This window comes from Vulpes lagopus, chromosome 1 (genome assembly GCF_018345385.1).
Source record: "Vulpes lagopus strain Blue_001 chromosome 1, ASM1834538v1, whole genome shotgun sequence".
Lineage (NCBI taxonomy): Eukaryota > Metazoa > Chordata > Mammalia > Carnivora > Canidae > Vulpes > Vulpes lagopus.
Genome location: NC_054824.1, coordinates 26392097 through 26536275, shown reverse-complemented (window position 1 = coordinate 26536275; position 144179 = coordinate 26392097). Strand labels below are relative to the sequence as shown.

The 144179-nt window shown below is 37.4% G+C and overlaps 2 protein-coding genes across 3 annotated transcripts; both read left to right on the top strand.

Annotated features, from left to right (window-relative positions):
* The first annotated feature begins 43864 nt into the window (after positions 1-43864).
* Positions 43865-131290, top strand: HTR1E (5-hydroxytryptamine receptor 1E). 2 transcript variants are annotated; one of them, XM_041765087.1, is made up of 3 exons: positions 43865-44223; positions 93733-93866; positions 129612-131290. In XM_041765087.1, exon 3 carries the CDS (start codon positions 129792-129794, stop codon positions 130887-130889), a length of 1098 nt encoding a protein of 365 aa, XP_041621021.1. In that variant the 5' UTR covers positions 43865-44223; positions 93733-93866; positions 129612-129791; the 3' UTR covers positions 130890-131290. The 2 variants fall into 2 exon arrangements, with proteins under 2 accessions (XP_041621021.1, XP_041621016.1); XM_041765082.1 differs by lacking the exon at positions 93733-93866.
* Positions 74434-75219, top strand: LOC121486442 (ATP synthase subunit d, mitochondrial-like). The gene has a single exon (XM_041747321.1). The coding sequence runs from the start codon at positions 74686-74688 to the stop codon at positions 75217-75219; it is 534 nt and encodes a 177-aa protein (XP_041603255.1). The 5' UTR covers positions 74434-74685.
* Positions 131291-144179: the final 12889 nt, after the last annotated feature.

The following is a 144179-nucleotide window of genomic DNA, read 5'->3' as shown; positions in this document are numbered from 1 at the left end:
TAATAGATATTCTAAACCAGTCGTAGCACCTTTTCCTACAAATTTCAGGAGTAGACTTAGAATCATTCTTTATGCAAAAATCCAATAAATTGTCATCTATTAGAGTAAGTCTTCAGGGTAAAATCTATTCAATCATTCTCTGACAAATACATACACACATTAAGATCTAAAGCCATGCAACAAATTAGTGATAGATCTAGGACTAAGATCTGGGACTCCTATTTCCTGAGACTAGTGTCTTTTCTTCTACAAGGTATTATAGCTAATTAGTAAATTATAGTTCTAACAGCTTGAAATGCCTTTATTTGCCAAGAAAAAATTAATGAAAGAAAATGAAAAATTGATACACAGCTCCCTGGATGGCATTTAAAAAAAATTGTGCTATAAAAATAATTTCTAAAACCCCTTATAAATTTTAAGGTGAGAAAAATTGCTGTTAATTAAATGTTCAATTAATGCTTAGTATACATGTTGTGTCATTTTTAGGCTACATTTATAACACAGTAGAGCTATATGCATGACGTTTCTTATATTTTATAGTATATCTGTGCTTTCTTGTATAATCAAAGTATATAGAATGTCAATGCCAATTTTATAGGCCTTCTATAAGGAATACAATGAACAAATAGAAGAAAAATAAAATTAGAAGAAATAGATAGGATCTGTCCTGATCTTAGAGTATGGGTATGGGTTAGTCACTGATTTTTCTGCATCCTAGTTTCTCATCAATAAGTTGAGAGGGTCTTTATGGTCTCTGAAAGTGCTCAAGCCCTATCGTTCGAAGTATAATTTTGTTGTTTTCAAATTATTATCTTTAGGATTTAGGATATTTAATTTAGGAGTTATGAAAATTGAAGTTTTGCTTTACAATGTACCTAAGATGTGGAAATTTGGCATCAATTTTGAAAAATTATATACCTCCTCATATATTTTTAAGCTGAATCTAAATTTTATCTCAATTGTAATAGTTACAAAGATGCAATTTCTAATATAATAATATTATTTATGATACTTAAATATATATTAAGATAGAGTAATAGAGATCTACATCTTAAAGTGTACTTGGAGTTGCAGGTTTAGCCTATTCAGTTAATGAAACATAACAGCTATAAGAAGTCTCACTTTCAAGGTCAATCCTCATGGTCAAACCAATTAGTCAAATCATACTTTTTTTTGCAATTAAAAGTCCAACTTCATTTTTCAACTTAAGTACAAATGTCAATATGTGTTCCATAGCAACACTTTTGTTTCTGAATCCCAAAACCAATACACTTAGAGACAAGGTGGGCACACAGCCAAGTTTGTGGCCTGAATGAAATCAGGCATTGTTCCCTTCCATTATTTTTGTTTGTTCGTTTTACCAAATCTAGGGTCTCTCATTCAAGAGCTCTACATCTTCATACAAACCCTCTGTTTTAATGCCTCTAAGTTTTTTATACCCTGGGAAATGCCTCATAATAAGATTCAGACGGGCAAGAGGTGCACATTTCTTTTGTAAAGTAGGAGACAGTCAACTGTGGAAAAGGAAGCAGGAAAAGAGAAATACTGACTATAGGAGTGGTTCTGAGACAGATCAGCTTTAGGAAGGGACACAATAGAAGTTGAGCACCTACAAAATGATTTCCTTAATGCTGCCTAAGCTGTGTATACCCCTGGGAGACTTATTTAAATGCTTTATTTAAAGATATCTGGACTAGGATTCCTCTAAGAATATAAATATATTAATATTTAATAATACAAATATAAATATATTATATATTACATATTAATATATATAATATTTTTTCCTCTAAGAATGCAGCAAGTTATAAGATCCTCATTGAAAGAAGTGAGACAGAAATCAAATTCAAGTAAGAATTCACTTCCCAGGGCTCATTTATCCTCAAGTCCTCAATGCAAAACTGCTTGCCATGCCTACACATACATAATGGAAAAGAGGTTTCATCTTAGGAGCCCCTCCTACTAGCTGTGACTTGCTGGAGTTATGATGAGGTTTGTGAAGTTGAGTCTGAATTCTTCAAAAGAGTACGACAGCCGATGAGCAATATTTGGCAGGATGGGGAAGTGACAGCATGAATTATGTACTGGTCCTCCCCTCTTACAGTCAGAATGACTCAACCAAACTATTTTAATGTCATTAGGTCATCTCAACTTTGGTTCTAGAATTCTGAAGGTACATTCCACAGAATATTCATTTTTAAAGGATATATGCACAAGATTTTTACTTTGTCATATATATAATATCATGTGTAAATGTAAATAGATTTTCCCCATGTAAGAAGAAAATGTAGTGCATTTATCAATCGAGAAAAATGGGATTTATTCACACATTTATTACTAGACAGACTTAGAAGAGAGTACACATGTTTCATTTAAGATAATTAATATTAGTATGGTTGGAAAATAAAGGATTAAGCAGTAAAGACCTCCTGGCAGAGACTGGGTCATGAAGGACCTGTAACCCACAGGGTTGATTCCTAAGACAATGGAAGCCATCGGCATTTTAATCTTATCTGTAGAAAGCTCCCCTGGTGGCGGTGCAGGGAATATACAGACTAAAGGGCAGTAAGAGAGGAAAAGCACTTGAGAGACATGAGGTATTCTAACTGAATGATAACGTTGAGGGGAAATAATAGTACTTAGAGTGGGAATAAAGACAAATGGACTGATCCAAGATTGTAACAGTTGGCATCTCCCAGACGAGAATTTTTGGATGTAGGAATGGAAGACAGTGTTACTAAACCAGGGAATAGAAGAAAGGAGGACAGGCCTGGAGTGAAAAACAGACTCCAGATTTGGATATACAGAGATTAAGCAAGTTAGACATGTGGGTCTACAGCTCAGAAGAGAGGTCCACGCCAGAGACAGAAGTGGGGACTCTGAGCACAGAGATACCAGCTGAAGCTAGGGCAGTATGTGTAGTAGAAGTGAGGAGACTATGTGGTTGGGGGGGGGCGGTTCGCAGGGCTAAAACAGGAACGCCAACATTCAAGGCTGGTATAGAAAGAAGAGCTTGCAAAGGGGACTGAGAGAGATGAGAACAATTAAAGAACTGGAGTAGGTGGAGTCATGGAAAGCAAGGGAAACATGTCCCTCAGAAAGAGAGCATCACAAGTGTAAAATGCTGCCAAGCTGAAAGTCAAAAAGGACTAAGGTATGTGGACTGAATGTGTGTCAGAATATTAATGGGTGAGAGGTTTTTTTCCCTGCCTCAGTCCTGTAAGAGAGAATGCAGTGGATTGAGAAGCAGAGAGGTAGTGAAGAAGGTAGCTGCGCTAGCTGTAGAGGGGCATATGGGCTCCAGAAGAGTTTGTTACCAACACAGGGAAGATGTGGGCAGTTTTAAAATGATAGGAAAAGCATGTACACAGAAATGCATTTAAGGACTGAGGAGACAGAAAGTATCCTGGATTTGAAGTGGAAGTAAGAAGAGGAGGCTTTGCTGAGGAGAGTTTAGGGGGAAAGCCTCAGACACAAGGAGGGATATCACAGGAGGAAAAAGAGGGGAGAGGTTTGCTGATGGAGCATTAAGTTTGTAGACTCACTTCAACTCTCCTCTGAACAAAGCTGGAGGGAAGGTCAACGCCAATAGAACTAGGAAGAGCAAAGGATGGGGATGTAGGGAGATCCACGAAGAGCAGAGAATGTGTGAAGCAGCCATGGAAGAAGAGAGAGAGCAGACTGTGGAAACAGAGTGGAGTTGTTCTGCAGCTTGGACATCCTTATTGAGGCTGTTAGAATGAATTTATGGCAGCATCAGTCTAGGCGTACAATCTTTATCGGAAGCCAAATGCAGGCATCAGAGGGCAAGCAGTTGTACTCATCCAGGTTAGAGTTTTGTGGATGTGACAGAAATTAGAATTGGAGAGTCTAGCAAAAGTGTAGCTCAAGCAATAGTCCTGGGACTTTAACCAGATGAGGAGGAGGACTAAAAGTAATGAGAAAATAGTTTTTATAGCTGTGTTTATAATGCCTCAAGAATGAGGATACAATGGAGATGGACAAATTTAAAATACAGTAGAGGTAATTGATGGAATCAAGATCCCCAAGAAGATAAGAAAGAATGAAATTAATGTGTAAGTAACTGGATCTACTCTTAGGAGGAGAGGCACATGTTCCTCTGAGACAGTGAGAGACACATAAGGATTGATATAGGTGTAGAGTCATAGCTAAGCAGCATTCAAGATTGATCTGTTGAAATCCTATTATTTTTGGTAAAATAAATGTTTACAAAAAATAAATAACTATTTGCCTAGTTTTAAAAGAATCTACACAGTAACTTAAACTGGTTAATTAGAGACAGATTGAGATATCTTGGTAGTTTCATAGTAGTTAAAGCCAACACACTATGGAAAATGTAGTTTAGAAATTTTTGTGAGCAAGAAAATTTTCTACAACAAGTATTTTAACAAATGTAGGTCACTCTAACAAGCATTTTTAATCTCAATGTTCTAAGTCAACATTCACAAAACAAGATTCTCAGCAAGCTGCTAGTTATTGTTTATAGTTTCAAACTCCTATTATGTTTTCTAACCAAGTTTGAATTAAAGAAAATGGAGCTTAGCTCTAAAAGGAACCAGAGGTCCTCGGAGAAATGGCTAATTTCAGGACTGATGCAGAGAAAGTACAAAAAGAACCTGAACATGTTAGACCAGGTAGGGCACTGCTGAAAACCTGATGGACTCAGACATGAAAAACAAATCAGAGTTAGACCAAAGAAACTTACATAGGCTGAGTCTGGGATAATTTGAGCATTAAAATTAAGAATGACAGAAATGACTATAACCCCCCAAAACAGGAGTCCATACTAATAATTTTTTTAAAAAAGAGAAAGGGAGTGTATTATGGGTTGAATTTTGTTTCCTCGCAGCCAAAAATAAATTTCATATATCCTAACCCTCAGTATCTGAAAGCATGATCTAATTTGGACAGAGGGTCTTTATAGAGGTAGTCAAGTTAAAGTGAAGTCAGAGTGAGCCCTCATCCAATATGACTGGTGTCCTTATAAAAGGGGATATTTGAAGGAAAGTATGTTCTGCATCACTATTCATCAAGGAACTGCAAATCAAAATTGCAGTAAGATATCACTTCACACCTGTTAAAATGGCTAGAATCCAAAAGACAAGAGATAACGGGTGTTGGTGAGGATGTGCGCTATTGAATATAAATTGGTGCAGCCAATTGTGAAAAAGTATAGCTGTTCCTCAAAAAATTAAAAATAGAAATATCATGTGATATCCAGTAATTCCACTACTGGATATTTACCTAAAGAAAATGAAAACACTAATTTGGAAACATATATGCACCCATATGTTTACTGTAGCATTCTTTACAATAGTCAAGATATAGCAGCAATCAAGTGTCCATCCCTTGACGCGATGGATAAAGAAGTGGTGTGTGTGTGTGTGTGTGTGTGTGTGTGTGTGTGTGTGTTATGGAATATTATTCAGCTGTAATGAAGAATGAGATCTTGCTATTGTGACAACATGAATGGAGTAGAGGGCACTATGTTAAGATGAAATATGTCAGTCAGAGAAAGACAAATACCATATGATTTCTTTTATGTGGAGTCTAAAAAACAAAATAAATGAACAAAAAACCAGAAACAGACCTGTAAATACAGAGAACAAACTGATGATCCCAGAGAGGAGGGGGTCAAGGCATAGGCAAGATCGGTAAAGGGGAGTGGGAGATGCAGGCTTCCAGATGTGGAATGAATAAGTCACTGGGATCAAAGGTACAACATAGGGAATATAGTCAGTGGAATCGTAATAGCATTGGGAGGTGACAGATGGTAGCTACACTTGTAGTGAGCATAGCATAATCACTATGTTGTACACCTGAACCTCATGTAACATTGTGTGTCAACTCTGCTTCAATAAAAAAAAAGGGTGGGGATATTTGAACACAGGGACATACATGGAGGGAAGACAATGAGAAAAGACATAGATAGAAGATAATCATCTATAAACCAAAGAGAGAGGCCTAGAACAGATCCCTCCTTCACAGCCCCGGAAGGAGCCAACCAGGCCAACACCCTGATCTCAGACTTTTAGCCCCAGAACTGTGGGACTAAAAATAAATAAATTACTGCTGTTTAAGCCACTCAGTTTATGGTATTTTGTCATAGCATCCTTAGCAAACTAACATAGGAGGAAAAGCCCTTTCTTGTAGTAAATATGAAAAAAACAATAGAATTAGAACATCGCCATAACAGTAACAGTTCATTCTGGCAAGAACTATCAGTAGATGCCAAAATGCATTGGGTGCAAGTTTGATTAGGACAAAATATTTGCACAGTTTCAAGGGAATCTCCCTAGAGATTACTTAATAATTGCAGAAATGATAACTTCAAAAGAAGACTGGAAGACAGAGCCTCAACTAAACCATAGAGATAATATTACCAGTAAATGGGAAAAATTGACATTGTGTGAAAGATAACTCTTGAACATGTAAGCTGAATCTAATCATGAATTAGATACCCAAACTGACATTTTATAAAACAACTGACCTGCACTCTTCAAAAGCATCAGTGTCATGAAAGACCAAAAAGTCTGTTCCAAATTAAGTGAGATAAAGGAGAAAACTAAATATCACACAACACATGATACTAGATTTAATCTTAGATCAGAAAAATAAACTGATGCTCAAATGCTTTGGCAAAAAAAAATAAATAAGAATAGTGATATGTATGTGTGTGTGTGAAATGTAAGGAGTCTATTCTACTATTCCTGCAACTCTTCTGTAAGTTCGAATATTTTTCAAAATAAAATGTTAAAAAAGGAATTAAAAACAGAATCTATTCAAAATACAGTTTAAAATCATACCAAAAATTAAATTTATAGAAAATTATGTTTATACATAGTTAATCCTTTTCTTTTTTTCAAAGAACAATATTTACATTTCTCAAAGAACAATATTTACATTTCAAACAAAATTTTATAATCAGTTGAGTATCTTGTTTACTTGACATTTGCTTTCTCCAGTACCCAGAACAATATTTGTACTTATTGTATTTGAACTATATTTGTACAAAATTATAGCCCTCACAGAACTGTAAGATGGTAAAGATCACTTCTACTATAAAAGGAGACTTAAAGGGAAAAGAGGAAAAAAAAGAATTTATAAAACCTTTAGCTTTCCAGAAAATCTGTATAGCGTAATTTATTTGTTTAAAGATTTTATTTATTTATTCATGAGAGACACACAGAGAGAGAGAGGCAGAGACACAGACAGAGGGAAAGGGAGAAACAGGCTCCATGCAGGGAGCCTGACGGGACTCGATCCTGGGTCTCCAGGATCACGCCCTGGGCTGAAGGCGGCGCTAAACTGCTGAGCCACCGGGGCTGCCCTATAGCATAATTTATATAGCATAATTTGTTGATTCCTAAATCACTTCTAAAGTATTAGTTCTTAATATTTATAATTTATATGACCATTATGCAAGCACACATATGAGGAATAAGTGTTCCAATTAAATTCAAACTTCCAAATTCAATCCATCTTGTTGTGCTCAGAAATACCATTCAGACTCAAACAAAAGAAGAAAATTACATAATCCTATGCAAAGAAAGGTCTGTCTGGATCAAAACATGATGCTTGAGATCACTCAGTCCAGTAACACTTGCTAGGACCCAGAGTAATACTTTTTTTAATAACCATTTATTTTACATATATATGGACTTCCATATTTTCCCTTGTAGACAATTATGATCAACAATTGGTTAAACAAATTGAGATTGTCATCAACTGTGAAATAGGATAACCCACAACTCTTTTCCCAACACTCTACAGTTAGCCTAATGTGTGTCTAATTCAATATTTCCTTGTAGTATTTCCTTGTATGTTCTTTCTGACATACAGTTATCAGAGTTCAGCTCTTATTGTGACAGCATCTAAGTCATTGTTAGTCTCTCATTTGGGGCTCATGCTTTGACCAGTGGGAATCTCATGATCCAATAGTGTTTCATAGACTACTGGCCTATAAAATTATGAAAAAGTAACACAGTAATATTTCTCTGATTCAGTCCCCTTCCATAAAATGAATTCAGGTAATAGACCCATGTAAGACCCATCTAAGACCATCCCACTTTTTAAGTCCTTTCTCCCAACTCAAAGCAAGAAAAATGCCTGGGAAGTCATGCACTAATGTCTTGCTCCTTATTTCCTTGTTTCTCCTGACTTCTCTGTATGCAATGTTTGCCAATATATCTAAGGCACAGGATGTTTCCGATGCCCAATAAAATCCCAGCTCACTGAGGATGCCAACTTGGTGTCAACACCACTGCTCAGGACTCCTTTAACATGTGCCTTTCTTGTCCATAGTAGATCTCAAAGCGGTATTGTATGTGTCTTCTTAGTTTGTCATTTTTAAGTTTTATTTACTTAAGTAATTTCTACATCTGACATGTGACTCACACTCATGACCCCAAGATCAGGAGTCACATGCTCCTCTGACTGAGCCAGTCGGGTGTCCCTCTTAGTTTTAAATAAAAGCTCTTATGACACACACTTTAAATTTCTCTCTCTCTCTCTCTCTCTCTCTCTCTCTCTCTCTATCTATCTATCTCTTTCATACAATTCCCTCTTGATATCTGTTGAAAGATATCTGGGTCAGAAGCTTAAAGATTATCACATCTTGGTGCAAATATGTGCACCCTACCCCATTCCCACTTAGGCTAGAATTTGTGGAATATAATGCCACAAAGGAAGGAGCTGTACAAAGAGAGAGAACTACAGAGATTCACAAGAAGGGTCCACTCAAACCTCTAACTGAATTTTTTTCATTAAAGTACAGTTGACACACAATGTTACATTAGTTTCCAGTGTAAAATACAACAACTCTGTACATCATGCTGTGTTCTCCACAAGTGTAGCTACCATCTGACCATCACATAATGCTGTTACAGGACCACTGACTATATTCCTATACTATATCCCTTTTATCCCTGTGACTTATTCATTCCATAACTAAAAGCCTGTATGTCTCACTATCTTTCACTAATTTTGCCCATCCCCCTATCCTCCTCTCCTTTGGTAGCCACCATTTGTTCTCAATATTTATGAATCTGTTTCTGCTTTTTGTCTGTTTGTTCATTTGTTTTTTTAGATTCCACATGTAAGTACAATCATGTGGTCTTTCTCTGTCTGACTTATTTCACTTAGCATAATACCCTCTCGATCCATCCATGTTGTCACAAATGGCAAGATCTCATCCTTTTTATGACTAACATTCCACATATAGAATAGATATATCTGTCCATATATATATATATATATATATATATATATATATATATCACATTCCTTATCCATTTATCTATCAATGGACACTTAGGCTGCTTCCATATCTTAGCTATTAAAATTATGCTGCAATTAACACAAGGGTGCATATGTCTTTTCAAATTAGTGCTTTTGTTTTCTTTGAGTAAATATCCTGTAGTGGAATTACCGGACCATATCATATTTCTATTTTTGTTGCTTCGTTTCCATTTTCAGCTTTTTAAGGAAACTCCATACTGTTTTTCATGGTGGCAGCACCAATTGATATTCCCACCAATAGTGCACAAGCTTCCTTTTTATCCACATTCTCACCAACACTTGTTATTTCTTGTCTTTTTTATTCTAGCCATCTGACAGGTGAAAAGTGATATCACACTGTGGTTTTGATTAGCATCTATCTGATGATGAGTGATGTCAAGCATCTTTTCATGTGTCTGTTTGCCATCTGTACGTCTTTGAAAATAGAAGAATCTTCTATTCAGGTTCTCTGCTCATTTTTAAGTTGGATATTTGGGGGTTTTGGTGTTGGGTTGTATTAAGTTCTTTACATATTTTAGATATTAACCCCTTATAAGATATGTCATTTATAAATATCTTCTCCCAATCAGTAGGTTGCCTTTTTGTTTTGCTGATGGTTTCCTTTGTTGTGCAAAAGCTTTTTATTTTACTGTAGCCACAATAGTTTATTTTTGCTTTTGCTTCCCTTGCCCAAGAAGATATATCTAGAAAAATGTGGCTAAAGTCAATGTCAGAAAAATTATTGCCTATGTTTTCTTCTAGGATTTTTATGGTTTTAAGTCTCACATTTAGTCTTTAATCCATTTGGAGTTTATTTTTGTGGATGATGATAAAAATGGTTCAGTTTCATTATTTTTCAAGTAGCTGTCCAGTTTTCCCAGCACATTTATTGAAGAAACTGCCTTTTCCTTTTTGTATATTCCTGCTTCCTTTGTAATAGATTAGTTGACCATATAAGCATAGGTTTGTGTTTGGGATCTCTGTTCTGTTCCACTGATCTATGTGTCCATTTTGTACCAGTACCATACTGTTTTGATTACTATTCTTTGTAGTATAACTTGAGATCTGGGATGTGATATCTCTAGCTTTGTTGTTCTTTCTCAAGATTACTTTGGCTATTTGAGGTCTCTTGTGGTTCCACACAAATTATTATTTGTTGCAGTTCTATGAAAAACTCTGTTGGTATTTTGATTGAAATTGCATTGAAACTTTAGACTGCTTTGTGTGGTATGAACATTTTAACAATATTAATTCTCCCAATCCATGAATAAGGATGGATTTGTTTGTATCATCTACTTTGAATTCTTTTTTAAAAATATTTTATTTGTTTATTTGAGAGAGAGAGAGAGGCAGAGATAGCGACAGAGATAGTGACAGAGATAGTGAAAAAGAGTACAAGCAAGGAGGAGAGAGAGAAGCAGATTCCTCCCCGAGTAGGGAGCCTGATGCAGGGCTGAGCCACTCAAGAACCCCTATTGAATTCTTATCTACCCATAAGTGTAATGGAAACTCTATGAGGCTGATAAGAAAACTCCAGAAAACAAAGACTGAACTATTCCCAGTTCTCACACAAGGCTGAGAATGGTTCACATTACCACCTGCCAAGGTACAGAGACTTTGTAATACATGGACTATTGGGTGGAGTCCTCAGAAGGATATCACCTTAGCAAATAAGCCCATAAAGACTATTCTGGACCTGACCTAACAAATTTTAAAATCAACCTTTAGGAGAATCAGACTAATACCAAGTAACTAAACTGTGCCAGAACGAAGCACTTGAATCAATACTCCTTAAAGGAATAAAATACAGGGGCATCTGGGTAGTGCAATTAAGCAACCAACTCTTGGTTTTGGCTCATGTCATGAGATCAAGGCCCACGTCAGGCTCTATACTCAGCACAGAGTATGCTTAAGATTCTCTTTTCCTCTCTTCTACCCATTTCCCCCCACCAAATAAATAAATAAATCTTAAGAAAAAAAAGAATACAAGTCAACATCTAACAAAATCATAATGTGTAGCATCCAATCAAAAATTGCTAAGCATTCAAAGAGATAGGTACCTATAACCCATAACAAAAAAAATCAATCAATATATATAATTTAAAAAAAGAAATTAACAAATGAAAAATCAATCAATAGATATAATTTTAAAAAACAAAATTAAAAGATGATGAAATTAACAAATGAGGATGTTAAAATAATTATTATATGATCTGACATACATCTAATTGTAATCCCAGGATGAGTAAATAATTTTTAAGAAATAAGGATTGGACATTTTTCAAATTTGATGAAAGCATAAATCTACAGGTCCAAGAATAAGGATCAATGAAATTCAAGAGTTAACATAAGTAAAACCATAGCAGGACACATCATAATCCAATTACTAAAACCCAATAATGAAAAGAAACTCTTAAAAGCAGTCAGAGAAAAATAGAATGATATAGAAAGGAAAAAAAAATAGGAATGGCAACAGAATTCTCATCTGCAGTTATGCAAGCCAAAAGACAATAAGACAACATCTTTAAAGTGCTGAAAAACTTCAATAAACAGTTTAAATAAAATACTGGATACAAATGATGAGAAAACAAGTTAACTGGAAAACAGAGCTAAGAAACTCTCCCAGAATGTCGTACAATGATTCATTCACTCAATGATTATTTGAATGCTAATATGCACCAGGCACTGTCCTTGGCATTGGCGATATCTCACAGAGCTAAATAGAAAAGTTCTTTTTCTGACCTTGTAGAGTTTATAACCTAGAGGAGAAAAAGTAATAATCAAATAAAACAAAAATAAATATATAATGTTGTGTCAAGTAATAGGTTTGAAGAACAATAAAAATAAAATTGAGCTAGAGACTGAAAATAGATGCAATTTTAGATAAGCTTCAGAGAAATAATTTCTGAGAAGATGACTTTTGAGCAAATACCTAAAGGAAGTGATGATTTATGAAAATATCTGAAAGAACATGATTGACCTGCCAAAAAGTGGCAACGAGATGGCTCAGAGAAAGTGATGAAAACTATGAAATAGAGGTTAAGAGACACGGAAGATAGATAGGAGATCTTAAAGAACATAGTGTAAGGATAGGGGAAAGTTACCATTCAAAGAAACCATGACTGATAATGTGCCAAAAATCATGAAACATGTGAATCATGAGATTGAAGAAACATTCTGAATCCCAAGTAAGAGAAAAACATCCACACCCAGGCAAGTTATAATGAAACCTTGGAATACCAAAAACAAACAAATAAAAATCTTGAAAACAACTCTTCATGGTAAACTGTTTTGTTCTCACTCCTCATGTTTCCTGGATTTTCTCCCCCAATTTATGCCTCATCCTAAAACAAAGAGAAGTGACAAATGCAACTGAAGAGAAAGCAGACATGCTTGGCTCTTTATGAGTATTTTCCTATATGCTGAAGAAAGTGTGTATTTTGCCTTGTGTGAAAGGAACCTGCATCTACAGAGAAGGTGTGAGGTGATCCACTGTGTCAAGGATTATGTGATTTACAATTGTAGTTTATTCAAAAGAACATCCAGCTCTGACTGCAGCAATCAAAAGAATAAGCTTTTAATTTTCTACCCTTTAATACTTATAATAAAGTAGTGAAATTTCTATAAAGTCCTAAAGAAAACTATCTTCATTTATTAGTCAAAAGCTGACCAATATAATCTTAAGATGTAAAAAATAACAATGGTTGAATTACTAAAATAGCATAGAAAATTTGAAATATCACTTAGATTTCTTCTCAAAGTATGCTTTTTGTGTCCTTTATGTTTCCACTAGCATTTCCGAATTGTTTAGGAAATGCCATTTTTCCCCCCGTGAGGTGAAATTTATATAAAATTAACCATTTTATTTTTTAAGAGTCTTATTTATTTGAGAGAGAGAGAGAAGAGAGAGTGAGCATAAATTGAGGGTCAAAGGGAGAGAAAAAAGCAGATTCTCCTGCTGAGCAGGGAGCCCAATAGGGGACCAGATCCGATCCCAGGATCATAATCTGAGCCAAAGGCAGACACCTAACTGATTGAGCCACCCAGGTGCTTCAAAATTAACAATTTTAAAGTGAACAATTCAGTGGCATAAATGCCACTAAAGTGCATTCACAATGTTGTGCAACTACCACATCTATCTAGTTCCAAAGCATTTTCATTATCCCAAAGGAAAACTCAAGTTCTCCAACAGTTACTTCTCTTTCCACTCCCACCCCACTTCCTAGGCCCTGGTAACCACCAATCTGCATTCTGTCTCTAAAGATTTATCTATTTTGGACACTTCATATAAATGGAATCACAGAAAATGTATGATTTGACTTTTGCACTCTTTTACTTACTCTAATGTTTTCAAGATTCATTCACATTTTGAAATGTATCAGTACTTCTTTCCTTTTCAAAACTGAACAATCCATTGTATGTATATACGATAATTTGTTTATCCAGTCACCCGTTCATGGACATTCAGGCTATCTCCACCTTATTCTGTTAGGAGTGTTGCTGCTATGAGTATGCATGTACATCTATTTAAGTACTTGTTCTCAGTTCTTTGGTATATGACTAGAGCTTTAATTCAATGTTTAATTTTTTAAGGAAGGCACTTTTTTTAAACTTGAAAATGCTACATTAAAAAAATGCTACATTATATTCTGTCATAATTCTAACTAAGATATTCAGTTATCCTATTCAATTTTTGTCCTAAAATAATATTTTTCTCACTGTTTTCAAACACGTCATTTATTTTGCACGGGTTATTACATATAAGTATAAATGACTAGAGAATTGCTACACACTTAAACACTTAAACACTCTTCAGCAAGTGACATCTATATTTTCAAATTTCAAAGATATTCTGAGATGCTACTTTATTGGAAAATAACATTTTTTAACAGCTATGTGCTATTTGATATATTAAAAACTTCTCCCAAGAACATGATTTAGTTCAAATTCTGAAATGAGTATTTGTTAAATTTAGATTTATAAGCCTGTAAAACAATCTAGTGATAATTCTGGTGGTTCTTTTTCATTGGCTGGCATTCAAAATCTATTATTTTATTTCTATCCAACTTAATTGAGTGCTATTTGATCAAACTACCTGGACCTATAGTAAGTTAAATATATTCCTAGCAAATTTAATCTCTTATCACTTATATTAGATGAAATCCATATTATAATTGTAATTCCAAAGGTAAAAAAGTACATTTTATAACATTTCTTAATGGTCAATTTTCTTTACTATCCACATACGTTATTTCCAGCATTAAGGTATACTTTGAAATCATCCTAATTTTACAAACATTATATGGTTTCATTCATTCGGGAAATATAAAAAAAATAGTGAAAGGGATTAAAAGGAAAAAGAGAGAAAATGAGTGGGAAATATCAGTAAGGGTGACAGGATATGAGAGACTCCTAACTCTGGGAAATGAACAAGTGGTAGTGGAAGGGAAGGTGGGCAGGGGGACGGGGTGACTGGGTGACAGGCACTGAGGGGGCACTTGATGGGATTAGCACTGGGTGTTATACTATATGTTGGCAAACCAACTCCAATAAAAAAAATATACAAGAAAAAAAGTTTGGTTATATGCAGAGCAAAAAAAAAAAATAAAGAAAAAGAAATTATCCTAATTTTAGTCTTTGATCATCAGTTCTCTCATAAAGTAAAAAATACAACTACATTCTTGAATCATCATGATAGTTTTGTCGTCAGAGCACTTGTCACCAAATAACTGCCTTTAGCTGAAATAATTCCTCATTTATGAACCATATCATGATTTTCATTTACCTAATCTGGCTATATGGACATATAAATACATATATCCACCATCTAATAGATAAAATTTTAAGAAAAGAACACCAAAAAAGCTCTGATTATCTGGTATTTCATTTTTTCTAGCCACCACTTAGAGTCATTATACCATGAGGAAAGCAGTATTGTATACTGGGTAAAACACAGATCTAAACAAGCAATCACAGTGTATATCATGATTGCCACAACAGATATGTGACAGGTATAGAGCTTTACAAAGGAGGAGAAAAACTGCTGAGCCTGGGTGTCCCGTGCTTTCCCAGAGAAGTAACCCTGACAGGAGTTTTACACAATATACAGGGAATTACCAAACACATAAGGAGGGATCATGATCAAATGCAAGGCTCAGAGGCCAGAAGCACCATTGTGGCTTCAGGAATCACAAGTCTGCTGCTTCAGAAAGTGTTAAGGATGTTAACCAGAAGAGGTAAACAGGGGCTAGCCCACATGCAGCTTCACAGGCCATGCTAAGGAGATTTAACTGAATTCTGTAGGTAATAGGAGCTACTAAAAGGTCTTAAAGGAGAAAGGTCGGGAGCTCTTTGCTTTGTCCAGTTAAGACATGACAGAGTTAGAGTGAATGGCATTTAGCAGTGACAAAGGAAAAGATGGAGTTTGTACCTATATGTAGGGTACCAGGGTGCCTACTTGGCTCACTGGTAAGCGTCTGCCTTTAGCTCAGGTCATGATCCCAGGATCCTGGGATTGAGCCCCACATTGGGCTCCCTGCTCAGCAAGAGGTCTGCTTCTCCTTTTCCCTCTGCCCCTCTCCCCTGCTTGTGCACTCTATCTCTCTCTCTCTCTGTCAAATAAATAAAGAAAATGTTGAAAAAAAGAAACAAACAAACAAACATCTAGGTAGGGTATAAGATGATCAGATCTCAGTGTCTGATTAGCTCAAGCTGAGGTGTGGCAGGGGTAAGGGAGAGAAAAGTAGAGTATGATTCCTAGGTGGAACTTGTCTTGGGTTGAGCACAGTTCAATCTTTGCCATGAATTTGTGACCTTGGTATACACTCCTCACAAGGAGGAGTGAGGTGAGGAATGGCTCCTTCCAGTACAAATATGCTCTAATCTGACTATGAACCTAGTCTTTTTGGGGACACAGAGGGACAACTCCAGTGTGAGCAGGAGGCTGGAGGAACAAAGATCGCCATAAAACCCAGGCTTGCTTGTTATGAAAGACATTTAATATTAATAGCCACAACTTCTCAAACATCTTTAGATACAGACTTGACAAGTTTGAAGCCCTAGCATTCACTTATGTTGTGTATAAAAGGAAACAATAATGTTAGTTTTTTTAAAAAACATGAATTTTGAGGGTACCTAGGTGCTTCAGTTAGTTAAGTATCTGACTCTTGATCTGAACCCAGGTCATTTTTTTTTAAAGATTTTATTTATTTATTTAAGAGAGCACAAGCAGGGTTCAGGAGAAGCAGAGGGAAAAGCAGGCTCCCAGCTGAGCAGAGAATCTGACATAGGGCTCAATCCCAGGACCCCAGGATCCCAGGATCATGACCTGAGCCAAAAGTCATGACCTGACTTAACCTACTTAGCCACCCAGGAGCCCCTCAGCTCAGGCCTTGATCTCAGGATCATGAGTTCAAGTCCTGTATTGGGCTCCATGCCAGGCATGGAGCTTACTTAAAAAAAAAATTTTTTTTTAAATATACATTTCTATAAAACTCAGTATCTACTATATTGTACTTACTTTACTCTTAATAAAAATCAAATTCAATTGCTTGATTATGGTATTCTGAGCATTGGAAACGAATTTCACTTATACCAACATCTGAAGGAACATGTAGTAATCAATAGAATATACAAAGTGCTTGCCACAAAAGGTGAACCTTAGTTTTCTCTTCCTCTATAAAAGACAAACAAGCAAACAACAAATCCCCAAGGAGCTTATAAATGTTACAGGAAGTTTATGGGTTAAGCCAGACTTTTGTAAAGCTAATGATTTTTCAAAGTTCTTACAAAATTAATTTACTTGATCAAAATAGCAACATTCCCTTCCTTTATACAGTTTTCTTCCTACAAAATCAGTTTAAATATATGATCCCTAATACTATCAACCAATAACCCTCATTCTTCCTGTGTCCAAACTATTTCAAAATTTTGAGTTATATGTCCTTTTATATCATCAGGGTCTCAAAACCTATGACCTAAGCCAAAGGCAGATGCTTAACCATCTGAGCCATCCATGAACCCCTCAGAATCTATGGTTTTTTAATACGAGTGCCCATGGTAAACAAATAAATGTTAATGCTTCTACTAACGGTGATTAACATATAAACTATAAACAGGAAGCATTGTATAATCATAATAAAATCAGAAATTTCATCAAACGCCAATAACAGTCAACTTAGACTTCTTTTTAACACAGGAAATATTATTACAAGTTTTTAGTCTGTGGACTATAGTGCTTCTAAAACAAACAAAAAAACTCAAAAGCCATTACCAAATGGTTTTCAAAGTTTTCTGCCTCAACCACATTCACATGTGCAGCCAATTTCCCCGATAATATGTATTCTTTCAAAAAATACACTGAATTCCTTTTATGTGCAAAGCACATGCATGTTTACTTAACTATACAGAAATAAATACCACTGACAAGGCCCCTATCCTCACAGAGATTAAAACCTCCTGGTGGAGATAAATAGTAAATTAGCAATATAAATGTAAATAGGACTAATGGGTAAAAGAAAAGATGTAAAATGCCATCTGCCATCTTGTTCTTTCCACTACTGACCCCCAGCCCCAGTCCCAACTTTTTCCACATGCTAAGATAAAGATGCCCAAGTAGCCCTGGTAGCTATTTAACTATTTGTTATGCCAATGGAAGTAGCAGGCAAGATAGTAGAAACAAAGAAAAAATAGAAAATCCAAAGACGTTAATGATAGAGTGGAAATAATAGAGCCGCTTCTAGAAGGAAAAGAAGCACTATTATAAAAAGAGAAACAGCTTTAGTTGACTGCATTTTGATCACCTTTGCTGGCCATGATGGAGTTACAGGGACTGGATTTATCCCCACCTCCCACTCCCCAGCTGAAATAAGTAGAAAAATGGACAAAATATATGAAACAATGGCTTTGTGTTTTCTCAAGAAGAGGCAGTAAAATCTGTCATTGTTTTTTACAGAATGCCAGATCGTGTTATAATTGGGCAGTATCTTTAGAGATTTGGGGCCTAAGGTACAGCACTCATCTGGCCTCAGGCAAAACACTTCAGATTTATGCAAGGAGAGCACTTTTATTCTGACAGAAGAAATACTGCAATTACGCAGCCCAGAAGTACAAAGTGACCGTTTTTAGATATTAACATGGAGCCAGAGGGAAATGGACATTACCCTAGGAATGCTTAATGGATTTACCAAGCTGAGTAAGCTGAAGAAACTGGTAATCTATTAATAACCCATCTTTCAAAGACATCATATTTCTTAAGAAATTAGGGTCCCTGGATGGAGAAGGAACTCAATGACAGACAGACAGAGTGCCTCAAGGTCTTTGCCATGTTGCAAACACTAAGATCAGATCCTCTGGAGATTCAGCTGTCACTATGGGACAACTGGCTAAACACGCTTCAGATGAGAATGTTACTTGAAATTTGAGAAAGGAAGCCAAGCATCCTGTAGGCACTGGGACTGAGAAGAAAGAAGCAGAGTCATCTTTGGAGAAATGCTGCTAAAAAGGATGGAAGCAACAGAGAGAAATCCTACTCTCTAAGCATGATCCCGGTGGGCCTCTAGGTGTGATACGTGTAGTCCAAATGCCCAGGACCTCCATAGCTGCTCCAGATACCTTCAGAATCCTATAAAGGGTGAACCATGGAATGGAGAAGACCCGGATTTCACAACTTGAATTCATATACCTGAGCCAAAGTGCCCAAGTCAGAGGTCACAAGCTGGTCACATTTGACCATTAAAATATTTTATTTGGTCTACATGGTGCTTTAGAAATCAGAAAATTTTTCACAAAAATTTAGATCTCTGGCTTCTCTGAAAAGGTTAGAAAATCAGCAAACACTGAATAAAGGCAGTCTCTTTTATTTACTGGAGTATGTACCCTCCAGTCACTTCTCTCCCCACCTTTCTCTATGATCTTACATACAATGTGGTAGCATCCTTCCCTATTTCTTCCTTTCAAATAAACCAGTTGTTTTTTTTCTTTTTTTTTTTTGAGGCAGTGATGAAACCCAGCCCCCAGCAGAGTACTCTCACTTTTGAAAACATTCTTTTGCAGCTAAGGGTGACCAGGTGACAATGTTCTAGCCAGTGGAACATAAGGGGAAGACTTCTGCAGATTATAAGAAGCTTTTCCTCATAAAAAAAAGAGGTACACCCCATGCCTCCTTCTTCTGAACTTGATCCAGAATGTGATGAAAGCTTTTGAAACAACCATCTTGTCAAGTGAATAAACCCAACTAGCGGAACTTAGTCCTCAGGCGCTGGACTGGACTTGGAGAGGTCCAAGTGAAGAGATTATATACCAGCTGTCTGAATTCAGGCCCTTAACAAGCAAGAACCCAGGGGAGGAGAAACAGAATGGGCCTGGAGGTTGAATTGGGGAATGTAATTTTGCTAAATAGAGTGCAGTAGATTCACTCAGCACTTTCACTGTGACCACCCAGACATCATTCCTTTGACATTCCAGAGATCCTGTCTTCTTTCTTAGGTAGGATAATTTGTCCCTGGAAGGAAAGAGGATAAATTCCTCACCGTCACATTTTCTCCTTGGAAAGTTCCAAACTCTGTTTCATCTGGCATCAAGTATTCAGATTTTTATTCAGAATCAATTTTTTATTGTCTTAATGTATCCATGGTTCTCTTTATCCTGTAATGGCACAACTTTTATAAATGTCATGGTCAGTCTATCAGTGGAAATTGGGTTAGCATATAAGTTTATAGAGATGAAAAATAATTGTATATAGCAAAATTTATTTCCATCTTACATGAAAGTGTGAAGTTAGGAGTGCAGGACAGACATGAGGTTGTTTCCCAAATCCTCAGAGATCTAGTCTCTTTTCAGCTCACCACTCTGCCATTCTAAGACGAAGTCATACTCTGTGAGGTTCAAAATGGCAGCCATGGTATCCATGATTCAGTCAGCAGGATGGAGGTAGGGATGAAGAAGTGTGGATTAAAGGTATGTAATAGTTGCCTTTTAAAGAAGATTCCCAAAAGCTACCACAAGATACATATGTTTACATCTCATTGGCCAGAACTTGGTCACTTGGTGCAAAGAAAGCTGGTAGAGTCATTATTTTTATTGTCATAGTGGCTAACAAATAAATTCGTAATAATGGAAGAACTGAAAAAGGTTGAGAGAGATCTATCAATGTCTGCTACAGAAAGTTATAGAAACTTCCCATTAAAATTCTTTCCTATCTACAAATATGAATTAGTCTTTTCCTTATTTAAATCACTGGGTAACTCAAAACAAGACACTATTTTTTTAATTTTTTTTTAATTTTTTTTATTTATTTATGATAGTCACATATCGAGAGAGAGAGAGAGAGGCAGAGACACAGGCAGAGGGAGAAGCAGGCTCCATGCACCAGGAGCCTGACCTGGGATTCGATCCGAGGTCTCCAAGATCATGCCCTGGGCCAAAGGCAGGCGCCAAACCGCTGCGCCACCCAAGGATCCCCAAGACACTATTTTTTAATATACAATTGTCATTAATATCTTTTACTGAATATACACTTGGACTTTGTAATATATCATGTCAAAAAATTATCCACTAAAAATTTAAGTGAAAAAATAGCAGTATATTGTTCTACTGAGAACAGTTATTTATCAACCTTTCTGATCTGTGTCAAACTTAGAGGAGGAATATATTTCAGTGTAGCTTTAATTTTATTTGTATTTTAAAATAAGTCCACTAAATAACACTTACAATTTATATATATGTATTTTTTTTAACAACTTATATTAATCCATTTAGAGCTTTCCTTCTAAGATCTTAAAAGATAAGACACAGCCATAAAAGGTGCCTGGCTGGCTCAGTTGGTGGAACATGCAACTCTTGATCTCGGGGCTATAAGTTCAAGCCTCATGTTGGGTGTAAGGTTATTTAAAAATGAAAACCTTAAAAAAGTAAAATTAGATAAGACACAGCCACAGACTTGAATTTAACTTGCACAGGAGTTCACTTATCTGCTTAGGTACCTCATAAATTTACTGTCTATTATCCCTGTTTCCAAATATATTGAATCTGATGTTTGTTTGTATTTCCTGAAAAGATGTTTCTTTATTTGGCATGACTAGAATTTTAAGAAAACAGTAATATCTAGCTTTGACAGATTTCTCTATATACCCTTTAGCATATAAAACCAATAAAAGTGAAATTATTTGTAATGAGCATATGTATTCACTCATTCATTCTTGTTAGTTACATAATAGTACATATAGACATACTGTTCTAATCTAATGTAGAAGAGCATATGTACATGTAATATAAAAAGTATGGTATGGAAATATATCTAAGTATATTAGAATGATTATGTAAGTATGCCAAAAATCTCACTAAATCAGAATTGGGTTAGTCTGATTTATCATAAATTTCAATAATATATTTTAAAGAAATTTCAAATTAATTAATTAGAACCACTTGAGATAATGACAAAGACAATATTGTAAATTCTTTAATAAAAGGTTAAACCTAATTTCATAAGCATATTGTTGACACAACTAATAACATAAATTTATAAGTATTTAAAACTGCTGTATATACTGCCTTAAATAAACGGTGCATAAAATTTGGTACTTAGGGACACCTGGGTGGCTCAGCAGTTGAGCATCTGCCTTTGGTTTGAGGTGTGGTCCCAGGGTTCCGGGATCAAGTCCTGCATCCAAGTCCCCCCAGGAAGCCTTTTTTCTCCCTCTGCCTATGTCTCTGCCTCACTCTCTGTGTCTCTCATGAATAAATAAGTAAAATCTTTAAAAAAGTTGGTACTTAGGTTTATCAGTTATGATATAGGAAAATTGCTTGTTAAAAAGTACTTCAAAAAAATAGAAGTTGATTTCTATCTTCCACAGTAGTGCCACAAGTCATTCAGATTCCCTCTGTCTTGTTGCTCCGTCATTCCATAGTGTATTCCTCTTGGTAGCGTGATAAAAACTGGCCCATCAGCGTCGTGTCTACATTCTAACTTCAAGGGAGGAGGGGATGGAAAGCAAGCAATTTCTTTCTTAAAGGACATGACCCAGAATCTGCACACATCACTGCTGCTCTCCTCCTGTGGTGTAGGATTTAGTTGCCTCCCCACATCTGCAAGAGTGTCTGTGAAGTATAGTCACTAGTTTGGTGGCCATGTGCCCAGCTAAACTACAGGGGATCTTAGCAGTCTCTGCCTTACCTAATCAATACATTAGACAGATGTTAACTGAACAAGGTAATTAACAACTGTTGTAGAAAATCAGATTATAAGCATATATGACCTCTCATATCAATTAATAAAATGATTAACAGAGTATTAAAAGAGTTTTTGTCTTTGATCTATTATTTCAAGAAAGTTGGAGATGGAGTCTTATAAAACTATTTATCAACACGTAGGAAATACCCAAATTTGGTTGCTAAGTTACCATTTTATTTGATATGAGTTAAAAATCTAACTGAATTAAGTAATGTTTAATAATAGGCAAGAAACTTCTTATGTAAACTTAAACTAACCTAAATTAATTCCAAATAATGATTGTAAGTGGTTCTAAACAAACCAGTCAAATAAGAGGGCAGTGCTTAAAAAAATAAAAGTTATTGAAAGAATAAATATAAATTATCATGTTTACTTGAATTATTTTCCAATTTCTGATTCTCACAGACTTGGTAATCTTTTCCGACAAGTCTTACAAGAAGACATATATATGAGACGTATGGATTCATTGGCATTCTCAATTCAAATTACAATTAAGAAAGATGTGCTTCACGATAAATTCAACAGAGCAGACTGGGATTTACTGCCTCCTCTTTCCTTCACTTGTGTTAATAGGGAGAAAACAAAACCATTCTAGATGTGTACATCACTGAAGTCATCTTTTGAAAGAAAAAAAGGAATGGAGGGAGGGAGAGGTAGAGGGAGGAAGTAAGGAGAGAGCTCTCTATCTATCTCTCTAGATAATCCCAAGCAGGCTCCATGCTCAACACAGAGCTCTATGTGGGACTCAGTCTCACAACCCTGAGATCACGACCTGAGCCAAAATCAAGAGTCAGATGCTCAACCAACTGAGCCACCCAGGCACCCCTTCTTTTGTGGCCTTTAAAGAGTGCTTTAGATATTTACTTGAAACTACAGATTTTTAATTCAGATGTTTAAATAATAATAATAAACCTGTCATTTTTCAATATCTTTTATACAAGTTATTTGTATTATAATTTTATTTAACTTCATTCCTATTTAATTCTTATTGTCAAAAACCTTGAAGAATCCGTCTAAGGAAACTAACAAGACAAGCTGTCTTCTAATCAAGAGGGTACCTTTGGCTGTCTGACATGAAACTAATTGCACAAAACATGTCATTCATTATCGATTGTATAAAAAATATTTTTTAAAGAACACCGCATTTCTCTATGGCAACAGAAGACTAAAACCTTACTTTCAATGGTACGGGTTTTTAAATTGTGTTAGAAGTAGAGATGAACATCTCTTCTGAGCTCCATATACACAAGTAAGCTGAGGCTGTCCTCCCATGTTCATTCTGGAATGGTGGCTCACCACTTTCCTTTAAAATAAAACAACTGACTACTGCAAGAGAGAACAACCTCCTCTTGGGAGGGGAGCCTCCACTCTAACTTCAAGGTTCCTCTTTGAGCATTCCTACTACCACCTTCCTGGCTTCACGCACTGACCTCCATTAATAACCAGATCACTGGGGCACCTGGGTGGCTCAGTAGTTGAACCTCTGCCTTTGGCTCATGTCCTGATCCTGGGATCCTGGGATCGAGTCCCATATCAGGCTCCTCACAGGAAGCCTGCTTCTCCCTCTGTCTCTGTCTCTGTCTCTCTGTGTCTCTCATGAATGAATAATAAAATATTTAAAAAGAAATAACCAGATCACTGAAGGAAAACAAAACCCTGAAAATTCACTAAGGCTTTATTAAAGACTACAATAAGAAGGAAGTAAATACGGAGTAACATATAGGGTGCCTGGGTGACTCAGTTGGTTGACCATCTGACTCTCGGTTTCAGCTCAGATCATGATCTCATGGGTTGTGAAATCAAGCCCCAAATTGGGCTCTGCACTCAGTGCGGAGTCTGATGACTCTCTCCCTCTGCTCCCCCCCCACCAACTTGCTCTCTCTCCCCCCCCCTCCCTCTCCAATAAAAAAATAAATCTTACAAAAAAAAAAAAAGCAAGGAGTATAACATGAAACTAACTAAATAACAGCTCACAGGATACTGTGGCAATGGTGCCATCCTCATGTACTTTTAGAAAGAAGATGGAACTATGATTCCCACATTATTTGCTTCAGCTCTCTCCCACACCTGTTTTTCTTCCTCCAAACTTCTTTTTTTTTTAAGATTTTATTTATTTATTCACGAGAAACACAGAGATGTGTGAGAGAGAGGCAGAGACACAGGCAGAGGGAGAGGCAGGCTCCATGCAGGGAGCCCGATGTGGGACTTGATCCCGGGACTCCAGGATCACGCCCTGGGCCGAAGGCAGGGGCTAAACCGCTGAGTCACCCAGGGATTCCCTCCTCCAAACTTCTGAGATGCAATCATCCCACCATGAGAGAATTTCCTGACTTTTGTGTCAAAGATGGATACACATAATTGATTTTTTAAATTAAAATACAATTTGAAGAGTCATTGTAATATGCTATATGACAATATTTGCTAGTATTGCTATAAAGAGATCATGGAAATGGCATTTTTGTAAGGATTTTATTTATTTATTCATCACAGACACAGAGACAGAAGCAGAGGAAGAAGCAGGCTCCCTACGGGGAGCCCGATGTGGGACTCAATTCCAGGATCCCAGGATCACACCCTGAGCCAAAGGTAGATGCTCAACCACTGAGCCACCCACACATCCCAGAAAAGGCATCATTAAGCCAGCTCAAAAAGTAAGTTGTAATCTCAGGAACAAAATAATAATTAGGTGTTCAGTGTCTGTCAAGGAATTAGCATTAAATCAATCACATACATGATCAACTGGATATAATTAAGGGGTGATGCTGGTGTGAAGTGTTGCCTGCCCCATTTTCTTTCTTTCTTCTTTTTTTTTTTTTTAAGATTTATTTATTTATGATAGACAGAGAGAGAGAGAGGAGGGAGAAGCAGGCTCCACGCCGGGAGCCCTATGCGGGACTCGATCCCGAGACTCCAGGATCGCGCCCTGGGCCAAAGGCAGGCGCTAAACCACTGAGCCACCCAGGGATCCCCCTCATTTTCTTTTTGTATTGCCTGACTGAGCCTCTCAGGCCAGGTTTTCCTCCCTTAATGTTTTACTAATGGAATTCCAGCACTTTGCCTTGAAACTGCAGGCCAATTTAAATTCGCAGTAAGAAAATTTTTCAAATGATAATAAGAAAATATTATTCTCTCTTCCTCTACAGTTGCAGAAATGGAGATTTAGCTTTGTGACACAAAACTGAACTTACAAATGTAATTTCTAACAAATAAATCTCCTAAAATATCTGGCCTTCAAAGAAAATTGCTATGCCCTATAAAAGTAAACTCTAACTTCTATAAAAGCTATAACTTAAATGATGTCTAGGAATTGTTTTCCAAGTATTAATATTTAAGCAAACAAAAAATTCCTTATTGCCCAGGAATTTCCTCCGTTTTAGCATAGGAAGTCCCATATCCCAGGAAAACTCTGTCCTAGGTAAACCCACGGTTGGCCAATGTAATCGACACCTTCATCTAGAAGGTATAAATGCAAGCTAATGTTCTTTCTAAAGTCAGAAAAGGATTATTGACATTTAGTTCTTCTTCCTCAAGCAGGAAAATTTTAAAACCTATGATTGCAGTATTTCTTGTTAAATGAAGAGGTTAAGAATTTGTGCTTCATTTAATAATGCAAGCAACTGTAATCTATAATAAGCTAATATGCTCCAACTCCCCAAATGGGCATATATTTTTATGCTCAAATATTCATAACAAAAGGAAACATGTTAAATAAGTCTATCACGTTATAAAGCAGATTTATGATTAAGTTTAAGCTGCTAATTAGTAATAATTATGGTGTTCACTTAGAATTTAGTGGGACTTTGAGTAGAATGGATTAATGGACTCAATACATTTCAAAAATTTCAATTTTTTTTAAATAGGGGTGCCTGAGTGGCTCTGTTGGGTAAGCATTCAATTCTTGATTTTGGCTCAGGTCATGATCTCAGGATCTTAAGATAGAGCCCCAAATACAGCTCCACACTCAGCAGGGAGTCTGCTAGAGACTCTCTCTTCCTCTCCCTCTGCCCTTCCCCCCACTCATGTTTTATCTCTCCCTCCCTCTCAAATAAATAAATCTTTAAAAAATAAAATTTTAAATTTGCCTCACCTTCACTGAACCCTGTAGTGCTAGATTAGAATCAGAGACATCAGTATGAACTCATGTTTAACTTTATATAAATACAGATACAAAAACAAGTATAGACATGTGTATACATAGGTTAGTGCACTACATATATTACCTAGCTCTCTCTGCAGAGAGGACCTAGAAACAATGAGAACGCAATAGCAGTAAGCACATCCAGTTCCTGGTCTTGGATCTGCAAGCAAACTTAAGAGCTTTCAGTAACCAGAGCTGGAACAATTTGAGCAACAAAATAAATAACATAGTATGGGATCATAACATAGAATATGATATAATATGAGATTACACTAAATTTTTAGCAAAGGAATTAAAGAAATGGCTGAAATAAAGAGTGTATATAAGCAACAAATATTTCCCAAAAAATCATAGAAAAAGGAAGGCAGTTGGAAGTTCCTAGCAATTAATTAATGTAGATGGAAACAAATACAGACCACATCACTCATAGAAGGAATCAAAAGAAGAATGACAATTTCCCACATCAAATCCTGAGGATGTTCAATCCCTGAAGATGTCAGATCCAGATTTGGGGTACAATTGAAACGGCCGAACAAGGACTTTAGTTAAAAGTTTATATGTAAAATACTTATTTCCATTGCCTTCCACTGCTCTAGATGTAAAATCTTGGGAAGATGCCCATTCCCCAGAGGGTCTGTTCTCTAGGAAAACTGAGAGGTCCCAGAGAAGAAATGATCTCTGAGATCATAGATAATATCCTCAGCAATAGCTGAAAGACTTGGCATCTATAAAACAAGAATTAGATACTGGTTCTCCCAGTTTCAGAGGTGAAGAAGAAAAATTGAAAGATGCAAATTATCAGAGAAATAATACTAAAGAAATTCCCAGAAATTGAAACACAAGTTTTTATATTGACCATTCCTGCCGAGTGTCCAACATACTGAAAGAAAAACAACAAAACAAAACAAAATGTAGGGAACATTATTAGAAACTCTGTTACACCAAATCTGAATAACACAAATGAGAAAATATAGGTTATTTGCCAAGAATAAGAATAGCATGTAGTTTCTCCTCGGTAATCCTGTATGTATAATACAGTAGACCAAACCTTCAAAAATATGAGTGAATATGATTATCAGCAATTAATTCTCCACTCTGCAAAATTATCAGTCAAATGTGAGGTAGAATAAAGATATTTTTGTAAATACATGAATTCAAATAAATTCTCTACAGGCCCATCTTTTCTAAGGATTCTACTTGACAGTATGCTCCACAAAAATAATAAGCTAACCATGAAGAAGAAAGTTAAGGAAACCTGATATGGTAGATTTAACCTAAAAAAAAAAAAAGTGGAGAGTCTCCAAATGGTAGCTAAATAACATGTCCAGGGAACAGTCAGGCCAACCATAAAGAGCAAAGGAAGACAGGTCCTCAAGTCGACTTCAACGACTTAAAGGAATAAAGGGAAGGAAGACAACTAGAATACAAAACATCATAGACCACTTAGAAAAATTAAAGGTATGTGGATGGAATTTGGCCAAAAGAAAAAAAAGAATACCAGAGTACCTAGAAAAAATTTAACCTATACAATGATGAAAATATTCATATAAGTACTGGTTTCTGATTGCTTAAAATAGCAATATATGTATATTGGAAAGAATGGAGGAGAGGAGTGAGTGTCCCAAAATTGATAAGTCCTCACCAATCAAAACAGGAAGTCAATAAGGAATTTCTCACCTTGATTACTAAGACTATAATCGTATAAACATATCATGGTAAGTAAGGATATAACCACTGAAAATAGAGCAAACAAAAGCATTAAAAATGATCGCTTCTTAAAAGCAAGAGGGGTGCCTGGGTAGTGGATCAGATGAGCAGCTAACTCTGTTTTTGGCTGAGGTAGTGATCTCAGGGTTGTGAATCAAGCCCCTAGTCAAGCTCCAGACCCAACAAGGAATCTGCTTAAGATTATCTCTCCCTCTCCCTCTGCCTCTCCTCCTGCTCTCTCTCTCTCTCTCTCTCCCAAACAAGTAAATAAATCTTTTGAAAAAAATATGGGGGGGGGGGGCACTGGGTGGCTCAGTCAGTTAAGTGTCAGACTCTTGATTTCCGTTCAGATCATGATCTCAATTTCTTGAGATCAAGCCCCACATTGGGCTCCCCATTTAGTGGGAAGTCTGCTTGAGGATTCTCTCTCCTCTCCCCTCACTCACTCTCTCTCTCTTTCTCTCTATCAAATAAATAAATGAATCTTTTTAAAAAAGTTCTCATCACAAGACAAAAATTATGTAAGGTGATGGATAACTACAATTACTGAGGTATTAATTTCACAATATACACATATATGAAATCATTGTGTTGTATTGTCTAAAATTAATACAATGTTATAGTTAATTATATCTCAATTTTTTTAAAAAATGACTTTCTCAGTGGGGGTGGTAATGGGCAGTGGGATGTGAGTTTTTATTAAAAGCATTCTATGACTAATTTTTTAAATTTTGTACGTGTTTCATGTTAAATTTTTGTATTTGAAAAACTAGAATATTGGAAACTTCACATATTAGAAATCAGAGAAATAATACTAGAGAATTTCCCAGAGATGAGCAGTAGACACGTCCCTATTTACAATGCCCTCATATGTCCAGCACCTGTTAACATGACATGTGCCAGGTTATATCATTGTAAAATTTTGGATCTTTTTTTCTTTCTTTTTCAACAGATATTTTTCAATATTTTTTCTGAGCATCTAGCAGGTGTTAGGCATCATTCTAGGTCTGGAGCTATAGTAATAATCAAAACCAAATTCTTACTCAATGGAATTCATTCAGGGGTTGGGAGGAGCAGGCAATATAACAACTGAATACAGAAAGTGTCAGAGATGGTAATTGCTTAGAATGAAAAAAGCTGAAAGTTAAACATAATAATTTCGTAGTAAATTTTTGCTACGAAATGAATTAAACTATTAACCTGATAATATTTCCCCAACCCGAGATTCCAGCTATTCTTAAAGCTACTTAAAAGTTGAAAGAATAAACCAATAAATTATTGGTTTATACAATCATATAAATATTTTATATATTCAAAAATAAGCAAAAAAAGGATTAAATAAGAAGCAAACACTAAAACTTAGTACAAATATGAACAATCCACATTGTGTATAAAGTTGGTGTAACTACACAGAAAAAGGAATGAATTAAAGTAACTTTGAACACAATACTTTGATCATATACACTTAGAAGAATATATTTCAAGGACAAAAACAAATAAATTCTCCTAAATTCATCAATTCTTAACAAAATTCTTCTTTTACATGATTGTATAAAATATCCCAAAAGTCAACACTCTTTAAAGGTATATTCAGAGAAGTCTAGTTCCCACCCTACACCTTCCTCAATTCTCACCCACCTGCTTATGTAATCACTTTACTTTTGAGTTTATCATTCCTATGCTTCTTTTTTGAAAAACTAAACAATGTGTATGTGTGCTTTTATTTATTTATTCTTTATTACACAAAAGTTCACTGCATACCCTGTTGGCACCTTGCTTAATTTTTTTTAATGACATATTCTGGAAATCATTCCATATAGTTACATAAAGATCTGCTCTGTCACTTCTATAATGGCAAATTAAACCATTTTGTGGTTGTTAAATTAATCTAAGAGTGGGGTATTTAGATTGTTTCTGGTATTTTACTAATACAAGTCATTTTGCCATGATTAGTTTGGGGCATTTTTGTTTTGTGTTTGTCAGGTGTATCTTTAAGGGGCTTACTTTTTAGTGTTTGGCATAATGACTGGTTAAATGCTAGAGAAATAGTATGATAGCTATCTATACAATATTCAATTTCTCCTACCCACTAATAGAATCCTGGTTTAATTATAAGCCTCAGTATGCCAACTGAAAGACTATATTCCTTACTATTAAGGACACAAACTCAACAAGGAGAGGGTTTTGTTGTCCTACTGTCCTCTGCGTTATTTCTGCCTAAAACTTAAACAAAATGTCTGGAACCCCATTTGCTACTTTGCACCATAAGACAACCTATAAAGTTGGAAATCTAAATACAAAGGATGGGATAGAAGAGAAATGATACACTGGGTTCTGGTCCTAAAATGCCTGCCTCCAGACTCCTTTAATATGAAAGAGAAATAAATTTTTATATTGCTTGAACTATTTGCTTGAATTTTTCTTATAAATAGCCAAATAAAATCTTAGTGACATGGAAACTAGTACTTAAAAATGGAATGCTACTAAGTACTTAAGCCAAAGAATGTCAACAGTTAGTGAAGGAACAGCAGCTAGGAAGCTGGTGATCCTTATAATGAGGTAGCAAAATACTCAGTCAAATGCTTGCTTCTGAACTTTGGAAGAAGGTCCATGTTCACTGAAGAGACTTCAGTGTTAAGGGAAATAGTTGGAATATTCATAAAGATCCATGTGCTGGCTCATATTTGTCATTTTTAGTAAAGTCTACAAGGGAGAGACAAACTCAGATCAGAACTACCACATCTATAAAGTGAGATGAAAGGAAACACTGCCTTAGTGAGGAAGGTGTTCTCTGCCCGAGGTCTGCAATCTAAGTTGAATGAAAGACCCACAGTTTGAAACTTCCAAGCTACGAAAGCAACCACTGCTTCCACACTTTCAACCAGAGCAGTAATGAGAGGTGTCTATAAAACTGCAGTCTTAACAGAACTTAAGATGGAAGGTGCATCTGTTGGCAATGACAAGATTGAAAGTGCAGCTTCCTAATAGAGACATTATTTCAAATCAGCCTTCAAGTTGAGAATGTTGGCCAAAAGTACAAGTTGAAAGTCCTCACGCTTTAGAATTATCTGTCTATGGGATAGCTAGGGTAGTATCATACTTTTTAGAATAGATATAAGGCCACCACAGCAGTCCCAGACTATAACCATGAAAACTGTCCCTGCTTCCTTGACTTCTACCTTCCAGAGTAAAACCAGCTGCTACTAATGCTCAAGTGTTTACCTTAAAGCAGTTATAGCAGAAATGCTGCCCTGGGGCGGAAATCTGTTATTGTCAGGAAGTCAAGCTGCTAATGGCTGCACTAACAGCAAGTTTACTAAATCAGAACACTCTTCCAGCTGGGTCTTGCTGACCAATACAATGTTATCTCATAATCCCTGATTCCTCTTAAATCAAAAAACTTGAATGCTGGTCTTTGACTCTTCTCAAGGGAAGGAAAAAGCATCTGCTTTTTTCCTTCTCTTGATTAAAATCTGCTTTGCCTTTTTTCAAATAAATCCCCTGGGTGAAATCATCACAAGGCTAAATTGAAGGGATATCTCTTACAGCCTTTATGAAGGAGGTGTAACTTGAAAAATGGATGGAACTTAAATTACTCATTACTCATTTCAAGCATAATAAACAGCATGCACAAAGGAATGGTGGAAAGAAGGCTCAAACCTGTCTGAACAACAATGAACAGGTTTGGCTGAGGCTTTAGGCACAGGAGAAGAGATATATTTGGGGAGGGCCTTGAAACCAATGCTAAGACATTTGGACTTTGTCCTGTAGGTGACAAGAATTCATAGAAAACAGTGGATGCTGATTGCAAACACTGTTTTCGTACAATTTATAGAGCAATGCCTAAAACTAAATCATGGAGTCAGCTAAGGACCTGTACAATACTGCACAAGTTCAACCGAGGACAGTTAATAAGCAAAATGGAGTAAATTAGTGGTTAAACTAGCAAGCCTCTTTCATGCTCACTAGCACAGGCAGCAATGGCAGGGTGAAAATGAGGCCAACTCTTCTTGTTAGGAAAAACTCTTCTGTTTGAATCTCTACAGAATCAGACAAACCAATGAAGAGACTTATGTAGCATATCATGTATTATCCCAGGCACCTGGCTCAGTGGTTGAGCGTCTGCCTTTGGCTCAGGTCATGATCCCAGGATCCTGGGATAGAGTCCCACATCAGGCTCCCTGCAAGGAGCCTGCTTCTCCCTCTGCCTAGGTCTCTGCCTCTCTCTGTGTGTCTCTCATGAATAAATGAATAAAATGTTTTTTTTAAAAATGATATACTATCCTTGCCAATTGAGAAGTTCTTAAATGTTGCCTTTTTTCTCTCCATCATTACCTGATAATGGGTCAGCATTGGAATGCAGCTAGGAGCACCAAAAGTCAGATTTGTGACTCATCCACCATCCGCATTAAAATCTCTTCAAATACATGGCTAAGTGACTATTTACGAATGCACTGGCAATGCCTAGCCAAATACAAAGACGGAAACCCTCCTAAGCTTGCTAAGCAATTTTGAATTTTTTGCATCGATTTGTATAGTTCTTTCTATAAGCCTTAATCAAAATAAGATACAAAATATTTATGTCCAGTAGACTGTGTCACATCACCCTGAGAGTGCACTATAATTTTTCTGAACTTTTGACAATGTGATCCTGAAACATGGTGTAATCTTGGAGAATTTAGTGAACAGCCATTATACCCACATCTGTGCAGTCATCTTGGCTGCAAGATGACAGTTTAGAATTTTATCTCTAAACTGTCAGCTCCAGATTGCAAATTTGATCTGCCAGTTCATGAAGCTGGTCTCAGAGAGAGACCATTAGTCCTGGCTTTAAAAAGGTTTTGGAAAGCAAAAATGGATTCAAAGGTAAAATGAGTATTGAAAAACAATGAAACAAAAGAAATATACTCTCAATGTCTCTCTAAGCAACAAAATAAATTATCCTAACATGAATGCAAGAGGAATATTACTATTTGTTAGAGCTTATCTTCCTCCCGCCTTCTCTCCTTCTCTCTTTTTACCACTCTCCTATTTGGTTCAGTACATTTTTTAAATTATGTCTTGCCCAGGGCAAAGATAGTTTCTGTTGGTGCTTCCCTCTGGAGGAAAAGCAGGGGTGAGTGTCATTTGAAGGTAGACAGCATTTTATTTGTTCTGTTGAAATCCTGGCACACTGCAGAGACTTGATAAAAGCTTAAAAAAAATAAGGAAGAAATCTCCTATCAGTGGTACCATCAAGATCAATGTCCATGGTTATACTGAGAAAAAAAATTTTTAACTCCACAAACTTCAGAGTTTGTGTTCCCGTGGATACATGAAAATCCTTCTGAATTCAGGCATTTCAGAGTTCCGATTATCATTTTTTTCCTCCATAAAATAATACTTTCTGCTCCTAAAAAGAATGCAAAGCTCTCAAACAAATTAACTAGACATTTTCTTTTTGACTTAAAGATTTGTTTAAATTAATAATGTTCTCTAAATTATAGAACAATCTCCTCAGTGAGATAGCATACTGTATTAATGTAGAGACAAAGGTGATTGTCTGGTACAGAAATCCAGGAGCTCTTACTGGGCTACCAGATATTGTGAGTTGAATCATGTCCCTAGAAAGATATGTTAAAGTCTTAATTCCTTGTACCCGGTATATATGACCTCATTCAGAAATAGGATCTTTGCAGATGTAATTCAGTCAAGATGAGGTCACTAGAATGGGCCCTAATCCAATATGACGGGTCTCCTTATAGGAAAAGAAAAATGCCATGTGAGGACAGAGACACAGCAAGAACACTGTGTGACAAAGGAGGCAGAGATCATGCTGATACAGCTGGAAGTCAAGAATGTCAAGGATTGCTGGCCGCCACCAGAAGCTGGAAGAGGCAAGAAAGGACTCTACCAGAGTCTCAGATGGAGCATCATCCTGCCCAAATCTGGATTTTGAACTTCCATCATCAAAACCTGTGAGAGAATAAATTTCTGTTCTTTTATTTATTAATTTTTTAAATTTATGTTCTTTTAAGCCATTTAGTTTCTGATACTTTGTTACAATATTCCAGGAAATATAATAATACTGTATTCGAACAATGGCAGGAAATAGGAAGTCAAGCTGGATTGGGAAAAAACACAAATTTCTCTCAGACAACTTGGATTTGAATCTTGGTTCTGCCACAATCCTGCTACATGTATATAATGGTTATCATTATATGCTAATAAACTGTTTTAAACAAATTGTCAAAGTCTATAATCCTGTGCAAGTGGTCCGAGAATCAAGAGTTGGACTAACCCAACTATTCTAGACTGCTAGGGTTACTCTGATATGTCCTACCAAACAACCAGATATATCACTTTGATGCTTTAAAAAGAATTTTGTTTCTTGATATCACAGATTTTTTAAAGTTTCCACTTGGCAGATTTTAAAACAGTGGTGAGAAAGTAGGTAAAGTGTTAATAACTGTAATGAAGACAAGTTAGAATGACACTCTGTGTATGTATGTGTTATTGTTGATAGTCTCACTTGAGATAGTGAGATTGGCTTTGTAGACCACTGCAATGGATTGAACTGTGTCCCTCTAAAATTCATTCATTGAAACTTTAACCCCTCATGTGACTGTATTAGAGACAGAGCTTTTAAGGAGGTAATTAAGGCTCAATGAAACCATAAGGGTGGAGCCTTGATCCAGTAGGACTAGTGTCATTATAAAATGAAAGAAACACCACATTTATCTCCCTCTGTCTCTCTTCCTCTCTCCCTTCCTCCCTGCAACCATCTCGTCTGTCTCTGTCTTTCTCTTTCTCCATTATGTGAGGACAGAAAAACACAATCATCTACAACCAGAAAGAAAGTCTTACCAGAAACCGAACCAGGCTAGAACATCCTTGATCTTGGACTTTACAGTCTCCAGAACCATGAGAAAATACATTTCTTTTTTTTTTTTTTACATTTTTTTATTTAAATTCAATTTGCCAACATATAGTATAACACCCAGTGCTCATCCCATCAAGTGCCCTCCTCAGTACCCACTACCCAGTTACCCCATCCCCCCATCCACCTCCACCTCCCCTTCCGCAACCCTTTGTTTGTTTCCTGGAGTTAGGAGTCTTTCATGGTTTGTCTCCCTCTCTAGTTTTTCCCACTCAGTTTCTCTCCTTTCCCCTATAATACCTTTCAGTGTTTCTTATATTCCAAGTATGAGTGAAACCATATGATGATTGTCCTTCTCCGACTGACTTATTTCACTCAGCATAATACCCTTCAGTTCCATCCATGTCAAAGCAAATGGTGGGTATTCATCCTTTCTGATGGCTGGCTAATATTCCATTGTATCTATATACCACGTCTTCTTTATCCATTCATCTGTTGAAGGCCATTGTGGTTCCTTCCACAGTTTAGCTATTGTGGACATTGCTGCTATGAACATTGGGGTGCAGGTGTCCCAGGCTTTCATTACATCAGTATCTTTGGGGCAAATCCCCAGCAGTGCAATTGCTGGGTCATAGGGTAGCTCTATTTTTAACTTCTTGAAGAACCTCCACACAGTTTTCCAGAGTGGCTGCACCAGTTCACATTCCCACCAACAGTGAAGAGGGTCCCCTTTCTCCACATCCTCTCCAACATTTGTTGTTTCCTGTCTTGTTAATTTTTGCCATTCCCACTGGTGTGAGGTGGTATCTCATATTTGATTTGTATTTCCTGATGCCAAGTGATATGGAGCATTTTTTTATGTGCTTTTTGGTCATGTGTATGTCTTCTTTGGAGAAATTTCTGTTCATGTTTTCTGGCCATTTCATAATTGGATTGTTTCTTTCTTGGGTGCTGAGTTTGATAAGTTCTTTATAGATCCCTTATCTGATATGTTATTCGCAAATATCTTCTCCCACTCTGTATGTTGTCTTTTAGTTTTGTTGACCGTTTCTTTTGCTGTGCAGAAGCTTTTTTTTTAAGCTACCCAGTCTGTGTTATTTTGTTATGGCAGCCTGAGCAGTCAAAGACAACTATTAAACATCTGGCAAGGTAAAAAAAAAAAAGGGCTGCATAATATGAACAGTTAGAGAAAACCTATTCTAAGACAAAACTACTATTTTGAAAATACGTTGTATCTGAGTCTTCAGAAACATTTTGGTTCTCTTTTTAACACATTAAGGAATCATTTGGGGAAGTCTTTGGAAAACACAGACTCCTAGGCTACTGGGGGCCATAGCCTCAGAGATTATGATTCAGTAGATCTAGGGCAGGTTCTGGGTTTTGTTGCTTTTGTGTTTACATTCCCCAGATGATTCTGATGCATCACCAGGTTTAGAAACTGCTGTGCCAGGGAAACATATCAGAAAGAATAGAGTTAATAAGTGAAATCCCCTTCTCTCATATTTTCTTCTCTTCCCCTCAAACCGACCTATCCCTCACCTACCTTTTTCTTACCAGTAAAATGATTTTAAGTTCATCAGAGTGTTGGATTGAAATCAGCATACAGAAATTTTCTGATAAAGAACAAGAAACCTGCCACTCTCTGGTCCAACAATTAGACGGTATACACAAAAGCAGAACACAGACCTGGGGAGGCCACAGAATTAGTTGTCTGCTCGAGAGGTCTGCCACAGACCTCCTGATACTTGTCTTCAAAATGGCCTTCTAGGTTCTTCTATTTACTTTCTTTTTACCTTTGCATTTTTTTTGTCTCCCAGCCTAGAAACAGGTGAAATGTCAAAATTCCTTTTCCCTCCTGACCCTCTTCTCAAGTTGGTCATCAAATCCTATTGATCATGCCTTTTTAAGTCTGTCTCAAATACTTCCCTATTTCTATATTATCCATAACCTCTTATTTCTGATTCATATAACTTAACACATATTTATTAAAATAGCTCTGATTTTCCTTGCTTGCAGTCTTGACCTGCTGTGATCCAATCCAGACTAAGATCCTTCATACATTTTATAGTGCCCGGCAGGGTTGCTCTTCCTTTCAAGGTAAATTTCAATAGTCTTACCTCAGCCCTGACTCCTAAACACACACCCCAGGGGCAGTCACACTGAAATATTTTATTTGCTGAGCACTTTATCTTATTATTCAAACTAATTTCACAAATTAGCCATCATAAATTGCCTCTCTGCTCAGACTAGGACTTCCTCAAAATTTGTCCATACTCATCATTCCTTCCAGGCCATCCTAAATACTGCCTCCTTCCTGAAATGCTATAGATCTTCACCTATAGGGTTAATAGGAAAAAATCATTTCTGTGAATAACTCAAATCTCTGCATAGGCCTGTTTTGGGTAAGAAAAGAATATGGAGAGGTAAAAATCAAGCCTTGCATTGTGCCTCTAGAGCCTGGGATATGAAGTAGAGTCTGATGAAGCTATGATAAAGACAAAATCCAGTGCTTGGAGGTAGTCAGCTCTGCATCCCTTATCTCCCCAATGACTCCCCATCAGTGCTGCGGGAGGCACAGTCTTTCCTTCACCATTCAGCACAGCCATGGAGAACAAAATGACCATGAAGGGAAGGCTCGAACCATCTTCCAAATAAGGAGCCATTGAAGCTGTAACATCAGGGACCCTTATAATGTAAAGATAAGGGAAAGAGTTGAAAATCCACTGAGAGAAAGGTAAAATAGCAGAATATTCCACAATTGGTGCTGCCATTATGATGTTTGAAGTTCCTAGGCCTGAAATTTCAAGACAAGCTCTTGTGGAGAAACTCTATCTATTTTCCTTCCAAGGACTCACTTTGGGAAGTACTTGGTGATAATTTCCAAAGCCTGATGTAATTAACTTTAAAAACCTTTTTAACCTGCCCCCCGATGTTTATAGCAGCAATGTCCACAATAGCCAAACTGTGGAAGGAGCCTCGGTATCCATTGAAAGATGAATGGATAAAGAAGATGTGGTATATGTATACAATGGAATATTACTCAGCCATTAGAAAAGACCAATACCCACTATTTGCTTCGATGTGGAAGGACCTGGAGGGTATTGTGCTGAGTGAAATAAGTCAATAGGAAAAGGACAAACATTATATAGTCTCATTCATTTGGGAATATGAAAATTAGTGAAAGGGAATAAAGGGAAAGGAGAGAAAATGAGTGAAAATATCAGTGACAAAACATGAGACACCTAACTCTGGGTAACGAACAAGGGGTAGTGGAAGGGGAAGTGGGCAGGGGGTTGGGGTGACTGGGTGATGGGCAATGAGGGGGGCACTTGGCGGGATGAGCACTGGGTGTTATGCTATATGTTGGCAAATTGAACTCCAATTAAAAAATAAAAACCTTTTTAAATACCAACTCTTTCTGAAAGGATTGTGGCCAATTATCTCTGTATAGACACATGGCACACATGGAATTCCCATGCTGACCCAGTCACCTGTGAATTCAAGAATTTGCTGGAACTAAAGTAGATTTGGGACCCTCAGACATGCATTCTTTGCAACTCAGACTCAAAGAAAAACAATTATGTCTCCATGGTGCTTTTACTTCCAGTTTCAGTATACTCCTTAATACAAGTTCACTGTTTTTCTGTTTCCTATCACATCGGGCTTTGTGTCAATCTTTAAGGAGGATGCTAATGATAAAAGTACCAACTCTGGAGTCAGGAGATCTGGGATCTAACACAGACCCTGCCTCTGGCCAGATGTGTGGCTTTGGAAATAGCCATACACAACTTTCTTTTTTTGTACTCAGACAGAAAAATCAGCCATACATAGGGCGAGCCTACACATCTTTCCAATTCGGCTTAGCCCCAATTCCTTCACAGAGGCTTCTCTGTTCCTTTAGCTCTTTCATGTAGTAATCTATTTAAGTGCTTTCTCTTACCTTGACTTTGGAGTTCCTTGAGGGAGGGACAAGACATACGTCTTTCAAACTCCCAAGCTGGAGGTGTTTAAGAAATATTTCTTGGAAATGTGTTAACTATTTCTATCTACTCTTTACTGAGTGAACTGCTTCTCATGATTATTTTCAGTGAAGAAGCACGTTGATCACTAGCCACTGCCATTACCTGAGGTTTGGTTCCATGATAGGGTTCTCCTAATCCACCTAGTCTGCCTTACACATTTCTTTATGGAAATAGAGCATGGAGAAATAGCCAGTGTTTGCCCAGAGAATAGAGCTTTTTCTTAGTGCAAGGCCAACTGTACCTATGAAGTTGGACCTTGATGACATATTCTCATCAATTAAGCTAAGCAACCTAGATTCATTATTTTGTTCCTTATATCCTGAGGTTGATGAATACCATTAGCCAATAGAGTGAATGAATTTCTTTTCCTTTTCAAATTTTTATTTAAATTCTAGTGAGTTAACATACAGTGCAGTATTGGCTTCGGGAGCAGATTTCAGTGATTCTTCACTTACATACAGCATCCAGTGTTCATCACAACAAGTGCCCTCCCTATACCCATCACCCATCTAGCCCATCCCCACCCATCTCCCTCCATCAACCCTCAGTTTGTTCCCTGTCCTCAAGGGTCTCTTACGGTTTGTTTCCTTCTCTCTTTTTTCTTTTTCCCCCCTTCCCATATGTTCATCTGTTTTTTTTTTTTCTTGAATTCCACAAAGGAGTGATATCATATGTATTTGTCTTTGACTGACTTACTTCACTTAGCATAATACTCTCTACCTCCATCCCACATCATTGCAAATCACAAGATTTCACTTCTTTTGATGATTAATATTTCATTATGTATATATATATATATATATACACACACATCACATCATATCACATCTTTATTCATTCATCAGTCAATGGACATTTGGACTCTTTCCATAGTTTGACTATTGTTGATAATGACAAGTAAATATTTTAAAGAGAAAATGCCTTCATTCAAAAGCATCGATGGAGAATGTCATCAATTGATAATTTTTTCATAATATTTTGTCACTACCAGGCACATCTCTATAGAGCCCTTACTGGAATCCCTCCTTGGAGGAAGTACATTCAGCCATATGACTTACTTTAGCAAAGGGAATATGAATAAGAGTGATTTATCCTATAATGAAGTAAAAGCTTTAAGAGCCATAGTGATATTCTATCATTACTCTTCCCTCTAAGGATTGGTCTGACCCCATCAGCCTAGCCTAGGTCCCCTAATGAACATGGGAGTGGACCTGCAGCCAATCACAGCTAATGTTTACTGAGGGCAAGATAAACACCTTTGCTGTATGTCTTTGGGGTTATGCTTTGATCCCATAGTATAACTTACTAACAGCTGATTAGTGTAGAAAGTTACCCATAGACACTTCATCCTCTCTCTCTGGCCTTCATCACACCAAGAACATGGAATGCAATTTGAAGTTCAGTCTTTAAAAGCAACAGTAGGGCAGCCCCGGTGGCCCAGCGGTTTAGCGCCGCCTTCAGCCCAGGGTATGATCCTGGAGACCCAGGATTGAGTCCCACGTCAGGCTCCCTGTGTGAGGCCTGCTTCTCCCTCTGCCTGTGTCTCTACCTCTGTGTGTGTGTGTGTGTGTGTGTGTGTGTGTGTGTGTGTGTGTGTTTCTCATGAATAAATAAATAAAATCTTAAAAAAAAAAAAAAGCAAGAGTAAAGAGGCACCTGGGTGGCTCAATCAGTTAGGCACCTGACTCTTGATTATAGCAGGTCATGATATCAGGGTTGTGAGATGGAGCCCACATCTGCTTAAGATTCTCTTTCCTTCTCTCTGTCCTCCCTCTGCCCCCCTCCCCATCCAAGTGCTCTCTCTCTAAAAGCAAAACAAAACAAAACAAAAACAGCAACAGTAAAAGAAATAAGAAGTATGTCATAGGGTTGTTGGGATTGTTTGGTAGGATACCAGACACAGAGAACCTAGGATTGTGTAAGCTCAGTAAGCATGAGCTCCTCCCCCACCACATTTCCTTCCTTTCCCATTTTATTTCTACTTCCACAGTGGAGGTAGGAAACTACAGGCAAATGTCTACTAGAATCTTGACTTTTCTCCATACTGGTGACATGAAAAAGATCATATATAGTCCTAACCATAAGAATCTTCTAGTCTGACTAGTATGAGGAAAATGCAACATATGTATGCTTGCTTTTTCATATAAAGTAAATTTCCAACATCCAAGCAGAAAGCTAACAAATGGGATTAGGATGTGTTTTGGGGTTGGATACAAGCTATTGTTCATCATTTTTCCTACTACCCACCACTACCAACCACCCCTTCCTATACACACATAACCATCACCCATACCTCCAGCTGGTATTCCCTGATCTCAAGGCTGGATTAGACTGCCCTCCTTTGTGTTTCCACAAAACAGTGTCCTTCCCTCTTCTCCCAACTATTATTTAAGATTGGGTTTGTTACTTTGTGAATCAGTTTTCCCATTAGATTCTATGGTGCATCAAAGAAGAAACTGTGTTTTCTTTATTGTATTCCTAGATGCTGGCTCATGCCTGGTAAAGGGTAGGTGTTTATCAACATTTTGAATGAATGAGTGAGTTTTATCAATTAATTCCTTCATATGACTTCTGAATTCTCACCACAAATTGATAAATTTGTTACACTATGTGCCCAAGTCTTCAGTCAATATCTTTATAGATAGTTTTTTAACTGACAAGGAATTCGCCATTATGAAATCAGCATGTAATTTACATATACCTACAATCTTAAAGTACTCCTAGAATCCCATGGAAAATCAAATGGGCAATCTACAAATTGAATTATCAGCTCCTAGTTAAGCAGATGTTGACTTTTATTAAAACTGGTAAAGTATATTCTAGAAATTAATTAATAGTTTGAGAATAACCATGAACCTCATCCTAAGGTATGAAGTATGCTAAGTTATGTTCAGGATACCTTATATAAGATATGTTTCCAAATATGTAGGATATGTTTCCATAGTTGCTAACACTGTAATAATCAAAGAACAATTAAGCTAATTTCCTTTTAAAAAGACAAAAATGAAGTCAAATTTTATTCATCTTTTGAAAAGACTCTGGAGTTGCCAGAATAGGACCATATCCTCATTTGCCCCTGGGCTATCTAAAAAAAACCTTGATCCTATGAGGTTCTTTTTTAAAATCGGGAAATATTCTTGTTCTATTTGTTTTTACATAAGAGCTCTATCATCAAACATATTTCAAACTGATGTCTTGGAAGTCCTATCTTTCTTTGGTAGGAAAATACCCTTCCATCCCATCCTCCTGTTTGGCTTTAGTCCACGGAAGCCTTTTCTCTCGGTGTAATAGGATTAACAGAAGCAAATCACAATTCGAGACTAGAGTTTACCAACCTTCCTTTCTCTTGTTCAGTGAAATTCCCCTTCACACCACCACCCAGCCCTTGCTGATACTGAGAGGCACTTCAGAAGGCAGGAAGAAGGGCATGCATGCTCACTTTCTGAATTGAAGAAGACGGATTTCATTTGTTTTCGAACAGCCAAGCTACCAAAAAATTAAATCAAATCAAATAAAGCCTTTTCAATTCAGCAGTAAAATCACACGCTAGAAAGGCAAGTGTGAGACAGGTATTTTGGGGAACTATGTAGGTTGTCTAGAGGTTCCAAAGTCCTTTCAACTTGTATCAGGCTATTTACAGATCATGTAGTCTGCATAGGATTTGCTATTCTATTTTTGTAAGTCCCCACCTCTCCCATCTGCCAGGGTGGTAGTTCAAACAATCTGATTGCGTTTCTCCCAAAATATCAGGGAATCAATCTACATAAAGCTTCAAGGTTTCAGAGCTACCCAAGTTCCCCTCCGGACAGTAACCTACTAGCCCCCAGGAAGCTTCCTTCCGCAGTGCCGGGATCCTATAAAGTCCCTCCCAAGTCAACTCTTCTGGCCTTGCAGCAGGTGGATACTCTGAACACTGCGAAGGGCCCAGAGACTTGTCAACCTGAAATATCACCTCCAACACTTCCCCTTTTCTCCTCTGCTTTCTCCACCTCTCTGCCCCCTTCCACTTTACCCTACCCCAATGTTCCTCTACTTCTTCCTCACCCTCTTCTTCCCATCCCTCTCCCTAAAGCACCGTGTGGATGTTGACTGTAATTTTCCCAAGGCAAGATGAATAATTCACTTCTGTAGGGTTTGCCTGGAGGAGCCACAGAGACGCCAAGTCCAAATCTGCCAACTACCGTATTCCCTCTCTGCTGGGGGAGCCAAGCCTGGCCACAGAAGAGCGGCATGGGACCTGCCTCTCCTTGCAGTATCTGGACCCTTCTCCTCCTGGGCCACCCCCGTCAAGGGGCTCTGGAAGTGGGGGGCCCTGGTCCACGCCACCAAACCCGTAGGCCAGGCTTATAGCATGGACAGCGCCGCCCTCTAGTGTTTGCAACCGGGAGCCCTGAGGGCGCCGCGAGCTCCAGAATTTTTCTTTTACAGCCTAAGCAAGACCTGAAGCACCTCGGAGCTCCGACCCCCAAGTTCTCCTCCACAGCCACGGCCTGCGTTGCACCCCGGCTCACCTTTTCGTCCCACCCACCACCACCCCCCCTCGCCGTTCAGTGCTGTCCTGGGCGCTTGCAACCTGCCGGGTGATTTAGCAGACTGCCCCCTGCTCCTGCTCTGGTTCCTGCTCCTGCTCCTGCTCCTGCTCCTGCTCCTGCTCCTCCTCCTCCTCCTCCTCCTCCCAGCTCTCGCTCTCGCCTCCTCCTCCAGTCGGGGCGCCCAGACTTCGCGGAGCGCAGCGCCCGCCGCCCGCAGCGCGCAGGGCCGCCCAGGCCGCCGCGCTCCAGGCTCCTCTGGCCGCAGCCCGCGGGCACCGGCGCGGGCAAAGGACGCTCGGGGGCCAGAGCCAGACGCTGCGAGAAGCCGGGCTGTGATAAGGCTCGGGACAGAAGCGAGCGCGTTCCGAGTGAGACTTCGGGAGCCAGCGGGGCGCCCCGGGTCACCCAGTGCGCCCGCTGCACGCACCGTCCACAAGGTGAGGGGCGCACGCTTCCGGGGACCACCGCGGCTTCCCTGCGCACCCCCTCCCCGGGCCGGGGGCTCAAGCGCCGGCTTGGGGAGGTTCGCGCGCTGCGGGGCGCGCGGGCGGCGGGGTGGGGCGTGGGGAAGGAGAGCGCGGGGGTCGCGTGGGCGCTGTGCCTCCCCTTGGACCTCTTGGGAGGGGACGCGGTTCTCGGTCAGGCAACCTTCACACGTGCGAAGCCGAGTGTCGACACTGCGTTTAAGAATTCTATCCTGCCTCCTTGCCAAAGGATTTGAGGCGGCTGGAAGATGAAATGAAGGTGGGAGGGGTGCTGGGGGGGGGGCTCGGGTGGCGGTCACGCGCAGATGGGCGCGCGGCGAGGTCCGCTGCAGGACCAGGTGATTGCGAAGCCAACGCCGGTTGAGAGACCTTTGATTAGAAGGGACTGTGCGGTTGCTCCAGCCCTCGGAAAGTAACCAGGTGCTTAGTCCCGATAAAGAAAATACCCAGATGGGTAGGTGATGGGGTTGACTCGTTTTTCTTAAAATACAAAATAAACCTGGAAAGTGAGAGTTGAAATGGGAAGTTTAGTCGTTAGCTGTCGCCACCCGACACGGCAAGGTGAGAGACTGGCCCCCTGGTAATGGAGACGAAAGGGCATCCAGGCCAGATGGAAGGGGTTTCTGCTCCCTATCACAGGATGATGAGGCGCGGTCTTGCATAGTTAAAATATGCAGACTTTTGCATTTTTATTTTGGGGGGCTGGGTCCAGTTTTGGATAGAACCTTATATGCAACTGAACCCTGCTTGTCCTTGAATTAGAAAGATGAGGCACAGGGTGTCGGCATCCCAGGATGCTTCTTCCTAACCTTCCTCACTGTCCTTCCCTGCCTCCTGCACCAAATCTCTCAGGAGTCCAGGAGGGAATGATAGATGGTCAAAGAAGTCGGGGGTGGGGTGTTTTTCCCAAATACCTCAGGGTTCTCCTATCATTCCTCTTTTACCCCCAAGCTCCAATAGTTTATGCTCCTGTTCTGAACTTGACGTTACGCTGCCATACGTTTTTCTGTGGTTCACATTCAGACATAATGTGAGTGACCTTAAACGCCCACAATGGACCTATGAACCTGAGGCTTCCCTGACTTTATCGTTTACCGGGCAGGAAGCAGGGACCTGAGTCTGGTTCCCTGCGCAGCCTCTTCCATAGGGAGCATATTTGAAATACCTTTGAAATACATGTTTGAAATTCAGAGAGGAAATTATTAGCCAGCCTTTCTGCACTTGCTGGTGCACTTGTAGTCCTGCTGAATTAAATGAGATGACCCTGTCTTCAACAAATAAATGAGCAGAGGCTTTAGAGGCCCACTAAACATTAGTTAGGCAAGTGCAGAAAATCTGCCTGCCTGCCTGCCTGCCTTTCTCCTCCCTTCAGAACTTTAGCCCCTAGACTGCAGAACTGTGAAAATGAAGCAAGCCTCCCGAGTGGGACTCAGTTCAATTTCTGTACCATGTTTAAAGCAAAGTGTGTTGCTTATTTCTGAAATTGCATCGCACCTCCACAATGAACCATTTTGCTGCCTCGAGGTGGGAGAAGTACTTCTGCCCAGATATTTCATCACTAGAGAGCTATACAGAGAAACTCATTCAAATCCTGACTCATCATTGTTGATAGAATTTAACTGTTATGTCATCATCACCTGATATGGGCTTTTGAAGCCCAGGGATTGCTACAGATCTGTGTATAAATTGAGACTTGTCATTAAAGAGCTGGAAAGGAGCTCAAAAAATATTGTAGCCAAAACTATGGTTCTCAGAGCATTGGTGAATGCATGCCTAAATATTCCTTTAGGTGGTAATTGTTCCTTCCATAAAGATTTCCAGGGATGAAAACTTCACAGGTTATTTTTATATTAAAAAGTATTCAAATTGGCCACTTATATCTACTAAACTGGCAAATTTAAAATTCCACAGGACAACATAGCAAACAGTAAACTCAAGTTTCCATATTCTCTTCTGCCTGTGGTGACCTTCCTTGGGGCATATTCCTAGCCAGGTGTTCCTCAGTATCCTCCCAGACAGACCATTTCCTTGGGCACATGTTGACACATATACCACAACCTCCCTTGATACTCACCCTGATGTCACCTTGTTAGCAGTTTTGGTACCTATCAAAATATTTGCTCCCCATCTCTTCTTACTGATGCCTGGTCAGCGTCAATTATGTAAATAAATATCTTTTCTTTTGAGGTAAGTAACCAATCGGGATTTCTGAGAGATAAGTATTTAGGAAGAAACAAAATCTAGGACACACTGCTAGCTCAGGTGACACCGCAATATGTTCCCATTCCCTGCATTTGATGACATTATTATTGGAGAACGCAGTGAGATTACCACCAGCAGCACCTCATTCCCAACTGGCTGAAGGTCCTCTCTATCAACATATTACACCACCACCACCACCACCACCAAGATTCCAAGATTTCAGATTGAAAGCAGATCCCTTTACAGAAAACCTTAGGCCCTGACCTGATGAATTATCTTCTCATTACTCAAACATCTGATTCCTTAGTCCTCACCTTTTTTTTTTAAGTGTTAATTTTTATTTATTTATTTATGATAGTCACACAGAGAGAGAGAGAGAGAGAGAGAGAGAGGCAGAGACACAGGCAGAGGGAGAAGCAGGCTCCATGCACCGGGAGCCCGATGTGGGATTCGATCCTGGGTCTCCAGGATCGTGCCCTGGGCCAAAGACAGGCGCTAAACCGCTGTGCCACCCAGGGATCCCAGTCCTCACCTTTATACACACATCATTTTTTCATGTGTCTTTGGTCCTTCTTGGAACCTTTTCTATGCCACCTTTAAAAGTAAAAGATCTAAAGCCAATATTTTAATATTAGCTTTATATTTCCTCCATTTCTGATTATTTACATGAGAAAATAAGCTTGAGGCTGTTCAAGAGGTGAATTTCAACCAAATGCGGATTTATTGTTCATACCATATGCTATCAAGGCCATCTTGGGGCATCTCAGGCTGTGCACTCCTTTTTTTCCACCTCCCACATTTTTGTACATATGAAATTACATGAACATTAACTTCAGGAAAACACTGAAGATAAGTATGCTCTATGAGCAAGGAGGGAGCAGATGGATGAACAGGGAAGAGAAAGGGGGAGATGGAGCAGCAGCTCTTTAGAGTGGCTAATGACTCCCTTATTTCCTCTTTCCTGAATCATTGTGTGGCCCCAGGTGAGTGAATTTACCAAACTCCATCTTCCTGGAAATGAAAAGATGTTCATCAATATTCCATCTACTTTTCATAATTTAGTATCTCTTTCCACATTTTGTGGATTAAGAAACTGAAAATCAGAATTTATAAAGATCATTTAGTCAATTTGGTATACTCCTAGATCACAACAAATTGGTAGCCTTGAGAATTCTATTTCTAATACAATTTGATTCTAATCTTGTTTTTCATTTTTAGTGCTCTCTCTCTCTCTCTCTCTCTCTTTCTTTTTTGTCTTGCCCACTATGGATTACCTGATTCATTATGGTCCTTATTCTAATAGATTTAATTGCTTTTATTTCATGGTTTTATTCTCCTAAAATATGCCAAATGAAAAATAACACAGCCAGAGGAAAACTTGTAACAGGTTCATTGTTAGAGCACTCTCCTGTTGGTCAGTTCTCAATACATACAGTTGTAGGATTTGAAAGACAAAATCCTTTTAAAAAGCTGTAAAACCTAATTCTTCTACATCTGGATCATTTTAAACTACAAGTTGTAAGAGGAATGAGCATCTCAAGATTCTAGTTATTGGTACAGACCAGATGGAAGGTCTTTATGAAATCTGGTATGAGAAGGAAAGCATTTTTATAGCAAGAAGATAATATTTTGAAAAAAAAAAAAAGCAATAGAAGCTTGCAGTTCTAAAACTCTCAGATCCTTCTAATGACCCCATCTACCTACAGTGCCCAAATAAAGTAAAGCCAGACCCTATGAAATGTCTTTCCATAGCTGCAGCTGTTCTCTATCCCTTTATCAGATAATGGGCATGTGGTGATATTTCCAAGGGATTTGGGAACGATCTAACTTAAAACATTAAAATATGAGTTTTGTTGGGACAGCTTGTCAAAGAAAGTCACATTTGTATCAATATTTGTATTACTGGGATTGAAGACAAGCCAGGGTGTCTTTGGGGAGCAAACTCCACCAAATGGATAATGAGATTTACGGACAATACCTCTCAAAAAGTTCAGGTGTACTACCCAAATAAGATCCAGGGTTATCATAGGTCCATTAATCTGCACTAGTGGGAGGGGAAAAGGGGGGAAAACTAACATATGATGAGTGTCTGCTATGCTTCAGGAACTGTGCCAAGAACAGCACAGACGTTTTTATGTATCCCTTTCGGAGAGTGGCAAAAAATCCAGATTAAGTGAAGTGAACAGACACAAAGAAAATACCTAGAGAGAAGGTTTTAGAAGTGTGCTGGTCATTGAGTGAATCCTATGAATTTGAACTTCACCTTATAGGCCCAAGGGAATTATCATAGGATTTTTAAATATATGTATTAAGAATAATGTTCATACAGGAAAGTATACAAATCATAATTGTTAAACTCGGCAACTTTTATCAAAGTGAACATCCCCATATCACTAACTACCACCACAAGATAAGAAATGGAACATTGCCACTACACAGGTTCCTTTCCTGTGCCCATATATCATGACTTCACTCTTCCTAAATGTAACTATCTGCATTCCAATATCACAGACTGTTTTGAGCTTTATACCTGTATGAATTATACAGAATTATATCTTTTATGATCTCTTTCAGTGTTATATTCATGAGATTCATTCATATGAGTGGTTATGCTAGTAATTTGTTCACTCATTGCTGTTGTTATACAGCATTGGGTTGTATGAATGCACCACAAGTTAATGATCCATTCTACTATGGATGTGCATTTGGGTTGTTTCCAGTTGTTTGTTTTGTTGGGTTTTTTTTGCCATGATAATGCTTTATTATGGTATTTCAAACTGTTGGCCAAAATAATTAGTTTTACTTCACTCCCACTGCACTATGGAGTGGAAAGGAATAAGCCTGGAGGAGGCAGTTATTGTGCGAGTTTAAGCCAAGGTGGTAGCAATAGACATGGAGAGAGCGAAACAAGAACGTGATAAGTTAAGGCTACAGTGGAAGAAGGAAATGATAATTGCAGATATTATTAGAAAAAAATCTGTGTTTCTGCTACAAAGCACTTTGTTTCTCCCCTGGATCCTCCCACCATGCCCCTTCCTCCTGTAAAAGCACCCCTTATGTGCCAAATTGTAACTGTTAGTCGCCTAAAAAGAAACATGAGCTACTTCATGTTTCCTGAACTGTTGACCTATGAATCATTTGCTTTTCCCTTCAATTTTGTCTCACAATTACCAAAAAAAGGAGGAGATGATAATGAATCAGCTAAAACTTTGTCTTACCTTTTAGACTACAAGACAGAATTTAAGATAAGAGAATGGAAATAAATGAAATAGAATGTAGATGGGCTTAGTCTTGTTCTGGTTGGTTCAAGAGGACAGATCTAGTTTTAAAAAATGTGCAGAGAAGCTGATTCCAGCACTTCATGGAAGAACTGTCTAATGCTATGTGAAACAGAATGTCTGTGAGGTATGCACTCTGCAGCTCTGGGAAGTACTGTATGTTTTGGGACATGTCGCAGGTTGGGTTCTCTATGCTGTAAGAAAAACATAGTCTTAAGATGAGGTTTATTGTGCATGATGTTGATTAGGGAATGCCCTTGGGAACCACACTGAAGGAAGAGAAGGAAACAGGATTGGACTGACAGAGAAACTGAGCTGCAGCATAGACCCAACAACAGCCTCAGCCAACTCCATGGGAAGTCTGAGCTAAAATGATCCATCAGAGTTGTCCCAAGCTAGGCCAACCCCTTCCTCCACCAGGCACTGAGTGTGAGCTGCCCCAGGAAGAGTGCTGTCTTGGGAGAGACAACTCTCTAGAAGCCAAGGACATCCAAAAGGGGATGAAAGCTATCCTGACCCAATCTCAGCAGCTGGTTACAAGCTTTTTTCTTGAAAGAGGGATCTGGGCAGTATGTCTCTGTGTCCATCTTAGGACATCTTTTTATTTGGACTTCAACTACAGGGGATTAAACTGGACAACCTTTCAAATGCCTTCCAACTCTGAGATCTGCATTTACTTATTTCATTAGACTTTCCAGCCTCCTTTGAGGTTTTCATTTACTTATTTCATACATCCAGGTTTCTAAGCCACTGAAGAGTTTACAAACTGTTGTAGATAATTTGCCATTTCACCTTTAATCTCTCTCATCCCTCCCATTTTAGCAAGTAAACATATCACTTGAACCACTGAAAGAGGATGGAAGGCAAGAATTCCTATGAACATATGTGATCCCTTGATGCAGAACTTCTCACAAGAAGGGAGAAAGGGCATATATACCAGGAAGGAGCTTTTTTAATAATCATAAAAGTGTGTGTGTGTGTGTGTGTGTGTGTGTAATGCTTGAAACAGACTTTGCCTTTGCCATAACTGCTCCTTTTATGATTGGACCTGCACGACAGCTGAAATAGAAGAACTCTCATCAAAAACCTCTCCTTAACGAACTAGGGGTGGTGGAAGGGGAGGAGGGCGGGTGTTGGAGGGGAATGGGTGACGGGCACTGAGGTGGACACTTGACGGGATGAGCACTGGGTGTTTTTCTGTATGTTGGTAAATTAAACACCAATAAAAAAAAAAAAGGAAATGCATCTTGATGGATTTGGAAAGAAATGAGAGACATTATCATCAATGGTCCTATTATGATGTGAAGGATTCTTCCCTGAGATTCTTCCCCTGTTTCAACTGACACTGAAGTACTGTGATTTCTTTGGAAGAAAAATGTCAAGGAAATAAATGTTAGGCCTTGCTAATTTCCAATGCACTTGCAATATGGTGTCCATTATAATAGAAGTATTTTTATCTGATCTTTGCTATTTATTATCCTTTCCTGATTTTCAGGTTGAGGAGATATTACACGTGCTCATAAGTGTTTTTCTATCCTTCAGATATAAAACTCTTTCTTTATTCCCATCGAAGGAACTCTTTAAGAATAAGGCAAAAGTTAATTAAACTATACTTAAAATGTCAAAAAAAAAAAAACCTCTCCTTAATATCTCTGCGTATTCAATTAAGTAACATGGTACCCTACAAAGGGATTTTATGCTGTACACCTTTGATGAGAGGCTGGCTGAAACTTGGCAGCTTGAAGAACCTCTCAGAAGAGATTCTACTGGGGAAACCCCTGCTCTCACATCAGACACAGCAATTTCTGAGCTGGAGATGCTGCCCCTGACCTAATAATTCATTGCATCTTTACCTTCAATCCTGGGGCTGCTGCTCCCAGCTTTACCACTGTATTTAGTAAACTGCTACCAAGAGCCACTCCACAAAATTTCTATGGCCCAGAAAGGACAAAATTACACTGTTTTCTGCATCCATCCCAGCTCCACTCCTGAGTACTATTTTGTTTTTTCTCTCACAGTTTAGTCACCTTTCAGAAATAGTTTTTGTATCTGCAAAAGCATCATTATGAAAGAAACAAAATCTTTTAAGAAAATATCACTAGTTTTTTGGCCTTTGTTTTATCGATATTGTGTAGAGTTCTTATTCTAATTCTGCAGTTTGCTTCTGTTGATTGTAATCTGATGTTCTCCCCTCACTGCCCTTATCACCTAAAGTAACTTCTTTGATTGCTCTGTATTTCAGTTGTGCCATGTCTAAAATGTGAATGACAATTCCTGCCTTATAGACCTATTGTGAAGAGTAAAGAAAAGGTAGTACAACATAAGCAGTGAAGAATGATAGGCGGTATTACAATCATCATTATTATTCTTGTGTGGGGTGTTGTGCAAATAATCCTGACCTAAACTGAGGTGAAGAATGTGGTCCTGGCCTTGGAGAAAATAAAGAGAGATGGGTCCAGGCCATGTTCCACTGCCCTGAACCCTTTTGGCAAGATTGTTTTCCCTTTAAATTACTAAACATTGCTTCAAATCAGATATAAGCCCCAGACAATGCTATGCCTGCTATTTTCTCCAACCACTGAATCTCCACTCACAAATACCTTCTTTATACATGCAGGACAAGATACTGAACCCAGTATGTGACTTTGGTGTTCCATTTGCAATTGGTCTGCACCTGGAAAGTTATGATTTCTGCACACTCTATCATGGTGCCTCTCAAATCACCTGGAAATCAGGTTAAACCTTATGTTCGTGGTCCCACCTCAAAGTTATTAATCATCATGGTGGGATGAGGCCAAGAATTTAAACTTCTCACAAAAATCCGACGTGATAGTGATGCTGCTCATAAGCAAACAACACTTTGTATAGTGGGAGATCTATGGGAGTGAGCAAGACCACAAAACTAAATGTTTTTGTTACAGCTAAAGTAACATAAAAATATGTGAAGGAACTTACTCTCAAAGAACTACAGACCTGATGAGAAACATGTAATCTTTAAACAAGAAAACATGTTGCTGTCATGTTGCAGATATTTTTTTTCTTTTTTTATTGAAGTTCAATTTGCCAACATATAGATGTTGCAAGTATTTTATTACTACAGTCCTCTTTATGGGAGAGGCAAACTGCCTTTATAAAAATGAGCAAGAATATCACATCAACGAGACAATGGCCATCTCAAAGGATACCAAAAATTTACAAAATTCAATACAGAGTCATAATTTTTTAAAAACTGATAAACCAGTAAACTAAAAATAGAGATAAATTTTTAAGTTAACAAGAAATAGAAAGGAACTGTTTTTCATACTAAGAACATCTTTCTCAAACAATAGCCAACATCATGCTTATTGGTAAAACACTATACAGATAAGACAAGGATGCCTGCTAATAGCACCACTATTTAACACTCCTCTGAATGTTCCAATCAATACACTAGAAAGAAGGAAAAGAAAAGAATTGATGTAAATTTATAATACTAGTCATGCAGTAGCTATATTATTACTTAGAGATGATATTATTATCAACTAAGAAAACACAAGTGAATAAATAAATGCCATTTAAAAGTGTGTGGAAATTCAATAAGGTGTCTAGCTATAAAATATACAAAAGCCAATAGGTTGCCTTATTAGCAACAATATAATTGTAGGAATTTGTACTAAGCTTGCAAATCACTGAGGAGAAAACAGGCTTGAGAAATGTAAAAAGATTCGGTCAGAGTCCAAGAAGCATAAGAATTGAAAGCCCACCTCATCTGAAGAAGATGGAGGAAGAGGACCCTGCGGGAAAGGACTCCACATTCCAAAACTCATCCCTATGAATTCTATAATATTTATCCCTCCACAATCTCTGACAACACAATGTGATGTTGTAATTAACTCTCTCCTGTATTACTGTAAATGAACAAGAATAGTTTACTTACTTAACTAGCTGACATCTTAAAACTTCATTACATAGTACAAATTTTAAGGTTGAACTCTCATACTCAAGGAAATCTTTGTTACCTGCATGAGAATTTGGCATTTAGTAATCCATAAATCTCTCCTGCTCTATTGTCCAGTGCAATTTAAGTAAACATTCAGGGAAAGAAGAATGATTTCCTTTTTTATTATGTTTTCATTTGATCATTCTGTCCCTCTGAACCTAATTCAGTTCCTTACACAGATGCTTTTAAAACAATCAAGTATTAAATATATTCAATTAGTAATTAGCAATTTTGCAAATAAATTTACAAGATACACTCATTGGCTAGCATATTTTTAGCATGCTTTATTTTAAAGATTCTAAATGTAAAGGAATGTAATCTCCTGCTCCTTCTGTGACATGATAAAGCCTGTTTCTAAGGCCATCTGAGACCTTAATTTATGCCCAAGGCATTGGAAGACCAAAATATACTCACCCTAGGGTTTGGTCACTTACGTATAAATGGGGCACCTTAAAAGAAGGGATGAAAAATGACTTTAAAGGAAACAAAAGTATCAAACCTCACAAGTCTTGATTAGTTTTTCAGCTTGGAAGCAGAAGCAATGTTCCCATGATACAGATGGAGCAATTTTCTCCAGCATATCCATGGCAATTTATGCCTTCATACCAAGAGATGGCCAACCAGGTCCTACTGACTTTTGGATAATCTCTCACATTGCCTCAAGTGTACTAAATGCCTCTTTCACAGGCATATATAACATTGGTATGCATTTAATTAATAATTAAATGATTGTAAAATTGTTATTATGATAGCTACACTTTACTATTATAATATTAAAATATGTAGCATTTGCAGCATATGGTTTGTTTAATAAAAAATGAGTATGAGTCTAAGAATGAGAAGGACGGAGCAGACACTTAGAGTCAGAAGACCTGGGTGAGTGTCCCAGCCTCCTGGGACACCATTTGTCATCAGTGCAATAGGACAATACTTGCCCTGCCTCCCTAGCCTCCTTTTAGGTAAGTTTCTCAAATCAAGTGTGCTGTTGGAATTCATCCTTTATATCATTACTGTGTTAAGTCAAACTGCATCTTGTCTTATTCCTAGGGAGCAAGTTCTAGTGTCCAATGAGCCAGGAGATCTGCCACTTAGCAACCACTCACTTTTGGAAAAATTTCTTCACCTCTCTAAACCTTCATTTCCTCATTTGTTAGACATGGCTGGCATAAGAATACTATCTCATACGGCTACTGTGAGAATTTAAAATATGTATTAGTCATCTATTACTGCATAACAAATTTCCCCAAAACCTAATGGATTAATACAACAGACTTTTTCTCTCACAGTTTATGTGGGTTGGGAATAAACTGGCTGGATCCACTGGCTCAGGTTTCTCACAAAGCTGCAATCAAGGTGTCAAATAGGACTGCAAACATCACAAGACTCAACTAGGGGAAGATATGCCTTCAAACTCACTCATGTAGCTATTGACAAGCCTCAGATCCTAGCTGGCTGTTACCTGGAGACTTCAGTTCATTGCCACATGCACCTCTCTAAAAGGCTATTATCAATAGGGCTTGCTTCTATCAGATGTTGCAGCTTGCTTTCTCCAGAGCCAGGGCTGAAAGCATGAGATTCCAAAATGGAAGGCACAGCCTTTTTGTAACAATTTCAGACGTGTCATCCCATCACTTCTGCTATATTTCATTCTCTAGACACCAGTCACTAGTGCCAACCCATACTCAAGGAGAAGGAGTTACATAAGGGCAGGAAATACCAGGAGGAACAGATCATTAAAGCTGCTTACCACAATATGATAATACAGTAAAAGCTGTTTGATAAGGGCTCAATTCAGTATCAGCTGCTATTACTACCTCAGTACTCCTCTTAGACTGAAATTAAACTATGTAAAAGAAATTTGTAAAATATAAAGATCAACGCAAAATCAAGATTTTGTTAGGTTTTTCTAATTTTTGTTTGGTTAGTTAATATACAATGTAATATTAATTTCAGTACACAATACAGTGATTCAATACTTCCTTACAACATCAGTGCTCAGATTGTTTCTTCGTCTCTCTCTCTCTCTCTCTCTCTCTCTCTCTTTCCCCTTTGCTCATTTGTTTTGTTTCTTAAATTCTACATATGAGTAAAATCATATGGTATTTGTCTGCCTCTGACTGACTTATTTCATTTAGCATAATACTCTCTAGCTCTATCCATGTCTTTGCAATAGCAAGATTTATTTCTTTTTTTATAACAAAGTAATCTCTCTCTCTCTCTCTATATATATATATATATACACACACACACATATACATATATACAAATATATATATATATATATATTTGAAGTAGCCTTTTGAAGTAGGCAAATATATATACATATTTGTTTCACATTTTTGGTTAGGTTTATTCCTTGGTGTCTTATTGTTTTGGATGCAATTGTAAATGGGATTGATTCCTTATTTTCTCTTTCAGCTGCATCTAAATAAAAAGCAAAGGAGACAATCAAATGTATAGACATTTATAGAAATAATCGTTCAAGCTACAGCTTGAATTTTCTGATATTATATCAAAACTAAATAATCTAGTGAAAGACCTGTACTTTTAAAACTATAAAACAGTGATGAAAGAAATTAAAGATGACACAAAGAAATGGAAAAACATTCCATGCTTATGGATTGGAAGAAAAAAATATTAAAATGTCTATACTTAAAAAAAAAAAATGTCTATACTACCCAAAGCAATCTACACATTTAATGCAATCTCTGTCAAAATACAAATAGTGTTTTTCACAGAGCTAGAACAAATAATCCTAAAATTTGTGTGGAACCACAAAAGACCCTAAATAACCAAAACAACCTTTAAAAAGAAAAGCAGGGATCCCTGGGTGGCGCAGCGGTTTAGCGCCTGCCTTTGGCCCAGGGCGCGATCCTGGAGACCCGGGATCAAATCCCACATCGGGCTATCGGTGCACAGAGCCTGCTTCTCCCTCTGCCTATGTCTCTGCCTATGTCTCTGCCTCTCTCTCTCTCTCTCTCTTTCTCTCTCTCTCTGTGACTATCATAAATAAATAAAAATTAAAAAAAAAAAGAAAAGAAAAGCTGGAGACATCACAATTTCATACCCCAAACTGCATTACAAAGCTGTAATCATCAAGACAGTATAGTGCTGGCACAAGAAATAGACGCATATGTTATTGGAACAGAATAGAAAAACCAAGAAAAGAACCCACAACTATATGGTCAATTAATCTTCAACAAAAAAGGCAAGAATATCCAATGGAAAAAAGACAGTATCTTTGATAAATGGTGTTAGAAAAACTGGATAGCTACATGTAAAAGAATGAAACTAAAAAAAAAAAAAAAAAAGAATGAAACTCGACCACTTTCTTATACCATATTCAAAAACAAATTCAAAATGGGATCAAAAAGACCTAAATGTGAGACCTAAAACCATAAAAATCCTAGAAGAGAACACAGGCAGTAACTTTTTTGACATCGGCCATAGCAACTTCTTTCTAAATATGTCTCTTGATTAAAGATAGACCTGCCCTACGACCCAGCAATTGCACTGTTGGGGATTTTCCCCAAAGATTCAGATGCAATGAAACGCCGGGATACCTGCACCCCATGTTTATAGCAGCAATGTCCACAATAGCCAAACTGTGGAAGGAGCCTCGGTGCCATCGAAAGATGAATGGATAAAGAAGATGTGGTCTATGTATACAATGGAATATTCCTCAGCCATTAGAAACGACAAATACCCACCATATGCTTCAACGTGGATGGAACTGGAGGGTATTATGCTGAGTGAAGTAAGTCAGTCGGAGAAGGACAAACATTATATGTTCTCATTCATTTGGGGAATATAAATAATAGTGAAAGGGAATATAAGGGAAGGGAGAAGAAATGTGTGGGAAATATCAGAAAGGGAGACAGAACATGGAGACTCCTAACTCTGGAAAACAAACTAGGGGTGGTGGAAGGGGAGGAGGGCGGGGGGTGGGGGTGAATGGGTGACAGGGCACTGAGGGGGGCACTTGAGGGGATGAGCACTGGGTGTTATTCTATATGTTGGCAAATTGAACACCAATAAAAAATAAATTTATTATAAAAAAATAAAAAATAAAAAAATAACGTGAAATTAAAACCAAAAGAAATAAAAAATAAAAAATAAATAAATATGTCTCTTGAGGTAAGGGGGTAACAAAGGCAAAAATAAACTATTAGGATTTTATTAGTTTTATTAAAAGTAAGAACCTAGCTTCACATTGCAGGTGGTGATATAGAACAGCAAACCAAGCATTAAGATATCTGAATTCTACACCTTACTCTGTGAATGACCTTGACAAAACTATTTGTTTTATACCTTAGTTCTAAGACCAATGATAATAACAGCTTTACCAGGACAAAATGAGATAATCCATATGAAATTATGCTGAAAAGTAAAGAAATACGGTTATGATGGTGATTGTGATGGTAGTGATGATGATGATGATGATCACAATAATAAACATGCTTACATATTTCAGCAACTGCTTCTTGGTCCTCTATTGACAACTAAACTAAGAAGATGTGATTTCTATCAGTTTTGTTTTAAATGTATGTATCAAATCCAGTTTCTTACTTGTTAGTAAGGGTTCAGCCAACTCAATTTAAGGGGTTATTTTTCCCTTTGCTTAAAAATGTATTACATATTCATTGTAGAAAATATGGAGATACAGAAAAGTATACAGAAGAGAATTTAAGGTACTTCTAGTCCAACTAGCAAGAGATTTTCACTGTTGATTTCTGCCTCTACTGCTTTTCCTCTATATGGATAGAAATTTTTTTTAATTAATTTTTATTGGTGTTCAATTTACCAACATACAGAAAAACACCCAGTGCTCATCCCGTCAAGTGTCCACCTCAATGCCCGTCACCCATTCCCCTCCAACACCCGCCCTCCTCCCCTTCCACCACCCCCAGTTCGCTTCCCAGAGTTAGGAGTCTTGATGTTCTGTCTCCCTTCCTGGATAGAAATTTTTTAAATAAAATTAGAAACATACTATGTTTATATCTACATTTTTCCAATTAACATTATATCTTTGATGCCTTCGCATGTAATTAAATATTCATTTAAAACATCACTTCTAGTAAGTATGTAACATTCTACCGTATTGATATACCATAAGATTTTACCAGTCATTGCTACTGGACTTCCGGGTTGTCACCAGTTTGTTTGTTTTTTAACATTTTATGTCAGAGTATAAAAAAATTTTTACATAGACTTTGTTCTATATGATTCTGGTTATTTAATAAAAGTTCTACAGCAAAAGATTCCTTAAAGTCATTAGGAGGAAATAAGGTTTGATAATTTAAGTGTGGATAGGATTTATATAAACCCCATGGTCTTCTCTTACCCCTCCCTGCCCATTCCTCTTTGGTAGAAATTTGTAGGCTATATTGCTGGAGAATGCCAAAGGAACAGTCTAATTGTGGTAGCGATCTGTCATATTTTTGCCCACCCAGCATCCATCCCCCTCCTCTGGGAATAGTGGCCTGATTTCCCTTGAGGAACCACATCTCCTCATTCCCAATTCATATGGATTAGGTCAAATTGAATGTGCCCTTTGCTCCAACCAAAAATTACAGGTGACCTAGACCAATCACAATATCTTGTTCTCCGGGCCACTGTGATTAGTTCATGATGATTAGTTCACTGTGATATGGCCCATGATTCAGAACCAGCAAATCAGAGTCAGTGAAACTCAGTACGGAGGTTTACAGGTGCCATCAGGCATTCTGTTTGTACTGGCTTTGGAAATTTGAGGATCTATGCCTGGAACTACTGGAACCCAATTTAATGAGAGAACCCCCTAAAGATAAAATCTTACATGGAAGAAAGAAGAAATGGAATGAGATTTTTGATTTCTACTGTGTCTGCATCCACCTGTGCCTGAGCTATGGACACTGAGGTTTCATGAGCAAATACATTCCCGTTTTTACATAAATCAATTTAAGAGGATTTCTGTTTTATGTCTTTGAAAGGATCTTCACTAATCCAGAGGTCTCACACCCTCAATTGATGAAGATGAGTTTTGGTTAAGATAGTCTAAGTATATACTTTATAACTTTATGAGTTGTGGTTAAGGCAGATTCCGGAGCTGAAGCCTAGTGCTCTCCACTGCTCACTATGTAACTGAGGAAAAGTTACATGACCTTTCCCCCACCTCAGGTTCCCTACCTCATTCTCCAATGAAGAGAATCCTATTGCTTACCTTGGAGGATTTTCTAAGAGTTCAGTAAGCTGGTGTGTAAAAAGTGCTTAGAATAAAGCCTGGTACCTCCTAAGTGCTGTGTAAGTGTATGCCTGCTGCTGCTGTTGTTTCTTGGAAGCAGAAAGTGAAACACAGGGGAATAAATTTCACTCATGCAGAGATTTATCTGCCAAGCTAAAATACAAACTTAGGTCTTCTTTCTTCTCTGCTTGGTGTGCCTTCTCAAAAGTTAACCACATCATCATCTTTATTACAGAGATTTAAGCTTTAAGCTTTGACAGGGTTTCTGTCCACATATTGAGTATTTCTGTAAAAAGCATTTGAGGGAGTTCTGAAGGCCACAGTAGCATAGCTGTATACTACAGCAGTGACCAGACCCTAGTGTTAGGACTATTGGTTATTATAACTTGTAAATGAATAGCTTTTATTATAATAAATCCTATTACATTTACTGTTAAGTCCATTGATTTAATTTTAAAGTTAAAATACAATCTTTTGTAATTTCTACCTAACAAGTGACTGAATAAGAAATATTTGGTAACTTTGCAGGTTTTTTTTTTAATTTTTTTAAATAAAGTATACCTTCCCACCAACCAGTTGGTCTTGTGGAATGCTTAAATCATTTGGCTCTCAGTCAGTAGGTTCCCATTACCTTTTGAGTGCTGGGTAAACGTGTCTCCTGGGGGAGACAGCTGGTCTCTCCTAAATGTAAATCAGATTTCACCATCTCTGGCTTGGAGAGAACATGGCATATGGCAAATGAATACACAGCTATCTGGTGAATATTTCCACCAAGAATTGGTGGAAAATACTTAAGTGCAGAGTCAATAACACATTTTCTAAATAAGAATATTATGTTCAGGGGTGCCTAGGTGGCTCAGTTGGTTAAGCATCTGACTCTTGGTTTGGGCTCAAGTCATGATCTCAGAGTCATGAGATAGAGCCCCAAATCAGGCTCCACACTGAGTGTGGAATCTGCTTGAGATTCCCTCCCCCTCCCCCTCTGCTCCTCCTACACTTGAGTAGGTGTGTTGGGTTCCCTATTTAGTTGTCTACACTGATCAAGCTAACCAGAAAATCTGTTTCTCAGTCCTTAGCTTTGTACTTCACCAACAGAGCTTTTGAAGTATTTGTGTTTTTCTTTCATAAAGAGCACTTAAAGTTTTTTTCTTAGACTCCAAAGTAAGTAATTAATTTAAATAGCATTACTTTCAAACTAGGCTTCTGAAAGCCATCATACATCATAATTAAATCTAAATTGGTAATTTTTTTCCTTAAAAGATGCAACTTTTAAAACCAGTGCCATTTCCTATGTGAATCTAACTATATTGATATATGAACTCCAGGAAAAATTACCACTACAGAAAAAGACTAGAGGAATATTGGTTGTTAAGCAGATAAAACATTTTTTTAATTTTTTGTTTTACTTTTTTTACTTTTTTAATTTAAATTCAATTTGCCAACATATAGTATAACACCCAGTGCTCATCCCATCAAGTGCTCTGCTCAGTGCCCATCACCCAGTTACCCCATCCCCCCATCCACCTACCCTTCCACAACCTTTTGTTTGTTTTCCAGAGTTGGGAGTCTCTCATGGCTTGTCTCCCTCTCTAGTTTTTCCCACTCGGTTCCTCTCCTTTCCCTTATGATCCCTTTCAGTAATTCTTATATTCCACATATGAGTGAAACCATATTATGAGTGTCCTCCGATTGACTTATTCCGCTCAGCATAATAAATACCCTACAGTTCCATCCATGTCAGAGCAAATGGTGGGTATTCATCCTTTCTGATAGCTGGCTAATATTCCATCTATATACCACATCTTTTTTATCCATTCATCTGTTGGAGGCCATCGTGGTTCCTTCCACAGTTTAGCTATTGTGGACATTGCTGCTATGAACATTGGGGTGCAGGTGTCCCAGGCTTTCACTACATCAGTATCTTTGGGGTAAATACCCAGTAGTGCAATCACTGGGTCATAGGGTAGCTCTATTTTTAACTTCTTGAGGAAACTCCACACTGTTTTCCAGAGTGGCTGTACAGGTTTGCATTCCCACCAACAGTGCAAGAGAGTTCCCTTTTCTCCACATCCTCTCCAACATTTGTTGTTTCCTGTCTTGTTAATTTTTGCCATTTTCACTGGTGTGAGATGGTATCTCATGGTGGTTTTGATTTGTATTTCCCTGATGCCAAGTGATGTGGAGCATTTTTTTATGGCTTGTTGGTCATGTGTATGTCTTCTTTGGAGAAATTTCTGTTCATGTCTTCTGCCCATTTCATTATTGGACTGTTTGTTTCTTGGGTGTTGATTTTGATAAGTTTTTTTTTATAGATCTTGGATACTAGCCCTTTATCTGATTTGCCATTTGCAAATATCCTCTCCCACTCTGTATGTTTTCTTTTAGTTTTGTTGCTATTTCTTTTGCTATGCAGAAAATTTTATCTTGATTAAGTCCCAAAAGCTCATTTTTGCATTTGTTTCCCTTGCCTTCATAGATGTATCTTGCAAGAAGTTGCTCTGGCCGAAGTTCAAAAAGGGTGTTGCCTGTGTTCTCCTCTAGGATTTTGATGGATTCTTGTCTCACATTTACATATTTCATCCATTTTGAGTTTATCTTCGTTTGTGGTGTAAGAGAATGGTCTAGCTTCTGCATGTGGCTGTCCAATTTTCCCAGCACCATTTATTGAAGAGACTGTCCTTTTTCCCATGGGTATTCCTTCCTGCTTTGTCGAATATTAGTTGGCCATAGAGTTGAGGGCCCATTTCTAGGTTCTCTATTCTGTTACATTGATCTATGTGTGTTTTTGTGCCAGTACCTTACTGCCTTGATGATCACAGCTTTGTAATACAGCTTGAAATCCGGCATCGTAATGCCTCTGGCATTGGTTTTATTTTTCAATCTTCCTCCGTCTCTTCAGGGTCTTTTCCGATGCCATACAAATCTTAAGATTATTTGTTCCAACTCTGTGAAGAAAGTCCATGGTATTTGATAGGGATTGCATTGAACGTATAAATTGCCCTGGGTAGCATAAACATTTCACAATATTTATCCTTCCAATCCATGAGCATGGAATATTTTTCCATCTCTTTGTGTCTTCCTCAATTTCTTTCAGAAGTGTTCTGTAGTCTTAAGGGTATAGATCCTTTACCTCTTTGGTTAGATATATTCCTAGGTACCTCATGGTTTTGGGTGCAATTGTAAATGGGATTGATTTCTTAATTTCTCTTTCTACAGTCTCATTGTTAGTGTATAGAAATGCCACTGATTTCTGGACATGGATTTTGTTTACTGCAGATAAGACATTTTAAAGTGATAGTAATGTTCCTCTTACATGTGTTTGTGCTGATATTTATATTCATTTTCCAAAAGTAAATTGCAGATTGCTGAAGAATATATTCAAAACTCAATTCAGTAGAAGAAAAAGCAATAGATATGTCTATTTAAATATATCCTGCAAAATTGAAAAATGTTTATCTAATAATAATATAAATGGGATAATATATATAATGTCACCTAACTTTTAAGTGGCTCACAATATCTTTGGCCCCCAGATTAACTACTGGCATAAGTAACAAAATAAAATAGAAACTAGATACAACTAGGCATTGGCAAATATCCTTTCATACAATTTTTAAGAATTCAGTGTAACTGCCCCTTCAGTGGTTTAAATTTCCTTAGTTGAGGCTCTCTTGATTAAAAGTAACATATTGCTACTTCAAATTAGCCTAATCATAATGGGAAGTTATTAGAAGATGCTAGGATATTTGGTAAAACCCAAGAGCCAAAACTAGCTGCAAGGAAGTTATCAGGAACCTGGGACTCATATGTATGTGTCTTTCTCCATCCCCCCTCCTATTTCCATCTCCTGGATTTGTCTTTTAGTACATTTGCAGCAATTTAGTTTATATGTTCAGTTTGAAATAATCCAGATAGAAAAGCAATAAGTGGGCAGCCCTGGTGGTCCAGCGGTTTAGTGCTGCCTTCGGCCTGGGGTGTGATCCTGGAGACCCGGGATCGAGTCCCACATTGGGCTCCCTGCATGGAGCCTGCTTCTGTCTCTGCTTCTCTGCCTCTCTCTCTCTTTCTCTCTCTCTCTCTCTCTGTCATGAACAAATAAATAAAATATTTAAAAAAAAAAAAGAAAAGCAATAAGTGTCTTTCGTTTGAAGGTCCACATTTTTGGGAAAGAGACTGATTGGCCCAGCCATAATTGGATGTCTACCCCTGGCCCAATTGATGATAGGCAGGGAGTGAGATTATGGAATGCAAACATGATTGCTGAGAATCTAGTTCTAGCAAGAGGTGAACAGTATTCAGAAAAAAATGAGAATATGGGTTGTATATATAATCCTTCAAAAGTTGTCTATTCTTCCTTTGGCTGATACATGCACACACACACACACACACACACACAGAGAGAGAGAGAGACCTACGTTTACTTTTCTTAATTAAGAAGTCTCCCTGCCATATATGATTTAACTACCTTAGATTGAACTATGCTCTTATCTCTTCCTTCCTATAGGGAGATAATCCAATCAGTCATATCTAACAACTGAAACCAAAAATGTCATCAATAGGCCCCTCTCCTCACAGTGAATGATTTTCAGATTTGTCCATTTTCCTTCTAGGTCTCAATTTTTTCATACAATGATTTTTTCCATTCTGTAATGCAATGCTTAAATGGCAAAATTAGAAAGCTATCAGAACCACAAATGCTCCCACATAGAAAAAAATGCAAGAAGCAAAACTATTCACTGCAACACCACACATTGGTTATCAGACAACAGAATATATTGCATCCCACAGGACAAGGATTACAAGGTAAAGAATAGGATAAATATATTTTGTGGGCATCCATTGGTGTTGGGGTGGGTTCTTTGTTTAATTACCTACTTCACTACCTCATAATGCAAATGAAGGAATTCTTTGGATATGCCACGCTGAGTGACTCAGCCAATCAGTTCCACATTGTTCCTAGAGCTCTAATTGTAGCCTTCTCTACTGATACAATTTCTCCTTTAGTGAGATTCTTTTGATTGCCAATACAAATATACACAGATACAAAGCCACACACTTCCAGTTAGTTAGGGAAATTTAAGTTAGAAGTTTATTGGAAGATACAGAGATGTATCAGTTAGCTTTAGTTGAATAACAAATGAACCCAAAACTTAATGACATAAAAACAACACCCTTTATTTAGCTCAATTCTGAAAATTGGCTGGGTAGTTTTTGTGGCCTCAGCTGGTCTCTGCTGAGATTACTCATGCATCTGCACACAGCTGACAGGTCAGTTACAAGTCTATCTAGTGTGCTCTCACATTTCTAGGGGTTGGCAGGCTATCAGCCAGTGTAAAGGAAGTAGGTAGACCATGTGGTTCTCAATACCCAGGGTACCAGATAAGGTGTCTTCACATGGTGTTCACAGGTTTCCTAAAAGAAATGGAGGAAACTGCAAAATTCTTGAGACAAGATCAGAGACGATGGCCCCACAACTGCATGTCTTCAATTCAAGTGACCTATACAGACAACAAAATAGTATCTTTTTTGTACCAATGGGTGCATATTCACCCAGTTCACCCACTGTGTCTGGGTGGAGAGCCACAGAATAGACACAAAGTTGCTGGGAGCCATCCTATGGAAGAGGGTGTGGGATCCTTCTCAGAGGATGAGACACAGGAGGCACGTTCTATTACAATGTATAATGACAAAGCCTCTATGCCATGAAAAAGCCAACTCTTCGAATGATATAAGTACTCTAATACCAAGTCAGTAGCGAGCAAGTGCAACAATTGAAAACAAGCTTGTCTTTTTCTTTTATTTCTTCTGAATCTGAAGTTCCTGTAAATACTCTCTGTTCTTTTAAAAGATTGATAAACAATATTTATGGGAGTTAAATTTGGTCTGCAAGTGTATGTTTTTTTCATTTGGTTTTCTCCCTTTATCTTACCTTGAGAACATCCCCCATTGAAAGAAGCTATTCCAGAGCACCATCACAGGATGTGTCTGAGAAATGAGCACAACATAAACCAGAGCAAATAGACTCTCTGCTTCCTGATAGCAAGCTTGATTTTCAAGAGCTTCCCTGAGGCATGTGACCTCATCACACTTACCTACAATTTCTAGAGGTCCAACAAAGAATCAACTTCCCTGGCAGTCTTGTTGTGGCAAACTAGATCTCTTACTGGCACCACTGCTTATTTTCTACAGAGTAATTGAGAGAAACATGGCCTCCAAGCAGGTTATCTTCCCATCTGCACTTACCAATCATGTGACCTCAAACAAAGCCTCCATTCTGTCAACTTGTCACATGCAGTATTTAAATTTAAAATATCTTTTTTTTTTTATTTTTTATTGGAGTTCAATTTGCCAACATAGAGCATAACACCCAGTGCTCATCCCACCAAGTGCCCCCCCCAGTGCCCATCACCCAGTCACCCCAACCTTCCCCCGCCCACCTCCCCTTCCATTACCCCTCATTCATTTCCCAGTTAGGTGTCTCTCATGTTTTGTCACCCTCACTGATATTTTCACTCATTTTTTTCTCCTTTCCCTTTATTCCCTTTCACTAATTTTCACATTCCCCTAATGAATGAGACCATATAATGTTTGTCCTTTTCCGATTGACTTATTTCACTCAGCATAATACCCTCCAGTTCCATCCACATTGAAGCAAATGGTGGGTATTTGTCGTTTCTAATGGCTGAGTGATATTCCATTGTATACATAGACCACATCTTCTTTATCCGTTCATCTTTCGATGGACACCGAGGCTCCTTCCACAGTTTGGCTGTTGTGGACATTGCTGCTATAAACATCGAGGTGCAGGTGTCCCTGTGTTTCACTGAATCTGTATCTTTGGGGTAAATCCCCAGCAGTGCAATTCCTGGGTCGTAGGGCAGATCCATTTTTAACTCTGAGGAACCTCCACATAGTTTTCCAGAGTGGCTGTACCAGTTCACATTCCCACCAACAGTGCAAGAGGGTTCCCCTTTCTCCACATCCTCTCCAACATTTGTTGTTTCCTGTCTTGTTAATTTTTGCCATTCTCCCTGGTGTGAGGTGGTATCTCATTGTGGTTTTGATTTGTATTTCCCTGATGCCAAGTGATGTGGAGCATTTTCTCATGTGCTTGTTGGCCATGTCTGTGTCTTCTTTGGTGAAATTTCTGTTCATGTCTTTTGCCCATTTCATGATTGCATTGTTTGTTTCTTTGCTGTTGAGTTTATTTATTTATTTATTTATTTATTTATTTTTATTTTTATTTTTATTTTTTTTTGCTGTTGAGTTTAATAAGTTCTTTATAGATCTTGGATACTAGCCCTTTATCTGATAGGTCATGTACAAATATCTTCTCCCATTCTGCAGGTTGTCTTTTAGCTTTGTTGACTGTTTCTTTTGCTGTGCAGAAGCTTCTTATCTTGATGAAGTGCCAATAATTCATTTTTGCTTTTGTTTCTCTTTCCTTCATGGATGTATCTTGCAAGAAGTTGCTGTGGCCAAGTTCAAAGAGTGTTGCCTGTGTTCTCCTCTAGGATTTTGATGGAATCATGTCTCACATTTAGATCTTTCATCCATTTTGAGTTTATCTTTGTGTATGGTGAAAGAGAGTGGTCTAGTTTCATTCTTCTGCACATGGCTGTCCAATTTTCCCAGCACCATTTATTGAAGAGACTGTCTTTTTTCCAGTGGATAGTCTTTCCTGCTTTGTCGAATATTAGTTGACCATAAAGTTGATGGTCCACTTCTGGATTCTCTATTCTGTTCCATTGATCTATGTGTCTGGTTTTGTGCCAGTATCACACTGTCTTGATGACCACAACTTTGTAGTACAACCTGAAATCTGGCATTGTGATGCCCCCAGCTATGGTTTTCTTTTTTTAATATTCTCCTGGCTATTCAGGGTCTTTTCTGATTCCACACAAATCTTAAGATGATTTGTTCTAGATTTAAAATATCTACTATTGCTGGCACTTCTTATATTGGTTATCAAGATCAAATGAGATTATGTCTACATGTGGTAGCACCTTGAAAACAGTAGAATGTTCTACATTTAAGAAGAAATGGAACTTCTCTCGGAGATACTTGGTAGTGAGATCAATTGTCACAAGTTATTTTATGCCAAGTGTCATCATACAAAAGTTAAAATCCCACCTTGGAAATGTAGATGACCACATGTGGAATTTTTGCTCTACCACCCCAGCATGCTGCTGCCCCTTGCAGAGTCTTTGAGGCTTTTTCTCTTAGCCTTTCTCCTTAAATAGAAACACTTTAATAAGTCAATCAGAATAAAGTTGAAGGCATACAAATTTAACAAATTTGGTTCTTCCAGCAAAAGCATTCAGAAAGCTGCCAGTGGGTTCCAAAATGATTTGTCACACTGTTCTAGTTTAGACCCTTTGGGCCACCAATCTTCTGATACCCCTTCGTTGTTTTCTCCTAAATTTATTATTATTGTCTTCTATGATTTCCTTTGAATTTTTCTTTAACAGAGCTTGCTTTCCCATCCTTTAAGTTACTCCCAAACTGTAAGAGGACTCATAAAATGTTAAAACAGCCAACCTTCAAATTATGTTCTGGATGTAGCAACTTTTCCCATTATTTTTCACATTCTTACACTTGAAATTTTTCCCCTACCTTTATTTTATTTTGATAAACTTCAAATCTACAGAAACGTTGAAAGACTAGTACAATGAGCATGAACATATCCTTCTAGATTCTCTAATTATTAACATTCTTCCACATGTATTTGTCTTCTGACTTTCTATATATAGAGAGAGATGATAGATGATAGGTAGATAGATTGATATAGATACACAAATTAAACATAAATACATTATGTGTATTGATACATGCCTATGTGTGTTTATATACACACATACGATAGGTTGAACTATTTGAAATGACAAGATGTTCTGGGCTCATCTTAGACTTTCTCTATATCAATTTGGAATCATCTATTTCTCCAAAGAGTACTGGTTTCTTTTAATAAAGAACAGTATTTAGAAACCACAATCTGAGCTTTAGGTGTACTTGTTACTGGGTGTTATTGCTCCTAGGCCTTTTTAATGAACAGAACTAAGAACTAGGGTATGCATAATGTATTTATGTTTAATTTGTATGTCTGTCTGTCTCTCTCTCTTTCACTGAGAGGGAATCAGAAGGCAAATAAATGTAGGAAAATGTTAATGATTAGAAAACAATGGGATGCCTGAGTGGCTCAGTGGTTGGGGGTCTGCCTTCAGCTCAAGGCGTGATACCCCGGTCAGGGGATTGAGTCCCGCATAAGGCTTCCTGAGAGGAGCCTTCTTCTCCTTCTCCCTACGTCTCTCCTTTCTCTCTGAGTAAAGAGAGACTCTGTCTCTCTTGAGTAAATAAATGATTAGAGAACAATTTTAAATATGTGTTCATATCAATCTTTCCAATTCAAACCAAGTACCCTAGAGGTCTTTTTCACCATCCCGTTTCATATTTGTGTGTATCTCCCTTCTTTCACAGTGACGACTTTTACATAATTTCCAGCTACATACAGGCATTTACTCATGTGTTCTGTCCTGCAATACACACAAAATAGTTTCAGAATTACTCAACCAATACTACTGCTAACAATAAAGCATCTAAGGTCCAGATTTCTTTGCAGTTCCTTTTTTCCCCTTAGAATATATATTATTTTGAATATATTAGAGTTTGTGTAGAGCATGTGTCACTATTTTATCAATTTGATTATGTATATTCATTTCTATTTACACTGAATTTTATAATTTGCTTTTTTCCATTATTTTTCAATTATTTTTTAACACAAAATATTTACTTAGTTAAAAAGTCAAACATATTTTCACAAAGTATACTCAGAAAAGTAAGTATGCCTACTCTTTGCTTCATTCTCACTCACTCCCTACAGGTAACAATTTATATTTGTTTCTGGTTTATTTTTCTCATGGGCTTTTTTTTTTTCACAAAATATATATTTCAATTTTGTCTTACACAAAAGGTAGCATGTAAGGTATGCTCTTATATACCTTATCTTTTTTTGCTTATCAGCAAATCTTGGAAATAGTTTCATATCAGTTTATAGAGATCTTCTTGATTCTTTTTTCATGACTACATAGTCATTTTGTGGATGAAACATAGGTTATTCAACTTGTAACATATGCAATAGCTTTAAAGGTGTTTCTAATTTTTTACTTTTAAAATAATATTGCAATGGTTAATTTTGTGTTCTTTAAAACTTTTAGAAGTAAATTCATAGAACTAAAGCTGCTAAGACGATGGTTAAACATCCTTACAAATGTTATAAATATGTATCAGCAATGTGGGAGAGTGATGTTTTCTCTCAACCGTGCCTGATAAAGCATATTGCCAAACTTTTAAATTTTTGCCAACGGGGATCCCTGGGTGGCGCAGCGGTTTGGCGCCTGCCTTTGGCCCAGAGCGCGATCCTGGAGACCCGGGATCGAATCCCACATCAGGCTCCCGGTGCATGGAGCCTGCTTCTCCCTCCGCCTGTGTCTCTGCCTCTCTCTCTCTCTCTCTGTGACTATCATAAATAAATTTAAAAAAAATTAAAAATAAATAAATAAATAAATTTTTGCCAACATATTAAGTGAGAAATGATAATTCAGTGTAATTTTTTTCATTTCTCTTGTTCTGAGTGAATTTGAAAACATATGAAAACATGTTTAAAGGTCATCTACATATCTTTTCTATAAACTGTCAATTCATGTCTTTCACCCATTTTTTACACTGAGTTTGAGTCTTTTTCTCTCAATTTAGGAATTCTTTTTATATTATGGAGATTAGGCCTTTGTCTTTAATACATGCTACAAAAAATTTCTCTCTGTATGTTTGTGTATATCTGTGTTTTGCAATGTGACTTTTCTTAATGTAGTCAAATTTATTAATATTTTCTTTCATTCCATCTGGATTTTGAAGCAACACTATCAAGGCTTTCCCCTTGAAAGCTTGAAGGCTTTTCCCTGGGTTATAAAGAAACCTATATTTTCTTCTGTTCTTGGACACTTACATTTTTATATTTGAAACTCTGATTAACTTGGAATTCTGGTACATATCTAATTTTATCTTTTTTCAATCTGCTATCTGGTTATCCCAATACCACTTATTTACAAGTCAATCATTTTGTCAGTGATTGTAGATGCCACTTTTATCATAATCAAAATTTTCATTTGTACCTGAGTCTATTTGGGGGTTTTTATTCTGTTTCACTGGTCTGTCTATTCATGCACTAATATAAACATGATTCCTTATCACCTGGGTTTCACACAACAGCCACTCCTGTAAACTGATTCCTGTGAAGGCTAAAGTGAGGGAGTCCTATCAGGCTCAGTATCTCAAATTTTAATACTTGGAAAACTGGATTGACAGATCCTAAGGTTATTCCAATGATTCTGCCTTCTGGTATTCATACTTTTGTATCCCCTCCTTCTCTTGACTATGAGTGAGACCCGTTATTTTCTTCTAACCAATAAAACACAGCAAAATTGATATCACTCCCTTTCTTACATTAGATAAAATTGAGTCTTGCTAGCAGACATACTCTCACTCTCCTGCTGGCCTTGAAGAAGCAACTATGCTGTGAACTATGGACTAAGCCACATGGCACAGAACTGTTGGCAGCCTCTAAAAGGCCCACACCAAGACATACAGTAATTAAGAAAGACAAAAAGTTGCGACAAAAAGAAAGTATTAAAAGATGCAAGAGAAAAGACAAGTGCATACAAGGGAAACTCCATAAGGCTCTCAGTTATTTTTCAGCAGAAACTTTTCAGGCCAGAAGAGAGTGGCATGATATATTCAATGTGAGAAAGAAGAAAGAGAAAGAAAGAGAGAAAGAGAAAGAAAGAAAGAAAGAAAGAAAGAAAGAAAGAAAGAAAGAAAGCTACAGCCAGAATACTCTATCCAGCAAGGCAGCAAGGCTATCATTCAGAATAGAAGTATAGTTTCCCAGACAAATAAAGGAATTCATGACCACTAAACCAGCCCCACAATAAATGTTCAAAAGGACTCTTTGTATGAAAGGGAAAAATAAGCAAGAGTAAGAAAAGTAGGGGGGAAAGCAGGAAAAAAATAAATGTATCTATAAAAATCAGTCAAATGATTCACAAAATGAAAGGATGTAAAGTATCACACCATATACCTAAAACATGAATGGGGGGACAAGTAAAGAATAGGTTCATATATAAATGACCATCAATTTAATATAGACTGCTATATATAGAAGAGAGTATGTACAAACCTAATGCCAACCTCAGATGAAAAACTAGTAATAGACATGCAAAGAATAAAGAGAAAGGAATCCAAGCATATCACAAAAAAAAAAAATCAGCAAACCATTAGAGAAAAGAGCAAGAGAAGAAACAGAGAATACAAAAACAACCACAAAACAGCAACAAAATGGCAACAGGTACATACCTATCAATAATTACTTTGAATGTAAACAGAGCAAACACAGCAATCAAAAGACATAGGGTGACAGAATGGATAAAAACCAAGATCCATCTATGAATCTTTTCTAACTACAACACTATGAAACCAGAAATCAGCCACAAGAAAAAAATCAGGAAAAAACACATATATATGGAGGTCAAATAACATGCTACTAAACAATGAATGGGTTAACCAAGAAATCAAAGAAGAAATATAAAAAAAAAAAAAAACATGGAGACAACTGGAAATGAAAATACAGTGGTCTGAAATCTTTGGGGGCATAGCAAAAGTGGTTCTAAGAATTTATAACAACACCAGCCTATCTCAAGAAGCAAGAAAAACTTCAAATAAAAAAACCTAATTCTCCACTTAATGGAGGTAGGAAAAGAAAAACAAACAAAATCCAGAACAAGTAGAAGGAAGAGAATAACAAAGATTAGAGCAAAAGTAAACAAAATAGAAACTTAAAAACAACAACAACAATAGAATTGATCAATGAAACCAGGAGCTGGTTCTTTGAAAAGATTAACAGTCAATAAACCTTTAGCCAGACTCATCAAAAGAAAACAGATAAAAGAGAAAGGACTCAAACAAACAAAATCAGAAATCAAAGAGGAAAAATAACAACCAATAGTACAGAAATAAAAATAATTATAAGAGAATATTATGAAAAATTATATGCCAACAAATTGGACAACCTAGAAGAGATGGATAAATTCCTTGAAACTATGACCTCCCAAAACTGAATCAGAAAGAAATAGAAAATTTGAACAGACTAATTACCAGTAATGAAATTGAATCAGTAATCAAAAAACTCCCAAAAAAACAAAAATCCAAGACCAAATGGCTTCACAGATGAATTCTACCAAACATTTAAAGAAGAGTTAATGGGTTAATATCTATTCCTCTCAAACTATTCCAAAAAATAGAAGAGGAAAGAAAGCTTCCAAATTCATTCTATGAGACCAGCATTACCCTGATACCAATACCAGATAAAGACATCATAAAAAAAAAAAAGACAACTACAGACCAAATCTTTGATGAACTTACATGCAAGAATCCTCAGCAAAATAACAGCAAACAGAATCTAACAGGACATTGAAAAAAATCATTCACCACAATCAAGTGGGATTTATTTCCAGTATGCAAGAATGTTTCAATAATCATAAATCAATCAATGTAATATGCTACATCAAGAAGAGAAAGAGAAAATCCCAGATAATCATTTCAATAGACCATAGACACAGAGAAAGCATTTGACAGAGTACAATATCAATTCATGATAAAAGCCCTCAAAAAGTAGGTTTAGAGGGAATATACCTCAACATAATAAAGGCCATATATAAAAAACCAAGAGCAAATATCATACTCAATGGGGAGAACAGAACTTTCTCTGTACATAAGGTCAAGAACAAGACAAGGATATCCACTCTCACCACTTTTATTCACATAGTACTGGAAGTCCTAGCCACAGCAATCAGAAATGAAAAAAAAAGGAATAAAAGGCATCCAAATTGGAAAGGAAGAAGTAAAACATTCACCATTTGCAGAAAACATAATACCCTACATAGAAAACCCTAAGGACTCCACTGAAAAACTACTAGAACTGGCAAACGAATTCAGTAAAGTCACAGGATACAAAATCAATGTGCAGAAAACCATTTCATTTCTATGAAATACACCTATAATGAAGCAGCAGAAAGAGAAGTTAAGGAAATCAATCCCATTTATAATCAGACCAAAAACAATAAGATACCTAGGAATAAACCTAACCAATGTAGTGAAAGGCCTGTATTCTGAAAACTATAAAACATTGATGAAAGAAATTGAAGATAGGACACAAAAAAATGGAACAATATTCCATTCTAAAGGGTTGGAGGAACAAATATTGTTAAAAATGTCAATACTACTCAAAGAAATCTGCAGCTTTAATGCAGTTCCTGTCAAAATATCAAAAGCATTTTTCACAGAACTAAAATAAATAATCATAAAATTTGTATGGAACCACAAAAGACCCTAAAGTGCCAAAGCAATCTTGAAGAAGGATAAAACTGGAAGTATTGCAACCCCAGATTTCCAGATATACTACAAAGCTGTAGTAATCAAAACAGTATATAGTATTGGCACAAAAATAGACATGCACGTCAACTGAACAGATTAGAGACCCCAGAGGGGTGCCTGGGTGGCACAGTAAGTTAAGTGCCCAACTCTTGGTTTTAGTTCAGGTTGTGATCTCAGGCTCATGAGATAAAGTCCCACAAGAGTGAGCCCCTAAAGACTGATGCCGGGGCTCAGTGAAGGATCTCAAGATGGCAGGGCGAAAACTTGCTCCAAAAACCATTGACTGGGTAGCTTTTGGGGAGATCACACCCCGAAATCAGAAGGCCATTGCCAACTCCCTGAAATACTGCAATGAGACGCTTACCTCCAGGTTGACTACTCTTCCTGAGAAATCACCTGCTATCGACTGGGCTTACTACAAGACCAATGTGGCAAAGGCTGGCTTGATAGATGACTTTGAGAAGTTTAATGCCCTAAAGGTTCCTCTACCAAAGGATAAATACACTGTCCAGGTGGATGCTGAGGAAAAAGAAGATGTGAAAAGTTGTGCTAAGTTTTTGTCTCTCTCAAAGGCCAGGAGTGAAGAATATGAAAAAGAGCTGGAGAAGATGAAGAACATAATTCCATTTGATCAGATGACCATTGAGGACCTGAATGAAGTCTCCCCAGAAACCAAATTAGACAAGAAGAAGTATCCCTATTGGCCTCACAAGCCAATCAAAAATTTATATAAGAGCTGGAGAGAAAGCTCCAGCCCTCATATTATAAACCTTGGACATTAGAAATAATGATATGGTGAAAGAAAGGAAAGAACGAGAAAGAAAGAAGAAAGAAAGAAAGAAAGAAAGAAAGAAAGAAAGAAAGAAAGAAAGAAAGAGAAAGAAAGAAAAAGAAAGAAGAAAGAAAGAAAGAAAGAAAGAAAGAAAGAAAGAAAGAAAGAAAGAAAGAAAGAAGAAAGGAAGGAAGGAAGGAAGGAAGGAAGGAAGGAAGGAAGGAAGGAAGAAAGAAAGAAAGAAAGAAAGAAAGAAAGAAAGAAAGAAAGAAAGAAAGAAAAGAAAAAGAAAGACTGTGTGCCATGTCAGGCTCCCCACTCAGCACAGTCTGCTTAAGATTGTCTCTCCTGCCCTTCCCCACCCCACTCACCCTCTCTCATTCCAAATAAATAAATAAATAAATAAATAAATAAATCTTTTTAAAAAAAGGAATAGAGACCCCAGAAATAAACCCATGATAATATAGTCAATTAATCTTTGACAACGAGGAAAGAATACACAATGGGAAAAGACAGTCTCTTCAACAAATGATGTTAAGAAAACTGGACAGCTACATGCAAAAGAATGAAACTGGACCACTTTCTTACACCATGCACAAAAATAAATTCAAAATGAATCCAGACCTAAATGTGAGACCTGAAACCATAAAAATCCTATAAAAGAGCACAGACAGTACCTTCTCTGATATTGGCCATAGCAACTTTTATCTAGATAAGTCCCCTGAGGCAAGGGAAACAAAAGGAAAAATAAACTATTGAGACCATATCAAAATAAAAAGATTCTGCCCAGCAAAGGAAACAATCAACAAAACTAGAAGACAATCTACTAAACAGGATGAGATATGTAAATAACATATGATAAAGAGTTAGTATTCAAAATACATGAAGAAGTTATATAAATCAACACCAAAAACAACCCAATTTAAAAATGGGTTAGAATAGAATAGACATTTCTCCAAAGAAGACATCCAGATGGCCTATAGACACATGAAAATATGCTCAACATCACTCATCGTTAGAGAAACACAAATCAAAACCACAATGAGATATCACCTCATACCTATCAGAATGGCTAAAATCAAAAACACAAGAAACAAGTGTTGGTGATGATGTGGAGAAAAAGGATCCCTCTTGCATTGTTGGTGGGAATGCAAACTGGTGCAACCATTTTGGAAAACAGTATGGAGGTTCCTCAAAAAGTTAAAAATAGAATTATCATATGATCCAGTAATTCCACTATTGGACATTTACCCAAATAATATGAAAACATGAATTCAAAAAGATATATGCACCCCTATGTTTATAGCAACATTGTAATAGCCAGATGATAGAAGCAGTCCAAGCATCCATCAACTACTGAATGGATAAAGAAGTGGTATGTATGTGTGTGTGTGTGTGTGTGTGTGTGTGTGTATACACAGTATAGACAGATAAAAGATAAATAGATGATAGATAGATAGATAGATGATAGATAGATAGATAGATACTATATGTAAAAGAGAGAGAGACAAACCAGGACCAGGAGCAAACTAGAGAGCAAACTGATGGTTACAGAGGGGAGGTGGGTAGAGTGAAATAGGTGATGGAGATTTAAAAATACACTTGTGATGAGCATTGTGTGTTGTATGGAAGTGCTGAATCACTATATTGTACAACTGAAACTAATTTAACACTGTTAACAATAGTGGAATTAATTTTTTTTAAATAATGATTATCAGATATGGGGAAAATGATGCAACTATATACTGTCCACAAAAAAATTAAATTAAATTAAAGATAAAGTAACTTCTCATTCTATTCCTGCTTTTTTTTCCCTCAAAAGGGAAAACTTGCCACAACACGAAATTAACTTGTATAAATGTTTACTGGCTTCTCCCTCAACTAGAATTCAGTCTTTGTGATAGCATAAGTTTCATCAGTCTTGTTCAATTTTAATTCTTCCAATATCTAGAAAAGAACTGACATAGAGTAGGTGGTCAATAAATACTTGAATAAATATTTGGATGAGTGGGACAGATGCCCATCTTCTGTTGTACCATTCTTCTCAGCTGCACAATCCCAAAATGGCACAGCTACAAGGAAAAGTAGCAGTTTTTTCAGGTTTTACATCTGCTTCTGAAGCACCCCTCTCTTCTTTGTTAGAGACACTTGTTTCAGGAGCCTCAGAGAATATTTGCCCATTGGAGAATCCTAGCAGTCAGAGACTTGAAAGGGAAGTATCAACTTACCAGATGTTGGCCTCACTCCTAAATAGTATGAGGCAGTGTGTTAGAAATCTCCAGAAAAACAGAAAATCTCTCTTTCTCTCTCTTTCTCTCTCCATACATTATAGCTGTTTATTTCATAAAAATGCAGAACATGGATTTTTTTTTCCAACAAGGGAGAACACAAAGGAATAACTACAGCCACCATCCATTACAGATCTATGGTCACAGGTCAGATTGTGAGTCCCATCACAATGATGGGAGGCAATGATACTGTTAGTGAGGCAATGATACTGTTCACAAGAATCCAAAATTGGTCTCAAAGTATCTCCGTCTACTTGCCGGAAGTAGTAAAGAAATAAATTATTCTAGAAAAAAAATAGAAAATGTTAGATATAATAAGTCATGAAGGAAACAAAATTAAATAGTTCTCAGTAGTAAAAGTTTAAAAAAAGTATTAGGAATTTATGCTTATATCCTTCTGGAGCTTGGATGTGATGAAAGAACAGCCGCATGTGACAAGTAGGCCCTACTACTGGTTGAGGATAACATGAGCTTCCAGAATTGTCATCGTGACCTGTACAATACTACTTTGTCCTTTGGGAACATCTTGAATTGGAGATTCATCCTCTCTCTTGTCCTATTCAACAGCTACACTGGCTTCAGAAGTATCACTCCATCTACTACTGAGAGAGAGACAAAGACAAAGAGACAGAGATATTTATGTTAAGGAATTGGCTCACAAAATAAAGGGAGCTGATATGTCTAAAATTTATACAACAGGCCAGCAGACTGGAGACCCGGGGAAGAATTAATGTTCTTAAGCCCCAGAGCAGCCTGGTAGCAGAAGTCCCTCTTCCTTGGGAGACATCAGTCTTTTTTCTTTCAGGGCCTTTGACTGATTGGATGAGGCCCACCCTCATTATAGAGGGTCTGCTTGACTCAAAGTCTACTGATTTAAATGTTAATCTCAGCTTTAAAAAATACCTTCACAGGGCAGCCCTGGTGGCTCAGCGGTTTAGCGCCGCCTTCAGCCCGGGGCCTGATCCTGGAGTCCCGGGATCGAGTCCCACATCGGGCTCCCTGCGTGGAGCCTGCTTCTCCCTCTGCCTGTGTCTCTGCCTCTCTCTCTCTCTCTCTGTGTGTCTCTCATGAATAAATAAATAAAATATTTTTTAAAAATACCTTCACAGAAACATTTAGACTAGCATTTGGCCAAACATCAGGGTGCCATGGCCTAGTCAAGTTCACACAAAGAATTAACCCTCACAGGCAGGATGACAGAGCTTCGGTGGATACAAGTAAGGTAGAGGGTTCTGTGGTACAAGATTAGAAACAAGGTCATATGTGAAGAAGAAAGTTTTAAGTACTTCCTGATAGATTCTGAACCTGTCTTAAGCTATTTTTTATGCAATTTTTGGAAAGAGAATGAGAGAACAGAGCCAAGTTCATTGAATCACTACGTTGTACACATAAAACTAATATAACATTGTGTGTCAACTATACATACATACATATATATAGAGAGAGAGAAAGGAGATGGAGCCAAGTTCAGCAATGGGAGCCCTAGCTTTCCAATCCCATCTCAGCCAAGAGCTGATAGAAGTTAGGTAGCCCTGAATCCCCAACTTTGACTGTAGTGACCCTCCTCCCTAGTGGCACTCTATTCTTGAGCACTCCTGAGGAAGTAGTAATTAATAGATAAGTACATTGAAAGGGAGACTGTCTAAATAAGCAAACTTAAGTGGCACACTAAAAAAGCTGCCCAGATAAGTTTGAAAAGCTTATATTTTGGATTCATATTATCCAGCTGGTGACCTTCACCAGTTAGATTCCCTTTATGACTCAACTGAGGCAGATGCTCTGTTATCACAGGTGTTTTGTCAGGCTCTAGGGGGCACAAGCGAGGAAAGGAAAGGATCAGATACAACCGCTTCAGGAAAGTGGGAGTTAATGAAAGGCCAGACCGGGTGTCAGAGGAACAGAATTCTAATAGGTTTTAACACCTCTCTGGATAATTTGGGACAAGATACTTAATCTTCAAGTCTCAGTTTCCCCTCTGATTCTCTCCCAGCCTTACAATTTCATAGGATTTCTAATCTCAGGTGCTCTTCTGCTCATAAGGACCTGAAGCACCTCTCCTAATGCCTGATGTTAACCCTGTGTGCCTTCAAATACACCACTGCTGCTGATTTTATTTCTACCACTTGAGTTCTGAAAAACACATGTTAAAAAACATTGATTTTCTCCACAACGGTGAGTCAGAAAACTGGTTCTGAATTGCTTTACACATACACTGTATGTTTATCTAATTATAAATGGAAATAGTACTGTGCCAGTGAGAAAAATGAAGCTAGGAACTATCAAGAGAATCTGGTCATATTTCCAAATATCATTACCTTCTTTAATATTTTGGCTTCAAATAAACTTCTAATATTTAGGGAGTTGATTTTTCTTTTTTAATATTCTTGCCACTCACTTGATTCAGAAAATCTCCTGTTGCTATGGAAGTCAAATGGGTTTTTCATCTGTTTTAAAATCCTCTCTCATGCCTTTACAACTAAAAGGCAGACCTAATTATAATGCTAAGCATCTAAGTGTAAGATCTTGTATGAAATAAAAAGTACTTTTTCTGATTCAATTTATTATTCCACCAGACTTTAACACTTTCCCATACTTTCACACACTACTTGAATGAGACTGAAGTTTGTCTAAAATCAATGAGTTTAATTTGCCCAAGCTTAGGGTAAAATTTTATTACTTTTTTCCTGAGCATCTGGTTATTCTAATTAATTTTCTCTTCCTTATCAGTGGATTTAATGATTCACTTCCATGCCCTTCTTTTGCCAAGTGCGTCAGAGCAGTATTGATAGCCAGAGGTATCTCCTTAGCTGTTAAGAAACTCTGACTCTGGATGAAGAAACCAAAGGAGTGTGCTGATCAGAAGAGAGATGAGGTCATGCCACTGAGTAGTGACTGTCACATTCATTTTGCCCTTGGATTTTGTAATGTAATACATGCACACACAAATATATGCCTCGTTGTAGGTATCCTTATGTTTAGAAATGGGTGGCAAGTGAAAACGAGGGAGGATTCCACATTTTTTAACCTAACCTAAATTCAGCTCCTTTGCAAAGCTTCATATGAGTAACCCCTTTTAAATATGAGCCCTCTAATTACTCCAGATTCACTTAACACTTGGCTACTTATGTGCTTGTGCTGTCAGGCAAAGTCACAGGCTGACATCCACAGCAGGGAAGATAAGTAACAAATGCATGAACTTGTGGCACAAGATCCAGGCATACATGCTCATGATTGGCATTAAGGGAAATGTCAGACTTGCTTAAAAAATTAATAATATGATGTGAGTGCTTAGAATTAAGAATGGAGACATATTAAATCTGTATGACACCTGTCCATGGAAGGTGTGAAAATGTCCCTGGGCCACTGCAGCCCCCAGTAGGTTTATTTAGTACTTCTTTCTCTAAGGCACATTCTGGGTACATGGTTCATCCTCAGACACTGAGTGTCTGCCAATAATGAAAAATGTGTAGGAAAACAGGTGCATGTACATGAATACATCCATGTGGAAGGATAGCATCACCACCAAAAACTGTACTAAAGCTAATATCAAGCATGCAGAAAGAATAAATCAACAACCCATGCCTGTGCTTCTGTTTTGCCTTTAGTTCCCAAGACCAATCTTCTGAGTAAGAACTGCCTTCCTTAAAGCATTTTTTCCATGTACCTTTTACTTGTTTACAGAAAATAGGCAAAGAAGAAAGGAATATAAAGCAGGTGAGATTTTATTTGCACATTAAGGAGAATTTCTTAGTGATAAACAATGGAATGGTTTAAATGTGGTTGTGTAATCTCCACCCTTGGAAAGGCAACACATAAAAAAATTTTTAAAGAACATTTGCCTGAAGTTGTTTGGGTCAGAAATAACAAGGATTGAATGCAAATCATCTTAACTTGTTGTGAAACTGGCCAGACATTGATATAAAGAGATTAATATAATCATTTATCTTGTAAGTACTTGCCAAGAATCTACTATATGCTAAGCGCTGCATAGCACTGGAAACACAATGAACACTCTCTTTTCAAGGCCCTCATAATCTTAGGGGTAGGACTATGAGACATCCAAAAATTACTGTACAATTCAAGACATACTCCTAGAAAACCCTAAAAGGAAAGTGTGTACAGGGTACTCTAGAAAACAGAGGAGAGGCCCCTTACCTGAGGCACTTTATGCTAGGGAAGGCTTCCTAACAGTATGCAGCTTTCCAGTTCTAAAAATCATCCATGACTTTGATCTAAATCATCACTGATTTTTAATAAAGTTCATATAGCCATCTGTAGGAATAAAATAATATGCAGTGGGATCATATCTTGGGGTGTGGGCTGGGTTTCACTACGAGCACACAAGACAAAAATCAAATATTTTACAATTATTTGGAAAATTCTTGCATGTTGTCCATAGAATACTATTATGTGAATATATACAGTTTTGTGTTATAATTATATTCAATAATAAATATGCATAAATATGTGATGTGAGCAGTAAACATGAGAATCATATTCAGCTTAGCACAATGCTCTCAATGTGAGAGAACACAGGAAAATGTTATGGAGGGTCATATACCCACTTAGTGATATAGCAGTATTTAAATTATTTCTTCCTTCCTCTGTCTTTATATGTTTTTTCGAGCATGAGTAGTTGGATTTGCCTAAGTTAAATAAGCGAATGGTGTGGTTACACTGCATTACTTGGACTTTTCTTAGCAACAGTAATAAATCACAATTTGAACCAAAGCCATTGAAGTACCTTAGGCAAAAGATTTTGAAGAGAAACCAGAGTATCTTTTCCAAGTATCTTAAACTCTCTTAAAAGTGATTCACAGTATTGAAGAACTAATGAAAAAGGACTAAAATAGACCTTTATAAATAACACGTTTGTTAATTTTAGTATCCTTATATATTCCTAATGTTCTGTTTTTAAAAAGGCCTTTTTAAAATATTTTTGAGATAGATAATGGAATATATAAGACTGTATTCCTGTGGATACATTTAAATGAAAAACAACAGCTTTATTTTGATATCTCAATATTCAAATATGCTGGAAACTATATTGCTTGCAACTACTCAAATGTATAAGTTTTTAGAGGTCAAGTTAAGAGGGGCAAGGGGTACAATTTTTCACAATTCTCTTAAGGAGTTTGCAAGCAAAATAGTATGATCACTGATGTGCTGCATTTCAATGCTGTTGAATTTTCACTGATGTTGATAGATGTCCCACCTTAGTTCCCTAAAAGTTCAGTGTTAAGTAATATCTATTCCTGAAATTATGAAGTTATTTCATATGTAGGAATAATAGCTTTCCCATAAAACTACAATTAATAATTTAAAATTAGTAAGTAAAACAATATGGTATCATTAAAAGAAATGAAAGGAACATCATTGGAAACATCGCCCCCAAATTTCCTGTGCCTCCTCTGCCCTTCAGATTGTGTCCTTCAGGCTGTTGGTTCAGAATCAAATCTGTTCAATTAAAATACCTTCTGCCTTGTTTCGGTTGACTAGAGGTACAGAACTTGGTGAAGAACAGACCAAGTTCTCCATCACTGAACCCACTCAATGCCCTACTTGAGGCCTTCTAAACCAGTCCTGACTTGAGGGACCCAGTATCTTGGGCTTCCTGCCCCTTTCAGGGGAGCTGTCTGACGTGGGGAGTCTCCATCAGTCCTGGGGAGTGCTCATCTGTGCTCTGACCAAATGTATGACCAGCACTAACCACTGCCTCTAGGCAGTTTACCACCCTCTACAGGAGTGCTCCCTACCTGATAACGAGGCTCCTATCCCTGGCACGAAAAGTATACCACTCCCTCCAACTTCTATGAGTCCCAGTTCAGGGATTCTCAATGATGCTCAACTGAAAACATCAGAATTCCTTAGTGCAGTGTTTCTTAAGCTGTTTTATTTATCTGGGAAATTTCTATTTTGTTTTGTTTTTTAATATCAGTGTCTGGCCCATAGATTCTGATTTAATGGTTGTGGGGTGGGCTACAGTCATTAGCATTTTGCAGAAGTTTCCCTAGTAGTTCTAATATGCATGCAGCCAGGTTTGAGAACCACTGCCCTATTAAGCTTCACAAATAATCCCAGTCTCACCTCCTCAAGTAATACCAACAGCCAGGCCAATCTATACTTCTGTATAAACCTAACCATGCATAAAAACCAGCCCTTTGATTTGAGGTGATACAAATCATTTTGCCCAACAACTCAATCATAGGTTACTTTTTTGATGTATGCTTTTCTGAGTGATGTAATAAATATTTATTAAACAGTGTGCTATGCACAGTGACACAGAAGATAGAATTCCTGCCAAAAGGAGTTAGTAATCTTAATTAAGAAGACAAAATCATCTAACGGACCTAAGAGATTGTCTAGATTACCCCTTCATCTTATATTTGAAAACTGGAAAAGTTAATCAAATTGCTCAGTTACACATTATTAGCAGCAGAGCTGGGACTAGAACCCGGAATTCCTTACCTCCAATAATTTATTCATTCATTCCTTCAGAAAACATTTGTTGAGCACTTCTCATGTTCTAGCCACTGGGGATTCAAAGATGGATAAAAAAAAAAAAACCACTCTTGCCAATAAGGAGCTCAGAGTCTGATGGAAGATGCTGTCACAAAAGCAGATAAGTATAGAGCTCAACAGAGTGTTGTGGTATTGTAAGATCACAAGGGAGCAGAGCTGGCTTTTCTTTATTGGGAAAAGGTTCAGAAAGGAGATGATGTTTAGGCTGAGTTGTAATGCTCACTAGGAGTTTGCAAGGCAGAGAAAGGGCATTCCAGGTAAGAATAACCAATTTTTGTGAAGCTTCAAAGATATGAATAAGCATTTTCTTTACCCAAAATTTTCTAAACACTTCCATGGACATATTCTTAAAGGACCTTTATCCTTTTAAAGGGTTAATATTTTGTTCAGGCCTGTTAAACAGACATACTTCTTCATAACCAAAAGCAATACAAGACACATAAAATGTACATCTCCTCTAGAGAAACATATGGCATCTGGATTGGAGGGGCTCTCAGAGATCATTATCTCAGCCCCCATGTGCACATGTGCCATAGCTGAGAAGTGATATAGTGTAATGAGCAGGAAGCCTGTGAAAACACAGACATAGTTAAAGAGCAAGAGCAATTACAGGTTAAAATTAGGTTATTATTCCCTTTGATGCCCTTCCCCCATGGCATATCACAAAATGTGAAAGCAAAGGGTAGGGGAAAAGAAACAGCAAATGGAAAGACTACACTTTAGCCAGCCTATCACAGTTATAATATGGTATTTGAAAAGAGAAAAGACATTTCAAAAGGGCACCATTATTAATGCCACCAAGAAAGAATTGGAAAGTTGCAGTTTAAGTCATTGGTTTTGTGCCAGTTCTCTTTTTTATATAAATATCAATTTTCACTGTGAGTTATTGCACCTTAATTTAGTTAGGAATACATTTTAAAAATGGCTTGCTAAAAGGTGTGATTCAATGGAGGGAGAGTATTATCAAGTGGTGCAATGATCCATAAATAGCTATTATTATTATTTAACATTCTTTAAACACCCACAATGAGCTAAGCCCATACTAAACTTCAGAAAGATATGCTTCTTCCTCTGACAAGGAAAGATTAAATACACAGAAGATAGGAGAGCTTAAATCTACTTAGGATCTGAAAATTTATTTTTCTACTCCAACTTCTCCTTAGTTCACTTGTCAAATTAACATAATTCACAATATTAGATGAGGACTAATGATAGTTTCTCCTTACTTGGGTTCAGTGTTTTATATTTTACAAAGGGTTCTAAATGCATTTTTCATTAGATGAGGTGGCCAGATGGTCTCTGGAAGACGCGAGCACTAAACAGAGATAGTGTCATTTCAAGAGAAGACCAAAAACTTGGGCAGGAGGTGGGATCAGCTGTCCTGTCAGGTAGGGCAACAAAGGACAGTTGTGCTTTGCAGGAGGTGAGAGATTTTTCAGATAGGCAGGCAATATATGCACAAAACAACTCTTTTTCCCACCTCTTTTAGCCACTAGTTTTCCCCCTTGAAGGCAGTCACCATAACCACTTTCTTGTATGTCCTTCCATAGATAACAAATGCATTCACTAGCATACAGTTTATATATGTGGCTCCATACTGTTCTGCACCCCACTTCTTTCTCTTATGGTATATTTTGGAGGTTATTTCATGCTACATTAATCATTTTTAATGGTTGCATCATATATTAAGTACAAATGTACCATAATTTACTTAACTAACCTACTCTTAAAGGATGTTTGTGGAGGGTTGTTTTGTTTGTTTCTGCAATATTCTGCTGTTATAATGATCCAATAAATAGCCTGTAGAAACAACTTTGCAAGTATATGTATATATGTATGTATGTATGTATATATGTGTATACACACACACACACACACATATGTATGAATATAATATATAATTTCCTGTAAGAGAATTGCTGGGTCAAAGTGTATGTGAATTGATAATTTTGATACCTGTTGCCAAATTCACCTCTGAAAAATCTATATTGATTAAAATTCCCAGCAGTAATGTACAGGAGTGCCTATTTCCCCACTATCACTAACACAGTGTTAATGGAAATTTGTGATCTTTGATAATCCAATAAGTGAAAAAGATCTCATGGTAGTTTCATTTGCCTTTCTTCTAATTATGAGGCTGTTTAAATATCTTTAAGGTTTAAAAAAAACATCAATATTTCCTTTTCTGTGCACTCTGTTTATATCCTCTCAGTTTTGTTTTGTGGTTTGGTTTGGTTTGGTTTTGTTGTTAGTCCTTAGTACATAATCTGAATTGCATATATTTTTCCTAGCATGTCATTTGTCTTTTGACTTTTTTAATGACATTTTTTGCCTTACACAATTGTCTAGTTTTAATAAATTAATGAATTAATCAATTTGGGTTTACTTAATCTTTGTAAAAGTATTTGTTAATACAAGATTATTTTAAAAAGAAGTTCCTTCATTTTCATCCAGTATGATGATTTTATAGGTAAATTACTAATCCGTTTGGAATTTATTTAATGTGAGACAGGGATCTAACTTTGGGGTTTTTCTTGATGGCTACTAAATGGTCCAAACTTCATTAATGAATAATCACCTTTCCCCCATAATTTGAAATGCCACTACCATCAGGTATTAAATGCTTTTATAGACACTAGTGCTATGTTAAGACTATTATTTAGTTTAGGGATCTAGAAATTCCTCTGAGTCAATTCACCACAGTTGGTATTAAATATGACCTACTGAACCCAAGTAGATGTGTGGGGCAAGGAATACAGAAAAAGGAGTATGCAGAAAACAGCCAAAATGCCTAGCTGGAATTAAGATAGAAAATGGGTGGGGGGGCCTGGGTGGCTCAGTTGGTCAAGCATCTCACTCTTGGTTTTACCTCAGGTCATGATCTCAGGTCACGATCTCTGTGGTGAGATGGAGTGAAGTGTGGGGGCTTGCGATCCTTTCCCTCTACCCCTCCCTCTCTCTCTCTCTCTGCCCCTTCCTCCTGCTCATGCCTGTATACATGTGCATGCTCTCTCTCTCAAATAAATAAATAAATAAATAAATAAATAAATAAATCTTTAAAAAAAATAGCAAATAGAAACAAAGAAAAGTTAAGATAAAAATATGAGGAGAAAAAGTAGAGAAGATTCCAAAACAAATGCTTTAACCTGTCTCACCTGTCTTCTGCTTACCTGTCTAGCCCAATGTTCCCCTTAACTCTACTTTCAGATTTCAGCTTACACATTATTTCTCCAGGTCTCTTTCTAACCCGGCTGAGACTGTGTCAGACATTGTCCTTGTGTATCTCTGCAGGATTCTGTACTTTAATATCTAGCAGTCTAGTTTCTTAATGCTTTCACCTCTGTTGGGGACATTCTCCTTCACTCCCCAATGTTTGTAGCTCTTTGTCCTGGTAACTAAATATCTCTCCGTGTGTGTGTGTGTGTGTGTGTGTGTGTGTGTGTGTGTGTGTGTGAAAGAGGGGAAAGGGGGGAAATTGGGCCTAATCTTTTTTTTAAGATTTTATTTATTCATTCATGAGAGACAGAGACAGAGACAGAGAGAAAGAGGCAGAGATACAGGGAGAGGGAGAAGCAGGCTCCATGCAGGGAGGCTGACGTGGGACTTGACCCCAGGTCTCCAGGATCACGCCCTGGGCCGAAAACGACGCTAAACTGCTGGGCCACCAGGGCTGCCCTGGACCTAATCTTAATTAGGCGACTGGTGCTTCTTTTTTTCTTCTAATTTTTTTTATTTGAGTATAGTAGACACAGTGTTTCATTAGTTTCAGGTGTACAACATAGTGATTCAACTTCTCAATATGTGATGCTATGCTCACAGTTGGTGCTTCTTATGAGAAAGACTCAACTTATTCCAGCACAGCCCTCACATTCCGGCTTCTGCACCCACTACTCGGTCAGAAACTCCCAAATACAGTTTTCCATTGGGCCCACATGTACGACTGTCAGCATAGCACCAGGTTCTAACAGTGGTTTCCATCTCACAGAGGAGCAGACTGGACCATAGTCTCCTTGGGCAGACAGCTCATCTGAGTATCCTCAAGGTCAGCATTTGGCAAATTACAGTCCATGAGCCAAATCTTGCCCCTGCCTGTTTTTCTAAATAAAGGTTTATTGGAACATATGCATACTATGATAATAATAACTACACATATCAAATCCCTATTCTTAGAACTGATTATTTCACCCTTTTCCTCATATAGGCTCAATGTTCTTCAGAATCTTTATAGATTATAAAAATCACATAGAACTCTCTAAACTCTGAAAGGAAGACATCATGAGTATAAGAGATTACTCTGAGTTCTACAAATAAAATTATGTTTTTATTCAGCTTCCAATTGTCTCTGCTGATGAGAGAATGCAAAGTAGTAGATAATCAAAAGTCACTTATATGTGTTTGGGGACCTTGTTCTATGATGAGTTCACAGTAGTAAATTTTCCTTCCTAATTGCATTTTGCCTACAGTGGCACCAAAATGAGTTTGGATTGTCTGAGCATATGTTAACTGGGTGATAAAGACCATAATCATTGTACTGGACAGAAACAGCCATTTAAAAATGTTTTAAAATGTTACTTCATATAATCCTCAAAGCAGATAATACACAAAGCAGAGGGGTGTCAACTGAGTATATGAAATTTTTTGTTCTACTGCATCATTACGATTTTAATGTAGCACTTTAATATTTATTTTGTAATAATTTTTAAAAGTCTTACCTACTTTAGTTAATAGGACTTTCATTAACTGTAAAATTTTATACCACTTGAATAATTTCATGTTTCAATTACCATCTTCTTAAAAGAGCTCGAGTGATAGCTAAATAATTATTCATTCTATTCATAAGTTAATGTTGTTTAAATTCTATTAGTGAAATATATTAAAAATTCTTTATGCGTTTTTCCACTCTTCATATTTTTAGCTATGCAGGGTTTAAAGGCCAAGGAGAGTATATGAGTACTTTGAGCATTCTGAGAAAAAAAATCTACCTAAACCAGATAAAGTAAACCACTTTTACAAGACTCTGGTACCCTTATAATGGTTGGTGGTTGTGGACATTGACATATTGTTTCTGAGGCCAAGTTTCCCATTTGTATAAAAATCCCTGAAATATTTAGCATTTGACTCAATTACACATTGAGGAGCTGTCTTAAGAAAATAATTAACACAAAAAAATAGTCGTTGCAGCACTATTTATTATAAGGGGAAAAATCTAAATTTCTAGCAATAATAACATATCTATAATTTCAGAAATCATGTTTTCAAAGACTACTTCATGACTTGGCAAGATGACTACAAAATAATTATTTTTAAGTGAAATGAAACACACACACACAAAGGCAGAGAATCATCCCATATATCTATGAGTGGGGGTGGGGGGCAGGAGCTGGATGGGGTAATACAAAAGAAAATTCGCTAGTGAGGAGCACCTGGGTGGCTCAATTGGTTAAGTGTCTGACTCTTGAGTTCAGCTCAGGTCATGATCTCAGGGATCATGGGATCAAGCCCCACATCAGGTTCCATGCTTGGTGTGGAGTCTGCTTGGGATTCTCTCTCTCCCTCTCCCTCCACCTCTCTGCCTGGTTACACTTTAAATTAATTAGTTAATTAATTAATTAAATCTATAAAAAGAAGAAGAAAATTTGCCAGTGATTATTAAAATTGTGGGATGATGGATAATTTTTACTTTCATTTTCAACTTTTACCATCACAAATTTTTGTAATGCATTCATATAGCTTATAGCTTTATAAGAGTTTTATTTCAATAACTAAATGCTGGTTCCCAGGGCAGATAGATTAGGTAAACAACCCTCTTTAGAAAATGCTTTCTAGGGCAGCCCGGGTGGCTCACCGGTTTAGCGTTTCCTTCAGCCCAGGCATGATCCTGGAGATCCTCAATCAAATCCCTCGTCGGGTTCCCTGCATTGGAGCCTGCTTCTCCCTCTGCCTGTATCTCTGCCTTTCTCTCTGTGTGTGTTTCTCATGGATAAATAAATAAGATATATTTTTTAAATGCTTTCTATAAAGAGTCTGTAAGACTAAAGCTTATTTTATAGCTGCTTTTTTATCATCAGCCAAATAGTTGTCATTGTTGCACTTCATAGCTTCATCTATGATGTATAAATTCTCTAGCAAGGTTGCATTCTTCCTTGGTGTTCAGTTAAAGGATTTACTTTCCTGGAGAAAAATATTGTGTTTCTCTCTCAAGTCTCTCCTATGCAACCAACCACCTTCTCATCCTAAATCCTTGCTTAACACTCACAGTAGGTTCTAGGATCCTTGTCTGGAGGCAGGAAGATCTGTTAGGGGACTGCTGCACTAGTCTGCACAAGAAATGATATATCTAAACCTGGGCAGTGTGTGTGTGTCTGTGTGTGTGTATGTGAGAGAGAGAGAGAGAGAGAGAGAGAGAGAGCAAAAGATTCTATTAGCCCACACAGCCCACATGCATCCTCTGACTAGGATGATCTTCCCTTCATTTTTGCTCAGCCAGATCCTCCCATCCTTCAAGTTTCTACTCAAATGCCTTCTCCATAAAATCCTTGTGCCCAAAACCGAAAATCATTTCATCTCCTTTTTCATTCCTTGCCTTTTTTGTATATGCATATGATTTTCATTTTGAAACAATCCAACCTACAGAAAAAAATGCAGTTATAGTATAAATAACTTTTCTTAAACCATTTGAGAGTAAGTTGCCAAACTAATAATGTTCATCACCCCTGAGTACTTAAGTATATATTTCCTACCAAAAAGAAAAAAGAAAAAGAAAACATTCTTTATATAAACACAGTACAACCATCAAAATAGGAAAATTGATATTGAAACATTAATACTATAATCCTCACTCAAGTAATGTTCTTTACAGTAAAAAGATCCTGTTTGGAAGCAAGTGTTAAGCTTGATTACCATGTCTCTTTAATCTCATTCACTCTGGAACAGCATTTCAGTCTTAATTCTTATAACCTTGACACTAGAAAACTATGGTCCAGTAGAACATGCACCAGCTTGGGTTTGTCTAGTGTTTCCTCATGACTTGATCTAGGTTATGAATCTTTAGTAGAAATACACAGAAGTTATGCTATTTTCCTATTAAGTAGTACATGACTGCAATTTGTTCTCTTATTGGTTATGTTTACATTGGTCACTTGATTAAGATGATTTCTGCCAGTCTTCTCAACTCTGACGTTACTCTTTTCCCTTTGTAATTAATAATATTCTGTGGTGATGTACTTTGAGACTTATTCATTCATGTATTTTTATCAGTATAAACTCACTGTTATTTTTATTTGATGAACTATAATCCAATATTATCACTATTTATTTGAAGCTCACACTGATATAGAATGGACCAGTGGGAGACTGTTCAAAGTGGTTCTTGGGTCCTTTGACTCATCCTCATCATTCTTTGAGCATTTCCTTGTTTTGTGGTATAAGATGTTTCAAGCTTATTTGTACTTGCCTTGCCTCAGGCCTAGAATCATCCATTTCTACAAGGACTTCTGGTTCTTTTAAGAATAGTATTTAGAAGCCAAAGTCTCAGCCATAGGAGTTCTTACTGCTTTTGGAGTATCAGTGCTCCCAGGACCACACAGTGGACAGAGATTAGGAATCTTGGAATACATGTATGTGCACATACATACAAATCTACACACATTTACATCTATAGTTATTAAGACATCGATCTATGTTAAAACTCAAGGTTTTCAGAATATAATTTAACCTTCTAACTTCACTTTTATTATAGCTTCTCCTTTTCCATATTTGCAATTCATTTTTCCAAAGGTAAGAAACCTGGCTTCCATAAACTTTAATATAGTTACTTATTTAAACACTTGCCCTATATGTAACCAGTCTCTCTCTTAGAAACTACTATCTCCCTCACATAGAAGTACTCCTTACTTCACTCAGGCCACAACCACACATGGATGTTCTCCCGACCTGTTCAGTCACGAAATCCCATGCCAAGTTACTCTACATACTCTCTTCACTGTAAACCCTTTTCGACCTGTTCTATATCTGACATCCTCATGCTGGGCCACTGGCCCCCATGTAGATGCCAACTTTTACCCTGTTTGGGCTCCAATACCCATTCCAGGCCATCCTATGTCTGTACTTCTTACTCCACCAGGCTGCTCCATACATGGGCATCCTCTTTACTCTGTTTACAAATGATAAAAGTTTTAAGTTAAAGGAAAAGAGACACTGGTAGGACTTTTAGTCTAAGGACATTCTAATACCTTAAATTCCTTGGCCAAACTCTGACTTATTAGAATATGTGAAATCCACTCAAGGAATAGGGATTTCTCCTTTTATACTCACAACGCCAGTCATCAATGTAATCATTGTTTAAAAGAGAAAGTATATCAGTTTTTCGTTATTAAATATCACACACATGTGCCCACACACTCATACTCCTTCACTGTCACTCATTCCTCTGAAGATCAAAAACTGGCAAAAGAGAATAAAATTATTGGTATTTTTAATGAAAAGCACTGCCTATTGCACTCTGTTGCTAGAAAGATTCTTCTGTTATAACAAGAATAATGGCAAAAACAAAAGGGATACAAGAAAGATATTAAGGAAGACGGAAGGAGGGAGAGAGATGAGAAAACAAGAAAATGAAAAGATGGGAACAAGGAAAGTAGGAAGAAGAGAGACAGAATGAGGAAACCAAGAGAGAGGCTAAATGGGAGACATGGGAAAAGGGAGTGGCAGGATGCCAGTCAGGAGAGTCTGAATTGCCCACCAAATCCCATCGCAAAGGGCTCTAACTCTGTAATCAGCCCCAAAAGAGTGTCACTATCAAATGAAAACACCAATCTACTCCAAGATTGCTGACATGTCATTGAGAAACAGTTGGTTCATACACTTCCCGAATACACAACTGAATGAAACTGACATCCAGAAGTTTAGTACAACCAACTTCTGGATTTTATCTATATATTTGCTTCATGACACTTTTAAATTATTCCTACTTTGAGAGTCACTTTTGAAAACTATAAAAGTGGGGATCCCTGGGTGGCTCAGTGGTTTAACCCCCGCCTTCAGCTCAGGGCGTGATCCTGGAGTCCCGGGATCGAGTCCCATGTCGGGCTCCCTGCATGGAGCCTGCTTCTCCCTCTGCCTATGTCTGTGTCTCTCGTGAATAAATAAATAAATCTTAAAAAAAAATAAAACTATAAAAGTATCAACATCTGAAAATGGTGAGAAGGTTCTCAGTCAAAACTTCAATAAGGAAAAATATGGATAATATATGTATAAGTGGAACACCTGCAATGCTTGGCATCCCATCTGATTTTCCTGCTTTGATAAAGGAAGAAATTACATGTCCTGTGAATAATTATGTCAGTGCTTCAGATTTAATTCCCTACTAACCATCAGAAAGATGTCTTGTCTAGTGTTGTGGTTCTTGTCAAAACCTATTAATATAAAGGAATATAAAGTTTTTCTCTATTACATATATATTGCTGGATTTCTAAAAAGTATTCTTGAAACACAATATAACTTAAGGCAAAACTTAGAGAGGAAAGGAATACCCATTCTCAGAGTAACTCAATAGAGAGTTAATTCGTGGTTTATGTTAATTGACAGATATTTTTAGCTGAGGTAAATCTTTCTATATACTTCCTCCAGGTGCTATTATAGATACTACTGGAAAGATCAATCAAGAACATTAGTTACCTTCCCAAAACCCATTTCTCCTTCTTTCTTCCTAATAGAGTCCTGATTTTGTTTGGATAGCTCTGCCCTCCTCCCACTCCAACCCAGTGACTGAGGGATAACAGACCTCACTGTCAAGTTGTTCCTGCTTCATTGAAAGTAGTCAACATATGACATTGCTTTGGCTCCTTTTGTAAGTAGAGAAGTCACATGGTCTACATTGGTCCAATTATAGTTGGGTGAAAGGGTTTCCTCTTGTTTAGGATGTGAATCAGAATGTATGTTGCATCAGATAGTGCTGGTAAGTATTTATAGCCATACGAGGTCTAAATTCAACACTGTCACACTGAGGATGAAAGAGCAGAAATACAAGAAGAATATGGATTCTTGATTACTGAGTCAATCAACCTGACCAGAACTAATTCTACTTCTGGACTTTCTGTTATGTAAGATATTAAACTTTTTTACTATATAATTTTTCCTTGAATTGGGATTTTTTGCAGCCAAAAGCATCCTAATTGATCATACCAAGTCTAAGCTCCAGTATGAAAGCCAGAATTGCAGGCAGATATCTATGCCAACCTTGTGGTGCTGGGGAAAGTGCTTTTTATATGTTAGGGTCAAGAGTTACAAGGCTGTCTCGGTTTCCCTGCAGAAAGAAATCTGAAAATAATTGGAAGCACTGGAGACTTTTCACAGATTCCTTCTATTTAGACAACTTTAAAACTTAAATATGGGGCAGCCCGGTGGCTCAGCGGTTTGGTGCTGCCTTTCAGCCCAAGGCCTGATCCTAGAGACCCCGGATCGAGGCCCATGTCGGGCTCCCTGCATGGAGCCTGCTTATCCCTCTGCCTGTGTCTGTTCCTCTGCATGTGTGTGTGTGTGTGTGTGTGTGTGTGTGTGTGTGTGTGTCTAATGAATAAATAAATAAAATCTTTTAAAAAATAAAATAAAATAAAACTTAAATATGGACTCATGGTCCTCTCTTTTCTGGCATAGAGGAAATCAATAATGCCAGTTTGGGAAAGGTAAACTTACTGATTTGAGGACAATGAAAATTATGCTATATAAATTCAACCCAAAAGAATCCTGGAAATTCTGATATTCTTTAACAACAACCTACCTTCGAGTCACGGTTTTTAAGCACTGGCTGCCATCAAAATTAAAATGTCAAAATCAACCTAGGACCCAAGATAACTTTCACGTTGCTATGACAACCTCTTTTTCAAGTTTACCATCAGATATCTTAATTTGCTCAGAGTTAATATTTACTTTGGGAGTTTTTGGGGTAGGGGTTGGTAGAAATTAGACTTATTTCAATTATCTTCAGAAAATCCCTATTAAAGCTTATGTGATATTTGCCAATCACAGAACCCATTTCTAGTTTAGGGTGTCTGGGTAGCTCAGTTGGTTAAGCAGCTGGCTTCGGCTCAGGTCATGATCTCATAGGTCTTGGTATTGAGCCCCATGTCAGGCTGCCTGCTCAGCGGGGACAGCCTTTGTTTCTCCCCTCCCTGCTCATGCTCTCCCTCTCTCTCTCAAATAAATAAATAAAATATTTAAAAAAATAAATTTCCAGCTTAGTAAAATAAATCATATTCAAATTTGTTATATATGTGTTTTATATACTGTTCTAGGGAGAAAAATTCTATTTTCATGTAATTCACAAAGGAGTCATGACTCAAAAAGTTAAAATTATTGCTGTAAACTGAGTAACAACTGTAGGTGGTCAGAGAAATTACCATGAAAAGGGAAAGGAGACAGAAAGAATAAAATAAGACATATTTTTAAAGTTTTGTCATGGTAAGTATAGGGGAGGAAAGATATAAGAAAAATGCCTGCTGGATATGGCAAGTAGTTCTGTATGTATTTGAATCTGTTACAGTTTGTTGTGGGAAACACAACAAATACATAGGAAGCCATTGGAGCCTTTAAGATACTTAATGACGGTATATTGTATTGCATGTACAAATTAGATGTTTATCTGTCAGTCAAAGTCCTGGCAGGAAAGTAAGACACAATCAAAAAGGGTAATTGAAGATCTTTAAACAAATGGAATACAGATTGCTCCTTGACTCACAATGGGGTTACATCCAGATAAACTCATCCTAAATTGGAAAATATCCTAAGTCAAAGATGCACTTAATATACCTAGCCTACCCAACATCAGAGCCTAGCTTAGCCTCCATTAAACAGGTTCAGAATACACGTTAGCCTACAGTTGGGGAAGATCATCTAACACAAAACCTATTTTATAATAAAGTGTTGAATATATCATGTAATTGATTGAATGCTGTATTGAAAGTGAAAAACAGAATGGTTGTAAGTGTATCAGTTGTTCCCCTCATGATTGCATGACTGGCTGGGAGCTATGGTTGCCACTGCTGCTGCCTAGCATCAGGAGAGAGGACTGGACCACATGCCACTAATCCAGAAAAGATTAAAATTCAAACATGAAAGTACAGTTCCTCATTACTAAGTATCGCTTTTGCACCATCATAAAGTTGAAAAATCATAAACCCAAACCATCATAAATCAGAGAATATCTATATTTACCCCAAAAGTGGACAAGATTAAGGGAAGCCACAGGGCTCATGAAGGAGTCTAGGACTGGCAACAATAAAAGCTATTAGCACTCCTAATCTGGAACAGGAAAGGGGAGGGAGTTTTCTCAGAAGCTAAACTAGTGAGACAAGCACACCTGACAGGAACTCTGACCTTAGGTGAGGGATGCAGAAACTCCCAAACAGCAGCCCAACAGGAAAGAGGCTAGGATAATAAACACTATTTTCAGTCTCTCCCCACCCTCCAACCTCCTTACCAAAGCCTCTCATTGACCAAATCTACACAAAAACTGAGCAAAGAGGAGCTGGATTATCTTGTCTGAAGAGGCCAGACCATGAGGTCCCAAATAGGGTCAAGGATGGAAAAGGAATCTGACAGAACCAACAGATACCACCCAACACTGACACTGCCTGAACAACCACAGAAGGAAGACTCATTAAAAGATGGAGACATTTGGTTCTGCAACAGCTTTGGCATACATTTTGGGCTAAGATGTATATTTTAGAATTCTTTCCATTTTGTTAATGTTAGTTTTTAGTCATTATCCTTCATGTTGACAACGTTTGACTAAAACAAATACATATCTCATAATCATTAACTTTCTAACAGTAAATCCAGTCCTTTTTCCCTCAGGCAAAAATACTCTTCTAGTTCCATAAACCTGGCACTACTTTATCACTGTCAAAGAATGAAGTGTCTATGTAAACTTAAGACAATTTGCTTTGATTCCGTGTCCACCTATACTCTTTCACATTGAAATCATATTTCTCTTTTGAGTTGTTATGAACATAAATTGTGTTGGAGTGTGTGTAGGTGTGTAGGTATAGTTTACTGAGCCAATCAATAGAAAACCCATGTATACAAATGATCTCAAATGCCACCATCAGCTCATCGTGTCTGTGTCTTTTCAGGAACTGACTGAATAGGTTGTGTGATGCAATGAAAAGTGTTCTGGGCTTTAGGTCTGGAGGCATTGACTATGATCAGTCTTTTCATTAACCAGCTATAGGACTCTGGCAAGCCCCATCTTACAGCTTGCATGGAATACTTCAGTCTTCACAGGGGACAAATAGCCCTTTCCTTTGTTCTAGAACATTGAAGAAAATATTAAAGATATTAAGAAGAGTTTTTCAATAGAGCTGAATTACAAAGTACATATCTACTCTAGAGCATAAATTATCCTCTTGATTTCTCATAGCTTTGTGGAGTCATTACTTAAGCATGTAAATATTTACCTGTAAAATGGTAAACATAATTTTTGCAATTCAGGGAAATGTTAAGGTTCATGGGAAGCCATAATTGTTAGACTCAAAAAGTCATTGAGGATTTGCTGTATTTTAATGTAATCTGCTAGTGTCTTTATCTAATTTTAATTTAAAATAGCATATTTAGCATTCTCTATGTCAGTTTGAAAAAGGCCCTTTCAAACTAAAGCAATCAAGAAGCAGCAATACTGATGGTTCCTATTAGACATGAAATTAGGGACATGCATGAGAACCATAGAATTTTAAAGCTGGAAGTGACATCAGAGACTCTGTGCCTCATTTCCATTTATGGAAATAGAAGAGAAGCTGGTGAAGGGACTTGCCAGAGTGATAAAATAGTAGCATGCCTCTGCATGCTGAGCACCTCCACATGTCCCTCTAGCAACATCTACCAATCCCTCAGGAATGAGAACCAAGTAGGCTTGGCCTCAAATATCAGTGTTCTCAAACTCTGTAACAAGGGCAATTGATACATGAATGTAACATGTCTCTAAGCATTATAAAGCCCTCTCTCTTTCTTCTCTTATTAATTATAGACCACATTTTTTCATAAGTACCTACCTCCTCTTTCTTTCCTCCATAATTACCCAATTGTCCCCACTCCAATTTCTTTTAGAAGACATATGCCTTCTAATTGTGCTTTAGAAAATTCTCAGGATGCCTGGGTGGCTCAGCAGTTAAACATCTGCCTTTGGCTCAGGGCATGATCCTGGAGTCCTGGGATCAAGTCCCACATCGGGCTCCCTGCATGGAGCTTGCTTCTCTCTCTGCCTATGTCTCCGCCCCTCTGTGTGTGTGTGTGTGTCTCATGAATAAAAATATAAAATCTTTTTAAAAAAAAAAGGAAAAAATCTTGACCTTTACTAGTCTTTGAGAAATAAAGAAAGTTAGAAAGTTTGGAGGCACTGCTTTAGACCACTCCACTTCTGTCTGAGACTGGATCTCCTGAAAACATTCTGAGATGAAGAAATTGTGTGCATAATGTTGGTTGCAGGTGCTTTCAGGAGACATACCTGTAAAGAAGTGAAGAAAGGACTGAGGGAAGGAGGACCCAGGGATGGGTCAGCCCTGGAGAGAGGTCTGGGATGATGCTCTACATCTTGTCAGACTGGTGGACCTAATGTGTGTCTTCAGTTTAATTATCTGTTTCTCTTCCAGACAAAGGATTTTTAAGGTGCTAAAGACCAGTCTGAAATCTAACTATGCAGAATTTAAAAGATCCTGAGCTTTCTCTCCTGGGGAAATAAATGAAATAAAGAAAGATTATGAAATATGAAAGTTCTAAAAATAATAGCCTGAAACTGGGTAATTTGAATAAAAGCCAGTCAAATCTTTATAGAATATAGCATATTACTGATTCATTATCAGATCACATAATTTAATTATATTCTACTTACCATGAAGTTTTCACACCCTAAACCTCCCAGTGTTAAGTCTATGTTATCTGATTAGAGAAAGTTGAAAAAGAAAGAAAGAGGCCATGCAAAAGAGAAGCTTTGTTAAGGACTGCAGGCTACATTGCAAATTCAGAAACATCTTTAATATGTAGAAGAAATGATGCAAATTTATCTTTTGTTTCCTTTAAATAAGCCAGGTTTGATTATCTTAAACTATTGAATAAATAGAATATTTTTCCCTTTCATCTTTTCTGGACTTGAGTCATTTACAATTTGTAACACAGAGAACTATTTTTCACATCTAATTTAACATGTAACTCTTTTTTTCGATTCAATTTAGGAAAAAAAAATTACTTCCTAAGACATAATTAATTTCTACAACATGTTGACTTAAGAGCTGCTAATTTAGGAACATACACATTCTTATGGCTAGGTTCTTACAGTCATACTTTAAAGATATTTTTCCAAGATATGTATATACCTCAAGTTCTAGAATAAGGAGGTTTTAGTGACTGAAAGATCTTGAGGAAAATATAAAGCTCTTATTTAAAAGTATGAAGTCAAAAATATCAGCAGTAAAATCTATGCTGAAAACAATTATGTACTTTTCTACTAATGGGAGATTGTAAAATAAATATGCAAATAATGCTGATAGGTTAAACTGATGAAATAAATAACTCAATAAACACCCTAAAGATTATATAATAAATATGCAAATAATACTGATAGGTTAATCTGATGAACTAAATTGATAACTCAATAAGCCCTTAAGGTTTACATGTATGTATGTATTTAAAACATTTCCCATAAGTAACAGTGTCCTGGGAATTATATAAAATGTGCTTTTAAGTCTGTCTTTGAAGGAGGCATAAATAATATTTCATTTTAGGTAAATTATGCTAGGAACAAGAATATAAACTTGTGGAACATATAGTTTTTTATTTGTTTATTTGCCTCCTATCTCCAACAGGTGCAATAGTAACTGCCCAAAGTAGGTACTCATAACTATCTGCTGAATCAATAAATTAGGACAAGATTAGTCGGGACCACAAGACAATAGTAAGAATAAGAAATGGTCCTGGCCATTCAATGAATATACTTTGCCTTAGAAAGAGAACTAGCAGATATTTAAAGCAAAAGGAGTTCAATCCAGGTTTGGGTTAACACTAAAACACTATTGACATCTATCCAAATTCTATTCACAATCTTGGGTTCTTACATAAATGTTCTGAATTCTTTTAAAATAGCACAACGGGCATAAGCCCAGAACCATGACAGCTTTGTTTCAACAGAGAGTTAAGAGATGGCCTGTTTATGAAATATCTTTACCATGAATTATTCATGGTGGGAAATCAACAAAATACTTACTAATTCAGCCATAATGCTTAACTGTGTTATTTGACCAAAAGATTGAAATGGTCTTGGAAAAGCCAGGAGAGAAATGAGAACTTGGCAAGAAATATGACCCCATGGAGTCACATAAAAACCCTAAATACTCCATTATCATCACTATTATATAATGTGCTTTATATTTTACAAAGCAAATTGGTACATATTATCTAGATTGATGATCATGACAACCTTGTGAATCAGGTACCAGTGCTGAATCATGTTGGAAGTTTGGGAGTGCTAATGCCAATCTTTTGCAATCTAACCAGTTGAAAATAATAATGATGATAATCATAATCATAATAATCATAGCTAGTACCTACATAGGACTTACTTAGGTGCCAAGTGTGACCTACATGCCTTTACATGTTAGCTTAGTTACTCCTCCAAAAATCACAAGTCTCCAAATGGGAATCGAGGCATCTGCTTTTTTCAAGTTGGTTGGCAAATTCACTTTCCACCTGGTTAAAAAAAATGCATTTTTTGTCCCTCTCTCCTGCACTCAAGATAACTAGGGAATGATCATGCAGACTTTTCCACCAAGTGTCACGCTATAAAGCTGAAACAGAGAGAACTGAGGTGTAGCTAGAACCAGTTCATGTGGTCTGATGGTCTGTTTACTGACAGCCTGAGCATGTGAGCTCCAATCTTCCCTGCACCCAGGCAGGTCTGTGAGCTGAGGAAGGGGTAGGCTCAAATGCCCAACCTCACACCCTCTCTTAAGTTTTTTTGGTAGGTAGAACATGTTGCTGAATATGCTGCTGCTCTCTCCTGGGAAGTAAAACAGATATTCCCTCTGCCTCCATAGGAAACTGCAGGGAAGAAAATGAGTATTCCAGTCCATCCTACCCTCCAGCAACAGACAAATTAGGGAAACTGAGGACCATGTAGGCCTACTTTCTTCATCAAAGGCAAGGCATTGACAAGTACCAAAGATAGGTCTTGAGTCCTAGGGTTCTGACCACAGAGTGCACATCATATTCACTCTATGCTGGAAACCTTGCACTCCGACTAATTTGATGAATGCTGAAAGGCAAACATTCTAGAAATCAAAACACTTGAATGCTCTTCTGAAAATGTTTTCATGACCTAACCAGATTCTCTTTTTCCCATAATTTCTTGTCAAATGTGCTGAAAACATATCATATCATTCAAACCATTTCTTTCTGAGCCAAGTTAAGGGATGGAATAAACAACAAAAAAAGACAAAAATTGTAATTATACTTCATCTCACAATAGCATATTTAAAGTTGGACTCCTTCTGAATTTGGGGTATTTCTATTACTCAACAGGTACTCATTATATTGTAGAACAGGATTAAGACATCTTTTGTTCATAGACTTAGTTGCCAGTTGTGCCGAAAGCGCTACTATTTTGCTTTACTGAGTATCAGACTCAGGAACATTTATTATATTATTCTAGTACTTATATTTTTTGTCAGTCTTCATTCAACAGGTATCCCAATATGGAGCTTCTTGTTAGTTTACTTTCCACTAAATATAGACACATAATTAATAAGTGCTGGGCCATAAAGTGCTTACTTACTGCTTATTAACTAGCTCAAATTGCAGAACATGAATAAATTTGACTGTATTTTGTGAGAAACAACTCAGAGTCTTTAACTTCCTAGTGAGAATAGACTTACATCACCTTCCAGGCTGGATTTTATATTTTACATGGGTGTATTCTGTAACAACTACTGCTGTTATTTGTGCTGTTATAGAGAAGGGAAGAAAAATATCACTTCCTTGCTATGATTCTTATAAACAATAAACAAGTGCATAAAGGGTCACAATTCTATTGGTTTTCTGATAAGAGCTTCAATTCATAAGCATAGTGATTGGAAGAATTTGTTTTCCTATAAGCAGAACTGGAATTGAAATTAGATTGAATCAAGACAATGGTCTTAAGACTTTTACTGCTGTTTAGAAGGATAATGATTTCTTTTTTATTTCTAGGATAATAAAAAATCTTAGCTTTTCAGATATCAGTCTAGGCTAGCTGCTAGTGATCCATCACAAATCAATAATAGCTCTCTTCTGCTGAGTCTAGACACCACCTATGAACTCCTCAGCCAGCACCCCATTAGTCAGGACCCATGGGTTGGTGTTTATATGAGGTGAAACTATTTGCCTTTCCTATTACATTTGAAGTACCTCACATGTATCAGTTTAAGAAGAAAAAAATAAATATTATAATCCTATAATATTTACAGAGATATCAGTGCTCTTTCAAATTCTGATTAGTGCTGCTAATCCCTATAGACTCTTTCAACACTTTGCAGGAAAATAGTGAAATCTAATTAACTATATTCTAGAAGGACTTTTGCTGATAATAGCATAGCAACTAAGTGGGTTCATCAAAGTAAAAAGAAACATAACAAAGCCCCCTATCGAGCATCTGAAAAATGTTATAACCAAGGAACTGATTTTTAATTTAATTTTAACTTAAATGGTCATCTGTAGCTGCCATATTGTATAGCCCAGGTATATAGAATCTTATTCTACCTACACAGTAACCTTGTGAAGTGGGTGATCTCACTAAAAAGAGAAGGAAGCTTGGAAATATTAAGTAACTTGCCAACATTATAAAACTGGAAAGTGACCCAATGTATACTTAAATCCAGTTCTCTGGGAATCCAAGTTCTCAGCTCTTTCTATGATACCACATCAAGTTCAAGGTAAGTATGAATCAAGAGGACAAACTCCCCAAACTAGTGATTGTACACAACCAACTAAAAGTTCACAATGGAAAATACACTACAAAGAACTGTCAAAATCTGAAATTTTATCCTACTTGTAAGCTAACAAATAAGCATGCCACAGTTTCGTGGAAGCCATCAGAAGACAAGAGATTCCTGAGTCAAAGAGTAAGGACTTTATTATAGCAGTAGCAATAGCCAGAGTATTAGCATTTTCTTGTACCAGTTTCCCAAGCCCAAACTCACATAGTGATGCAAAAGGGATCAAATGACTTGCACATTCAGTGAATGCATTACAGGTTGCAGACTAAGCTTTAGGAACCCAAATATTTCATAAGGGGCAGTAAGCATCCTAATCATTACCCCAAAAAGAGGCATTATCTTTATCATACTAGACAATAAGCATGCCTCTCTTTCCTAATCTCTACCTTTCATGATTATTCTTTATGCAAATATCCTTAAAATAGTCTGGAACAAAGGCAATCCCAAGACTTGCATAAATGTGAGAGATCACACATCACTCATAACAAGTGACAAACTGGGAGAAAACCAGCAAAGAACAGAGGGAGATAACTAAATATCAACATGAGAGTCAAAGTGTATAGATAAATGTGTATGTTTGATAGAAAGATCATGTGTCCAAAGTTATGAGCAGAAAATGTTGAAACAAGAAAATTAAAGTGAAAGTAAATTTGAAAAATAATAGTGCTACATAAATGTCAGGAAACTGGCATTTTATTAGGCATCAACAGTACATTTTTATATATAATTTCCCTGAAACTAGAGGTTACTTCACTCTTGGAACTGAATTGTAAATATGTGCACATACTCTTCTTTCAACCACCATGAAATTGTAGCATAAAAATCATTGGATTTTAGATCTGAAAGATGCTCAGAAATAATGAAGCCCTAATTATACAAATAGGGAAACTGAGACCCACCAGAATAGAATGTCTTTTTCAGGACCACACAACCAACCATCATTAGATCTCAGATGCATTCAAGGAAGTCTCTGCTCTTGACCCCTCCATTTCATTACAACTCACTATCTCTTATTTCTCACCTTGAAGTGGATTGAGCTCCCCTCAAAAAAGGTACCTGCAAATGCCTTTGGAACTAATTGGAGCAGAGCCAAGTGGCATGAGCTAGCAATGCCTCCCCAAGTGGAAGCCCAGTAGGAAGCCTTAGCTCTGCACTTAGCTTAAATCTTCATTCCCTTGGGTCTGCCACAAAGGCACGTTGCAGTGCAGAAGAGTCAAAAGAAAAAAATGTATGCACAGCATAGGAAGGAGCCCAGATCTTCTCTGAGAAGTTGAGTACTTCAGTGGTATCATTAAAGCTGGGTCAAAAAAAAGTCATTTCATTTTTTTTAAATATGCTAATATAACCTCGAGCACCAGCTCACTTAAATGACAGGCACTTCATAAAGTTCATTTTTATTATTCTCAGCTGAAAAGTAAATAACAATTCTACAGGTGTCCTTCATATTAAAAGGCTTTATTTGCTGGCAATAGAGACTCTCTATTGACTAAAACCTTATCTATACCTCACAGAGCAGATTGTTTTTCCCCCACACCTTTCAGAGAGGTGTAGCCAATCCATTCTACACAAAGGAAAACAATGTGATAAAAGAGATGATGCAACAACCGCCAACTGAAAGAGTTCTCGATAGCTAAACCTGGAACAATTTAAGCAAAAAAATAAATAGTGCAGTATTCGATTATAACCCAAAGAATAAAATAAATATTCATGAGTCCATATTGATAAACAAATAATGTAAATAAGCATCAACAGTGCTTTTTTAAAAAGATTTTATTTATTTATTTGACACAGAGAAAGAGAACACAAGCAGGGAGAGTGGCAGGCAGAGGGAGAGGGAGAAGCAGGCTCCCTACAGAGCAGGGAGCCTTATGCAGGACTCAATCCCAGGACCCTGGGATCATTACCTGAGCTGAAGGCAGATATTTAACCGACTGAGCCATCCAGGTGCCCACAACAGCACTTTTATAAAGGTAATTTTCCCAAACCTAGAGGCTACTGCTTCCTTGGGACTTAATCATAAATGTATAGATGTATAAGTATAAATATAAATTATTGAATAAGTAAATAAGTGGTAGAGGAGAGACAATCTTACAGAAGAATTCCAAATAATATATATACATATTCCCCCCTCCAGGAGGTGGAACTTAATTCCCTATCCTTGAAGATAGGCTATATTTAATGACTCACTTCCAAAAAATAGAGCAAGGAAAGGGAAAAATAGTCCCTTTGCAGTGGAGAGTCCCGGCAAAAGCTGCCTCAACCAAGTGATGAAGGTTAACATCACCAGTGATATCACATGGATTTGATGTACTCTGACATAAGGTAATGAGAAGGGCACTTCATTTTTTTAATAATAGATTTATTTTTTATTGGTGTTCAATTTGCCAACATACAGAATAACACCCAGTGCTCATCCCGTCAAGTGCCCCCCTCAGTGCCCGCCACCCAGTCACCTGCACCCCCCCGCCCTCCTCCCCTTCCACCACCCCCAGTTAGTTTCCCAGAGTTAGGAGTCTCTCATGTTCTGTCTCCCCTTCTGACATTTCCCACCCATTTCTTCTCCCCTCCCCTCCATTCCCTTTCACTATTACCTATATTCAAGAAGGGCACTTCAACTCCATGGTATTCTTTCCAAGTCCCATAACCTCAGAAAAATCATGAGAAGAATATCAGACAAACTAAGATGAGGAGACATTCTACAAAATACTTGGCCAGTACTCCCCAAGACCATTGAGATCATGAAAAACAAGCACAGTGAGAAATTTTCACAGAGCAGAGGAGACTGGGAAAATATGACCAACTACAGTGTGGCATCCTGCAATGAAACTGATGGAAGGTATTAATGGAAAAAATGGCTAAGTCCAAATAAGGTCTGGAGTTTAGTTAATAGTGATGAATATATTGCTTTCTTAGTTTTGATAAATGTGCTCCATAATGTAAGATGTTAATAATGGGGGGACACCTCAGTGGCTCAGCAGTTGAGCGTCTGTCTTTGGCTCAGGGTGTGATCCCAGAGTTCTGGGATCAGGTCCTGCATCGGGCTTCCTGTGAGGAGCCTGCTTCTCCCTCTGCCTATGTCTCTGCCTCTCTCATGAATAAATAAATAAAAATCGTTTTTAAAAAAAGTTGTTAACAATGGGTAAAACTGGGTGATGGGCATTCTCTCTGTGCTATCTTCGCAACTTCTCTATAAATTTAAAATTATAACAAAACAAAAAGTTTATTTTAAAAAATAGATGATACAAATTTATCTCGCTGTATGCTCCTGCCTGGGGCATGACAGAGTTTGATAGCTAGCGCATTGCCTATTCCCAGAAGCACAGTTAAAGAAGGCTTGGGGAAGCTAACTGAGTTCAAAAGCCAGGAGTAACAAGAGCACACTGTACAATAAAAGGAAAAGCAATGTTTGTTCTTCACTGAGTGACCTGAGTATTGTGTAGTGATCTGAGAAGCAGAATATATTCTGAACATGACAAAAATTGAGGCTCTCCTTTATAGGTCAGCAAAAGTAATAAGGTAAAAGCCCAAACCAATAAACTAACCAGATTTCGAAGAAACATAAGTGTGCTGACTATCCAATAGAGTCTGTTTAATGGTGTAAAAGACTCAAATTAAAAACATAAGTTTTAGACAAACCCTTCAAATTTGAAAAATTCTCTAAATTCTCTTTTATGTTATCTAGGATTTTATAATAATGTCTGACATTTATATTATCGTTTCTAAAGTAGTAAAACCATTTTGCCAATAAATCGTATCTCCTTCTTGCCAACCAGTCCTCTAAATTACATCCTTTTCTAGCTCTCTGCTTTCAACCCTGAAGGTTTCAGCTCTAATCCAGACTCTCCAACCAGCGTCACCCCTTCCAAATCCCAACTAAATCCCATCTCTTGCTTTTGACACCTTGTTGGATTTGTCTTCTAAATAATAATCCCTTCAAAATGACTGTAAATACATGAATGGACATCTAGACTCTTTCCATATTTTGGCTATTCTGGGCATTGATGCAATTAACATTGGGGTCCAACAATAAATGAATAACTAAATAAGATGTGATGTATATATACAATGGAATATTATTCAGGTATAAAAAATGAAATCTTACATTTGCAACGACATGGATAGAACTAGAGTGTATGACACTTAGCGAAATAAGTCAATCAGAAAGATAATTATCATATGATTTCATCCATATGTGGAATTTAAGAAACAAAACAGATGAACATAGAGGAAAGGAGGGAAAAATAAAATAAGATGAAAACAGAGAGGGAGGCAAACTATAAGAGAATCCTAACTATAGAAGACAAACTGAAGGTTGCTAAAGGAGAGCTGGGTGGAAGGATGAGGTAACTGCGTGATGGGCCTTAAGAGGGGCACATGATGTAATGAGCACTGGGTATTAAATGAAACCGATGAATCACTAAACTCTACCTCTGAAACTAATAATACACTATATGTTAACTGATTTTAAATATTAAAAATGACTGAATGAAGGAAGTGACTTAATGGGTTAAAAAAGGCATAAGTCTGCTTTCCACATCAACTTTATGTAGATGGGGAAAACTACCTTGCTCTTTTTCTCTTCATCTTTGGATAGAAACATATAATTGTGTTTCCAAAAGATGCAAGAAAGGCATGAGCATAACTTATAATACATGTGGTATGAATTTTCTTAAAAACAGACCCTAAAGTCAAATTCAACTATGAATGCTTAAAAAGGAACTATGTGAGGGAGATTGACTAAAGAATAATATTTTGATCAATATATATAAGACTTACATTTTGTTTCATCACTTTTATTGCTGAAGAATACATTTTATTTATTTTTAAATATTTATTTCAGAGAGAGAGAGAAAGAGAGAGAGCATGCACAAGCTGGGGGAGGGGCATAAGGAGAGGTAGACAAGCAGAATCCCTTCTGAGCAGAGAGTCTGATGCAGGGTCTCCATCCCAAGACCCTGAGATCAAAAGTCTGACACTCAACTGACCGAGTTACCCAGGCATCCCAGCTGAAGAATATATTTTAAAGGGCTGGATTAAATATTCAAGGACACAAACACAGTAAATACCTCTTAGTTCAATATGAAGATAACAAATCCATTAGTCTATCTACATATGAGCATGCTCAGCAAACAATAGACTGAACAAATGTTTATTGAGTACCTCTTAGGTGTCAGGAAATGTGCCAGCACTTTGCCAAATGCTATCTCATTTCATTTTTTCTATAAATATGTAAAGTCGATATAATTATCCTCACTTTTCAAAATGTAAAACCAAGCATCCAAAAATTAAATCACCCAAGGATGTGTTACTTAAGGTAAATAATTAGTTCCCTTAACTGATAAACCCCAAAACATCAGTAGCTTTACACAATAAAATGCTGTTTCTCATTTGTATCACCATCTAATGCAAGTCAAAAAGGGAAAGGAATTTAAAAAAAAAAGGAAAAAATCTTGACCTTTACTAGTCTTTGAGAAATAAAGAAAGTTTGGAGGCACTGCTCTAGACCACTCCACTTCTGTCTGAGACTGGATCTCCTGAAAACATTCTGAGATGAAGAAATTGTGTGCATAATGTTGGTTGCAGGTGCTTTCAGGAGACATACCTGTAAAGAAGTGAAGAAAGGACTGAGGGAAGGAGGACCCAGGGATGGGTCAGCCCTGGAGAGAGGTCTGGGATGATGCTCTACATCTTGTCAGACTGGTGGACCTAATGTGTGTCTTCAGTTTAATTATCTGTTTCTCTTCCAGACAAAGGATTTTTAAGGTGCTAAAGACCAGTCTGAAATCTAACTATGCAGAATTTAAAAGATCCTGAGCTTTCTCTCCTGGGGAAATAAATGAAATAAAGAAAGATTATGAAATATGAAAGTTCTAAAAATAATAGCCTGAAACTGGGTAATTTGAATAAAAGCCAGTCAAATCTTTATAGAATATAGCATATTACTGATTCATTATCAGATCACATAATTTAATTATATTCTACTTACCATGAAGTTTTCACACCCTAAACCTCCCAGTGTTAAGTCTATGTTATCTGATTAGAGAAAGTTGAAAAAGAAAGAAAGAGGCCATGCAAAAGAGAAGCTTTGTTAAGGACTGCAGGCTACATTGCAAATTCAGAAACATCTTTAATATGTAGAAGAAATGATGCAAATTTATCTTTTGTTTCCTTTAAATAAGCCAGGTTTGATTATCTTAACCTATTGAATAAATAGAATATTTTTCCCTTTCATCTTTTCTGGACTTGAGTCATTTACAATTTGTAACACAGAGAACTATTTTTCACATCTAATTTAACATGTAACTCTTTTTTTCGATTCAATTTAGAGAAAAAAAAATTACTTCCTAAGACATAATTAATTTCTACAACATGTTGACTTAAGAGCTGCTAATTTAGGAACATACACATTCTTATGGCTAGGTTCTTACAGTCATACTTTAAAGATATTTTTCCAAGATATGTATATACCTCAAGTTCTAGAATAAGGAGGTTTTAGTGACTGAAAGATCTTGAGGAAAATATAAAGCTCTTATTTAAAAGTATGAAGTCAAAAATATCAGTAGTAAAATCTATGCTGAAAACAATTATGTACTTTTCTACTAATGGGAGATTGTAAAATAAATATGCAAATAATGCTGATAGGTTAAACTGATGAAATAAATAACTCAATAAACACCCTAAAGATTATATAATAAATATGCAAATAATACTGATAGGTTAATCTGATGAACTAAATTGATAACTCAATAAGCCCTTAAGGTTTACATGTATGTATGTATTTAAAACATTTCCCATAAGTAACAGTATCCTGGGAATTATATAAAATGTGCTTTTAAGTCTGTCTTTGAAGGAGGCATAAATAATATTTCATTTTAGGTAAATTATGCTAGGAACAAGAATATAAACTTGTGGAACATATAGTTTTTTATTTGTTTATTTGCCTCCTATCTCCAACAGGTGCAATAGTAACTGCCCAAAGTAGGTACTCATAACTATCTGCTGAATCAATAAATTAGGACAAGGTTAGTCGGGACCAAAGACAATAGTAAGAATAAGAAATGGTCCTTGCCATTCAATGAATATACTTTGCCTTAGAAAGAGAACTAGCAGATATTTAAAGCAAAAGGAGTTCAATCCAGGTTTGGGTTAACACTAAAACACTATTGACATCTATCCAAATTCTATTCACAATCTTGGGTTCTTACATAAATGTTCTGAATTCTTTTAAAATAGCACAACGGGCATAAGCCCAGAACCATGACAGCTTTGTTTCAACAGAGAGTTAAGAGATGGCCTGTTTATGAAATATCTTTACCATGAATTATTCATGGTGGGAAATCAACAAAATACTTACTAATTCAGCCATAATGCTTAACTGTGTTATTTGACCAAAAGATTGAAATGGTCTTGGAAAAGCCAGGAGAGAAATGAGAACTTGGCAAGAAATATGACCCCATGGAGTCACATAAAAACCCTAAATACTCCATTATCATCACTATTATATAATGTGCTTTATATTTTACAAAGCAAATTGGTACATATTATCTAGAATGATGATCATGACAACCTTGTGAATCAGGTACCAGTGCTGAATCATGTTGGAAGTTTGGGAGTGCTAATGCCAATCTTTTGCAATCTAACCAGTTGAAAATAATAATGATGATAATCATAATCATAATAATCATAGCTAGTACCTACATAGGACTTATTTAGGTGCCAAGTGTGACCTACATGCCTTTACATGTTAGCTTAGTTACTCCTCCAAAAATCACAAGTCTCCAAATGGGAATCGAGGCATCTGCTTTTTTCAAGTTGGTTGGCAAATTCACTTTCCACCTGGTTAAAAAAAATGCATTTTTTGTCCCTCTCTCCTGCACTCAAGATAACCAGGGAATGATCATGCAGACTTTTCCACCAAGTGTCACGCTATAAAGCTGAAACAGAGAGAACTGAGGTGTAGCTAGAACCAGTTCGCGTGGTCTGATGGTCTGTTTACTGACAGCCTGAGCATGTGAGCTCCAATCTCCCCTGCACCCAGGCAGGTCTGTGAGCTGAGGAAGGGGTAGGCTCAACTGCCCAACCTCACACCCTCTCTTAAGTTTTTTTGGTAGGTAGAACATGTTGCTGAATATGCTGCTGCTCTCTCCTGGGAAGTAAAACAGATATTCCCTCTGCCTCCATAGGAAACTGCAGGGAAGAAAATGAGTATTCCAGTCCATCCTACCCTCCAGCAACAGACAAATTAGGGAAACTGAGGACCATGTAGGCCTACTTTCTTCATCAAAGGCAAGGCATTGGCAAGTACCAAAGATAGGTCTTGAGTCCTAGGGTTCTGACCACAGAGTGCACATCATATTCACTCTATGCTGGAAACCTTGCACTCCGACTAATTTGATGAATGCTGAAAGGCAAACATTCTAGAAATCAAAACACTTGAATGCTCTTCTGAAAATGTTTTCATGACCTAACCAGATTCTCTTTTTCCCATAATTTCTTGTCAAATGTGCTGAAAACATATCATATCATTCAAACCATTTCTTTCTGAGCCAAGTTAAGGGATGGAATAAACAACAAAAAAAGACAAAAATTGTAATTATACTTCATCTCACAATAGCATATTTAAAGTTGGACTCCTTCTGAATTTGGGGTATTTCTATTACTCAACAGGTACTCATTATATTGTAGAACAGGATTAAGACATCTTTTGTTCATAGACTTAGTTGCCAGTTGTGCCGAAAGCGCTACTATTTTGCTTTACTGAGTATCAGACTCAGGAACATTTATTATATTATTCTAGTACTTATATTTTTTGTCAGTCTTCATTCAACAGGTATCCCAATATGGAGCTTCTTGTTAGTTTACTTTCCACTAAATATAGACACATAATTAATAAGTGCTGGGCCATAAAGTGCTTACTTACTGCTTATTAACTAGCTCAAATTGCAGAACATGAATAAATTTGACTGTATTTTGTGAGAAACAACTCAGAGTCTTTAACTTCCTAGTGAGAATAGACTTACATCACCTTCCAGGCTGGATTTTATATTTTACATGGGTGTATTCTGTAACAACTACTGCTGTTATTTGTGCTGTTATAGAGAAGGGAAGAAAAATATCACTTCCTTGCTATGATTCTTATAAACAATAAACAAGTGTATAAAGGGTCACAATTCTATTGGTTTTCTGATAAGAGCTTCAATTCATAAGCATAGTGATTGGAAGAATTTGTTTTCCTATAAGCAGAACTGGAATTGAAATTAGATTGAATCAAGACAATGGTCTTAAGACTTTTACTGCTGTTTAGAAGGATAATGATTTCTTTTTTATTTCTAGGATAATAAAAAATCTTAGCTTTTCAGATATCAATCTAGGCTAGCTGCTAGTGATCCATCACAAATCAATAATAGCTCTCTTCTGCTGAGTCTAGACACCTCCTATGAACTCCTCAGCCAGCACCCCATTAGTCAGGACCCATGGGTTGGTGTTTATATGAGGTGAAACTATTTGCCTTTCCTATTACATTTGAAGTACCTCACATGTATCAGTTTAAGAAGAAAAAAATAAATATTATAATCCTATAATATTTACAGAGATATCAGTGCTCTTTCAAATTCTGATTAGTGCTGCTAATCCCTATAGACTCTTTCAACACTTTGCAGGAAAATAGTGAAATCTAATTAACTATATTCTAGAAGGACTTTTGCTGATAATAGCATAGCAACTAAGTGGGTTCATCAAAGTAAAAAGAAACATAACAAAGCCCCCTATCGAGCATCTGAAAAATGTTATAACCAAGGAACTGATTTTTAATTTAATTTTAACTTAAATGGTCATCTGTAGCTGCCATATTGTATAGCCCAGGTATATAGAATCTTATTCTACCTACACAGTAACCTTGTGAAGTGGGTGATCTCACTAAAAAGAGAAGGAAGCTTGGAAATATTAAGTAACTTGCCAACATTATAAAACTGGAAAGTGACCCAATGTATACTTAAATCCAGTTCTCTGGGAATCCAAGTTCTCAGCTCTTTCTATGATACCACATCAAGTTCAAGGTAAGTATGAATCAAGAGGACAAACTCCCCAAACTAGTGATTGTACACAACCAACTAAAAGTTCACAATGGAAAATACACTACAAAGAACTGTCAAAATCTGAAATTTTATCCTACTTGTAAGCTAACAAATAAGCATGCCACAGTTTCGTGGAAGCCATCAGAAGACAAGAGATTCCTGAGTCAAAGAGTAAGGACTTTATTATAGCAGTAGCAATAGCCAGAGTATTAGCATTTTCTTGTACCAGTTTCCCAAGCCCAAACTCACATAGTGATGCAAAAGGGATCAAATGACTTGCACATTCAGTGAATGCATTACAGGTTGCAGACTAAGCTTTAGGAACCCAAATATTTCATAAGGGGCAGTAAGCATCCTAATCATTACCCCAAAAAGAGGCATTATCTTTATCATACTAGACAATAAGCATGCCTCTCTTTCCTAATCTCTACCTTTCATGATTATTCTTTATGCAAATATCCTTAAAATAGTCTGGAACAAAGGCAATCCCAAGACTTGCATAAATGTGAGAGATCACACATCACTCATAACAAGTGACAAACTGGGAGAAAACCAGCAAAGAACAGAGGGAGATAACTAAATATCAACATGAGAGTCAAAGTGTATAGATAAATGTGTATCTTTGATAGAAAGATCATGTGTCCAAAGTTATGAGCAGAAAATGTTGAAACAAGAAAATTAAAGTGAAAGTAAATTTGAAAAATAATAGTGCTACATAAATGTCAGGAAACTGGCATTTTATTAGGCATCAACAGTACATTTTTATATATAATTTCCCTGAAACTAGAGGTTACTTCACTCTTGGAACTGAATTGTAAATATGTGCACATACTCTTCTTCCAACCACCATGAAATTGTAGCATAAAAATCATTGGATTTTAGATCTGAAAGATGCTCAGAAATAATGAAGCCCTAATTATACAAATAGGGAAACTGAGACCCACCAGAATAGAATGTCTTTTTCAGGACCACACAACCAACCATCATTAGATCTCAGATGCATTCAAGGAAGTCTCTGCTCTTGACCCCTCCATTTCATTACAACTCACTATCTCTTATTTCTCACCTTGAAGTGGATTGAGCTCCCCTCAAAAAAGGTACCTGCAAATGCCTTTGGAACTAATTGGAGCAGAGCCAAGTGGCATGAGCTAGCAATGCCTCCCCAAGTGGAAGTCCAGTAGGAAGCCTTAGCTCTGCACTTAGCTTAAATCTTCATTCCCTTGGGTCTGTCACAAAGGCCCGTTGCAGTGCAGAAGAGTCAAAAGAAAAAAATGTATGCACAGCATAGGAAGGAGCCCAGATCTTCTCTGAGAAGTTGAGTACTTCAGTGGTATCATTAAAGCTGGGTCAAAAAAAAGTCATTTCATTTTTTTCAAATATGCTAATATAACCTCGAGCACCAGCTCACTTAAATGACAGGCACTTCATAAAGTTCATTTTTATTATTCTCAGCTGAAAAGTAAATAACAATTCTACAGGTGTCCTTCATATTAAAAGGCTTTATTTGCTGGCAATAGAGACTCTCTATTGACTAAAACCTTATCTATACCTCACAGAGCAGATTGTTTTTCCCCCACACCTTTCAAAGAGGTGTAGCCAATCCATTCTACACAAAGGAAAACAATGTGATAAAAGAGATGATGCAACAACCGCCAACTGAAAGAGTTCTCGATAGCTAAACCTGGAACAATTTAAGCAAAAAAATAAATAGTGCAGTATTCGATTATAACCCAAAGAATAAAATAAATATTCATGAGTCCATATTGATAAACAAATAATGTAAATAAGCATCAACAGTGCTTTTTTAAAAAGATTTTATTTATTTATTTGACACAGAGAAAGAGAACACAAGCAGGGAGAGTGGCAGGCAGAGGGAGAGGGAGAAGCAGGCTCCCTACAGAGCAGGGAGCCTTATGCAGGACTCAATCCCAGGACCCTGGGATCATTACCTGAGCTGAAGGCAGATATTTAACCGACTGAGCCATCCAGGTGCCCACAACAGCACTTTTATAAAGGTAATTTTCCCAAACCTAGAGGCTACTGCTTCCTTGGGACTTAATCATAAATGTATAGATGTATAAGTATAAATATAAATTATTGAATAAGTAAATAAGTGGTAGAGGAGAGACAATCTTACAGAAGAATTCCAAATAATATATATACATATTCCCCCCTCCAGGAGGTGGAACTTAATTCCCTATCCTTGAAGATAGGCTATATTTAATGACTCACTTCCAAAAAATAGAGCAAGGAAAGGGAAAAATAGTCCCTTTGCAGTGGAGAGTCCTGGCAAAAGCTGCCTCAACCAAGTGACGAAGGTTAACATCACCAGTGATATCACATGGATTTGATGTACTCTGACATAAGGTAATGAGAAGGGCACTTCATTTTTTTAATAATAAATTTATTTTTTATTGGTGTTCAATTTGCCAACATACAGAATAACACCCAGTGCTCATCCCGTCAAGTGCCCCCCTCAGTGCCCGCCACCCAGTCACCTGCACCCCCCGCCCTCCTCCCCCTTCCACTACCCCCAGTTAGTTTCCCAGAGTTAGGAGTCTCTCATGTTCTGTCTCCCCTTCTGACATTTCCCACCCATTTCTTCTCCCCTCCCCTCCATTCCCTTTCACTATTATCTATATTCAAGAAGGGCACTTCAACTCCATGGTATTCTTTCCAAGTCCCATAACCTCAGAAAAATCATGAGAAGAGTATCAGACAAACTAAGATGAGGAGACATTCTACAAAATACTTGGCCAGTACTCCCCAAGACCATTGAGATCATGAAAAACAAGCACAGTGAGAAATTTTCACAGAGCAGAGGAGACTGGGAAAATATGACCAACTACAGTGTGGCATCCTGCAATGAAACTGATGGAAGGTATTAATGGAAAAAATGGCTAAGTCCAAATAAGGTCTGGAGTTTAGTTAATAGTGATGAATATATTGCTTTCTTAATTTTGATAAATGTGCTCCATAATGTAAGATGTTAATAATGGGGGGACACCTGGGTGGCTCAGCAGTTGAGCGTCTGTCTTTGGCTCAGGGTGTGATCCCAGGGTTCTGGGATCAAGTCCTGCATCGGGCTTCCTGTGAGGAGCCTGCTTCTCCCTCTGCCTATGTCTCTGCCTCTCTCATGAATAAATAAATAAAAATCGTTTTTAAAAAAAGTTGTTAACAATGGGTAAAACTGGGTGATGGGCATTCTCTCTGTGCTATCTTCGCAACTTCTCTATAAATTTAAAATTATAACAAAACAAAAAGTTTATTTTAAAAAATAGATGATACAAATTTATCTCGCTGTATGCTCCTGCCTGGGGCATGACAGAGTTTGATAGCTAGCGCATTGCCTATTCCCAGAAGCACAGTTAAAGAAGGCTTGGGGAAGCTAACTGAGTTCAAAAGCCAGGAGTAACAAGAGCACACTGTACAATAAAAGGAAAAGCTATGTTTGTTCTTCACTGAGTGACCTGAGTATTGTGTAGTGATCTGAGAAGCAGAATATATTCTGAACATGACAAAAATTGAGGCTCTCCTTTATAGGTCAGCAAAAGTAATAAGGTAAAAGCCCAAACCAATAAACTAACCAGATTTCGAAGAAACATAAGTGTGCTGACTATCCAATAGAGTCTGTTTAATGGTGTAAAAGACTCAAATTAAAAACATAAGTTTTAGACAAACCCTTCAAATTTGAAAAATTCTCTAAATTCTCTTTTATGTTATCTAGGATTTTATAATAATGTCTGACATTTATATTATCGTTTCTAAAGTAGTAAAACCATTTTGCCAATAAATCGTATCTCCTTCTTGCCAACCAGTTCTCTAAATTACATCCTTTTCTAGCTCTCTGCTTTCAACCCTGAAGGTTTCAGCTCTAATCCAGACTCTCCAACCAGCGTCACCCCTTCCAAATCCCAACTAAATCCCATCTCTTGCTTTTGACACCTTGTTGGATTTGTCTTCTAAATAATAATCCCTTCAAAATGACTGTAAATACATGAATGGACATCTAGACTCTTTCCATATTTTGGCTATTCTGGGCATTGATGCAATTAACATTGGGGTCCAACAATAAATGAATAACTAAATAAGATGTGATGTATATATACAATGGAATATTATTCGGGTATAAAAAATGCAACGACATGGATAGAACTAGAGGGTATGACACTTAGCGAAATAAGTCAATCAGAAAGATAATTATCATATGATTTAATCCATATGTGGAATTTAAGAAACAAAACAGATGAACATAGAGGAAAGGAGGGAAAAATAAAATAAGATGAAAACAGAGAGGGAGGCAAACTATAAGAGACTCCTAACTATAGAAGACAAACTGAAGGTTGCTAAAGGAGAGCTGGGTGGAAGAATGAGGTAACTGCGTGATGGGCCTTAAGAGGGGCACATGATGTAATGAGCACTGGGTATTATATGAAACCGATGAATCACTAAACTCTACCTCTGAAACTAATAATACACTATATGTTAACTGATTTTAAATATTAAAAATGACTGAATGAAGGAAGTGACTTAATGGGTTAAAAAAGGCATAAGTCTGCTTTCCACATCAACTTTATGTAGATGGGGAAAGCTACCTTGCTCTTTTTCTCTTCATCTTTGGATAGAAACATATAATTGTGTTTCCAAAAGATGCAAGAAAGGCATGAGCATAACTTATAATACATGTGGTATGAATTTTCTTAAAAACAGACCCTAAAGTCAAATTCAACTATGAATGCTTAAAAAGGAACTATGTGAGGGAGATTGACTAAAGAATAATATTTTGATCAATATATATAAGACTTACATTTTGTTTCATCACTTTTATTGCTGAAGAATACATTTTATTTATTTTTAAATATTTATTTCAGAGAGAGAGAGAGAAAGAGAGAGAGCATGCACAAGCTGGGGGAGGGGCATAAGGAGAGGTAGACAAGCAGAATCCCTTCTGAGCAGAGAGTCTGATGCAGGGTCTCCATCCCAAGACCCTGAGATCAAAAGTCTGACACTCAACTGACCGAGTTACCCAGGCATCCCAGCTGAAGAATATATTTTAAAGGGCTGGATTAAATATTCAAGGACACAAACACAGTAAATACCTCTTAGTTCAATAAGAAGATAACAAATCCATTAGTCTATCTACATATGAGCATGCTCAGCAAACAATAGACTGAACAAATGTTTATTGAGTACCTCTTAGGTGTCAGGAAATGTGCCAGCACTTTGCCAAATGCTATCTCATTTCATTTTTTCTATAAATATGTAAAGTCGATATAATTATCCTCACTTTTCAAAATGTAAAACCAAGCATCCAAAAATTAAATCACCCAAGGATGTGTTACTTAAGGTAAATAATTAGTTCCCTTAACTGATAAACCCCAAAACATCAGTAGCTTTACACAATAAAATGCTGTTTCTCATTTGTATCACCATCTAATGCAAGTCAAAAAGGGAAAGGAATTAAAAAAAAAAAAAAGGGAAAGGAATATATTTTGCCCCACCTGATCATTCAGAGACCTCCTGCCTCCCAGGATACTTCCCCCATCCACTGGTGGATGGAGATTGAGAGCAAGTATAGTACACTGAAAGCATTGGTAAAGGTATAGGAAATTTGAACAATACTGTCAAGCAAGTTACATGGAACAATCATAGAAAGTACATTCTCTTTAAACATACATATAACATCACCAATGTAGACTACAAATGGAGCCACAAAACAAGTCTTAATACATTTCAAATGATTGAAATCATACAGACTCTGTTTTGTGAGCCTGAGTATGATGAAATTAAAAGTCATTTTTAAAAGAATACATGAAATCATTAAATATTTTTGTAGTTAAGAAATGCACTCCTAGGGCAGCCTGGGTGGCTCAGCGGTTTAGCGCCACCTTCGGCCCAGGGCCTGATCCTGGAGACCCAAGATCGAGTCCCACGTCAGGCTCCCTGCATGGAGCCTGCTTCTCCCTCTGCCTGTGTCTCTGCCTCTGTGTGTGTGTGTGTGTGTGTGTGTGTCTCATGAATAAATAAATAAAATATTTTTTAAAAAAAGAAAGAAAAAAAAAGAAATGCACTCCTAAATGTTGCATAGATCAACTAAGAAACCATGAAGGAATCAGAAAATATTTCTGACTGAATAATAACGAAAATACAAATACTAGAATTTGTAGGATGCAGCTAAAATAGTGCTAATAGCAAAGTTTATAATTCTAAATGCTTATGTTGGTGGTGAAAAGTTTTATTTTTTTAAATTTTTTTATTTATGATAGAGAGAGAGGCAGAGACACAGGCAGAGGCTCCACGCACTGGGAGCCCGAAGTGGGATTCGATCCCGTCTCCAGGATCACGCTCTGGGCCAAAGGCATGCACTAAACCACTGTACCACCCAGGATCCCTGGTGGTGAAAAGTTTTAAATCAACTATCTTAGCTTCTACATTAAGAGACTAGAAAAGAAGAGTGAGTTAAGCCCAAGTAAGTAAAGGAAGGAAATAATAAATATAAAGGCTGAAAGTATTTAAATAAAGAATAGGTAATATAGGAAATCAAGTCATTCAGAAGCTGGTTCTTTGTAAAGATTAATAAAATTTAAAAATACTTACCTAGACTGATCAAGAGGAAAAAAATAAAATTATCAGTATCAAGAATGAGTGTAACATAGATATTATAGACATTTAAAAGATATGAAAGGAATATTATAACTAATTATATGACTATGAATTTGACAACTTAGATAAATGGACAAATTCCTTAAAGGACATAAATTACCAAAAGTAAACAAGAAAAAAAAAATAGAAGTCCCAAAAAGCCCAGCATATAGTGTTTTGGTGTTGTTGTTGATGAGGGGTTTTTATTTATTTAAGGATAGTAAAGAAATTGAATTTATAGTTAAAAATCTCCCCACAAGGGATATCTAGGTGGTGCAGTTGTTTAAGCATCTGATTCTTCTTGGTTGAAGCTCAACTTGGGATCTCAGGGTCATGAAATCAACCTGCATTGGGCTCTGCACTCAGTGCAGAGTCTGCTTAAGACTCTGTCTCCCTTTCCCTCTACCTCTATCCCTGTCCTGTCCCACTCCATGACTCTGCTCTTACTCTCTCTTTCTCTTTCATAAATAAATAAATAAATAAATAAATAAATAAATAAATAAATAAATCTATCTTAGAAAAGACCTCCCCATGAGGAAAATTTGAGTTCCAAAGGGATCTGCAGTTTCATTCCATCAAATATTTGCAAAAGAAATTATATTGATATTTCTCAAACCCCTTCAGAAAATTTTTATTTTTTTTAGAAAATTTTTAAACTCATTTTTTAAAGCCAGCATAGTCTTGATACTAAAACTTGCAAATCAATACAAGACATTTTCAGACAAATATCTCTCCCAAACAAAAATGCAAAACTCCTTAACAAAATATTAGCAAATCAAACTCAGCAATATGTATTTTTAAAAAACATCATAACTAACTGAAGCTTTTCCAAGACTACAAGATGGGTTTAATATCCAAAAATGAATTACTAAAAAAAAAATGAATTACTGTGATTCACCACATTAACAGAATAAAGAAAAGATATCATAAAACTATCTCAGTAAACATTTTATAACATTAAATACCCATTTATTATAAAAACTATCAGAGATTTAGGAATAGAAGAAAATTTCCTCTAATAAATGAGATCTGAGAGAAACTTATAGCTAATGTATTAATGGTGAATGATGACCATTTCCTCCATCTGATATTGGGAAGAAAATAAGAATGTCTGCTCTCACCACTTCTATTCACCATTTTACTATAGTTGTAGTCAGAATGACATGACAAGACAAAGCAATAAAAGCAATTAAGTTGGAAAAGAATTAAAACTATCTCTTTTTGCAAATGAGGTTATTGTTTTCACAGAAAAATCACAAGAATCTACAAAATAATCTACTAGGATTGGTAAGTCCTTAGCAAGATCACAGATTCAAAACCAATATCCAAAAATACATTGTATTTCTCTAAACAAGCAATAAAAATGGAAATTGAAATACAAATACAATTTACAAAAATATTAGAATACATATGGATATTCCTCTTTCTGCTACTTCATTATTATTTTACAGAAACACTACCAATTTATGCACCCCTATGTTTATTAACAGCATTATTTATAATAGCTAAGATCTAGAAGCAGCCCAAGTATCCACTGGTATCCACTGGTTTTATGAACACATAAAAAAGATGTAGTATAGATATAGATACACACACACAAGCACACACATAATGGAATATTACACAGTCACAAAAAGACTGAGGTTTTGTTTGTTTGGCCATTTTTGCCATTTGTGACAACATGCATAGACCTAAAGGGTATTATGCTAAGTAAAATAAGTCAGACTGAGAAAGACAAACCCCATATGATTTCACTCATACACAGAATCTAAAAAACAAAACAAATGAATAAACAAAAAGCAGAATCAGGGCAGCGCCAGTGACCCAGCAGTTTAGCGCCGCCTTCAGCCCGGGGTATGATCCTGGAGACCCCAGATCGAGTCCCACGTCGGGCTCCCTGCATGGAGCCTGCTTCTCCCTCTGCCTGTGTCTCTGCCTCTCTCTCTCTCTCTCCCTCTCTCTCTCTCTCTCTTTCTGTGTGTGTGTGTGTGTGTGTGTGTGTCTGTCATAAATAAATTTTTAAAATCTTTAAAAAAAAAAAAGCAGAATCAGACCTATAAATACAGAGAATAAACTGATGATTTCTAGAGGGAAGGTGGGTGCATGGGATGGAAAGAATGAATGAATGAGTGAGAGATGCAAGCTTCCAGTTATGAAATGAATAAGTTATGGGAATAAAGGCCACAGTATAAGGAATACAGTCAATGATATTGTAATAGCATTGTATGGTGACAGATGGTAGTGACACTTGTAGTGAGCATAGCAAAATATATAAACTGGTTAAATCACTACATTGTATACCTGAAACTAATGTAATATTGCATGTCAACTATACTCAAATTTAAAAATTAAATTTAAGAACACATAGGGATAAATTTAAAGAAATATGTGCAAAACCTCTACACTGAAAATTACAAATATTACTGAGAGAAACTAAGAAATACCAAAATAGGGACAACCCAGGTGGCTCAGCGGTTTGACGCCACCTTCAGCCTGGAGCGTGATCCTGGAGACCCGGGATGGAGTCCCATTTCGGGCTCCCTGCATGGAGCCTGCTTCTCCCTCTGCCTGTGTCTCTGCCTCTCTCTCTCTCTCTGTGTGTCTCTCATGAATAAATAAATAAAATCTTAAAAAAAAAAAAAGAAATACCAAAATAAGTGGAGAATGCTATTTCTTTCTGGGAGAACACAGAATATTTATAAATTTTAATTCTCCCTAAATTAGTCTACAATTTATACATAATGCAAACTAAAATTCCAGCAGATTTTTGTAGAAATTGATCATTTGATTCCAAAATTTATTTAGAAATTCATAGAACCTGGAATAGCAAAAACAGGCCTAAAAAAAAGAACAAAGTTGGACTCCTACCACCTGATATCAAGATCTTAAAAGCTACAGTAATAAAGACAATATTATATTGGCACAAAGGTAGGTCAAAGAAGAGAAGAGAGGGCAAAGAAATAAATTGACATATACGGTTGATTTATTGACAAAGACACCAAAGCATTTCAATGGGGAAATAAAGCCTTTGCTACAAAATTTGCTGAAATATCCAAACATCCACATAGGGGAAAAAGATAAACCTCAACATCTATGTCATACCCAAATGCAAAAATTTATTCAAGATGGTCATGAACTGTTAGTTTACAAAATTCAGGAATTTCTCAGGTGAAATCTGAAATTGGCCATTGAAAATGGAGGGCAAGAAGACTCTAAGAGACAGACCTTCCAGATTGGTAAGTGGCAGGTTTAATAACCAAGAGAAATTACACAAGTGGCCATGAGATGAGTAGATCTCCACACTCACCCTCCAGAATCTTTGAAGTTTATAGAGAAGACTTAACCTAGGTTCAGTAGTTCATACCATCCAGATAGTCTCTCCAACACATTGCTCTCTCAAGGCTGCATCTTTGAAAATAGCTCCCACTGTAGGAATGTAAGGCCAAGCCACACATTTCAAGGATGGGGGAGGGCAGGTGATGAGATGCCTCTGGATTGTCAGGGTCCAGCTCACAGGTCACTCAGTGGTCATGTCACCCTGATGACCTCTTCCACCATGAAAGATTAAGGTATTAAGCTTCTAAAATAAAATATAGAAAAATATCTTAGTGACCTTAAAGTCATTTCTTGGGACACAGGAAGCTCTAATCATAAAGAAAAGTAGATAACTTAGACTTCATCAAAATTAAAATCTTTTGCGTATCAAAAGACATCATTAAATCAAAGGCATCATTAGAATCAAAAGACATCATTAAAAAATACAAAGGCAAAGCATAAAGTAGAAGAAAATGTTCACAAAACATTATTCTGACAAAAGACATATGTCCAGAATATGTAAACGTCTCCTAAAACCCTGTGTACTCTGTTTTGTTTGATTTTTATAATGATAATGTTTCCTGTTATTATGAATAACCTCATAATAACCACATGTCATTTCCCAACCACAATTCAAATAAGCAAGAAGAAGAAAATAAAGAGCCCCACACTCCAGGATCTCCTCTATGTCTGCCTTTGCTCCCAATGAAAACCAAATGAGAAACAAACTGCTATCTATTCTTTCCTATAGACATGCCAAGACAATTCTTTATGAAAGCTGAGGAAGTGAATTTAATGAACAATTGGAGAGATAAAATTAGTAGTATGAGGACAAGCAGCTGCTCCTGAAATTTAAAAAAAAAAAAAAGGGAAACTGATACATACTGAAAATTTTCTTTCTTTTTATTAAAGTATAGTTGGCCTATAGTGTTATACTGGTTTTAGGTGTACAACATAATGATTCCACATTTATATACATTATGAAGTGATCACCACAGTAAGTCTAGTTACCATCTATCACCATACATTGTTATTACAGCATTATTGACTCTATTCCCTATGCTGCACTTCACATCCCCATGACTTTTTTATTTTATTCCTGGAAGTTTGTACCTCTTAATCCCCTTCACCTATTCCACCCATCCTCCTACTCTTCTCCCCTCTGGCAACCACCAGTTTGTAATATGTATTTATGAGTGTGTTTTTGTTTTATTTTGTTTCTTAGATCCTATTTTAAATATTTTTTAAATTACTTGAAGAAATTTGGGCAAAATGAAAACAATCGAAGAAGAGATGAAAGGATATTTGTGATAAATTATCAACAGTTATTGAAAACCAATAAAGGCTAGATAAGATGGTGAAATTAAAAATGAGTGAAATAAATAAATATAAATAAATAAATAATAAATAATAAATAAATAAATAAATAAATAAATAAAAATGAGTGTACTCATGACCTCTTTCTTATCCCTGGTGTACTGTAACTGGAGTAGTATAAATCAGAGGCTCTGAAGCATCTCAGTAAGTGAGAGCAGCATACATTTTGGCCCATTTGGTTTATTGTGATTCTCTCCTATTTCTGATTTCAATGAAAAACCATTTAAAAATAGCTTTGGACTGCACTGGTATTTTCCATGTCGTAATCAGAGCAAAAACTAAAAGTTACAAGCCTCCCCAAGAAGTATCTGCATTAACTCCTGATAGGATATGGCCATTTTTATCTATGATTATTGCGGCTAATTTTACATTGCAATAGCCTAATGAAAGTTTGGTATGTTGATATTGGTGTTCGGACTGGTTCTGCAGATCATGTTTTAAGTGTTACAGCTCCTCCCCTGCCACTATGCAAAACGCTAAAGAGACTTAAATTTTCAGGTGCAATTTAACCAGCACTGTTCTAGTTAGAAATCATACTTCCTCCTAAGGAGTCAGTAGTGATTATAAAACTATGTGCTAGTTTCTTAAGAAGGTAAAGGAACCCAAGGACAATTGAAGTTGGATCGTTTCCTGATTATAGCTATATTTTTGTGCCCTTCACGTCCCCGGTGTAATCTCTTAACTGTTCAAAGAATTCTATTTCCTTGGTGCCCCAGCCCCACTGACTCCCAGCCTCTTCCATGACTGCTTTCCTGCTTCCTCTTTTACATTCCACTCACTCCAGAAATGCTCTGTGCCCCAATATGAAGGATGTAGAGTGCAGCAGCAAAGAAAACTGCAAATAGTCCAGTTTAAAAAGATAATCTCTCTCTCCCTAAACAGAAAACAACCTTGACCCTACATCTTCCTCCACAGCTACCTTATTTCTTTGCTCTCCTTTCCAGCAATACTCTTTCTTTTTTAAAGATTTTATTTATTTATTCATGAGAGACACACAGAGAGGCAAAGACATAGCAGAGGGAGAAGCAGGATCCCCACAAGGAGCCCGATATGGGACTCCATCCCAGGACCCCGGGATCACGCCCCAAGCCAAAGGCAGACACTTAACAGCTGAACCACCCAGGCATCCCTCAGCAATACTCTTGAAATACTTGTTCTTATTCAATGCCTCTATTTCCTTTCTTCTCAACCTTTCTTGAAACCACTATATTCAGCTTTCTTTTTTTTTTAAGATTTTGTTTATTTATTTGAGAGAGAGAGCTAGAGAGAGCACACAAACAGGGGGAGCAGTAGGGAGGGGGAGAAGCAGACTTCCCTTGGAGCAGGGAGACCAATACAGGACTGGATCCCAGGACATGGGGCAAAGGCAGACACTTAACTGGCTGAGCCACCCCGGCGCCCCCACATTCAGCCTTCAGTCTCCACCACTGCATCAAATAGGTCTTGTGAATGTGTCATCCACATTACCCAGCCGAATGGTCAAGTCCTCACCACCCATAGCAGGTTAGCAGCATTTATACAGCTGATCACTCTTACTTCATACACTTTGTCCACCTGATTGTGGGATGGAATTATCTCTCATCGTGTCCCTCCACCTGAATAGCTGTTCTCCTCTGCTTTGCTGGTTCCTCCTTTTCTTCCTGACCCGTGATTAGGGAAGAGCCCCAGGGCCCAGTTCTCAGGCTTGTTCAATCTATAATTGCTCCCCAGGTCATTGCACCCAGCTATTCAAAAGATTACGTTCCACATGATGTTATGGAACAAACTTCAAGATATATTCTTAAATGAAAAAAAAGATAAAAGATGGCAAGCTGGATGTATGCAGGAATTTGGAGTGACTAACAGCACAGAGATACAAAACCTAACTCCTATTTGGAAAGGCTTGGGCACAAAATAAGCCAGAAGTCACATTAAAGAGCTGACAGTGTAGCCCCAAACAGTGATGTTTTTGCCAATTTAACTGGAGGCAGTTGAAAAGATGAATAAGACATACATTCCACCCTCCAGAAATGTATAGTTAGCTGGGAGGAATGAAAAATACACAGGGATAAAATAAGGAAGAAAATAGATGTCACCAGAGAAACGAGAATTAGGATGTATGAGAGCTCAAATAAATAGAGCAGTTTTTAAAAGCTTGAAGAAGCTGAACTCTTTGATTTATTTTTTACTTCATGTTTTCAAAATAACATTTCCTAATTATCTATTATCAAACTAAAACTTCTAGAGTTTTCTGTCTCTTATCCATGCTACTCTCTATATTCTCAATCCCCTAACTGGAGTGGAAAAACCTATTTAGAACTACTCTTCTGGGGAAGGCTGGGTGGCTCAGCAGCTGAGGGCCTGCCTTTGGCTCAGGTTGTGATCCTGGAGTCCTGGGATCGAGTCCCGCATCGGACTACCTTTATGAAGCCTGCTTCTCCCTCTCCTTCTGCCTATGTCTTTGCCTCTCTCTGTGTGTCTCTCATGAATAAATAAATAAAATCTTTAAAAATAATAATAACTACTCTTCTGGGACACCTGGGTAGCTCAGCTGGTCTGACTCTTGATCTCAGCTCAGGTCTTGATCTGTGAGTTCAAGCCCCATGTTGTGCTGCTCCATGCCCAGCTTTAAAAAAAAAAAAAAAGAAAAGAAAAGAAAAAAAGAACTACTCTTCCAACAAACCTTAAGAACCCAAGAAAAGGGCAGCCCGGGTGGCTCAGCGGTTCAGCGCTTCCTTCAGCTCAGGGCCTGATCCTGGAGACCCTGGACCGAGTCCCACGTCGGCCTCCCTGCATGGAGCCTGTTTCTCCCTCTGCCTGTGTCTCTGCCTCTCTCTCTCTTCTTTGTGTATTCTCATGAATAAATAAATAAAATCTTTTTTAAAAAAAACAAGAAAACATAACTTAGGATTCATGTTTGCAGGGAAAAAAGAACTTTATGTCATTTAATTAAGGAGAAAGGGGTCAAAATACAGAAATAAACATGTTGGTCACAAGAAGAAATGTAGAGAGGTTGCCCCAAGCTAATAGATGGTTCAGGTGCCACCCGGGTCTGATTCCAAAGCCTGTACATTTTCAATGTTACAGCCTGTCTCAGATATAAATGCAAGTTTAAACTGACTATAAAAGAAGGAAAAAATAACCAAGGAAGAAGAAAACATTTAATTTACAAGAAAGAATGTATTGTTGGTGGAGCCAGTCCCATGGAAGAATTAGAGAAACATGAATTTCAAGAGGATGCATCCACAGAAATGCTGTAAAAGCATAATGAAAACAGGCTGAATGATTCTCATTTCACTGCAGAAAGATAAAGACTGTCTTAAAAACAATTGCCCCATTTTTGGTCTTTAGTGAAATTATTTTCTTTTACTTTCTATATCTAAGAAAAAATGATAACCACCTCCCAGTCTTGATTTTTGCCCAAAGGGCAGAAAAAAATTAAATCCAGAACTAGATAGATCTCACCGTGGCTGGAGATTTTTATTCCTGCCCCCTGACTTCCAGTCCCCAGTTTACCCACTGATTCCCCACCTACTTCACTCTCCATTTCACACATGAGTCACCTGCTCCTGCCCTCATTAAAGAATGTCTGTTAAGCCTAATCCACATCAATCTATGTCCTTTCTTATAACTGCCAAGATGCCAGTTTTCTTTGAAGTTTTCCTGGACCTAATCCCACAGAGACAATCAGAGGATTTGATTGATGTTCTGACTAGCAGCCATTGGGTGTGAATATTCCTATATGGATTTTTATTGTCTTGTTTTCATGAATATACATTCAGTAGTGCCCCCTTATCCACAGGAGATGCATTCCAAGACTGAATGCCTGAAGCGCAGATAGTACCGACCCATATATGGACTATGTTTTTTCCTCTACTTACCAACCCAGGATAAAGTTTATCAGTTAGGTAAAATAAAAGATTAACAACAATAACTAATAAAAAATAGAACAATTATAACATCACAATATAATAAACATTATGTGAATATGCTCTCTCAAAATATCTTATTGTGCTATACTCATATTTCTCGTGATGATGTGAGAGGATCAAATGCCTACATGATGAGATGAAGTAAAGTGAATGACGCAGGTTTTGTGATGTAGTGTTAGGCTACTATTGACTTTCAGATGATTCGTCAGAAAGAGGATCATCGGCTTGCAGATCATGGTAACTCAAAGTGCAAAAGCGAAACTACACATAAAGGGGGCTGTTGTACTTTTTTAAAAAATTCCTTACAACCAGGTATCCAATAAATGTCACAATCTCACTGATTGCCCAGTTTAGTCACAGCTATCCAGGAGACAGATCATAGATGGTAGATAGATGATAGATAGGTAGATGATAGATAGATAGATAGATAGATAGATAGATAGATAGATAGATAGGAAGAAATTGAAAGAATACAAATGTTAACCAAACTAAACACATTCTTTTTAATATGGAGTTCTTTGAGCTTGGTGATGATGCTGTCTCACAGTCAATTTACTGTATTACTCTGAGAACAATTTGCCATAAACATCAAAGTAATGTTGTATGCTTTTTTCTCTTTTCTCCAAAGAAATGCACAGTGGGATATGTAAAATGTCAGAAATAATTAGACAAAATCGCACAATTTCATTGTGACACTAAAATATCTTTGGAATTGAACATTTGCTGTGAAACTTTAGAACAGTTTTGAAGTCTGCTTATTATAAACAATATAATTTTTTCCTTAATGTCCCAGAATTTCTAAATATGATACAATGTAAATGTAGGTTTCCAAATAAAAAAAAAAGTTTTATGTGTAAATGCATATATATTAATAAATATAAATAAGGAAGTAATTCAGGTGGCAAAAATAGACTTTCAAGTTGGTAATATCTTCACAAGAAAGACTTTGGAAATTTAACTTTTTAAAAAGTGTTTTTTTTGTAGCTACACTTGTGGTTAGCACAGCATAAGGAATAGACTTGTGAATCACAATGTTGTATACTTGAAATTAAGGTAACATTGTGCATCAACTATACTTCAATTTTTAAAAAACGTGTCTTTTGAAGAATAATGTAAAACTGAACTTCTTACCCAGAGACAAGAAAGAAAATTATATCAAAAATGTGTAAAGAAGAATGAGTACTGAAATACTATAACATTTTGCAGGGTGGGGGGGAATGTGACTTTTTCATTCATTAACCAGTAGCATACTATTTTCCAGGAACCCTCAGAAGAAATGCTGTGGTACTTCCCTTTACCCATATAAAATGGAACATAAGAAACTACATAGCTGAAGAAACTACAGTCTTCTTATAAATGAGAGGTTTGAAGTCTAAGTAGTTTCCAGCTGAGGGAAAAGAACCAGCTGCCTCTCCACAGTGTAGATTGAAACAGGGTAAACATGAATCTCACTAACTGTACCACAGAAGCCAATGTGGCTGTGAGACCCAAGACCATCACTGAGAAGATGCTCATTTCCGTGACTCTGGTGATCATTACCACCCTGACCATGTTGCTGAACTTGGCCGTGATCATGGCCATCTGTACCACCAAGAAGCTCCACCAGCCTGCCAACTACCTGATCTGTTCCCTGGCTGTGACAGACCTCCTGGTGGCAGTGCTCGTCATGCCCCTGAGCATCATGTACATTGTCATGGACAGCTGGAAACTAGGGTACTTCATCTGCGAGGTGTGGCTGAGTGTGGACATGACCTGCTGCACCTGCTCCATCCTCCATCTCTGTGTGATTGCCCTAGACAGGTACTGGGCCATCACCAATGCTATTGAATACGCCAGGAAGAGGACCACCAAGAGAGCTGGGCTGATGATCCTCACCGTCTGGACCATTTCCATCTTCATCTCCATGCCCCCTCTGTTCTGGAGGAGCCACCGTCAACTCAGCCCACCACCCAGTCAGTGCACCATCCAGCATGACCATGTCATCTACACCATTTACTCCACACTTGGAGCCTTTTATATCCCGTTGACTTTGATACTTATTCTGTATTACCGGATTTACCATGCAGCCAAGAGCCTGTACCAGAAAAGAGGATCAAGCCGGCACTTAAGCAACAGAAGCACAGATAGCCAAAATTCGTTTGCGAGTTGTAAGCTTACACAGACTTTCTGTGTGTCTGATTTCTCCACCTCAGACCCTACTACAGAGTTTGAAAAGATCAACACCTCGATCAGGATCCCTTCCTTCGACAATGATCTAGATCACCCAGGAGAACGTCAGCAAATCTCTAGTACCAGGGAGCGCAAGGCAGCACGCATCCTAGGACTGATCTTGGGAGCATTCATTTTGTCATGGCTGCCATTTTTCATCAAGGAGCTGATTGTAGGTCTGAGCATCTACACAGTGTCCTCTGAAGTGGCTGATTTTCTGACGTGGCTTGGCTATGTTAATTCTCTGATCAACCCTCTGCTCTACACAAGCTTTAATGAAGACTTTAAGCTAGCTTTTAAAAGGCTAATTAAGTGCAGAGAACATACTTAGGCTGCAAAAAGCTGAAAGACATTGTTTTTACCAGCCTCGCGAATGGACAGAGGAAAGGGGTTCAGCTTATTAATTCTTGAACACAGTTGGTTCAGGAAAGTTTGTAAGTTCATGTGGTCCTTCTGTTTATTTGTTCTGTTTTGTCTGAGGTTTGTTATCTGGTGTGCAGTTTTCTACCTCTGGCTTTATTTGTGGTACATGATTTCAAATAAACATTATCATATAAAGACAGAAATTTCATAGAAGTAATAATAAGGTGAAATAGTAGCCACTTTTTTTTTTAGCCATTTCAGCTAATCCTGCAATTAAAGAATGCCAAAATGAATCTTCATTTGCAGAATTTCTTATTACTTATAAATCAAATATCTGACAACTTAACCTCGGGTGGCATTAAATCTGAGGTCATGGTTCCATATGCGTGCAAATTTTAGTAGGAATTGCATGACTACATAAAGCATTAATAAAAAAATTAAAAGTGGTGTGCTGTCATCTGCTTGCAGACCTGAGCTAAAATCATTTACTGTGACTACATAGCCCACTCCTTTTAGGCACAAATAGTACAGCTGACGTGTCCTTTTTAGTTCAAGATTCAATATGCTTCCTCATTCTCCAAAAAGAACCTGGAATGAATACTCTGGCACTTTCCTAGGTCTTTGGTTATGAATATGGAATATAAACAAATACAAAATAATCTAAATCTCCTTTGGTCTATGTGTTGCTATATTACCTGATAGGCACATTGGACATTCTCCCATTCTGATTGGACATTCTCCCATTCTGAGAAGAATCCCACCGAACCTTGCACACATTCCCTCACTCTAGCAGGATTCAAGTGGGAGTACAAGCAACTTAACAGGGTGGAGTGATCCAATGAAGGAATATATTATCTAAAGAACTTTGTTGGAAAATGTTCCTCATTAAATTACCAGTTGTGCACTTGGAAAAACAAATACAAGTGGCAATTCTATGCTTACCACCAAGGCCACCCATTGAGGAAATTAGCATTAAATTGTATCCCCTGGGATCTTGGTGGCTTCATGCCAGACTGCACCCTGGGCCCAGGAGGCTGAAGATGGGACCTGATGCCACAAGTGCCTCCCCTGACCTGGAGTGACTGTTTCTCACCTCTTGTCCTCTCTCATCCACAGCTTCTCCCCATATCCTCACTCTCCACAGGTCATCTCTTCTTTTCACTGAGAAGACATGGATTTGCTCCCTCCCTACTTCATGTTATAGCCTTAAATCTGTGCCCTCTAACTTTTTCTGTAATCTTGCACGTTTCTCCTGACCCCTGATTCCTCTTCCCCACTGTGTCCCCTCCTCTCTCTCCCTCTTCTCTTCTCCCCCATCTCTCTTCCTTTCCCCCTCCCTTTCTCCCATCCCCTCTCTCTCCCCACTTTTCTTTAATCTCCCTTATCAGTTTGCTCAAGTCTCTCGGACACTTCTCTGGCCCTACTTCCCACTCAAGTGTGTGCTTCCTCTCCCCCCTGGCTCCCCCACTTGAGTTTCTCTACTCATCAATCTTTCATCCTGCTCACCTCTCACCTTCCATTGACTTTCTGATCCTCTGCCATCTGTGTATGCCCCTCCTAGCTCTCCTGAAACAGATCTCCCAAAGGTCTTTTTTACTTGACAGTAGGCAAATATAATGGCCTTCCTCCGTCCTTATCTACTTTGCCATTTCTCATCAGTTAAAATAGGTAAGTCTCTCTTTCTCGTTGAATCTCGTGACTTCCAGAATACTTTACTCCCCTGGTTCTCCAGCCACCTCTTTATTCTTTGTCTCCTTTTCTTCCTTCTGTGGCATTGTCCTCAACTCTTACCTCCTGTACCTCCATATTCCATCCCATCCTATCACATGCCTGTGGCTTTTCAATTTGTGTCTTTAGTTCTGATTTCTGTCTTTCTCAAACCCACGACTCATGAATTACATCCAGTGAACATCTCCCTGTGAATAGTCTGTTGGTTCCTCAAAGATTTTCCAAACTGAACTCACAATCATTTTCCCACACCCAAACCTCCTCCTTCCACCTTCCCAGTCTCAGATAACAGGATTACCATGCTTTTTATCATTCATGTTAAATAAATGTGATCCTCTCTCTTTATGGCTTGTCTTTTACACCCAGACAATCTTGAAGTCTAATCCATTTACTTCTACAGAAATATTTAAATATGCCCCCTTCTACTCCAATAATTTGGTCCCCTCACCCATTCCAAATCTTATCTGATCCTACCTCTGAAGTCCTTTACCAGCAACTCTGCCCCCACACACCTATCAGATACGTCTTCCTAAAACGGTGGTTTTCAGAGTGGCAGCTCCAGACCAGCAGCATTAGCATCATCTGGAAAGTTGTTTAAAATGCCATGTCTAGAGCCCCACTGAAGACATACTGAATCACAAATTCAGAAAGTAAAACTTCTGTTTTAATAAGCCCTCTAGAAGATTCTAGTTTGACAATCACTATCCTCAAGTATACCATTGGTTTTTAATTATAGTACTCATAATCCTCACTATTTCCCCATCAGTTTAAAATAAGATTCCTTAGTATAATAGTCAAGGCTTCTTTACTATGTGACCTTTACTATGTGACCTACTATTACCTTTCCAGAGTTGTGTCTCAGGACTTCTCATCTACCTCATACTCTAGAAAAGTCTGGATATTTTCTGGGTTTTCTGAGCTCATCTAACAGTTGATCCCACTGCTTCAGTAACCTGATCCCATGGCTTTCCATTCTTCTTTTTTTTTTTTCTTTTTTTTTTTTAAGGTTTTATTTATTTATTCATGATAGAGAGAGAGGCAGAGACACAGGCAGAGGGAGAAGCAGGCTCCACGCAGGGAGCCCGATGCGGGACTCTATCCCGGGTCTCCAGGACCGCGCCCTGGGCCAAAGGCAGGCGCCAAACCGCTGCGCCACCCAGGGATCCCTCCATTCTTCTCCTACCAATTCTTCATGCAATCTTGCAGCTAAAATGCAATCTCTTCTCTAAAGTCTTCCTGAGATCTTTCTTCCTTCTCTGTCGCTATGAAAGTACCCTCTCCCATCTCTATGCTCCCGTGGAACCTCATTTCTATCACTATTATTATATCCATCCTATATTATAGTGCATTTGTTTGTGTATTTCTGCTGTCTCCCCTAATAGATTGCGAGCTCCTTGAGGACAGGAACCATGTGTGTTTCATCTCTGTATCCCTAGGGACTCCTACAGCGTTTTACACAAAGTAGGCACTCAATAAATGTCTCTTAATGTGAATGAAATTATGGTCCTGGAAGAGAAAATGTAAATATGCCATCTTCTCTCAGTAAGAAAACCAAAGTTCTAAAATCCCATGGTGCAATACTGATTTTCTTTTTCCCCAAAACTTACCCTACCACTTCCCAACGTTGTTTCAAAAACTGCTAGAAAAAGCTTCCATATGGAAAGAAAAAGGATTTCCTGTTGAATATAAATGAATATACTTTTTTCATTAGGATTCAGGCTAGGCTGCTCTAAAACAAGGGGCCCCCAAATATAGTTATTCAAACCAGATAGTTTCTCCCTTGTGTGACAATAAAGAGGTAGGAGGGCAGCCCAGAGTGAATTGGAGACTCTGCTCCACAACATTATCCAGGACAAGATGGTGCTGCCTTCCTCCCAGGGCTTGTTCTCATCTGTATGACCAAAACTGACTCACCATCACATCCACATTCCAGTCCATAGAAAGTAAGAGAGAAAATAGAGAGCAGTTTCCTTTTAAGGAAGTTACGTGATCCACATAACTTGTACTCCATAGCTTGTACTACATTGTCAATAATTGGTCACCAAGTTGTAAAAGAGAATAGGACAGTACATCTCTAGCTGGGCAGCCATGTGCCTTGCTAAAATTGAGGATATTATAATAAAAGGAAGAAAGAGAATGAATACAAGGGAACAATGAATAGTCCACTTTGAAGGGATATTGATTTCTGTATGTATAGCTCTTATATCTCAGGCAAGTCAATTAGCTACCAGCTCATGGTGATCTATGTACGAGGATGTTGAGATTTAAATTATGGGTGTCCTTACTAAGATTACATTTATGCTAAAAATTCATTATTTATCATGACTATATCCTAATATCTAGAAATTATATAAGCAACTCACTAGCTTTCCCATTATCTTCCACATATCATCATTGAAAATTCTTGGTGATTTTAAGCATTTTAAAATGTTAAAAGTTTGATTAAATAAAAAAACAAAAAGCAGATGCATAAGTAATTTTCACTTACTCATTTTTACTAACTCATTTCCAATTTACCACTTAGGTCCTAATTATTTTTTTTTTCAGATAGGTCCTAATTAAATGCAATTCTCTCACACCTACCTTTGGTTTACTCGTTTAACCAGTAGTATTAGCTGGTGTTGACCATCATTGCTGCTCTCAATTAAAACTTGAGTAAAGTAATGGTTCCTTCCAATATGGTCCATTTTTCTAGTGTAAACATTAGAGGATTAAAAGTTAACCCCAGGGGTGACATTTCAAACACTCTCACTAACTAATAAATTAGTACTTCCTGATTTATGTACTTGGTGAAAGAATTCTTAGATATAAGTCACTCTCTTATAGACCTAGTAGGTGTTTGGTTATAGCTGGTAGCAGTAAGGACCGCTATGAGCATTGATACCACTATCTGCTTTGGATAACTGTATAGCCTCGTATGCTTATGAATTTCATTTTGCAAACTCTAATATGCAGGTACAAGGGACACAATAAAATGTTTATTAGCAAGGAGGAGCTATTGGTGCTTCAGAGGACTGACTCATACCCTTATTTGATAAAAAAAGACTTTCAGAGGCTAAATATGGTCTCACCTAAGTCACTTAAAATTAAAAGAGAACCTCAGGCACTTGTCATTTGAAGGAGGAGATATTCCAAAAGGTAGGAAGGATAACATTCGATGTTCCTGGGATCCTTAAATTATCCAAGAGCCCTCCTCTCTCCCCACAAACCCCGCCTTGAGAAATACACAACAGGTTTCATCCCTGCCACAAAAATGGTTTGAAATTATTTCCTTCAGAATAGAAAAGAATCACTATGAGAAGAGAATTGTTTCAGAAACATAAACTGTCAACTCCCTGGAAGCTCCTAGCACCTAACACAGCGTGGTGCATGGTGGCATTCAACTTACATAATTTATATGTCTGTTGGATTTAACTGAAATGAACACATTGATTATAGATCTCAAGAATTTAGAAATAGAACTATGTTGTGGGTAAGAAGGGAACATTCCTACATGGTAGTGGAGTTTTTTTTTTTTTTTTTTTTACTAATTTTTATTGGTGTTCAATTTACCAACATACAGAAAAACACCCAGTGCTCATCCCGTCAAGTGTCCACCTCAGTGCCCGTCACCCCTTCCCCTCCAACACCCGCCCTCCTCCCCTTCCACCACCCCTAGTTCGTTTCCCCGAGTTAGGAGTCTTTATGTTCTGTCTCCCTTCCTGATATTTCCCAACATTTCTTCTCCCTTCCTTTATATTCCCTTTCACCATTATTCATATTCCCCAAATGAATGAGAACATACACTGTTTGTCCCTCTCCGATTGACTTATTTCACTCAGCATAATACCCTGCAGTTCCATCCACGTTGAAGCAAATGGTGGGTATTTGTCGTTTCTAATTGCTGAGTAATATTCCATTGTATACATAAACCACATCTTCTTTATCCATTCATCTTTCGATGGACACCGAGGCTCCTTCCACAGTTTGGCTATTGTGGCCATTGCTGATAGAAACATCGGGGTGCAGGTGTCCCGACGTTTCATTGCATCTGAATCTTTGGGGTAAATCCCCAACAGTGCAATTGCTGGGTCGTAGGGCAGATCTATTTTTAACTCTTTGAGGAACCTCCACACAGTTTTCCAGAGTGGCTGCACCAGTTCACATTCCCACCAACAGTGTAAGAGGGTTCCCTTTTCTCCGCATCCTCTCCAACATTTGTGGTTTCCTGCCTTGTTAATTTTCCCCATTCTCACTGGTGTGAGGTGGTATCTCATTGTGGTTTTGATTTGTATTTCCCTGATGGCAAGTGATGCAGAGCATTTTCTCATGTGCATGTTGGCCATGTCCATGTCTTCCTCTGTGAGATTTCTCTTCATGTCTTTTGCCCATTTCATGATTGGATTGTTTGTTTCTTTGGTGTTGAGTTTAATAAGTTCTTTATAGATTTTGGAAACTAGCCCTTTATCTGATATGTCATTTGCAAATATCTTCTCCCATTCTGTAGGTTGTCTTTTAGTTTTGTTGACTGTATCCTTTGCTGTGCAAAAGCTTCTTATCTTGATGAAGTCCCAATAGTTCATTTTTGCTTTTGTTTCTTTTGCCTTTGTGGATGTATCTTGCAAGAAGTTACTGTGGCCAAGTTCAAAAAGGGTGTTGCCTGTGTTCTCCTCTAGGATTTTGATGGAATCTTGTCTCACATTTAGATCTTTCATCCATTTTGAGTTTATCTTTGTGTATGGTGAAACAGAGTGGTCCAGTTTCATTCTTCTGCATGTGGATGTCCAATTTTCCCAGCACCATTTATTGAAGAGACTGTCTTTCTTCCAATGGATAGTCTTTCCTTCTTTATCGAATATTAGATGACCGTACATTTCAGGGTCCACTTCTGGGTTCTCTATTCTGTTCCATTGATCTATGTGTCTGTTTTTGTGCCAGTACCACACTGTCTTGATGACCACAGCTTTGTAGTACAACCTGAAATCTGGCATTGTGATGCCCCCAGATATGGTTTTCTTTTTTAAAATTCCCCTGGCTATTCGGGGTCTTTTCTGATTCCACACAAATCTTAAAATAATTTGTTCTAACTCTCTGAAGAAAGTCCATGGTATTTTGATAGGGATTGCATTAAACGTATAAATTGCCCTGGGTAACATTGACATTTTTACAATATTAATTCTGCCAATCCATGAGCATGGAATATTTTTCCATCTCTTTGTGTCTTCCTCAATTTCTTTCAGAAGTGTTCTATAGTTTTGAGGGTATAGATCTTTTACCTCTTTGGTTAGGTTTATTCCTAGGTATCTTATGCTTTTGGGTGCAATTGTAAATGGGATTGACTCCTTAATTTCTCTTTCTTCAGTCTCATTGTTAGTGTATAGAAATGCCATTGATTTCTGGGCATTGATTTTGTATCCTGCCACGCTACCAAATTGCTGTATGAGTTCTAGCAATCTTGGGGTGGAGTCTTTTGGGTTTTCTTTTCTTTCTTTTTTTTTTTTTCTTTTGGGTTTTCTATGTAGAGTATCATGTCATCGGCGAAGAGGGAGAGTTTGACTTCTTCTTTGCCAATTTGAATGCCTTTAATGTCTTTTTGTTGTCTGATTGCTGAGGCGAGGACTTCCAGAATGATGTTGAACAGCAGTGGTGAGAGTGGACATCCCTGTCTTGTTCCTGATCTTAGGGGAAAGGCTCCCAGTGCTTCCCCATTGAGAATGATATTTGCTGTGGGCTTTTCGTAGATGGCTTTTAAGATGTCGAGGAAAGTTCCCTCTATCCCAACACTCTGAAGGGTTTTGATCAGGAATGGATGCTGTATTTTGTCAAATGCTTTCTCTGCATCTAATGAGAGTATCATATGGTTCTTGGTTTTTCTCTTGCTGATATGATGAATCACATTGATGGTTTTACGAGTGTTGAACCAGCCTTGTGTCCCGGGATAAATCCTACTTGGTCATGGTGAATAATTTTCTTAATGTGTTGTTGGATCCTATTGGCTAGTATCTTGTTGAGAATTTTTGCATCCATGTTCATCAGGGATATTGGTCTGTAATTCTCCTTTTTGGTGGGGTCTTTGTCTGGTTTCGGAATTAAGGTGATGCTGGCCTCATAGAACGAATTTGGAAGTACTCCATCTCTTTCTATCTTTCCAAACAGCTTTAGTAGAATAGGTATGATTTCTTCTTTAAACGTTTGATAGAATTCCCCTGGGAAGCCATCTGGCCCTGGACTCTTGTGTCTTGGGAGGTTTTTGATGACTGCTTCAATTTCCTCCCTGGCATGGTAGTGGAGTTGTCGAATATTTTTTTTTTAAAGGAAAGGGGGCATCAGGACAATGATGATACAAAAGAAACAGCAACATAGGAGTTGGAAGATAATATCAGCAGAGTTTTACGCAATAAAAAAACATTGACCATCTGCTATGTTTAAGTAGATTATAAAAGTTTTTCATTGAAAAAAGAAAAAGTAGTATAAGAGAAATGATATGAAGAAAGCAAGAACACAGCAATGGAAAGAGCAAAGTTGGGGAGGTAATGTGGTGGTGGTTTGAGGTCCACAAACACCAAGTGAGCATCTGCCATGAGTTAGGCATTTAGGCATTGTACAAGGCACTGGGATCTCTGTAAGGGAAAAAAAAGGGCGAGGAGGGCAGATAATCCAGGTGGAAAATTATAAGACCCAAATTTTAACAACAGATTTGTATAAAGCTAATTATATTTATTTTCTATTTGGATAAAACAACATTTCAGAGGGAATTATAAACACTGCCTTTGCTTAATAGGGTGAGGGAGAAAGAAGACAGAGGAGAGCATTTTGAATCTTAGGAAAAAGGGAGGATGAAACTGAAACTGAAGAATGGAAGCGAACGGATGGTTCTTCAGAGAAAATATATTTACAACATAGATACAAGAAATAAGGTCTTAAGGGCATGTGTTTCCAGTTTGCATGTATCAAAGAGTCATATATCAAGGGATGTTTTAAGAAAAGCTAATTTATAAAAGTATCTGAAAGAATGAGGTTTTAAACAGAACTGTGTGGAAAATGTAGTCTTATAATAAGCAGACCAGTGACCCCAAGTGTGTCTGGTTCATGGCTAAGCACTCAGTAAAGGATTGGGAAATGAATACTCAGTTAAGCCATTAAGCCTATTGTTAGCATTTGGATGGCAAAGGAGAACAACTTGGCAATATAATAAAAGTATCTCTGTAGGACACCTGGGAGGCTCAGTCGGTTAAGGGTCTGACTTCAGCTCAGGTCATGAACTCAGGGTCCTGGGAACCAGCTCCATGTCCAAAAAACTAAAATCTTTTTTTAAAAAAGTATCTGTGTAAGTCAGCAGGAAAGATGTTAATAAAATATGCTCTCAAAGGTATGAAGCAGTTATATAAAAAATGCTAAACCATCAGTCATCCTCTATTCCTGAACTTTGGAGGGGACAGGCAGACAAGAGGTGTTTCATAAAGAAAAATAATCACAACCACAATGTAAATAGTGTTACCTGACAACTTTACCTGATAACTTCTTATTTATCCATTTCCCATTTAATGAAAAACTAAGGCCTAACTGCCCTTTCTAATCATATACACATGCATGTAGAAATTAAAACAATGTCTTCAGCCCTAACAAGGAAAACAAAGGCAACCTTAATACAGGCAGACATCATTGGTAGAACTGTTACAAGAGTCCAATTAGAAATGAATGCCAGGTGTGCTATGTATGTACATAGTATTTCATGTATAATTATTGGATATTCTATAAATTGGAATTGGAGGATGTAAAGATAACAATTTCATTGGTAATACTTAGGAATTATGATCAGAGTGTCCAAGATACATCTATACTAGAGAGATCTTGTTTTAGAATGCCTTCCTTGCCCACAAACTCCTCCTAAATGTGTTACAAGGCACAGCTCCTAGTAAGAAAAGCAGCTCTAAGTGGTTCTTTAAGCATAACTCACTATGTAGCACTATGTGACATCCTCCGCCTGTCCTGAGCCCCCCTATCTGCAGCTGATGAGTTAGGGCAGTTAGGCACCTGACTCAAGAACAGCAGGTCTGTATGCTGGCCATGTGCTATGAGATGGTCTGGTGTGAAAGCTTCCCCCCCACCCATACAGAAGGTGATTGGTTGTGATAATGATATTCTTTTTCTTTTCTTTCTTTGTTTTGTTTTGTTTTGTTTTGGTTTGGTTTGGTTTGGTTTGGTTTGGTTTGGTTTGGTTTGGTTTTGGTTTTGTTTTTTAGGGAAGGGGAGGGGAGGAGCAGAGAAAGAAGGAGAGACAGAATCTTAACTAGGCTCCATGCCCAGCATGGAGCCCAACATAGGGCTCAATATTACAACCTTGAGATCATAACTCAAGCAGAAATCAAGAGTCAGATCCTTGACCAACTAAGCCATCCAGACACCTCAGTAATGACATTCTTACCGCTCAAGAATTTGAACAAAAAATGCAGAGTCATTCAATTATCAATGGAAGCAGAATTAGAAAGATAAGCAAAGTGACACTAAAACAAAAAGAGCAGCCAACTAGCATCCATGGCAAAGTGCAATGAAGCTCAATTAATTTCTACTGCTGAGAAGCTAACAATGTTGCCTGCCCTTTTACAATCCCAGACAACCTTCCATTTCCTAAACTATGCTCCAGGTTCTTGAAGTTTACCTGTGAGAATATTCCAGAGACTCATTTATCTCTTATTGCAACACTTACCATACAATGGACCAGCACTACTTGATGTAACCTGTATTGTTCTCTTTCTTCCAATGAAAGAATCCTGAACACACAGAGTTCCTAAATGTCTAAGTCAGAAGCTTCTGGAACAAGTACACTGACTCCAGTTGGACAGTAAGTGCAGTTGAACAAGATTCAAGTCTTTTCATTCCCATTGACCTTTCTAGTGTGGAAGTGTACATAGTTTCCATTATTCCGATATGTCTCAGTTGCCTTCATGAAACTAAATTTTTCCATTTAGTTTCTACTCCATAAATTTCAATTCTATTCAGCATAGGTTGTTTTCATTTTTTAATATTTTATTTATTTATTCATGAGAGACACAGAGAGAGAGAGAAAAGCAGAGACATAGGCAGAGGGAGAAGCAGGTTCGACGCAGGGAGCCCAACGTGGGATTCGATCCCAGGACTCCGGGATCACATCCTGGGCCGGAAGGCAGACGCCAAACCACTCAGCCACCCAGGCATCCCAGTTGTTTTTCATTTTTAAATTGTTGTAGTTGTTATTTGCTTTGTTTTGGTTCCTTGGATAAAGTGACATACCTTTGGAGCTGCTATAACAAAAATACCATAGACCAGTTGCCTTAGAAACAACAGAAATTTATTTCTCACAGTCCTGGAGGCTGAAAGTCTGAGAACAAGATTCCAGCATGGTTGGGTTCTGTTGAACACCCTCTTCTGAGTTGCAGACTGCTGAGAAAGATTTTGATATTTGAGGGAGACACAATATTCATTTCATGACAAGTACTTACAGTCATCTTTAAAGGATTTGTGAACCAATTATACTTGCATCCTCAACAGGTGTTTTGAGGGCTTTGGGTGAGGGAAGGAAATATTCTTCCTCTACCCTCAAGGTCTTCCACCTGGACTAAGTATTAAATTTACATAAGCCAGACTAACAGGAGGGAAAAAAGAAAAAAAAAAGTTTTACTTGGGGCACATAGAGGCCCAATAATGAAATTGAGACTTAAAGAAATAACCAAGACAGGCGGCTTTTATACTTTTTAGACAATGAGACAATAAATCTTTGAGGAATTGACAAGACAAAGAAAACTTAACTTTGGGAGTTTCAACTCTTAAGAAATTCTAAAGATTTTTTTTTATTATTTTTAAGCAATCCCACACCCAATATGGGTCTGGAACTCAAAATCCCAAGATCAAGAGTAGCATGCTCTACCAACTGAGGCAGCCAGGCACCTCCAATTAGTAAGAAATTTTAAACAAAATATGGACTGGGATAGTACATTAGTAAAAAGTAGCAAGGTTGTTTATATAGTCTTCTTGACTCTAAATTTCCTATCTCTAGTGATAAGGATATCTCCTTAAGTCCTAATACGGGGGAGGGGGGTACTTTTCACATGGGAGATTTGATTTCTGCTTTCAGGAGGTTGGAGAAGGTTCTGAGTGTCCTTCTTGCTCAGGCTGTCTCTTAAGTAACTTTATTTAAAATAACCAATATGCTAATGTGGCCCATCTTGGGGCAGCCTGCCATTGGCTTCTCTAAGGGAAGCAGAGTCATGACATCAATGACCACTATGCACTCAACCAGGCTTAGCTATGTCACAAGTATCATAGGAGATAGAATCACCTCTTTGAATCTTATAAAATGTTGTAGATCTGAATATACTCCAGCAAATGACCATATTTTCAGTGTTATGAGCCCTTTCTTAATAAAAATTATCAGAAGAAATTACTAAAATCCAGCAAGGGGGTATGTGTATGAAATTTAGTCTACTAAATAATAATTTGAAGATAAAGTTCATTCAATACACGTTTATTAACATCTATATGTCAAACTTTGCAACATATTGTCTTATGAATGAGATATAGCCCCAGCCCTTAAGAAAAATATAGTCAATTGGAAGAGAAAGCCAAGTAAACAATAGAGTATGATACATTGCATTGTAGAGATATGGACAATCTCCTATGTGCACACAGAAGAAGAAATTATCAGTTCTGTAGGAGATAGAGGAGAAGAACCTTTACTAAAATTTTGAACTGAAACATGATATAAGAATTCAGTAGGCTGACAATTCATTCCGATAAACAGCATGAATAAAAGCATGAAGGAGCAGAGATTCAAATGGTGTACAGGGAGTGAGAAGTGGCTTGCAGTAACCAATGTATGGAGTAGGAAGGAAAGAGCAGGAAAGGAGGCTTGTGGTCCAGGCATGTCTGTGAAGAGCTTCAAATGCCTCACTAAGGATATTAGATCTTACCTTGCAGACAGCAGAAAATTGCTTGAGGTTTTTAATCAAAGGAGAACATGATCAGACCCGAAGTTCTGAAAGTATCCTTCAATGAAAGAGAATGGAAGAATGAAAACCAGACTGACAGGTGTTGGAATAGCCAGGGAACAAAAAGGTAGAGCCTATACTAAAGAAAAGGAAAGCGAGCAGAAGGAGAGGTGAGGGGAGATGTTAAAGAAATCTCAGAGATAAAATTAGAAGTTAGACAAACCAGTAGACTATCTAGAAAATGACCTTTTTAAATTGACAGAGAGCAAAGCTTCAGACTGCCGAAGAGAATGTATAGTAATTTCAGCAGCAGATCATAAATCCCATTATTTGAGGATATAATAGAATAGAACAAGAGCCACCTTCTTTGCCAAACAAACCAGTCCTTTTCCTGTGTTGGAGATTGTCTACTCTTGCTTAATCCTAGTCAACTGGGAGCAGCCTGGGTGGCTCAGTGGTTTAGCACCACCTTCAGCTCAGGGCGTGATCCTAGAGACCTGGGGTCAAGTCCCAGGTTGGGCTCCCTGTATGGAGCCTATTTCTCCCTCTGCCTATGTCTCTGCCTCTGTGTGTATGTGTGTGTGTGT

What these genes read in the sequence shown, in the direction of transcription:
- LOC121486442 (XM_041747321.1), top strand. Translation starts at nt 74,686, where the DNA reads ATGGCAGGGCGAAAACTTGCTCCAAAAACCATTGACTGGGTAGCTTTT.
- HTR1E (XM_041765082.1), top strand. Translation starts at nt 129,792, where the DNA reads ATGAATCTCACTAACTGTACCACAGAAGCCAATGTGGCTGTGAGACCC.